A 121,896-nucleotide genomic window follows, 5' to 3' on the forward strand; every position below is an offset into this window, starting at 1 on the left:
TAGAGTACAGTGGTACACTCTTAACTCACTGCAACCTCAAACTACTGGGCACAAGTATTCCTCTCACCTCAGTTTCCTGAGTAGTTAGGACTATTCCTGGCTAATTTTTTTATTTTGTAGAAGGGGTCTTGCTATGTTGCCCAAGCCGGTCTCATACTCCTGGCCTCAAGTGATCCTCCTTCCTTGGCCTCTCAAAATTTTTGTTCTTTTTATATGTAACACTAACCATTTTATGTTCAACAGTCATTGGAAAAAATCAAAGATTCAACATCTGTAGGACAAATATTCTTTGAAAGCAGCAACATTGTCTAACAAATTTTACTTGATATTCAACTTAACTATGATATTCAGAACAAAAAGATTGGGGAAAATAAGAGAGGGAGGAAAGAAATGGAAAGAGAGAAGGAAAGAAAATGATTGGTGTATTTTCTGGAAGTAATGAAAGCCATCAATCTGAGTTTATCTAATACTTGATCTGAATGATAAAGGAAGACGGTACTGGTGATATCAGAAGGGAATTCCAGTTTATTTACATCTCACAAAACACATCAACAACCTATTCTAGAAGATGCGCTACCATACTTATGTCAAGATTTTTCCAATATGTGAATCATAAGATTCCTCCTTTTCTACTTGTAAAACCCATCCAAGTTCTTTGGAAATTTCTCTGATTACAGGAAACAGCAGATAGACTAATGAAATATCTGTAGTTATATAATGCCTACTAGTTAATTTTTAGAACCTCTTAGGTTGAGAATTTAAAGTCTATCATTCTTGTATCAACCCAAAAGGCAGCTCTTCCAGGCATTTGTTAGCTAGCCCCTCAGCACACTTTAGGGTAATTTTATGCATCCACTTGACTGGACCACAGGGTGGCCAGACATTTGGTCAAATATTATTCTGGGTGTGTCTGTGAGGGTGTTTCCAGATGAGATTAGCATTTGAATTGGTAGACCTAGCAAAGCAGTTTATCCTCCCTAATGTGAGTGGACCCCATCCAATCAACCAAAGACCTGAACAAAACAAAAAGGCTGAGTAAGAGAGGACTCCTCCTGCCTGACTATTTGAGTTGGAACCTGGGTCCTTTTCTCACATTCAGACTCAAACTAAAACATCAGGTCTTCTTGAGTTTCAAACCAGCTGGCTTTCAGACTGGAACTTACTCTGTCAGCTCTCCTGGTTCTCAGACCTTTGAACTTGCATTGAGACTATGCCATCAGCTCTCCCTGGTCTCCAGCTTGCCAAGTGCAGAGTTTGGGACCTCTGTAATCATGTAAGTCAATTTCTTGTAATAAATCTGTATATATAAATGTGTATATTTACATACACATTGTATGTTTACATGTATGTGACGCCTATGAATGGATGGCTTCTTTTGGACTCATTGTATGTAGCTCTAGCTCTGTCCTGGGGAGAGGAAATTTGTGGGAAAGACCTTTTCATTTCTCCAGCTACTTCATTTCTCTTAGGTAGACGGTCTTTGCTGCCCATAGACAGGATGGACTGGTTGCCCCTGCCCATCATTGTCAGAGGGGAACAGGAATACGCCATCCCCAGCTATCCCACCTCACGGCACCTGCTCTGAAGCAAATACATACAGGAATCCATGAAAGTTTAAGCAGTTTATGATTGAAGGGGTTTGAGTGCCTTCAGATTTAGGATGTGCTGGGACATGTGAACTAGTTTATATTTTTTTCATTTACATCATTTTGTCTTTATTTCTTGAAATGGAATACCCTGATTGTATTATATACAGAGAGTACTCATGTGCTCCCTGACCAGAGTTACTTTGCATTAGAGAACCTCACATCCAAATCACTTCTCCAGTTCTGAAAGGAAGAGGAAGATGGTACTGGTGACATCAGAAGGGAATTCTAGTTCATTTACATCTCACAAAACACACCAACAGCCTAATCTAGCAGATGAGCTACCATATTTACACTCAAGATTTTTCTAATATGTGAATTACAGGATTCCTTCTTTTCTGCTTGTTTTCCAATATAACTCTATAAAATATATTGTGTCAAGTGATAATCCCTGGCAGTAAATGACAGTGTATTTCTGCCAGTAGGGAACTAGCATGATTGTATTATATGAAACGGGAGATGTGATCCTTAATTACTCCATTTTTCTTTCACTTTATTTTATTTGGTGACATATTAATCTCTCCAGATCTGGTTTCTTGTGGAAGAAACTGAGATTCTGCACTAGCGTGATTTTTTTCCTCTGTATCTTTCTACCCTTATCTTTGTAAGAAGCAGTAATTCTCTACAAAAATTTGTTGCCCCACTATTAAATTTTAGAAACCAAGACCTACGATCTAATATGCATCACTTATTTTCAGGCTGCTTTATTCCTGGAGGCAAAAAAAAAAAAAAAAAAAAAAAAAATACCCTTGAGTGATTTTTTTTTTCTTAATTTAAAGGAAGGTGAAAATGTTTTTTTTTCTTTTTTAATTTAAAGGAAGGTGATTTATCTGAGAAAAATTGTCAACAAATAAATGATCACAGGCCATGTACAATGAAGTTGACTGAGAGTCAGAATATTGTAGTGTCCAAGTACACAGACTCTAAAAGGAGAAAACATAGTATTGAATTCTGGGTCTTAAACTGAATAAATGTGTGCCTTTGGGCATAGCATTTTACCCCTCTGATCCTGTTTCCTCATCTGTAAGAGGGGATAACAATGTCTAGCTCACAGATTTGTAAGGATCAAGTGGGATACGTTTTGCATGCACCTGGCACGTGGTATTCATTCATTCAATGTTACCTTTTATTATTTACCATTCCCCACACAAACTATTTTGAAAAGTAACCTTCAGATTCTTCCACCAAGCACATGAGGAAAATATAGAGGGGGGCTGATGAGAACTGGGCAGGATCCCAAGTTTTCTGCTAAGCAGTTTGGGGTTCAAGTCAGGGCTACCGTGTAAAAGGACAAAGGTGTGGGTTTTATGTTCTAAGGGATGGCTGTGGCCAGGGCTTGGAAATCAAGTGTCTCTGGTTTGAAATGCTAGCACCACAGCTTCCCAGCTGGGCGATTTTGAGCAAGTCATTTAATTCTCTGCAATCCCATTTATAAAATGGGAATAATAATGTCCCCCGTAAGGAGGTGGTGAAGAATGAAATGTGATATTATATATAAAGCATTTAGCATAGTACCTAACAATAACATGTCAACAAGGGATAGTAGTTATATTTAATATTGGGGAAGGGTTTATGTTTTCTTTGTTAGTGTTGATATTCTTTAGGCTGGTCCAACTTTTCATGGGGCAGGAGTGTTTTACAACTCAGTGTGCAATAAATTTCCAAGCTCCTCTCTAGACCTGTGGGATCTATAATCGCAGAAATCATTTCAGACCCCACCAGACAATAGTTTGGTTTATTGCCTTCCTCCTGGGTCTGGCTGGAGAAGCTCAGGACTGGGTCCTGGTGAGCTAACACGTAGAAGGAAGCCGCTGGGAGGTGCTGCAGGAGGCCATACTTCACAATATCTTTTCCGCATTCCACGTAACACGAGAAACATCAATCCACAGGTGAATCTTTAGTTAACGTATTAAACTACCTTAAAATAGGTAGTTGAGCAGATGATTATGTTTTACATGTTGTCATTTATTCTCATCAAAATGTTGAAGATTCATTTTGCATTGGTCATTGTACAGCTTCTGCAGAGACGATGCAAAGCTGTGAATTTGAATAGTTCTGTGATACTGCTGCATCTCTTTGGGCACAGTGGATTAGACGGCTGGACGCAAAAAGGGTTATTTACTAAGAGGAATTAGTGGTGTCTGTAATCATCATTATTGCAAACAATAGCTTTCTTAGCCTGGTCGAGGTGATTCTGTATGTGTAGTGATAGTATAAGAAAGTATGGCATTTACATGTTTAATTCAATCTAGTTTTCTCCAAATTATCTTCTTCATTTTTAATGTGTTCTTTTATCCAGAAATACTTCCTTGCATATGATTTTTTCTGCATAAGAAGATCATTTAGAAATGTCTAGTGGGATCCAGACATACTGTTCTCACTGATTTTCTGTTATGGAGAACTTACGGAGCTTCCTTTTAGATACTTGAAAACATTCTGTCCAGGTTTGAAAGAGGCAGGTGGACATGTAACTTCCCCTTACATTCATTCATACAAACTGATACGAGTGTTTTTTAAAGAAAATCCACAAAGGTTTCCCCTTTTCTACCCAAACATCTTTATCTCTAGGTTTCAAATTGGTTATTTTACATCTTCTTATTATTTATATCAATTAAAGTTTTGAATTAGAAAGAAGGGAGTTTGATTAAAATTAAATTACTTTACCAAAGCAGTAAATCAACTTGGGACTAAACTTTCTTAAATTGCATGTGTTCTTTCATTGTTCGCTCAGTCAGCAGGTTTTTAATTTATTTATTTTGAGATGGAGTCTGGTTCTGTTGGCCAGGCTGGATTACAGTGGTGTGATCTCAGCTCACTGCAACCTCCACCTTCCGGGTTCAAGTGATTTTTCTGTCTCAGACTCTTGAGTAGCTGGGATTACAGGTGTGTGCCACCATGCCTGGCTAATTTTTATATTTTTAGTAGAGGGGTTTTTCACCATGTTGGCCAGGCTGGCCTCAAACTGCTGACCTCAAGTGATCTTCCCACCCTGGCTTCCCAAAGTGCTGGCATTGCAGACGTGAGCCACTGCACTCTGCCAATTTTTTTGTTTTTCAGACAAGGTCTCACTCCGTTGCTTAGGCTGGAGTGCAGTGGCACAATCATAGCTCATTGCAGTCTCCTCCTCCTAGGCTCAAGTGATCCTCTCACTTCAGACCCCCACACAGTGGGGACTACAGGCGTGTGCCAAGCCTGGCTAATTTTTTTTTTTTTTTTTTTTTTAATAGAAACTGGGTCCTACTTTGTTGCACAAGCTGGTCTCAAACTCCTGGGCCCAGGCAATCCTCCTGCTTCACCTCCCAAAGTGTTGAGATGAGATTGCAGGCATGAGCCACTGTGACCAGTCTTGACTGAGCAATCTTTATTGAGCACTGACTGTTTTAAGACATTAGGTAAAAATACTGTGAGTGAAATGGAGATAGATTAGTAACCATCAGGGACTTCCCTCTGCAGCTCTGTAGTTTCATAGGGAAACAAGGTTTAGATGCAAATGCTTGTAACAACATTTACAGAGAAATCATGTGGACCAGAGGAAAGGAAGAGAGATAAAGTGTCAGCTGTTGGAACTTGGACAGGAAGGGGTTAGTCCTGGCTTGAGGGAGGATTTGTACCTGCCTTTGTGTATCCTTACCAGCATTTTCTGACTCTGAATTCATTCTTTCTTTCACTCTTTAATGATGCTCTTACCCTCTGGAATGGTTGCACTGAAAATCGTGGCCAGGCAGGTGCGGTGGCACTCCTGTAGTACCAGCTACTCCAAAGGCTGGGTGGGAGAATTGCTGGAGGCCAGGAGTTCAAGACAAGCCTGGCCAACACAGCAAGACCGTTGTCTCGACACCAAATAAAAAAATTAGCTGAGCATTGCAGCACATGCCTGCAGTCCCAGCTATTTGGGAGGCTGAGGCAGGAGGATCACCTAGGCCGAGGAGTTCAGGGCTGCAGTGAGCTATGATTGCTCCATTGCACTCCAGTCTGGGCAACAGAGCAAGGTCCTGTCTAACAAAAAAAAAAAAAAAAGGACATATTTCACCAGCTCTTGCAGGGCAAAACAGACATAGACTCTGGGATATACAATATTTACAAGAACCAAAATAATAATAATAATCCAAGTCCTGATTTTGGATTTAAAAGATTAAGTTCAACAAGAACTCCACGTTAATTTCGAAATAGCCCTCCTCAACATTAACATCTGTAGACGTTTGACCTAAGGTTTGAAACATTAGGGAATTGATTCTCTCTCTTTCTCTCTCTCCTTTTTTTTTTTACTTTCCGCTCTTTTTACCCAGGCTGGAGTGCAGTGGCACTATCTCGGCTCACTGCAACCTCCGCCTCCCGGGTTCAAGCAATTCTCCTGCCTCAGCCTCCCAAGTAGCTGGGACTACAGGCACAGACCACCACACCCAGCTAATTTTTGTATTTTTAGTACAGATGATGTTTCATTATGTTGGCCAGGCTGGTCTTGAACTTCTGACCTGAAGTGATCCACCCCCCTCAGCCTCCCAAAGTGCTGGAATTACAGGTGTGAGTCACTACACCCAGCTGATTCTCTTAACTGATAAAGGCCAAAAGGAGCAAGGACTGACACTACCAAGGCCTGACCGCCACAGAAGTGCTCCCACCACAGGGAAGCCCCAGGAGTAGCAGAGAAAAACTCAGGCTGAAATGTTTGCAAACAGATATCATCAAACACAGCGTTGGCATGAAGGAAACTCGGAGCACATTAGTCACTGCCTCGATGGAGGAGTGGGAAGACCAGCCTCGCCCTGCTGGTGAAGACCAAACTTTAAAATAACCCTGCTAAATTAGAAAAGTGGTCAGGATGCTTTTTAAAGTTTGCTGAAGATAAATGCAGGATAGGAGTCCCTCCAGGAGAGGGAAGTGAAGTATACAAATAGAAGATGAGATGTGACTGGCTACAGGGAAGGATGTCTAAAAGGAGCCAGCAGTGAAAATAGATAAGCTGGAGTCAGTCATAACAGCAGCTTTTTAAAGACTTCACAGTGCCAACATGCAAAACCAAGTCCCCAGAGGAACCATGAGATCACCCTCCCATTATACATGGTGCTAGTGACACTTGTCTGGGAGCACGGTGTCCATTCCTGAGTTCTAGAGTTAAGGAATGTGGAGAACTTGGAGACATCCTATCCCTAAAGTCAACCAGGATTAGGAAGTAGGACTCCTGCAAACAAGGAAGGGCTGAAGATTGTTCATCGTGAAGAGAAAGCCAAGAGGTGATTAAATTGGAATCTTTAATTGGCTAGATGGTGTGTGTGTGTAAACGTGTGTGTATGTGTATGTGTGTGTGTATATATATATATTTTTTAATTCAGCTATTTTTTTCACTAGGGTACAAACAATCTTTTTTTAGTTATAATATAAATATTTAGGGTTAGATGGTAAGAGAATTATCTAAAAATGGAGTTCAAACCCCAGTTTGAACAAACTCTTCTCTAAATTGAAAGCCATGTGCTTAGAAATCAGAAGCCTCCTTGGAGGGTTTGATCTTCTTGGTCTGATTTGGCTTAATATTGGTAGCGAAGAGTGCCTAACGGTTTCTTTTTCTTCACCCCATTATTATTTTTCAGGCATTTTCCTTTGTCTGGTCTACAGTTTATGATAGTGTCCTCCCTTATCTACAGTTTTACCTTTTGTGGTTTCAGTTACCTGAGGTCAACCACAGTCCAAAAATATTAAATGGAAAATTCCAGAAAAAAATAATGTGTAAGTTTTAAACTGGGCACCATTCTCAGAATGGTGATAAAACCTTGCATTGCCCTGCTCCAACCCACCTGGGACATGAATCATCCCTTTGTCCAGGAGATCCACACTGTGCACTGTGGTATGTCACATCATCACAAGAAGAAGGGCGAGCACAGAACAGTAAGCTATTTGGAGAGAGAGACCACATTCCTACAACTTTTACTGCGGTATATTGTTAGAATTGTTCTATCTTATTATGAGTTACTGTTGTTAATCTCTTACTGTGGCTAATTTATCAATTGAACTCTATCATAGGTATGTATGTATAGGAAAAAACATATCTGTAGGGTCCGGTACCATCCATGGTTTCAGGCATCCACTGGGGGACGTGGAACACATCTTATGCTGATAAGAGGGGACTACCATATTCTCCTGTCTGTGTTTGTAACAAGAATGCCGCACTTCTGGGCACCGAGTTGCCTCCCAGCCCTTTCCCCTCTGCCGTCACAGAAACCCTCCCACCACCTCTGCTCTTCCTGAGCTTCCTTCATGCATCTTGCATCAGCTGAAAGCCGCATCTTCCCAGAAGACACCGCTTCTGATTGCCCTAGAATGCCCTTCTCCCACGTGCACCCTAGTATGGAGGTGGACTGCCGTTCTCCTTGCTCTTTGTTCTGCTTATATCCACTACTATTGTTTCCTCTTGCAAAAATTCCTGCTTTTTTGGACTTCATGATTTTTCAGCTCTCCCACTCCTTCTTGTTAGTGTCTTCCAGCCAATTCCTGGTCACTCCCTTCCCACCATTTGTCAAAGTCTTAGCCTCTGGACTCCACGTCCCACCATCATGCCCAATAACTTCAACAAACGCATGGCACTCCACTGTACCAAATGGCCTCTGATTCCTCGAGTTCTCATCTGCAGTAGCTCTTCCACTCCACTCAAATCATCCACCGCAGTGCACACATATTGGGTCTGGCTGTCACTCCGCAGTACCCCACTTTCAGAGTCACTGAAACAAATGTCCTCCTCTGAGCACCACTGCTTCCCCTTGCCCTTGCTGGCTCAGCTCCTCCCACCCACTGAGGACATTCCATCAGGATTTCAGGCTGGCAGCTCCATCCTCAGTCTCTCAGTGCCTTGACCTTGTCCTGTCTGCACATCCCCCTCATCTGGCAGATGCCAAGGGTTCAGCAAGTTTATAGCCCTTTTGCCAATACTTTCTATTCCCTTGCCCTTCGAGCTTTTTTTGTTTGTTCGTTTCCCTCTGCTGGCAAACTCTCACCCCTAATGAACCCAAGTATTTGGATTCCAGCCCCCGGCAGCTGAATCCTTCTGAAGAAGGCACACAATGGAGCAGACTGGCTTTACTGTATAAAAATAAATCTCAGGGCCGGGTGTGGTGGCTCATGCCTATAATCCCAGCATTTTGAAAGGCTGAGGTGGGCGGATCACCTGAGGTCAGGAGTTCAAGACCAGCCTGGCCAACATGGTGAAACCCCGTCTCTACTAAAACTACAAAAATTAGCTGAGCGTGATGGCCCCATTTCCTTTGCACAAACCTGGCCATTAAATATCCATTATGTGATGCCAGAACTTTTTCTTGTAAAAACGCCTGTAATCCCAGCTACTCGGGAGGCTGAGGCAGGAGAATTGCTTGAACCCAGGAGGCAAAGGTTACAGTGAGCCCAGATTGCACTTCTGCCTGGCAAGAGAGTGAGACTCTGTTTCAAAAAATAATAAAAATAAAGAATCTCAGATGGACCCTCCAGCCTGGGCAACAGAGTGAGACTCTGTCTCAATAACAACAAAAAAAAAGAATCTCAAATGGACCCTCTTAAGATATATTTTGATTAACTCACTCTCCTGCTTTCCATCAAAACTCCTGCAAAGCTTTTCCCCTCCTTTGGTGACAGTTACTCTCATGCCACATGCACACACAAACATATGTGTCTGCCCCTTCTTCCGCATACTCAGCAGAATTTTTGCCTGCTACAACACGAGGAAAAGTGACACTGTAACAGGAGGACTCTGTGATTGCTCAGAGCACTCTCTTTCCCGGGCTTTGGCGGTGCAGGATTTTTTGTCTTGCTCTCACCTCTCTGGCTACACCATTTCCTTTGCACAAACCTGGCCGTTAAATAGCCACCATGTGATGCCAGAACTTTGCCTTCACTCTGTGTGTTTTCTTAGGCATTCTTTGCAATGACACATTTGCACAGATGACTCACAAACATGTATCTCTAGACCAGTCATTCCATCGGCGCCTCTGACCCATCTGTCCACCTGTCAACCTGTCATCTCCATGCAGACGTCACAAAGGCACAGCAAGGTTCCTAACTAAACTGTGCATCTTCCCACCTTCCAAGGCATGCTCTTCTTCTACTTATTTCAGCAAAAGACACTACTATCTTTCCTGTTCTCCAAGCCAGGTATCTAGAAATCATTCCTAACCTCCCTGTCTCCTTTACCCACATATTGATTCTAACACCTTGTCCTGCTCATTTTACCGCCTGAATACCTCTCAAATCCATCTCCACATGAACCCAGGCAACCATCACCCCCAGCCTATGTGATGTCAGTAGCTTCTTCCTGCAACTGCTTAGACTGCCACACTATTCATCCTGTAACTATTCTTTACCCTTCTCCTCCACTCAGAAGGCAAAGTGATCTTTTAGAAACATAATTCTGAGAATGCAGCTCTTCTGCTAAAACACTTCAACAGCTTCCATTGCTCTAAGAATAAAGAGAAAACTCTTTGTCCTGCTATTTCCTGGGACAGAAGCCCTCGGTGGCTGTTGAAGTCATGCTTCTTCACGCCACAGCACCTTTCTCGTGTTGTTCCCCCTATTTGGAATTGTCAGTTTTCTAGCAGAGACTTCTCTTGTGGTTCTACTTGTCAAACTGTCACCACACAATCAATGGGCTCACTGCCTGACGCACATAGAAGCCAATACGATGGCACCGGCTTTTGAGAAAAGAGAAGTTTGTAATTTAACTCGCAAAAAGACAAGAGGAAATCCTCAAATTTGTCTCCTGGAGCTGGGGCTGGGGCAGGGTTTAGAAGCATAGGGTAATGAGGTGTGATCTGATAGGATCTGGCAATGAGGTGATGCCAGGGGGCATGAGCTGATTGGATCCTACCATGAGGTGATGACAGCACTCAATCTGATTGGATCCTGGATCCTGCCATGCTGTGTCTGCTTCTTAATCGAGTCCCTGCTCCTCAGGCTGAGCATTTAGGTTCCTGTAGTTGCACACTTGGGCATGGTCAGGTTCTGCAAGATTCAACCTGGGGGCCCTTGGCAACAGAGAAACAACTCACAACTTTGTTAGGTAAAAGTTGAGCCAGATTGGTCTGGTGTGGTTAGAAAGTCCCCCTACTATAAAATACCCTTCAATATGGTTTCAGTTTGACAATTATCAGTATGATTATTTGATGAATGTCTGTCTCCCCTTGCTAAAGAATGCTGCTCTGTGAGCACAGGGACCCTGTAGGGCCTGATTCCGTGTTGTCTGCCTAGCACCTGACAGAGTGTCAAGCACAAGGCGGGCAATCATTAAACATTTATTAAAAGAACAAATGAATAAGCGATCAGTATTATGTCTTTGTGTATTTCTGTAGAAATATTGATTAATTTATTATCTAACCTATAACGTAATTCATAGGAGAGGACAGCATTCTTTAAAATCAACTCTTGGCCAGGTGCAGTGGCTCATGCCTTTAATCCCAGCACTTTGGAAGGTTGAGGTAGGTGTATCACCTGAGGTTAGGAGTTCGAGACCATCCTGGCCAACATGGTGAAACCCTATCTCTACTAAAAATTTAAAAATTAGCCAGGCATCACAGCGGGTGCCTGTAATCCCAGCTGTGCAGGAGGCTGAGGGAGAAGAATCTCTTGAACCCAGGAGATGGAGACTGCAGTGAGCTGAGATCACGCCAGTACACAGTCCAGCCTGGGTGATCAAGATTCCATCTCAAAAAATAAATAAATAAAATAAAGTATTTGCTGTATAAGTAGCAGATCATAAATTGTTTTTTACCCTACGTCTCCCTCTTAGATAACAAAATAGGCAAATATTCTTTTGGCAAAGCAGTTTTGTTGCAGAGTTCCCTAATATTATATAATATTATTCCACTTACTGCGGAATTTGAAATTAAGGAAATATTTGGGTTTTCAGTTTGGACCTTTTGATTTCTCTTCCTTTTTCTCACTCACTGATTTGCATTAAAACTTCTTCTTCTCTCTACTTACCAGACTCTGCTTCCTAACAGAGAACTTCCAGGGTGAAAAGGCTTGTGGTTGGAGCTCAGCCACGTTGGTGCCGGGCAGTTATAGTGGCTGCATTGTGCAGGGCGGCGCCTGTGACTGTCAGAGCCCGGCGGCCTCTGCTCCAGCTCCGGGACAGATTGTTCTCACTGCTGTTGCTCTGATTAGTTGTTTTTCTGATTCTAAACTTGGCTTTGCAGTCTCAGTTATTTCCTATTTAACCTCACATGCAACGTGACATCTGGCCATGCCTCCTGAGAAGGCTTCTCTGATTCTGCCAGTTGAAATATAACTTGGTTTGTGTATGTGGGCAAGACCCTCCTGAGTCTGTCCCATGGGAAGGGGAGTAGGTTCTTCTGGTGAAGGTGACCCGGACCCAGACCTGAGCATATTTGCAGAATGGTTGGATTGGTGTTAAGGTCCCCTGCCTCCCCATGCATTCCAGCTTATTCCTCCTCCTCCTACTCCCCACCCCAAGCCACTTCTCACTTGGGACCACTAACCCTGATGCAGCAGCTTCTTACCTCCTGGGGTTCTAGTCACTCCCCTCTCCTCTCTGTGCTGTCCCTCTCTGCCCAGCTGTGTACATTTCCTTCACACACTCTTCTTCCTCTGGCCGCTAAACACTAGTATCCCTCAAGCCGCCACCTTGACACCTTCTCTCTGCACTTTGCCCACCTTCCTTGGGAAGTCTTTACTCTGGAATAGGTAGCATCAACTCGAACGTTCATCCTGATTTTCAGATCCATATATTCAATGCCACTTGCAGAGTTTACCATTTACTACTGTTTCACTGGACAGTATAACACACATAAAAGTGTGTCAGGCAAAATAGGCTGATAGTCCCATAGGAAGCAGAGAGCCTTGCAGTGGCCTTCAATTCCCGTCACATAGGATCTGTTTGACTCCATTATCAAGCCCAGATGTGCTTTCCTTGCAGAGGGGACAGGTTGCAATAATTATCCTCCTGTGTGATAACATCTTTCTCAAGTGGCAAGTGACATTCTTGTCACACCACCAATATGGCCAGGATATGAGTATGCATGATGCATTCAACAGTATAGTCTCTCTTTTGAGATCTAGAAAGATACAGAACTCTTATAACTGTAGGAAAAAAATCTCTTTGATAATATTGTGGGAAATTGCTGTTGAAAACCCAATGGTGGAAATGTTCAGGCACTAGCATAAAAATACGTTTGATATCTAATGTTGTTTTTTGAATGTGCCCTTAAAATTGGGCACTATTTACAATTAAATGAATGGCTGCAATGTAACTCTTAATGATAAAATGTCTGTTTGCTTTACAAAAGAAACATGATCCCCGGAAGTCCTTGGTTTTGTACTTAATTTAATTAGTGAATTGAATACCTGTCCCTTCGATTGCTCATTTACACTCTTGTGGCTAGAGTGTAAAGAAAGTGGCTAGCTTGTCAGAAGGAAGTACTTTCAAATTGGCTAATTAATTGCATCCATCCCTATGTGATCCCATTCCCATGGAAATAGCAAAAGGGCATTCTAAGGACAAACAAAAAAATATCTGCATAGGCATCATACTTGTCATCAGCCCTAAAGTAATGTTATTTGTAGACATCTACTCAGTAAAAGAGCTGCTTGACTAATAGGGCAGATTAGCTTCAGGAAAAAAATGTATATATGAACATTGTGATTATGTCTTATCTAATTAAAGAAGGTATTGTATTAAAAACTAACTTTTAAATCATTCACAGATATGAACAGTGCTCACATGTAACAACTGGAAAAGAAAACAGGACCAAATTAAAGATAATGTCTCTACAAAATTACATCTATAACACACACACACACACACACGCGCGCTCACACACACACACACGTTTGTTTGGTTTTTTTTTTTTTTGAGATGGAGTCTTGCTCTGTCACCCAGGCTGGAGTGCAGTGGCATAATCTCGGCTCACTGCAACCTCTGCCTCCCGGGTTCAAGCGATTCTTTTGCCTCAGCCTCCCAAGCAGTTGGGATTCCAGGCTGTGCTACCATGCCCAGCTAATTTTTGTATTTTCAGTAGAGATGGGGTTTCACCATGTTGGCCAGGCTAGTCTCGAACTCCTGACTTCAGGTGATCTGCCTGCCTCAACCTCCCAAAGTGCTGGGATTACAGATGTGAACCACTGCACCTGGCAGGTTATTTATATATTTACCAGAAAAAAAAAATGGTGGGAGCCTCAGGGATTTAAATCTTTATAGGCTAAAAGTGAGGCAGGAGAATAAGATCTGGAGGCAGGAACATAAGGCCGATTCCTCTGACTTCCTAGGACTAAATCAAATGGAAAAACTTGAGCTATGACAGAAAATATCCTCTCCATTTACATAGGGCATATGCCAATTAACCAATGGAAACCTCTAGAGGATATTTAAACCCCAGAAAATTCTGTAATGGGGCTCTTGAGCCCCTGTGCTTGGGCCTACTCCCACCCCGTGGAACTTACTTTTGTTTTCAATAAATCTCTGTTTTCGTTGCTTCATTCTTTTCTTGCCTTGTTGGTGGGTTTTGTCTAATTCTTTGTTCAAGATGGCAAGAACCTTCAACCGGTAACAACAGTATTCAAAAAAGCCCAAATTGTGACCTAATGTATCATTCTACTGAATACAGGGCATCACCCCTTGCTTTGAACTGTCTCTAAAGTAGCCTGCAATGATAGATCCTGGACACAGCAAGTCATGCCAGTGTTCTAAAAACCTCAACATTGATACCACCATATTGCATGATTCAAGTCCACAACACCTCCAACCAAATTCCCTCCAATTCACAGTCAAGTCACTAAAACAACCACATTAAAAAAAAAGTCAAGTTACTCTGATAGGCATACTAACTTATGCGCTGTCCGAAACCCTGCTGGAGTCCCATTTCTGGGGAGGTGTGCTTTAGACTTCTCTAATAAAACGTTTTGTCAGTGGACGAGGCAGCTCACATCTGTAATTCCAGCACTCTGGGAGGCCAAGATGGGAGGATCACTTGAGTCCAGGAGTTCCAGACCAGCCTGGGCAACATAACAAGATTCCTGTTTCTACAAAAAAGTTTAAAGTATTAGCCAGGCATGGTGGTGCTTGCCTGTAGTCCCAGCTACTGGGATGCCTAGTTTGCATGTTCTTTGCACTCATTTTCTGAAAGTTCCTTGACCACTGAAAGCAGTTCATCATGCAACCCCCAAGTTTGCATGTTCTGAATAATACTTTTGACTCCATTTGGAGTCTTTCCTCTCCCCAGCACTCCTTAATTGAATGAATGACAGAATGGACATGACAATAGATTCAGAGATTTCTTAAAAAGGGGTTGTCATGCAAGAGGTAATGACAGGGTGCAGACCCTGGATTTCACCCGTGGTTTCTGGAGTCGATCTCATAGCTTCAGCCTCGTAACCTGGCATGATCTGTGCTGAGAATCATGCTGTGGCATATTTCCAGTACATCTCTAAGGATCAAGGTGCTTTCCAAGTTGATTGAAGGATTCAATCTAGTGAATGTGGTGGGTGGATGGATCAAAGTGAATGTGATTCTGGCTTCTTGCTTGTTGCTGCCATGTCCCTCACAGCTTGGAAGAACTGGAAATTAGTTTTTAATAAGGTAGAATTTGAAGTCACCTTCCTGTGAGACCAAAAGGGAAAAAATCTGTTTAAAATGCAACTTTTCACAAACAGATTTTTTTATTTTGAGACGGAGTCTCACTCAGTCAATTAGGCTGGAGTGCAGTGGCACAATCTCGGCTCACTGTAACCTCTGTCTCCCAGGTTCAAGCAATTCTCCTGCCTCAGCCTCCCAAGTAGCTGGGATTATAGGTGCACGCCATCACGCTGACTAATTTTTGTATATTTAGTAGAGACGGAGTTTCACCATGTTGGTCAGGCTGGTCTCGAACTCCTGACCTCGTGATCCACCCACTTCGGCCTCCCAAAGTGCTGGGATTACAGGCATGAGCCACTGTACCTGGCCCCAGATTTTTAAAATATGAGCTTTGCAGTATCAATGTGAGTTTGGGAGGGAATGGTGGCATATGGGCTAACAGCAAAGCAGGTGTGATTCTCCTCAGCTCTGAGGCTTTCATTCTTGTGTTTATTTATGTATGCGTGCATGCATTCATTCATTCATATCAAGATGGGGAGAATATTCATATTTAGTCTTTATGAGTTTAGACATAGATAAATCTGTATAGATGTTGGGACGGTTATAAAACGCAACATTAATGACAAAAATAATTCTTAAAGACAAGATAAATAATATTTCTACATGACCACATGGTGGTGTTCATTATGTCAGTCTAAAATGCCAGATTATATCCACCCAAACTGAGAAGAAAAGGAATAAAATCTTGTTAAGTTTTTCATCTGACCTAAAAGCAAGTCAATAATTCTTTACGTTAAAATATAACGTAATTATTGACTTTAAAAAGAGAGAAAAGAAGTCTGGGTATTTTTGACTCTACTTAACACTTCTACTTTAAGTGTTAGTGGAAGCGTAATAAGCTCAGATCCCCTCTTCAGAAGGAAGGCAGTTATTCCTCTAGCTGCTGGGAGTGTTGCCTGCCGAAGGCTCACAGCTGAGTACCTCCCCCGGAATTGCTTGCAATTGGAGAGCTTTCTTGCTCCTAAAACATTATTCCTCTCCAAGCACAGCTCACATCCATGCCTGGCCAATGCAGGAATAGAAATAATATATACCTAACTGCCCCTCAACCCCCTCCACCCCCACACCTCAGTTTGGAACATTCTAGAAGGGCCATCTCAATCTCAGAGTTCTATGTAAGTTTAGCTGAGGCAAATTCTCTCTCAGCTCAGTCCTACATCCCTCACCTCTTTATAAGTGCTGCTCCTTGAGTACACTTTCTTGCAAACTTCTGCGTGCTGATCTCTCGTTGTTTCTCGGGGATCCTGACCTATGACAATAAGTGACTTCCAAATCACTGGAGGGTATAAAAAGCAAAGTCAACATAGTGATTATAAGTAAAGTAAATAAATAGATAAATAAATAAACTTCTAAGAGCATGAAGAGTATTTTTAAGCTGAAAACATGGAACGAGATGACATGCATGTGTGTGTCAAATCTCCTCTATGAAAAGACAAAAGACACGCCAATGGATCAAAACAGCAAAATCCAACTTTGTGCTCTTTTGTCAGTGTTAAAGTGTTATTTCTTTCATAGATGTCAGCTGAGGTCATTTTGACCTTTTAAAATTAAAATAAATTGGCCCAAGCCTTTAGCTCTATGTCCTTAGGGAAGCACAGCGCCCTTCTCTGATATTTCTGCAAATTTCTGGGCACTTAACACTGCACTGTCACTTCTGCTCACCTCTAGACATTTGCTCTCGTGTAGGATTCCCGCATAACTCACACCCTTTCCTTGCTTCTCCCCCAAATCTCTCACACAAAGCAAAGGAGTGCAGCTCATTCTTTTGGTTGAGGTGGGAGAGATTGTTTTAAATCGAGAGGATACGAATACCTTTAAATTGGATTTGATCTTCATTTTCTGAAAGCTCCTCAAGTTTCCTGAACAAAGACAATTTCCTCTCTAAACAGAACTCTGAGAGCAGCCAATATAATATTTTTAATCCTGTTTTTATTAGAAAAAATCTGGAAGCTACTGAGAAGTCCAACTATAGGGGAAGAGTTACTTAAATGATGGTAGCTCCAGATGGTGGGAAACTCGAGACCCAATCTTAAATTTCATTCTCAAAGAATATTTAATGGCTTGGTAAAATGTTCTTGGTATTGAATTGACAATTTTAATAAAAGTAATTGTATAAATTTTGTAATCCAAAATATATATAATTTCATGTATATTCATATAAAAATTGAAAGGAAATGCACTAAATCATTAACTGTAGTTTCCAAATAGTATAGTTTCTAGATAGTGAGATAGTTTCTAGATAGTGAAAATAATTGTTAATTACCATTAATAATGGTAAATTATTTTTTATACTTTTCTGATTTTTTTTTTTTTTTCTGAGACAGAATCTCACTGTCACCGAGGCTGGAGTGCAGTAGCGCACGATCCGGGCTCACTGCAACCTCCACCTCCCATGTTCAAGCGATTCTCCTGCCTCAGCCTCCCAAGTAGCTGGGATTACAGGTGTGCACTACCACACCTGGCTAATAATTTTTTACTTAAAAAAAAAAAATACATACTTCTTTTGGAATCAGGACAAATAAACAATACTATTTTGAAATACTTACTGGAGATTTACTCTGGGGATTAGAAATAATCATTAGGGGAGAGGAAAAATGTAATCATTTACGTTATTCTGTCTTCAAACCCGCTCATTTTATGTCAAGATGTGAAATCGGGGCCTTCTGAAAAGGGTGGCAATATATTCTGTTGCTTCACTGAGTTTTTGTTGAAAGTGAGAAAAAGAGAGTAGAAAGTAATAAAAATTAGTTGATAGGTTCTGTGCTTGGAAATTCACAGGTGGCACAGACTTTGTATTAAGTATAATTACTTTGTATTTGTCACATAATTGTATAAAGTACAATTTTGTATTAAACGCAAAGAGTATTTCTATTATCACCTATGCAGTAGTCTAATTCACTTTTAAATAAATTCAGTATTTAACTTTAATATCATAAAGTAATGTGCCCTTTAAACTAAAAAATCACGAATTTTAAAAAATATTATGTGATATTTAAATTACAGAAAGAGGCATAATAACAGGGTTGCAGCATCTCCTCTATGAATTGGTCATTGCCGTAACTACACCACTGACAATTATCAGTGTAAGACCAGGGAAGTACAGTGCTCTCCCTCTACTGACAGGACTTCACCTCCACACCATACTCCACCATGAAAATTAGTTCCCTGTGACATAATCATGCAACTGTCCCAAGAACATGAAGGGTGCTAACTATGTCCAATGACAGAGGTACTGTTTTAGATTAAGAAGCCAGTGTTCACTAAGAAACCAAAGTGGATAATGAGTTTAAATCGCTATTATTGAGATGCCTTTAATAAAATCTGAAGAAAAGGAAAGAGGAAAATCATTTCTGCCAATAGGATTCAGATTCTCCTTTTATTCACTCAGCCAAATCTGTTAGAAAGGAGATTGTGCTGGGGGCGGCGGCTCACGCCTTTAATCCCAACACTTTGGGAGGCTGAGGTGGGTGGATCATGAGGTCAGGAGTTCGAGACCAGCCTGACCAGCATGGTGAAGCCCCATCTCTACTAAAAATACAAAAAATTAGCCAGGCATGGTGGCAGACACCTGTAATCCCAGCTACTCGGGAGGTTGAGTCAGGAGAATTGCTTGAACCTGAGAAGTGGAGGTTGCAGTGAGCCAAGATCATGCCATTGCACTCCAGCCTGGGTGACAAAGTGGGACTCTGTCTCAAAAAAAAAAAATAAAATAAAGATTCCTACAAGAGGATTTCTTGTTCTTGAATTTTCTTCATCTCAAACCAGCAGCACCCTCTTTGTCAAGCCAGAGCTTGATTGGTTGGATTTAAACGGGATTGCATTTCCTATCATGGGGTCCAGGGCTCTTTTGCTCAGAATCACCAAAGACCTTGTTAAAATGCAGATCCCAAGCCTTCCTCCAGAAATTCTGATTCAGCAGATCCAAAGTGGAGCCTGAGAATCCATTATTTTGCAAGTTTCCCAGTGATTCCTGTACACATGAAAGTCTGAGACCCACTGGACCCACAATGATAGTTTTAACAAACTCTTGGCAATGTTGAAAGATGAGAGCCTGGCAAGTTCCCAAGGCCCATGGCTCACTGGACCTACAGAAGGCTTTCAATCCCTATAACAAAATGTCTTGCCTTATGAACTACAGTCCTTAGGAAACTGGTAAAAAAGATGGAGATCTCAAGAAATAATCTAATCTCTCCCCTTCCAGCCAGCCTCAGTTGAAATTTAGTGCCATCACAGAGATGGTTTTTGTTTTATCAGTTCAGATTCACTAATAATGATGATGCTAAATAGTCTCAAAACACATAGTTTAATGCATATTTTGAAATATCATTTGAGTTGACTATGTACTTCAATATCAGAATTATTCATACTTAATACAGATAACATATTATGTGTGCATGTGTGTCTGGGTGCTTCAATCCCCATGCCAATAGTAAGCTGTAGACCACAGTTTTGTTTTGTTTTTTTTCTTTTTTATTATACTTTAAGTTCTGGGGTACATGTGCAGAACATGCAGGTTTGTTACATAGGTATACACGTGCCTTGGTGGTTTACTGCATCCATCACCCCATCATCTATATTAGGTATTTCTCCTAATGCTGTCCCTCCCCATCCTCCCTACCCCCTTCTATCCCTCCCCTAGCCCCCCACCCACTGACAGGCCCCAGCGTGTGATATTTCCCTCCCTGTGTCCATGTGTTCTCATCATTCAACACCCACTTATGAGTGAGAACATGCAGTGTTTGGTTTTCTGTTCTTTTGTCTGTTTGCTGAGAATGATGGTTTCCAGCTTCATTCATGTCCCTGTAAAGGACATGCACTCATTCTTTTTTATGGCTGCGTAGTATTCCATAGTGTATATGTGCCACATTTTCTTTATCCAGTCTATCATTGATGGGCATTTGGGTTGGTTCCAAGTCTTTGCTATTGTGAACAGTGCTGCAGTAAACATACATGTGCATGTGTCTTTATAATAGAATGATTTATAATCCTTTGGGTATATACCCAGTAGTGGGATTGCTGGGTCAAATGGAATTTCTATTTCTAGGTCCTTGAGGAATCGTCACACTGTCTTCCACAACGATTGAACTAATTTACACTCACACCAACAGTGTAAAAGCATTCCTATTTCTCCACATCCTCTCCAGCATCTGTTGTCTCCTGATTTTTTAATGATTGCCATTCTAACTGGCGTGAGATGGTATCTCAGTGTGGTTTTGATTTGCATTTCTCTAATGGCCAGTGATGATGAGCTTTCTTTCATATGTTTATTGGCCTCATTTATGTCTTCTTTTGAGAAGTGTCTGTTCATATCCTTCACCCACTTTTTGATGGGGTTGTTTTTCTCTTGTAAACTTGTTTAAGTTCTTTGTAAATTCTGGGTATTAGTCCTTTGCCAGATGGGTAGATTGCAAAAATTTTTTCCCATTCTGTTGGTTGCTGGTTCACTCCAATAATTGTTTCTTTGGCTGTGCAGAAGATCTTTAGTCTAATTAGATCCCATTTGTCTATTTTGGCTTTTGTTCAGTTTTAAAAATAACTTTTATTAGATGGGCATAGTGGCTCATGCCTATAATCCCAGCACTTTGGGATGCTGAGGTGGATGGATGGCTTGAGCCCCAGAGTTCGAGACCAGCCTGGGCAACATGGTGAAACCCTGGGCACCTATAGTCTCATCTACTTAGGAAAATCACCTTAGCCCGGAGAGGTCAAGGCTGCAGTGAGCCATGATTGTACCACGGCACTCCAGTCCGGGCGACAGAGTGAGACCCTGTGTCAAAAAAAACTTGTATTTTTGATGACTATAAATATAACACAGAGTTGTACAAGATTCAAACATTGTAGAAATACTTAAAGTAGAAGGTGAAAATCTATCATAACCCCTATTGCAAACAATCAATATATATACTAATGGATATACATGTGTGTATGTATCCAACAGTTTTCTACACATATGGAACATTTTTAACATACACGGAATATAAAATGCAGTGCTATTCCATTTAGCAACGCATGTTGGACTTGCTTCTAAGGTAATAGCTCCGTCATGATAATAGCTGCATAGTATTCTACTGAATGGCTATATGATCACATTAGGTTGTTCTATATTTCTGTTTATCATAAACAATGTGGCATTTCATTTATCATAAGCAATTCTTGCTCCTACTTAGCCTTGAAACTTTTACTCATTTTTCTCCTCCTCACGTTTCTTCCCTGACCCCCTAACTTAAGTTACTTCCCTGCTGTGTGATCTCATAGCACTTCATGCGAATCTTTCCACTGTAGCCGATCAACTCAGGTGATGTGCCCTCCTCGTCCTCCCAAAGTGCTGAGATCACAGGCATGAGCCACTGTGCCTGGCCAAGAAGTATTTTTCAATGGGTTAATAAATCACTCTGCCCATTTCAAAAGTGGCTTCTGTAGGATAAACTCCTACAGAAAACTTATTGGAAAGCCCAAACCAAAAGCAATACTGTTTTATTTTTAACAGATTTCAGTTCCTATGCATGAAAATATTATTCATTATAGAAAAGCTTCCCTTGACTTTTCTAGACAACGTGAGTCATAAATAAATAGTAGTGTATATTAATATAAGATTTAAAATTAGCATTTATACATCAAAGTTATATCCTAGAAATGTTGACTTATGGGGTACATAATCAAAGAGTGCTAGGATCACTGTACTAGAGGCAAAGGATCCTTGAGGAAGGGGAGACCAGGCCCTAGAAGCGGACATTCAGAGCCCTCCACTGTCTCACTCCCACTTTCTCTTCCAGCCTCTCTCTTGGTTTTCAGCCCCTGCCATCTATACTTCAGCTTTGTCACGTGTTCTTTTCTCCCCACCCACCTTTTCCTTTCCCCTCTACTCTACGTTTGTTCACAGACTGCTCTTCTCCCCAGTCTTACCTGTCCTCTAACTGCAGCATCAAATGTGATTTCCATCATAATGCACTCAGGATGGCCACAATAAAATGAATTATTTCCCTCATGCATTTGCCAAGCCCTTTCTTCCTTGTGCTGTTGTAGTACTTACTATTAAGAACTTGCATTTTACTTATTAGGCGGGCTCTCTCACTTAGATTATAAATTCTTTTAGAGTACATAGACATTGTGACTAATAGGCAATTATAGATTTAGATGATTGATAGATAAATAGAAACTCTTTATGAATGAACTATTTATCAAATAAATATTTACAGGGTATCCTCCCTATGTGAGGCACTGTCCCAGGCTCAGGGTATCACAGTCTTTAAAGAAACCTCTAAAGCAGAGGGAATTAAGGGGGCAATAAATGTCTAATGTCATAATTACATTAGCTATCCCAATAATTTAAAATTGGGTTTCTGACTGAATTTCTGTTTCATGACACTATCTGATACTCTCTTAATGAGTCTTTCAGTGTGTTCATTAATTGATAACAGTATCATCCCTATATTATATGTTCAGGCTTTAAGAAGTTTATTGACTTCTCAAAATTATATCTGCCAGTAAGAGTTACCACTTCCAAAGTGGTGGAAAGAAGTCTCTTTTTCGCCACTAAACTACCAGGCTTTACTCAGAGGTACAATTAAGTTCAAGATCAACACTATTCCTCATTCTTTGTTCTTTTTACAATATCAATACACAAACCCTCTACCACAGTGATAGAAGACTCTACCTTCACAAATAAATAAGAGCCAGATTTGACAAGCCTTGACTTCCTTCTTCACTACCAGTAACTGCCATTCTCACTGCTGGAGACATCATGAACTTTATCACCAATCTTGATCAGACAGGCCAAGCATGGTGGCTCACACCTGTAATCCCAGCACTTTGGGAGGCCAAGACCGGTGGATTGCTTAAAGCCAGGAGTTCAAGACCAGTCTGGCCAACATAACAAAACCCTATCTCTATTAAAATTACAAAAATTAGCCGAGTATTGTGGTGCGCTCCTGTAATTGGGAGGTGGAGACATGAGAATTGCTTGAACCCTGGAAGCAGAGGTTGCAGTGAGCTGAGATGGCACCACTGCACTCCAGCCTGGGTTGACAGAGTGAGAAATAATAATAAAAATAATACTAAACTCGATTAGAAATTTCACTTCTATAAAGTCCCTCCCGGTTGTGGTAAAGTTGTGAATTCAGAACAGAGTGGCATCAAAAAAATTTTGTACTTTCTTACAGCTGCTAGTTTCTATTTTTGAAATAGAAATGACAGCCTATTTCACCTAATAGGCTATTCGTGCTGATAAGTTAGATATATTTTATCTTTCTAGTACTATCCTATTCTCTCTAACTCTCTTATCTCGCTTCTTCTCACACAAACCAGAGGCAACAAACCAATTAACCCCATCTTTATACTGAGTACAGAGGGCAGGACTGTTTTGGTTAAATTTTTCCAAATCTTGAAGGTTTCTATATACCTAACTTCCCCCATACTCTCAATATTTATTCCTTCCCATTTAAGGGAAAAGTTTCACTTTCCCCTCTATTAGTCAGCTCCCCTCCTAGCCATTTTTTCCCCTAAAGTCACTTCCCTTGTTAATTCTTCAATAATCTGCTGTGTTTAAACTATTCGTAAATGCACACTTTTAAAATAGCATGCCATCACTACTCAAGTCATTAAAGAATTTTTAGATCAATAAAGATCTGTTTAGAACTGCTCCTGGATTTTAGATTTTCAAACAGAAATTTATCTTACTATCCTTCCCAAACAAAACAAAAACACAAACTTAGATTGTTTGTTTACTGTATTCTTGCCATCACATTAAATATTAAATATTAGATGTGACCCTAGTTTCCAAATAACCCTATAAGGAAACTATGCTCTTATGCGTTCATCTTTCATTCATTAATTCAATAAACATTGACATCAGCTCTGTATCAAGCACTGGGCTACACCATGGAGCTCCAGAGCACAGGGCTGGGAGTTCAACAGAGCTTCCTAACAGCTGCTACTCTCAGCAGAGCCTTATATCCCTAAGCTAGCTTTCTGCCTGACCAATCAAAAATCTGTTCTGTGTTTTTCTTTAGAAGATCACTGAAAATAATAAAAGGCATTAGGAAAGCCACTGGGTTTTTTTTTTTGTTGTTGCTGTTGTTTAAGACAGAGTCTCGCTTTGTTGCCTAGGCTGGAGTGCAGTAGCACGATCTCAGCTCACTGCAACCTCCACCTCCTGGGTTCAAGCAATTCTCCTACCTCATCTTTCCGAGTAGCTGGGATTACAGGCACATGCCACCATGCTCAGCTAATTTTTGTATTTTTAGTAGGATGGGGTTTCACCATGTTGACCAGGCTGGTCATGAACTCCTGACCTCAAGTGATCAACCCACCTCAGCCTCCCAAAGTGCTGGGATTACAGGAGTGAGCCCCTACCTCGGCCACCCAGCATTGTTACTCATATGTTTAATACGTAGCATTTATGTAGCCAATCTGTTAATTTCTTAACGTTTTTGTTTTTATAAGTTTACAGAGAGAAAATTCCCTGCCCAACCCCACAAAATCTTATCATCCAATATTTCTTACTTGAAATTATATTTCTTTATATCATGTGGATTTACAAAATTCATTTTTTGGCTCGTATTCAATTAGTAAGAGTGACTCTCTTTATGTCTTTATAAAATGGGAAAAGATGGCTAAACCAATAAAATTTCTGAGATGTGTAAAGTGGGGCGAGATGCCTGGAGAAGTTAATAACCATGTCAACAGAAAAGGATGTTTATAGCAAGAAAGAGAGGGATCTAGTACCGTACAGCTAGAGATAGAAGAACCCCTTAAATTCTTACAAATGATCCATGAACCCATTCAGAGAGTTGGGTGCTCTAGTTTGAGGCTTCTGTCAAGAGCAGTGACCCAGTAGTCTCAAGAAAAATAACTCCTAGGAGATATTGGCATGTACAGTCATTGAGAAAGAGAAATCTCATCGATCTGAGCCTAGGCAAGTAGCCATTGTGTAGAACACAACGATGGTGGCCAACTGTTTTATTCCTGTTCCTATGATAACACCTGACTGCCAGGTGAGAGGATGTGCGGCCATGATATTTGTGGTTAAATGATTACTGTACTCTCCCCAGTTACTGGGGGATTTACATTACAAGTCGGGGGAACTTCCTGACAGCAAACTAGTTGAACATTCAGGTGAAAGCTATGCCAGGTATATTTAGGAATTACCCTAAAATGACTGACTTTTCACCTGTATGCCCATTGTTTACATATGTTCCCATTGGAAAAACATTGTATTGTTATCAAATTATATTTGCTAAAGGAACAGCTGTCTATCCTTGCCAGACAATAAACCTGTGTCCCCCTTGATTTTCGGATCCCCAATACTTAGCAAAGTGCCTGGTCTGCATTGGTATTTAAATAAATGTTGATTAAATTACATTTTAAATATGGAATTATTTGGTAATTTCCATAACACTTTTCTATGATAGAGATAGAGAACCTGTGGTAAAGAAAGCTTTCATTTTCTGCTAAAGCTATGAAACATTAAGTTTCTGACTATGGAGAAAGATCAAACTTACATTAAGACATGCATCTGATTTTTATAGATAGGTATTTTGTTTTTCTTTTGGATTACATTGTGTAGTTAAGGATCATAAGGTGTTTTTAAAGATATAGAGGGTAAGATAAAATAATTGGTAACGCCAACCTGTTTGGACTGTGGAGAGAGTTTCCTCTTTAGAGCATTTTTTTTCTTTCGTTTTTAGAGCTGGGATCTTGCTTTGTTGCCCAGGTTGTTCTGGAAATCCTGGGCTTATGTGATCCTCCCACTTCAGCCTCCCAAAGTGCTGCCATTACAGGTGTAAGCCACTGTGCCTAGCCTAGATCATTTTCAATATGTGTTTGTAAAAATCTAAATATTTCTTACATATTAGAACACATTTTAATAACACAGTGGTTTTAGGCAAGCGATATGAGAAAATGAATCTTCGATGCTTTTTCAGAACCCTTCCAAGTGGTCTAATTTGGACTAATGCCCTATCCTGGTTCTGAATGAAGGTGCAGAAAGTTTTGACTCTGTGTCAAATGTATCAAATCCTCCATTTTATCTGTTATTCTAGACTTCAGAAACCATAATCTGCAGACTCCATTACTGCTAAGTTTTGATATTAAGAAACAGTAATATAAGCACACATGTATTATTTTTATCCCCAAATACGGTCCTACAGTGCTAACAGCCTGGTTTGCAGCAGATATCTGTTATTTTAATCTGCTCCTCTCATTCCTGCCCTTCACATCTGTGCCTTCTCTCTATTGGCCAAGAGCTAGGATTTGTTCATGATATAGCCTCCAGGCTCTCTTGTTTTGTGCCTCATAGGAAATTCATAAATTTCATTGAAAAGAAACCAGGTTTATATTGTAGTAAATCCCCCTTTATTAAATATGAAAGCTTAGAGAATTAATCTAACATGTGAGTGTGTTATCTTGTGCCCTAAATGCCAGAGAACGTTCTCAAGACTTTTCTTTTAATCACATGTGTTTGACAATGCATCCACCTTATTGCCTGGAAACTTGCATTTTGCGTCATGAGGACAATCAAAATACTATCCATTTTGTCCCTTTGTCTTTTGCTACAATAAAATCTTCCAGTAGAATGAAAAAAGTTAAAAAAACAAAAAAAGACAAAGTTAAAAAAAGCAATGCTCCTTCCAATATACCATTGAACCAGTCAAAGTTCAGGACAAATTTAGATAAAAATACAGATATGTTTATGGCACACACACAAACACTGGCTCAACTTCACTTAAAAACACCTTTCTTGGCCTTAACTATCTATTTTTGATGGATATAGATGATGATGTGGGGGGGGGGGGTAAAAAGTAAACAAAGTGTTAACCAGACGCCATCAGTTACAGTGTGCAGTAAGTTTTGCTCTTCCATGAAAAAAGTCAACAAAGCTTCTGTTTTCATACAGAACACTAAAACTAGTAGAACGTATTTATTATCTTTTTCAGCATGTCATTTTCCCAGAGACAGAGCACACAAAAATAAGGGCTCTTTCAGCCTCGACTATCACAATTCATCTGCGTCCTAAAAGCAAAGGCCCTTTTTGAAACAGTCATGACATTGTCCTTTCAGCAATAGCACACTATAATCCTTTTCCATTGTTTCTACAGGGGCAAGAGGATTTATCCAGTAGTAATAGCCACAGTCAAAGCAGGGAGCTCACCATGGTAAACACATCCTTTACATCCTGGAGAAATACAAAAATAGACCACATAAACACAGTGTGACAAATTATTACAGGCTATTTTGATCCTGCTTGAGATGAAGGTGACACTTTTTAGAAAATGAGAATCGAAGTAGACGCTTTCCCTCAAAAGCCTACAATCTACACTGCTAAAACATGTGTTTATTTAGTCTTGTTGTAAATTGTACATTTATAGTTTGTGTATCAAGACTTCCTGGAAGACCAAGATTCCTCAGTCCCTGAGGAGGCTAAGTGGACTGCTCTGAAACCCCTTTCCGCTTTCTAGCACTTCAAACACCGCTTTGCTTTGCATCCACTTCATCCTATCGTCTAGCCTATCATCAGGAGGATGGAAGTTGGATTTGACCTTTTTTTTCTCATTCAGTTACGCATTTGATTAAAATGCATGAACTGGGAAATGTTATGGGGAAAAAGAGATATTCTGGGAAGGGGGAACCAAACCTGGTGATACAGAATTCACATTTGTCCATCATCACAGCTACTGAATCAACCATATCTTACTTGGTTGACTGCCAAGAAATCACCTCTCCAGGCCAGGCACAGTAGCTCATGGCTATAATAATCCCAGCACTTAGGGAAGCCAAGGTGGGCAGATCGCTTGACATCAGGAGTTTGAGATCAGCCTGGCCAAAATGGTAAACCGAATACAAAAACAATTAGTCAAGCGTGGTAGCATTCGCCTGTAATCCCAACCACTCTGGAGGCTGAGGCAGGAAAATTGCTTGATCCCAGGAGGTGGGGGTTGCAGTGAGCCAGGATCGTGCCACTAGACTCCAGGCTGAGTGACAAAGGGAGACTTTGAAAAAAGAAAGAAAGAGAGAAAGAGGGAGGGAAGGAAGGAAGGAGAGAGAGAAAGAAAAGAAAGAAGGAAAGAAAGAGAGAGGAAAAAGAGGAAGGAAGGGAGGGAGGGAGGGAAGGGGGGAGAAGAGAGAAAAATCACCTCTTCAATCTTCATTAGGTCACAGAATCCATTGAATTCAATTGTTGAGATAATTCTCACTCTGTAGACCCAATAATAATCAGGCCTCAGTTTTCTATACCTATCTCTCAACAGAAAAATAATCCCAGGTTGAGTTTGGGCCCCTCATTCTTTTCCTGCTGGGTTCTAACCTATTGTTACACTTGCTCTGCTCCCATTCACCCAAATAACTTGATTGGCACCATATGACTCAGTGAAAAGGAACAGGGCAAAGTTATTCGCAAGTAATAATGATGTGGCAAAGACAGGGGTCAGTCACTGTGTTCCATTTTGCTTTGCTTTTTTTCTGGTTACTTTATTATTTTGTTCAGATTGTCAGAGTAATATAGGCTTCCTTTAGAAAATCCAAATTGTATGTATAATTATACAGAAAAAAAAAAACAACCAGCACCAACACCTGGAGACAAAACACCTGTTTTATGCAGTAGCGTGATTTGTCCTGGTTCAAGAGTTTACCAACAACGGCAATGGCCAGTAAATCTTCACAAAGCCGTGCTGTTATTTCTTTGCTTTCACGTTGACAGCCCTGGAATTTAGTAGGATTTATTACACTACACTGTAGCTGCCAATTTACTTGCAAATCATGCCTAGCCTGTAAGCTCCTTAAAGGAGTATCTGTCATACAGTATACAGTAGTTGCCCAATAAATATTTCCTGAATGGAACTAAACTAAATCAATCTAATCAGCCAGCAGTGGACTTCGAGCGCAACTGCAAGACCAAAATCAGAAGTTGATTTTTGTTTCACAGCAGTAACTGACAACAAGTCAAGGCTATCTGCTGAGGAGGACATTTTCCTTTCAAAGCGAAACATCTTAATTTAACAAGCTATCTATATCTGATGATTCTGACATTTTATAAAAGTCCAAATAGAGAAGAGGGGGAAAAAAAGCCACAGAATGATCCTCATTTAAGAATGTCTAATTAGGGGTTTCTTAGATATCTTATTTTCAAACTTTGCTCGTAACTCCAAAAATAAAAGTAAGAGAACAGCATGTTATATAAGCAAGTGTAATCCAGACCTGAAGGCAGAGGATGTGGGTTTAAAATTGCTTCTGCCATTTTCTACTCCTGATCTTATTCGAGTTACTAAATCATCAACAATTCAGAAACTGAGACAGCCAGGTGGGAGGGTTCCCTGGAGAAACTCCAACCAGCTTGCCCACGGAAAAGTCCTGCAACGTTTTTGGGGTGCAACGTGAGGGCTTGGGAGGCGGCGAGTGAAGTGGCACTCAGAACCTCTCACTGTTGCTTCTGTGCCTTTTCATCCTCGGACTTCTAAGGGTGGAGAGAAGAACCATGACCCCACCCCTGGTAGCTCCCTGGCCTGTTCAGGCCTTTTTGTGGCCTTTTCCTTACTTTTCCGGGCCAGCTTCCTCTGCTCCCTGCTTGGGCTGGGATGCATGGCCCAAGGGTCCCGCAGAGCCAGCTGGTGGGTTCCCAGCCCCTTGAGGCTGCCCCAGCCTTCCCTTCCCTAACCAAGGGGTTTAACTCTATCAGACAGTAATTAAGTTTAAACTTGTTTCCACATAAGAATAAGATGTTCTTCCCCAGGCAGTTTTAAACTGTCTGTTTCCTTTCTCTTTCTCTACCCCAACAGCAAGTTAACTCTTTTTTTTTTTTTTTGAGAAGGAGTCTCGCTCTGTCACCCACTGTCACTGCAACCTCTGCCTCCTGGGTTCAAGTGATTCTCCTTCCTCAGCCTCCAGAGTAGCTGGGATGACAGGCATCCGCCACTACACCCGGCTACTTTTTGTATTTTTACTACAGAGGGGGTTTCACCATGTTAGTTAGGCTGGTCTCGAACTCCTGACCTAAGGTGATCCACCTGCCTCAGCCTCCCAAAGTACTGGGATTACAGGCTTGAGCCACTGTGCCCGGCGCCGCAAGTTAACTTTTAAAAGTTTTTTTTCCTTTTAGAAGATGTTATACTAGGCTAGCCACTGTCCCCTGCCCCGCAACTATCACTGTATTTTCTGCAAAGTTTTGGTTGTGAAATCAAGCCTCCATCTTGTTTTCCATCCTGAGGGCATGGCTGGTTATAGCTTGGGAAGGCTTTGTTTAGCAATCCTGCCCAAGGGGATGCCCCTCTCAGATGTGATGTCTGTAAGTTTTCCTGGCCCTGTCTCTTACAGAGTTTTCTTCTGCCTGTCTGTGTTTGTACTGTGTGTGATGTCTATAAAAAGAGCTCTAATTAATTTGGCCTAAAGAAAGACAAGCTCTTGGATCTAATATTTTTTAAAGGGAAGATAAAAATCACTGATACCTTCCAGTTCATGTAGCTTTAGTCTTTAAGAAATATAGACATCCCTAAAGACTATTGGTAAAATGCAGGTGAGATGCAAGATTAGCTGAGCGTTTTAAGGTTACAAACTGCTTTTTGGATCTGAGAACTGTTTGACTTGCCGGCTGCACAATTGGTGAGGCTTGAGGACACATGGAACTAACCACAGCCTTAACTAAGGAGGCAAACCTTGGCTGCAGTTAGCACACAATTAAAGCAACTTACTAAATTTTACCTTAAAGTTAAAAATTGCTGGAGTGGCTGGGCATGGTGGCTCACGTCCATAATCCCAGCACTTTGGGAGGCTGAGGCAGGCAGATCATGAGGTCAGGAGATTGAGACCATCCTGGCTAACATGGTGAAACCCTGGCTCTATTAAAAATACAAAAAATTAGCTGGAGGTGGTGGTGGTCTCAGCTGCTGTAGAGGCTGAGGCAGGCGAATCGCTTGAACCCGGGAGGAGGAGGTTGCAGTGAGCCAAGGTCGTGCCACTCTACTCCATCTCAAGAAAAAAAAACAATTGCTAGGAGTTAATTGAAACAACTAGAAATAGATTTACATGCAAGTTGTGTAAGAACAGTGAAATGTGCTTTTTAACAAAAGGTTGTAAGTAGACGTGGACATGTAAACTTTTGCTTAGGGTTAAATGTTGTTTCGAGTTAAATTAGGAAGAAGCTGAAGGTTCAAAGAAGTGGTAGAAAAACTAAAAATTATCTTGCAGAAGAGGTTCTCTGTGAACATATTGACTACATTTTAAAAAGGGTATTATATGGTTTTTCTGTAAATTGAGCATTGAGATAAAAGTATAGCAAAGTCTTCCTCAGGTGCTAATCTGCTGTGGCAAAATTTGTAAACGGTTAGAAAAGGTGTTTGTTCCTTTAAAATTCCTGAGTCATTTTGGCAAAATAAATAACTTATGGTAATCTGGAATTCTGTTTCATAATATCAAGTGTTTTAAACCTCGAACATTTAACAGCCTTCCCAGAATCAAACTTCAGTTTCAAAATTGTCTTCCCTGCCACCTGGCTTTTCGAATACTTCAGAGGGCCCCTGAAGTGTCCAGAAAAGAGAGGTAAACAGGAATATTTGACACGTTTAGGTACATGGGATTGCCAGAATGATGCTCAACCTTCTTCAGGTTATATCCTGGTGAATAATGCCAATATATGTTGCAAAATTATATGGGATTTCTAAAATTCCAATGTCTGAGTGTATGCGATCAATTATAATTAAGGTTGTTAAGTTATTGTAAACCACAGAGATAACCAAACTTCTTTGTCATTTATGTTTCTAACTATAACTACCCTGGACATACTGGGTTTTTTTTTTTCTGTTAATATTTTGATTTTGGTGTACTTTCTTCTAACTTTTATTTTACACATAAATATACCTACATTCATACAACGATGCTCCTATTGTACATATTATTTTACTACCTTTTTAGAATTTAATGTGTCAAAAAGGATTGATCCAGGCTGTGTGTGGTGACTCACACCTGTAATTCCAGCACTTGGGGAGGCTGAGGCAGGAGGATTGCCTGAGCCCAGGAGTTCGAGACCACCCTGGACAATATAGGGAGATCTCATCTCTATTTCATTCAATAAAAATTTTAAAAACCCAAAAAACAGAATTGATCTGATCTGGCTCCTTTTGGGGAACATTTGATTCTGTGCTCCCCAGTCTGTTCTTTCAGGAACCAGTTTTGTTCAAATGGTACTTTAAATGGTCATAAGAGGAAGTAGATGCTAAGGTTGGGTCATAATAAGAATACTTGTCAGGATATGATAAGTATTTTGGTGGGAGGAGGGATTTGTTCCCTTGACATTACATTCTAGGTTCCTGGAGGGCAAGGATGAGTCTTTGGTACAATCACGGCACAGTATTGGACTTGACATGAAATAAACGCTCAGGCTTGTTGAACCACACTTTTCAGATGAATAATTCTTTCAGAGGAAGGCCAAATGCAGAAAATTTTTCTTGTTAGAAGCTAGAGAAACCTTCTGTATGTTTGGAAATTCCCGATCAAAGGCACCATTTTTCTACTTGCTAGTGTTTTCCTATGTGTGGTAATGTATAATTTTCTCTGGAGGCATGTATGGTGATTCAAGAGGCATGGATAAAATATGACAAATTAACAGAAATGTATTTATTTTAATTGGTATTAGTAAAAATAAAAATATAACTAACACATCAGAGTTGTGATCCCAAGGATATTACTGTATGGAAAAAGGCCATAGTGTTTTAATCCTTTTCAAGAGATGGTTTAAGCTGTAAGACTTTGACAGGTGCTCTCAAATATAGGCTTATGATTACTTTGGATATTGTGACATTGGAATACAGGAAAATGTACAGGATTCATGAAGAGCTGAAATGCTCACAACCATGAAGCAAAACAAGAGTTAACGAAATGGACTAAACTCCGGAAGCCAAAGCAGCCATTTCGACTTTTGCTTGGAATATTGCTAATTCATGTTCTGTCTTTCAGTCAAAGAAACTTATTTTGAACTATTTACGGCGTTTAATAATTGAGTAAGGTATATTCCTATGAATAAAATTTTAAGCATGTTTGTTTCTCTCTGCCTGGTTCCTCTAGAATTAGGAAAATATCTGTGAGTATTCTTATGGCAATATGGTCGTTTGCATCCATGCAGTAAGAATCCATTTTTCTTTTGCGACAGGACACAATTGGAGAAAGTAGTTATTTTACCAAGGCTTTGACTGGTAGGGTATGCTTCCCTTCAAGGAGTCAAGCAAGTCAAGCTCGACTTGCAGAGCCAGTAAAAGCCCCATGGGGACACTGGCCTCATACCCTTGTCTATGCAGTCCCTGTGCAGGATTTCTGACTTGTGGTCAGTAAATACTGTCACTTTCTAACAGGTCCAGGAGCTCCAGGTTTATCTTGGAACCTTAAGAGGAGAGAATCACCAAACTCACAGGTATTTGAGGATGCAACCACATGGCCAGGCTTGACTTTAAAAGGTCTTATCTGTGATTCCTTATGGAAAGCAGACACTTCCAAGAAAGCCAATCCAAAAAGCCTATGTAGAAATAGTTATTCTTGCTGCGCTTTATGCAAATAATCAGGCCAAGTATAAGACTAAGCTCTATTTTGCAAATCACTCAGTCCCGTCATAATTTTTTTTTTTAACAAAAATGAGGACTGGAGAGAGAGAAATTATGTTCTAAAACTTACCATACATTTGTCATTAAATCCTAAACTCATTAGTTGTTTTTAAGTTTTCACCTGAATTTCAGACTAACACTGCTTGCTCCTGTGAACCAACCAGTAATCCCTGGCTGCAGCTCAGAAAGAGCAAGAGGGATGGGTAATACAGAAACCTGGATCAATATTCTAGTTCGGAGCAATTATCCTGCAAATCCTGCCAGGTGATGGGATGAATAGGGTGCCCATCACCTGGAGGTTTCCTTTTTGGGAAGGTAAAACCAAGGGAACTAACAAAGCCAAGCATCATGATGCAAATCCTGGCAAGCATAACTATAGCTGCCAGTTATCACAAGACATCTTTTTCTCTCCCCTGTTGGAGGAGGACTCAGTTCCACAGCTTCCCCGTATCATTCGGCTTACAATAAGGAGTCCATGCAATACCCCCAAGGCACATTTTTGTCCTGGACTCAATTTCAAGCTTTATATCAAAGCCCTAGAAAGAAAACTGGATCTCAGGGATCCAGAGGCAGACGGCACCAGAGGCTAAAAGGCACAGCACAAGTGTGCATGGCTGATTCCTGCCAATTTAGCCAACCCCAAGCTTCCTGTTTCATGGATAAAGGCCGTGTTAGTATCCATGGCATAAATGGGGTCTAGGGAACTCCAAGGCTACTGGCAGTGAGTGGGATAAAGGCATAGCTGAGAATGGATAATTCCTGTTCTCTGGGACCCCCTGCTTCATGGGTGCAAGCCACTTTGCTACTCATTTGTGGAGCCTGCCAAGGTCGCCAGGACTTGGGACTGCAAGGACAAGAGATGAAAAGAAGATGATTTTCCCTCTCTCCCTTACTTACCCCGGGTATCTGCTAAGAAGAGAAGGGAATCAGGGATGTCCGCTCCCCTCTTTCTAGATTGGCAGTCATTCATCTGCAGTCTGTACCCCTTTTGAATGTATCCTGAACCCTTGGGACTTTCAAAAAGAAGCCTTCTTTTTCCTTTCTTCTCAGTTCTCTCTTCACTGATAGGTAATTGTGTCTCCGTACTATAGGACACTCCCCTCAGATGTGTCCTCCAAACTGAAAAGGTAATTTCCCAAACCTTAAACTGGTGGGCTTAGGACTGGGCTCAGGGGAAGGGAACCTAGAAGTCCGACATGCCGGCTAAAGGGTAAAGTCTTTTTTTACCAGTCAGGCGTTTGGCCTCCCTCTCCCTGTGCAAACCGGTAAAAGCTCTTTGAGCTGTCCTTACGCTCCCCTTGTTTTGTCGCAGGCTCCGTTTCAAGCTTTGGGTCAAAGCCCTAGAAAGAAAACTGGATCTGAGGAATCCAGAGGCAGACGGCAGCAGAGGTTAGAAGGCACAGCGCAGATAGATTTCATTTTGACACGTTTCCTAATAACCTGATTTGTCTGTTCTTGCCTTCAGACCATCAAACTCCAAATGGTCATGAAACCAGAGCCTTTGACAATTGCCCCTTCTGCCAGGAACCCTTAGATAGGCGTCTGAGGGAGCGCTGACTGCCATTTCGCCAAAACAGCGCCTCCTGTCAGCAGGAAGCAGTAAAGATCAGTCTTTGTTCTTAACTTTAACCTAACAGCAGTTAGTTGTAGTCTTTAGATGGGGGTGAGGGTGGGGTGGGGGGGGGGCGGGGGAAGGGAATGAGGGAGCCAGAAGGGAGGGGGTCCCTGGGGAAACTCCATCCAGCCTGCCCACTGAGGTGGAGCCTCAGCAAGTGGCAGGAAGTGCTCTAGCGGAGGGACTCTGGCCTTGTGAGAGTCCCTGTTTCCCCTTATTTTTCCCTTTTCACCCAATAAAACCCTGCTTTACTCACCCTTTAAACCATCTGCGAGCCTACGTTTTCATGGCTGTGTGATGGACAAAAAACCCCATCTTTAACTGAACCAAGGAGAAGTCCTGCAGTAAAATCATCCTTAGTTTCTTCATGGGTGAAAGGTGGTGATATCCACCTCGCTGAGTTGTTTTCAGGATGGAGGGAAATGACAGGCAAAGCACCTGGCCGAGCACATGAATGATCATTTGAATCTGCGGAATCGTGCTTTCTTACCTTGTTCTTATGTGGTGCTTTTCTTCCTGTGCTATTCTCAACATTGCATAAAGTAATTTTAGATATAATGACTAGTTTAGGTAATTAATATCCTCTTCATTTTATAGATGGAATAATATTCAGACTCAGTGATTAGGGTTGTGTCTGCTTGAGACAATTATGCCAGTCATGTGGTATAATTTGGTTCAAAACATTTTTTCTCTTTTCCTTTTAATATACCTTTGCAGGAATTTGCATAAGACAGTTGTCTTGTTACTCAAACAGCTGATTGAGTCACACATTCTTGCTGGAATGAATCAGTGAAGATACACTATTATTGTTCTGGGATCTAACACCTTGGTATAAAAGTTTTAAATGGAAGTGAGCAGTCACCCCTGGGGTAGTCTCCTGGCGGAAGGGCAACTGATTATCACCCAAGTGACACTAGTTCCAGTTTGTCCAGGACACAGCCCAAGTCGTACACTCGCATTCCTGTCACTCTCCAGGGTTGACTGGGCTCGGGGACTCACCCCAACCAAGTTCACAAAAGATGAAGTTAATAAACCAGCAGGCCAACTGGTTCATTTATCATGAATAACACTGTGTGTAGCTGAAGCAGACACCAGCATTCCCAGACCCCCCCCTACCCCGTATATGAACAATGTGGAAAACCAATTTGTAAGAAATCCAGTAAGCCTAGAATCAGAACAAGAGGTATGAGTTGTACAATTCGAATGTTCATGACACCGAGCTATTTGGGTTCTGTCCATTTCAATTTGTTCTTTTGTGGCCTTCTCATGTCCCAGGTAAAATGAAACCCTTTTAGGCATTGTTGTCGATAACAATCTGGCCTGGGTGTACCATGACTGAATGTTTCAGCCAAGATTTTAGTGCCTGGAGTGGTCAGACCAGTTAATCAGTTAATAATACCTCTCAGAAACATTCAGTTTGTTGGCCAGATTCCTTGAATTTAAGTTTTTTGTTTAATTAAAATAAGGGAGTTACTTGATCCAGATAACACAATCTGTTGCCATGGTCCTTAAGTAGAAACATTCTTAACTCACCTGGAGCCAGGTAGGGTGAGGTGCTGTGAACCCCCCACCTGGACTCACTTGCCCATACCTGTGGCCAAGGGCAGCACATGTTGAAAGCAGTGCAGTAGGTGGCGGTGGCACAGACGTGGCCTGAGGGGGAATCGTGAGCACTGTGAGCTGGAGGTCATCTGTCTCCATTGCTTGAGAAGGAAATGAAACCTTGCCAATTGTTCACTTAGTTCATTTTCATTTCCATCCTTCACTTGGTGTTTCTACCTTCTAACAAAATTGTCAGTGGGAGTACCTTAAAATGCCATTTAAAAATATGTAAATTCTCCTAGTTTTCCAAAGACTCCAAGTAAGCAGATTTTCAAGGGAAAGGTATGCAGATATAACTGATATGCTGCCCCCAAAGGATCCATGAATCCCAATTTAAAACAGATTGGAAATTGCAACATGAGCCAATACCATGATCAGTTTCTCATGGCAAGCTGGGTTACCTTTAAATCCCACTTTCGGGAGATCTAAACAAAAAATGGAGATGGTTCTGTTTGGTTTTCCACAAAGCTGAACACCAAAGTTGAATGTTAGTCTTCAAATAAAGGTTTATTCACTGGCTTCACACACTTCAAAGTATTTAATTCAATTATTCCAAAAGGCTACATATGAAATCTTATTGCAGAAATGGCGCCTAATCCATTAACAAGTAAAATATGAAATTCCTGTTGATATGAAATCACCAATCCCAATAAGCCAAAAGGACACATCTGTCTTCTCCAAGTGGAGAATGGTTTTGTCTTTTACTAGTTCCCTGCTATTTTTAGCTAAAGTTAATCACAGTGGAAAGAATCTGATGCATTAGCTCACACTAAATGTTATTAATGACTAAGACAGCTTAACCTGTTGACCCACCCAAAGGATTAGTATTTTAACTAGGGATGATGACTTAACGTAAAGGAATAAATCTCAGTAAGTTTCAGGCATCTGAGACACAATGAGAAGAGGAATCAGTCAGCTCACAGCACACGGGCGACATGGCCTAACAGGACAAAGTATAGACTGCAGTTTCACTCGGATCAGATTGGAGTCCCGTGCCTGGAGCCTTCTAGCTGTCTACTCCATTCAGATCCGAGCGAAGCCACAGCCTGTACTTTGTCCCATTGGGCTACAATAGGTTAAGTAAGTTATTGAAATGTGGTTAACAGTCGCACCTTATTTGTAAGACTGTTATGAAAAATCAATGAAATAATGTATAGAAAGTGCCCAGGACAGTGCCTGGCTTATAAAAAGACACCATGACAGGAAAGCCAGTACATGAATGGCTTATCCATCTATCGTAAAATCACAAAAAGCTGGTTCTACAAGAAACTTCCAAATTTCACATTCTCCTTACACTTAAGGAACATTTCACAAACTTTCTAAGTACACGAATCTAACAACCTTCCATTTATGGGAGAAGTGAACTGTTTTGGTTTCTTTTTAAAATTAAAACACTATGGTATTTTTATTTTATTTTTATAGAGGACTGTAAAAATTTATTTTATTTTTATGGACTCTCACCATGTTGCGCAGTCTGGTCTCGAACTCCTGGCCTCAAGGGATCTTTTCTCCTCAGCCTTCCAAAGTGTTGGGATTACAGGCATGAGCCGCTGCACCCGGCATAAACTGTTATTTAAAACTATTATAGGGCTAATTAACCCTATCTACCACCTTATGTATTTATAGAACTTAGATTCTGTTCATCTAAATATATGTAGAATGAGTTAGAACTATTTTACATTGAACTCTCAGACTTTCTTCCTCTTTGAAAAATACAATACTCGCTAATAGGAACTTGTTACTCAAAAGGTAGGTCATGGGGAATATAAAGAAGTAATGCTCTGGGTGCAGTGGCTCATGCCTGTAATCTCCGCACTTTGGGAGACCAAGGCAGGTGGATCACTTGAGGCCAGGAGTTCGAGATTAGCCTGGCCAACGTGGTGAAACTGTCTCTTCCTAAAAATACAAAAATTAGCCTGGCATGGTGGTAGGCTCATGTAATTCCAGCTGCTCGGGAGGCTGAGGCACAAGAATCACGTGAATCCAGGAGGTGGAGGTTGCAATGAGCCAAGATTGCACCACTGCACTCCAGCCTGGGCGACAGAGTGAGACTCTGTCAAAAAAGCAAAATGAAACAAAACAAAAAAAACTGATGAAATCGGAAAGGACATCAGGAAACATCTTTAAAGACAAGGTGAAAGGGAAGAAGGAAAACAATTATTTTTCTTTTTGTTAAAAATTATAAATAACTAGGCGTAGTTAAATTTATTTTTTGTTTAAGTGAGATTTGTATTGGCATTGCCCCGGGGCTGTATATAACAGAATACCTGCAGAAAAGCCAGCAGAAAGAGGAGAAACCATTACAGGTTAAAAGGTTTGAGGGGCAGGGGTGGGATCAAGCTGTGTTAGCTAGCCTTGAAAGAATTTGCAAATGGCTTTAAAGCTGTCTGAAGCCAGTGCTGGGACAGCCTCCATATAATTGCAGATGTGGAAGTATATATAGACTCTGCTTTTGTGATAAAAATCTGATAATCCAAGTTATCAGCCTATTATAATCAGGAAGAAGCTGCAAGGAATTTATGAAAAGGATATTCCATTTCACCAGGACATGTGACTGTGATCACCATCTGTTTAAACATCTTAACAGTTCGTGGCAAACAACTAAAACCACTTTTTCCCCCATACAAGCCTATCCAAGCACTTTCTGTGTGTCCAGATAGAATTTAAGCCTCCTTTTTCTAATGTTAGACAAAAATCTCATTCTAAACTGGAGGGAACTGGGGCTAACTATAGTGGAAAACAATAAAATTTCATCATTCAGCTAAAAAGTTTAATCAAGTGGTAACTTCTCTAAAGGTAGCAATGGTATCTGCTTGTCCTCAAACCTAATGAGATTTAACTCTGATGGGTACCGTGTGAAACTGACTATGATCGAACAATCATTAGAATTAACTGAAGCAAAGATCCTTCAAGCTATTCCTTGTTTTGATTTATTGAGTATAATAATATTAAGCATCTATAATATAAGCATCTATACTTATATTCTCTGTTGTATTTAAAAGAGTATCATCTCTGTTGTATTTAAAACAAAAGTTAATCTGTGGTCAAAGTGTATACTTTGAAATATTTATTCTGACCCTTAGCACTTTCCATCTCATGAACATCAAAGATTTTTTTATTTTAATCTACCATTTTAAAAACAAAATTGGGCAGGGCACAACGGCTCATTCCTGTAATCCCAGCACATTGTGAGATTTAGGTAGAAGGATCTTTTGAGCCCAGGAGGTTGAGGTTGCAATGAGTTATGATCGTGCCACTGCACTCCAGCCTGGGTGACAGAGCAATACCCTGTCTCTATAAAAAAGAAACAATCAAAACAAAATTGATGCTCTAAAGCTAAATTTATCAGACTAGCAGTAATTCTAGGTAGCCTCACCTTGTGTCATTGTTTGTATTCAGAGCTACATTGAACAAACAAGAAATTCCCGAAAGGATCCGCGGCAGCATATGTCCTTACCAAACACGTGATGAGGAAGGTCCACTGATCATTATGTGCTTGATACAGATAGTCTCTGTCTTCGAGAAGTTCCAAGTCAAGTGAGACAAGTGGACAGAAAGGTGTCACATCTATTATCAAATCTTTTGCAAGCAGCTCAGCTGTGCTGTGGATATCAAGTCCCCGGGCTGTACTGAGGCTTGGGCCAGAGTCAGACAGGAACTATGTCTCCCCAAGATCAGCACGTGGGGGCCTGGGAAGGGAAACTCAGGATGAAGAATTCTAGGTCAGCTGCTCCTCCTCAGTGGCCACTCCTCTGCCAGCAAGGACACTGAGATGACAGGTTGTCTTTTGAAGGATAGTGATGTTCCCCTGCACTGCCTCTACCTCTCTGCTTATGAAGTCACTACCCTGCCTTGAATATCTAACTTACAGTAGATTCTTAGGGAAGGGATTCGGCACCAGATGAGAGAGAAAGACAGTTGTAGACGGGTCTCAGGTCTCCAGAGTAGTTCCACATTTGAAGGTCTATTCATTGATTCAGTTATGGATGAGTTTGCTGAGATGCTAACAGCCAATTCCATATAATGTGGATTCTACAAGATATATTTGCCTGCCATCTCCCCACTTCCTTCAAAAATCAATGAGTTTATTTAAATACCTATTTCTATAAAGCATCATGGTTGACTTATTTCTTCAAATAGGAGAGATCCAAAGTAGGAGAAAGGACCATAAAATCTCCTCTTCCCAGTATATCACAAATAGAACCATGAAGGACATAGAACACAACTGAGAACCCAGAAGTAAGCAATGGTAAAGATGAACTCTGGAACCCTTTAACAAAGGAATGTTTAGGGTGCTTTAGAAGTAGAAGCTTATGAGAAAAAACAGAACTCAGGTATCAAAACAGAATACTCTGGGGTCATTTTTGTCATACAAAACTTGTACACACCTCCTTGGTTTCTGGGGACATCATTTTATTTCCGTATTTCACCTTACCTGATGTTTATAATGAGGACCCTAAGACACTGAGGAAAGGTTCAGTTGTCCCCATCTCTGCCCTCACGTGGCCTCCTCCTCTACGTCTCCGTGTCCCTGTACCCTCTCCTCTTCTTAAAAGGACACCTCTCATTGTCATCTCAGCCTAGTCCAGAATAATCGCATCTCAAGATACTCATCTTAATGACATCTTTGAAGACCTTTATTTCAAATAAGGACAGTTCTGAGGGTCTGGATGGACCTATGTTTTGGGGGCCACCATCCAACCCACTACGGCGGGAGATGCAGCAGCATGGGTCACAGTAGGGACAGGGCCTTCCAGGCCTGCTGGCTGCTGCGACCTTCTCATCTCAAGGCATGGCTGGGCCCCTACCCCGGCTCAGGACAGAGGCAGGGACCCCTTTTACAGTCAAGATATTTTCATTTTTAAAAATTTCTTGTTTTTATTTTATTTGATTTTTATAGCTGGATATATAATGGTAAGTTTGGACTATCTGGAAGGTTCCCCTAGAACACATTCTCTTACAGTACTAGATGAATAAATTATTAGTGTAACTTATGTAATGTAATCTAACGTAACATAAAATAGACAAGGAGACAAAGCTATGACGTATCTATTTTTTTCCTTCAATCAGATCTAAGACTAGCCCGCTTCAAAGTTTAAGGTTAGAAGAATTTTAATGTGTTTATAGAAGAAAAACCACTTTTTTTGGAGATAGAAATAAATGTTATTGTAGTCATTTATGCAGTGAAGTATATTTGTCACATTTTTAAAATCCTAGTAGCATTTTTTTCTTGGTAAATTTTAATAAGATATCTTAACATTTTTCCATATGTCTGATCTGCAAGGTGATTGCTTTTTTTTTTTAACTTCAGTTTAATTTCTTGGGAAATTTTAGAATTTTGGGTGGGAAAATGTCCCAAGATAATTTAACTCAGATGATGGAAAACTAAAATGATTGGCCCTTTTAAACAAGAGCACATATTTTGTTCTAAAAGAAATACTTAATAGGAAATGAATTCCCATAAGACCAAATGTTTTTACCTATAGCACTGGTACAAAAAATACATCATGGGATATAGACCTTTCTATAATAGAGCCTTCATCTGAAATGAGTTTTAGTTATTAGTCAGTTTCAAAGAGCATCATTTAACAGAGGTGTTTCCTTTCATTTGTTTCTTTGTGAAATCCCCATTTAATATTCTCTATTGCTTGAAATGTTTGGAGCTACAGGATACAACCCACAGTTGGCTATGTTTTTTCAGCCTGTTTGTCATGTACAAACTCAGGACTTAGGTTCTCTTCCTGTGTGAATCACAAGAAAGGCAAGAGTACAGCACTTTTTAATATATTTTGTTCACCGATAAAAGGAAGTCGTTCCCAAACTAGCCTCTCAAAGAATATTGACTTTTGTTCACAGAACTAAGATATCCTGCTCTTTAAAAATCATATAATGATGACTTTTTCACAACTCGAAGAGAAATTTAGGTTAATAACGGTGTTTTCTTTGTTGGTTTTTATATGGGTATTTTTTTTTCTTAAAACTTTGACTCTTGCTATAAATTGTACATAGGCCCTTTTGTCCACAATAGATCACTTTTTATTCAACACAAAAAGATGTATTTAGTTTCCACATGTTTACTAGATCAATATTTCATGGTATTCCATAAAGAGACTCATGACTTCTAGAAACTTAACCACATGAACTATTTTGAGAACCACTAATATAACTCTTTCATTAATTAACATCAAGGATTTCAGCCAGGCGTGTTGGTTCACACCTGTGATCCCAGCACTTTGGGAGGGTAAGGTGGAAGGATTGCTTGAGGCCAGGAGTTTGAGACCAGCCTAGGCAACATGGTAAGACCCTGTCTCTATGAAAAATAAAAAAAAAATTAGTCAGGCATGGTGGCTCACGCCTGTGGTCCCAGCTACTTGGGGGACTGAGGCTGGAGAATCGCTTGAGCCCAGGAGGTCAAGGCTGCAATGAGCTGTGTTCATGCCACTGCACTCCAGCCTGGGTGACAGTGAAACCCTGTCTCAGAAAAGAAAAAAAAAGCATTTTAATTGTGCTCTGATTTCTATTTATAATAATATAATATATGCATTAGAGAGCAAAGCACAAACTAATGTAGCACCTTGCTGTGAGTCTGCAGGTTTCGCCAGTCCACATCACTGTCCACCGATGCTTACGAACAAACACTTTTCTTTCTTATTTCTTACTACTGCCTGTGTAGTTTCTTTCTTATTAGTTAATGGATGCCTTTTATAATTTAGATTTTAATTGATCTTTTAGAAATGTCTTTCATTTCTCCCAGAGAAGGCCACATCTGGCCTTTTTGGTACTTATTTTGTCTCCTGGTTTCCTGAAATAATTCCCTAAATGGCTGGTTTTCCTTTCATCTGGGAAATGCTTTTCACTGTACAATAATAGTTCAGTGATTCTCAAACCTGGCTTCACATTAGAAATTACCTGGGGAGCTTTTAAAACGCCAGATTCCCATACAGAGCCCTTGGCCAATTACATTAGAATTTTGGTATGAGATCCAGAATTATTCTCTATTAAACCTCTTCAAGTGAGTCTGATGTAAAGCCAAGGTTATGAACTGCTGCCTTAGACAGAGTTATATTATAACTTGGCTTCTATGCAATACTCCATATTATAACTCGTCTTCTCCATATTATAACTTGGCTTCTATGTAATACTCAGAGATACCATGATTCAACAACCTGTTTTCCCACCATCCCTCTCACTCCATCTCCTGTTCCCTAAATATTTTTATACTGTCAACCCAAATAAAACAGAGCAGCTATTAAGGCAAAGTTAATTTGATTTCTTCCTGTTCATCCCCTACATTTTTCTTTTACTAATGGAGTTTCCAAGCTTAGAATAAAAGGCCAAAGAAGGTTTTTAGAAAATAGCGATGAATCCTCTCTACAATCTTATCTCATGACTTTTGTCATTATTTCCTAATGTTAGGTTTGCTTAGTGATCAAGGATGTTTCAAAAAGCCTTAGCAAACTTTATGAGCATTAATTGATACTGAGTAGTTGTAGTTCTTCATCTGACTTCATTTAATTTGAATCATAAGTTCTGTGTATTATCCAAAATGTAAATTAAACTCTTTTGTTGTCTATTTATTCAAGACAGGGAAGATCACAAAGTTCTCATGGGCAGGATTACCCCTTACTCATTTATGTATCTGCATCTCCAGTAGAGAACCCAACTTAAAGTCATGGCCCTCAAATGAATCTATTAGTTAAACATCAATGAACAGATGCACAAACGCTGGAATGCATGAAAGAAAGCTAAGTACTTATTGAAGTCAAATCACAGAGAAGTTCATTAATAAAGGCAGGTGGCATATACCTACTTTGTGTCCACAGTTATCAGGGGAGAGTCAAAACAAGTTCAAGGAAAAACAATCCAAAAATCCAGAAGGCAAATTAAAATAACAAAGTGTTGGGATCTAACAGACTCTTACTCTATATATTTCCTGGCAAAGCTAGAGCCAGCCCTTGGGGCCATCAGGTGTTACCTCTACAGGTTGAGCTGGAAGTGACACTCCGTGTGGCAGGAGAGTAGATTAGAAAATTCAACTGGATCACAATTGAACTGCATATGATTTATTAATTCGTTTAAAAAAGAATAGACTGCTGAAGTGGGAAGAATGCTTTTTCTGGTTTCAGGACACCTAGCCTTAGCTTTAGTACTGACTAGCCGTATGACCTTAACAGTGTCAATTAATCTATATGCATTCAGGAATAATATTATCTTTAAACTTCACAAAGATAATTATTGGAAGCCCAAGTTCTGTAATTTTTAGATCCAGAGATGGGATGGATATAGACTGAACTGTTTCTCCAAAATTTATAGGCTGAAAATCTAGCCCCCAATGTGACTGTATCTGGAGATGGGGCCTCTAGGAAGTAATTAAGTTTAAATAGGGTCATAGGGCTTGGGACTTTAATTCAATAGTACTATGGCATTTTAAGAAAAGGAGTCAATTTATACTATAGAATAGCCTATGGGATGAGCACCTGGAAATGAGTGTGCATTATAGGAACTAAAAATAAGGTATGATAAATAAAAAATATTTAAGATGAATCAATAGGTTTACTTTAGGACTGGTGCGCTCTGTGAAACAAGGGGGTGGAAAAGCAAAGATGATGTCAAGGTTTGGAGTGTGAGTGATCCTCACTGAGTTAGGAAGGAAACCAAGGAAAAACAGAAATCTCTCCATATTCCAAGACAGCATCTAAAAAATCATCTTGTTAGGATTATGATGGGAACTTAGGTTAACAAACTAACAGGATGGAAATGTCTGCTTATTGAAGTGATCAAACCTTACAAGAATGCATCAATTACTAAGGTAACTTTAAGCAGACATTTGATATCATTTATTTTCAGAAGCATGGGTCTACATTTATTCCATGAAATTACCTTCTAACTGAAAATACTCATTCCAAGCTTTCTGGTTTTATCAGAAAAAAAAATTCAGTAGCATGGTCACATGTGCAACATATCCTGAAGCTTTATATCCTTGAACTTAGAGGCCAGAACAAATCTTGGTGTAAGTGATCCAAATAAAACATAATCAGAAGGTTAAAGCATAGGAATGTGTTTCTGTATCAAATGCACTTTCTGAATAAATTCCATTTGTTTTAACTCTTTCAGATGAGAAAATTGATAGAAACATCAGTATTCTTCAGTGGCATAATCTAAAAGAAAATATCCTTTTTAAATGTGTCTTGCAATTATTTTTCCATTACATAGAGCAGCAGTCACAAGTATAGCAACTACTTCTATCACTCAGTAACTTTGACAAGCAGTACCAGCATTATCCAAATAAAAACAATTAATCTAAGTCATTAGATCAGAGTCCTGTATTCTCTTTTACCTGAGCCTTTATTCAGTGTGCTGATTCATTGTAATCTCTACCCGGTTAACATCTGCATTCTGCCCTGCTACTTAACGACTTGCTCTAATATCATTTCCCTTTTTTTCTGAAATTTTATTGCACTTGCTGTTTTCACACTTATTTAGACTTGTCATTTTCTATGCTTATTACTTGTTTTCTTTTCACTAGTGACTGTGGGAAAATCTTCCTACAGGATAGAGAAACAAACTAAGTGACATCTCCTCTAGGCTGTTCCAGATAGACCCAGAAGGTGGGACATTCTGCAGTTCAGCTGGCCATGGTAGATGCTCAAATACACACTATCTCTTCGGCAAGACAATCATGAAAAAAAAGACTGTGCTCTATGAAATAATGTCTGCGATACATAATAGGTGCATTTCATGTTCCTGGGTTAGAACAATATCTGGAAAAGCCAGGAATAAAGGAATTGAGGAGAAAGATGGTTAGAAAAATAATGGACAGGAAAAGTGGGAGATTGTTAACTTAAAAAGTAACTAACAGGCCAACACATGCAATCTGATCTCCTAGAAAAAGAGATTTGGAAGGATAAATGCTAAGAATGTAATAGTCACAATCAGTGGGTCATAGGTCTTTTTATTATCTTATTGCTGGTTTCTCTGCATTTTCTTACAAAGTACTCATACTCCTTCTATAATAATAAAAGGTTTTATAAGAATTTTTTTAATTTTTATTTTTTTAGAGACAAGGTCTCGCTATGTTGCCTAGGCTGGTCTCAAACTCCTGGGCTCAAGTGATCCTCTCTCCTTGGCCTCCCAAAGTGCTGGGATTACAGGCATGAGCCACTGCACCTGGCTAGAGGTTATTATTTTTAAGAGAGAGAAATCTCCCTGTATTCCCAGCTCTCCTATCCCTGGCCCATATCTGCTTACACTCCCATATTACATGTCAATTATACCAAAGAGCTCAGCCAGGGAGCTGGGAGAAATCCTAGGTATTTCACATTCCCTCACCCACCACAGATTTTACCACCTAAACATTTCTTCAATCCATTCATTTCTCTTCTCTCCTACCATTGATTTTGATCCAAGCTTATTACCTTTCACTGAGTGTGAAGAGTTTGTTTTCCAGCCAGTCTTCTTGCCTCTCGTCAGGTTCTCTTCTCCCCCAGAGTGAGCTAAAATGGCAACATCATCCTCTTGCTTAAAGTCCCTCAGCGGTTCCCCATAAGATGTGATCCATGCTCAGTATGGATGAGCTGGAGGTCTCTTCAGTACCCTGCCCATGGGGATCTCCTTCATCATCGCTGGCTCCACAATGTCCTAAGCGTTAGCGTTACTGAGCTCCACAGAGCTCCCAGCACACTTTCTGCCCTGCTCTTTTTCTCAAGTGTTTCCCTATGCATAGAAAACCCACCTCTCTCTCCTTTAAATGTCCTTCTCTACTATCCCTTACCTACAGATGGCAAATTCCTGTAATTCCTCAAGGATTATTTCTCCAGCAACCCTTCCCCGACAGGCCCTGGCAATCAGACTGAGTGTTCCTCTTGGTGTTTGAGGCACTGTGAAGACTCCAGCTCCTGCAGTTACCATTGGCCCCGTTGTATAAAGCTCTGGGCTTCACACACCTTTAATTAGGTGTATTATTAATCTTGTGGGCTGTGGGGATGTGGGGAGCGGGGTTAAGAAGGAGTGGGGGCGGGGGGGTTGGAAAGAACATGTGTCTGCAAGGCATTTAACGACAATACTGCTATGGTTTGGTTTGTCCCTACCAAAAGTCATGTTGCAATTTGATCCCCTGTGTGGCAATGTTGTGAGGTATTTGAGTCATGGGGATTGATGCCTCAACAATAGATCCATGTCCACCAATGCCCTCCTGCTGGGGTGAGTTCTCACAGGAGTGGATTGGTTCCCACTGAGAGCAGATTGTTAATGAGTCTGGCTTTCTGGGTTTCACTCTCTTGCTCACTCTCTTGCCATGGGATCTCTTTGCTCACTCCAGTTCCCTTCTTACTGGCCACTATGACTGGAAGCAGCCAGAGGTCTTCACCAGACACAGATGCCCAGTCTTGAACTTTCCAGCCACCAGAATCACGATCTAAAAAGCCTTTTATTCTTTATAAATTATCCAATGTCCTGTATTGTTATAGCAACACAAAATGCACTAAGACAAATACTTTGTTTTTCATTCATTGTAACACATGTGGTATATTTTCTCTTTTTCTATTCCTGATCGCTGTCCTGCTTATGATTACCCATCTCAAGTCTTTGTTCTTGGATTTTAAATTTAAATTTTAAATGTTTTTAGATTTATAAAATATTTGTTTCTCTGCTCATTTTCATTTATCATTTCTGATTATTTGGTCTATTTACGTTTTTAATAACAGTAGTTTACAGATTAGCAGCTCTCCATAATTTATTTTTTATATCTACCTCTTTATTAAAAATATTTGCTTCAGAATACAACAAAAACAAAAATAAATAGATGGGACCTAATTAAACTAAAAATCTTGTGCACAGCAAAAGAAATAATCAGCAGAGTAAACAGACAACTCACAGAGTAGGAGAAAATATTTGCAAACTATGCATCTGACAAAGGGCTAATATCAAAAATCTACAAGGAACTCAAACAAATCAACAAGAAAAAAACCAGTAATCCCATCAAAAAGGTGGCTAAGGACATGAATAGACAATTCTCAAAAGAAAAATTATGGCCAAGAAACACATGAAAAAATGCTCAACATAACTTTTTTGTCAGGGAAATCAAAATCAAAATCACAATAAGATACCACCTGACTCCTGCAAGAATGGCCATAATTAAAAAAATCAAAAAATAACAGATGTTGGCATGGATATGGTGAAAAGAGAACACTTTTACACTGCTGGTAGGAATGTAAACTAGTACAACCACTGTGGAAAACAGTGTAGAGATTCATTAAAGAACTAAAAGTAAAATTACTATTTGATCTAACAATTCCACTACTGGCTATCTATCCAGAGGAAAATAAGTCATTATATGAAAAAGAAATTTGCCAAGTGTGGTGGCTCATGTCTGTAATCCCAGCACTTTGGGAGGCTGAGGTGGGCAGATCACTTGAGTTCAGGAGTTCAAGACCAGCCTGGCCAACATGGTGAAACCCCGTCTCTACTAAAAATACAAAAAGTTAGCCAGGTGTAGTGGCACATGCCTGTAATCCCAGCTACTTGGGAGACTGAGGCAAAAGAATGGCTTGAATCTGGGAGGTAGAGGTTGCAGTGAGCCGAGATTGCACCATTGCACTCCTGCCTGGGTGACAGAGCAAGACTTCATCTCAAAAAGAAAAAAGAAAAAAAAAAAAGAAAATTGCACACTCATGCTTATAGCAGCACAATTCACAGTTGCAAAAATATGGAACCAGACTCAATGCCCATCAATCAACAAGTGAACAAAGAAAATGTGTTACATATGATACCATGGAATACTACTCGGCCATGAAAAGGAACAATATAACAGCATTCACAGCAACCTGGATGGAGTTGAAGACCATTATTCTAAGTAAAGTAACTCAGGAATGAAAAACCAAACATTATATGTTCTTGCTTACAAGCGGGAGCTAAGCAATGAAGAGGCAAAGGCATAAGAATGATATTATGGACTCAGGGACTGGGGTGGGATGGGAAGGATGGGAGTGGGGTGAGGGATAAAAGACTGCACATTAGGTACAGTGTACACTGCTTGGGTGATGGATGCACCTAAACCTCAGAAATCACCACTAAAGAACATTTCCATGCAGCCAGACACCACCTGTTCTCACCAAACTATTGAAATTTTAAAAGAGAACAGTAGAGCAGGTAATTACATAAAAAAATATATAAAACAAGCAAAACACCAAAACAGCCTACCTCCTAGGATTGTTATGAAGATTTATTAAAATATACGAAGTGCTCCAAGCCTCACATATAGTAAGTACTCAATAAATACTGTTTTTAATGTAAATAAACAAAAATATTTACTTCAGAAGAAAACACAGGAAAATATTCTTGTGGCTTTGAATTAGGGCAAAGATTTTTTAGATGGGGGATAAAAAGCACAAACTATAAAGGAAAAAATACTGTTAGATTGAACACTATCAAAATTAATAATGTTTGCTTCTTGAAAAATGCCATTAAAAAATGAAAAGACATCACTTTGGGAGGCCAAAGTGGGTGGATCAGTTGAGGCCAGGAGTTTGAGACCAGCCTGGTTAAGATGGTGAAACCCTGTCTCTACTAAAACTACAAAAATAGCTGGGTGTGGTAACACATGCCTGTAATCCCAGCTACTTGGGAGGCTGAGGCAGGAGAATTGCTTGAACACAGGAGGCAGAGGTTGCAGTGAGCTGAGATGGTGCCACAGTGAGCTGAGGGTGCAGTCCAGCCTAGGTGACGAGTGAGACACTGTCTCAAAAAGACAAAAAGAAAAGACGGGCCATAGATTGAAAATATGTATTTATATATGTATATAAAATAAGCATAAATATGACCAAAGGTCTGTACCCAGAATGTAAAAAGAACTCTTATAACTCAATAAGAAGGATACAAATAATCCAATTGGAAAATATGGACAAAAAAGTTTCAACTACACATTTACAAAATAAGAATAAATGAATGGTCAAGAAGCACACAGAAAGATGTTTATTTAATATCATCAGTAGAGAAATACAGGTAAAATCTAAAATTAGAAACCATAACACAGCCATTAAAATGGCTAAAATTAAAATAATACCAAGTGTACATGAGGATGTGGTGTGACTGGAACCCTCATCTATTGCTGGTAAGAATGTAAATGTTACAAACCTTTGGAAAATAGTTTGACAGTTTCTTTAAAGGTTAAATATGCATTTAACATATGTATGTACCAACATACCAATGTACCAACATTTTCATCCCTGGATACCTACCCAAAAGAAATAGAAACATATGTTCACAAAGACTTTCATGTGAATGCTCACAGTAGCATTATTCATAATAACCTCCAAAATGGAAACAACCCAAATGCTTACCTACAAATAAACAAAGTGTGGTGTATTCATACAAGGGACTGCGCAATAAAAAGTACTACTAAAATGAACAACATAAATAAATCGCAAAAACACTTCTGCTAAGTGAAAGAAGCCAGACACGAAGGAGTATATACTGTATGATCTCATTGATAAACACTTCTATAAAAGCAAAACTGCAGTGACAGAAAACAGGTTAGTAGTTTCCTAGGGCTAAGGACTGAAGTGGGGGTAGAGACTTACTACAGAGGGGCTCAAGGGAAGGTCTGGGAGTGATGAAAGTGCTGGAAACCCTCTTGTAATTGTGGCTGCACAACAGTGTGCATTGACTAAAACTCATCCAACTGTGTGCCTAAAATGGACAATTGTAAATGAGTTACTTAGACCTCATTGAAGTAAAAAAAAAAAAAAATCCTTCATACTCTGAATCATTTTCTTAAGCTAGTTATGTACAAGGATAGAGTTTTCTACAGTGCTAAGTCTGCTTTTTGTTGCTTTTGATTAAAGTTTTATTTCTCTGTGTGTGTGTGTGTGTGTGTGTGTGTGTGTGTGTATTCCAGATATCTTCTTTCATTGAGAACTAAGAATGTATTAACTACATTATTCTTCTGTTTCATGAGCAACTCTATGTCATGGGAGGAAAGATTTTTTTCTAAGCATTCATAAATTTACTGGTGAATTTTTCCAGAGTTCCCTTTGTTTTCTCTTTCCTCAGTGTAGAGCTTGATGTGTTGCTCTTTGATAACTATGTTGAGAGGGCCGGGTACGGTGGCCCACGCCTGTAATCCCAGCACTTTGGGAGGCCGAGGCGGGTGGATCACGAGGTCAAGAGATCAAGACCATCCTGGTCAACATGGTGAAACCCCGTCTCTACTAAAAATACAAAAAATTAGCTGGGCACGGTGGCAGGTGCCTGTAATCCCAGCTACTCAGGAGGCTGAGGCAGGAGAATTGCCTGAACCCAGGAGGCGGAGGTTGCGGTGAGCCGAGATCGCGCCATTGCACTCCAGCCTGGGTAACGAGCGAAACTCCGTCTCAAAAAAAAAAAAAAAAAAAAAAAAACTATGTTGAGAGGTTCTCTCCAAAGCCTGCAAGTTTGGGAGGAAAGACTGAGGGCACATGGAGGAGCACGTCTATGGAGCTTGGGACCAAAGAATACCAAGCAGAAAGCAGGCCCAGGCTGAAGGTTGGGACACCACTTCCCTGCACGTGGCCAGCAGGACTCCTCCAAGTGTGGCTGAAGAACAACCAAGCAGGGCAGTGCTTTTCAAACCCTGTCACCAGGCTCAGGGAACAAAGATTGGAGCTGGCTCCGGTGAGCTTGGGCCAGAGGGAGGAGAGGGAAGGTAGAGGCAAGGGAGGGTGCCAAGGTGGCAGGAGCTGTCTCTAATTTGCCGGGAGAGCAGAGAATTGGAGGCATGCCTATAGAATCCGGAACAGTTTCAGTTCTTCTGCTTCTCACAGTGGCTGCTGGCCATTCTCTCCTTTCCAGATGGACACATCGAAGGCTGGGAGAGGGGGCTTCTTCTCTCCCCATGCCTCAGCCCCTCCTCTAAGTACTCCAAGCACTCTCTGTTGGAGCTCCTGAAATCCCTAAGCAGGATGAGCTCCTTGAGATCCCAAGCTGCACATGTACTTAAGGAGATAGGTTTTTTTCAAAGAAAATAACAACAATGTGAACAGTGTCTTTACGTCTGTTAAAAAAAAATTCCTTTGGTTCTCGTCATGTGGGCAATATATCCCTTGCAAAGAGATAATGAAATAACTAGTTTTCTGAGTTGTATCTTAGGAGCATCTGCTGTTAGAACTGGCCTGCTAAAATCTAATTCTTCCCCTTTAAATTCTATCTTCATCTCCTTTCCTGCCTTCTTTCCCATTTTTCACGCCAAGTCATTGTACCAGGATGCACCCCAGTACAGGTGCATCCATTGCAATGTTTTGCTCTGGAGGACGGAAACCATGTTAAAGAGCATCTTCGTGTTTTCAACGCACCTTGTCCCTCTAGTGACCATTCTTGAGCTATTGCTAAGTTTCATTTAACTGAGCTGGAGTCATCATTTGAGAAAGGCAGTGAGGACAACAAGAATATGAAAGCCTCTCAATAAATCTTCAGATGTAGGTGGGAAGGGAGAAATAGGAATGCACTAGAGGATAATTTCAGAAAGTAGGTGGGAACAAATGACTTGCAGAACAAACAGGCTCAGAGAGCGTCTTCTGAACGAAGCAGCACCTGCCGATGACTGCAGAAAGGAAGAGACGGTTATTATCTGAAGACTCCAATAGACTGGCATATTGTTCTGGCCCAGTGCCAGGCGCACGTGATGATCTGGCTGAGATTATCAGAGCTCTTCTGTTAAAGCACAGATCACATGTGTGCTGAGAATGTGTTCTTTCTCTGGGTTTGAGGTGACAGACAGCCATATCACATGCCATCCCTTTTTCCATCCTGATTCCAGCCAGGCAGTAAACCAAATCCTCACCCAGTCTGTCTCCACCATGTGGTTTCCCTAGCCAGCTGAACAAAATATTTTCAGAATGTGGAATGTAAACAAAGTTCCTACTGTTAGCAATTCTGTGACATTTACTTGTGGTTTATTTTATTTTACTTTAAGTCACATTTAAATTCAAAAGATTGCCAGCCTGCATGATGCATGTAAACAAATCAGAAATATAGATTAGAATTGCAACTGATTAGTTAGCTGTGAACGTATCTGTTCAAATGGAAGCAGGGAGAGGAAAATCTATTATGCTCCTGGGATATTGCTTCTCCACAGGAAATTCAATTGTGAGAAGGGCTTTAAAAGCAATGACTTCCCTCATTTGTGTTTTCTACACACTGGTTACTGTAAATGCTAATAGAACACCTAGGTGGAACCTTTGGTTGGGCTCACGTGACACAGCTTTACAAGGAAAACCAGGGAGCAGTTCCTAGAGGGAACAGGAAGACCTGCAAATACACCTTAGCAGCTGGTGATCACAAAATGTGTGTCCCTCGCACTATTGGAGATGTTTTTCCAGAAAATTCAATTTTCCACGTTTATTATTTTCCATTGTTTAGAAGCGTATGTCTATGATGCATGATGCTGAATGACAAAGGTTGTATGAACCTTCTGATATTATTAAGAATCTGAACCAAGGCCAGGCATGGTGGCTCAATACCTGTAGTCTCAGCACTTCACGAGGCCAAGGCAGGCAGGTTGCTTGAGCCCATTAGTTAGAGACCAGCCTGGACAACATAATAAGACCCTGTCTCTACAAAAAATAAGAAAAAAAATTAGCCAGGAGTGGTGGCATGCACCGGTAGTACCAGCTACTTAGGAGGCTGAGGTAGGAGGATCATTTGAGCCCAAGAAGTCAAGGCTGCAGTGAACTATGATCGTGCCAATGCACTCTAGCCTGGATGACAAAGTGAGACCCTGCCTCAAAAAAGAAAGAAAAAGGAATTCAAATCAAGATTTGCCTTTGTTTATTCATTTCCTCTAAAATATCCATTGTCTTCCAAATCAATAGGGAGCGAAAGTGGGCATAACAACTTTCCTATTAGGTAAATATTAGTTAAGTATCTACCCACAGGCCTACATGAGTAATGTTTTCCTATCACAATGCCATGAACTATACATTTTCTAAAATCTTGTTGACAATTTAATTACACCACCCATCTTGTTTATATTATTTAGAAGGTGGTAAGAGAATGTAAAAATTTACTGAATGATCCATTTCTTTGAGTTCTTCTTGGTATCTTCTGAATCATGGTCAAGTCGCAGTCTTAGGGTGCCGGATGAGCCGGGCAGCAGCAGATGCAGACGCCTGTGTGCTCACTGCATCTCCAGTCCTACCTTCTTCACTCCAAAGTAATGGTTCCCAGCTCACCCAGGGGTCTTATTATACTTTCTCAAGTGATACCCACTGTATCTTGATTCACAAAAGAATCTTCCTCAGAATAAAGCCCCGTGGAAAAAGATTACGTGCCCTGTAAGATCAGTCACCTGGAGGACCGGAAGAACGATTACCTTGAACCATACATTATTTGGATCATTTGATGAAAGCAGAAGCAACTTCCTCTAACAGGCAAGATGTGAAAACTTTTCATCCCAGAAGGAGAAACAGATAGCTCAAGAATGGGGACTTGAGTCACGCGGGAGATAAGAGAGAGGATAATCTGTGTTTTGCGATCAGTGGCTCTGTGGCTAGATTTTGGCTCCAAGCCTGAGCATTCTGACAAAGAAAGAGTGAAACTTCATTCTTAAAGCCCCGGAACCAAATAGAACACTCCTACAGGGTGACAAACAAGTTTAATCTGCCGATATATTTCTGGTTTCTTTTATAAACGTAAATTTCAACTCAATCTTTCATTCATTTGTTCTGAAAACAAATCGTTTATGATCAATCATGGAATATTTCTTGTCAATCTTGTTGAGTTACTGTGCTACATTCGTCTGTGTTTTCTGTATCCAGAATCTTCTATTTTTAGCTGTATGCCCCCCTTTTTATTTCTTATAGTACATGCATAAACAATATGGAAGTTTGACTTTAATTAGAAATTCACTTGTAATTCACATCTTCAGCATTTCAATGAGAACTGTTTTCATTGTGAATAATTCTTACTGAAAGAAGAATCTTGCTTAGATCTAACTTGAATCTCCTTGATCTAAAATTAAAACCATGCTTGTCTATTTTATTATGAGGAGAAACATTTATGCTTTCTACTTACAATTTCAACTTGGCTCATAGAAGAAATGGCACCTACCTACGCCCCATCAGAGAGTTTTGGGGAGGGATATGGAAAAGCATGATACCCATTCAACTGCCTTTCACACATGATGAAGTGTCTCTACAATCGGTTTTGTCCTAATCCTTCATTCCCTGATAGACTAGAAGAAACCATGTTCTTGGTTGCTTCCTGTCCCCTGAGTGTGACAATGTACAGTAAAACCTACTTGGTACTCCTCCCCCAAGGGTAGTCTAGGGACTGGAAATCTTTAAAAAACAATTGGAGGGCCAGGAGCCCTACCGTGGCCCCCAGTTGGAATTACATTCTCAAACATTTTTCCTGCACTGAAGATTTTTAAAAGCGAGACAGAAGACTCGTTGGTCTGGCCGTTTTACGAAATGTTCCTGTTAGTCCCCATAAGATAGGCCTGCATCGAGTCCATCTATCAGAGGTTGAAGAGGGCAGATGTCTCAGGCTCCAGCATCTAACATCTACATATTCCTAGAGAGGTTATTGTTCTTAAAATTGTTCTACCTGCAAAGTAAGGCTCTCTGTAGTAGTTAGCCCTCAACAAAATCTTGACTGTACAGCCATGGTGTTAGTCACTCTGTGAGATCCTAAAGAGAACAAGCCCGGCAGGGGTTGGTGGCTTATGCCTGTAATCCTAGCACTTTGGGAGGCCGAGGCATATGGATCACCTGAAATCAAGAGTTCGAGACCAGCTGGGCCAACATGGCGAAACCCTGTCTCTACTAAAAACACAAAAAATTAGCTGGGAGTGGTGGCAGGCACCTGTAATACTAGCTACTCAGGATGCTGAGGCAGGAGAATCACTTGAACCTGGGAGGTGAAGGTTGCAGAGAGTCAAAATTGTGCCATGGTACTCCAGCCTGGGCAACAAGGCAAAAAGAGCAAAACTCCATCTCAAAAAAAAAAAAAAAAGCCCTTGTCTCTAGCCCCAGTATTTATCTCTGTTGATTCAAGCAACTTTACTCTTTTCCTTAGGTGTTAGTTTATAAGATATTAATAATTTGATAGCTTCCCTTGTGGATATTTCTAGTTTCTAAAACGTGATTCTGAGCATGCACAGAGAACTCTGCTAGGGTCTCATCAAAATGAAATACGACTTCCTGATCTTGCAGAGTCAAAACTTTCCAGTTGTGTTAAACTTTAAAAATAGCTTCTTTCTCTAAACAACAGGCCCCTCTTTGGCTGTTAGTATAGCATCTGTGAGTAGATCATGCTTTCTGCCATTCTCACACTTCTAGAGCCATCCAGCTGGGAACAGCTCTCCCTGACAAACACAGATGGGTAGTGCGTCTTACCGCTTGAGCTATCTATTTTGCTATTTAGTTAAAGAACAGCACACAGGTCCAGGGCAGAGCTACTGAAGAATTTAGATTAAGTGTTACCAGCTGGTTCACATCGTGGTGCTCTATAGAATTTTGGGTATTACAATCTCTCCAGGGTTTTTTTATTTTTCAATCTTTGGTAAAATGGCTTGAAGTTACATTGCCAGCACATCATCATACTACTCTGTCCCAGCTCCCTAAAACGTTTTTCTGTTAATTTGGTTTTCTGTTTCTTCTATTAGTTTATCGGTGAGTAGTATTCTCTCAGGCTGAATAATAAAGTGTTCAGGGTGAATTTAGAAAAATTATTTTTCTGTCTCAAAAGCAATTGATAACCTCTCAAAAATCTATCAAGGAACTCATAAATAAAATTCATGTTTTAAAATGTGAAACAACATATGTGATTCACATAGCATTTAAATTAGTAAAAGAGAATATGGGCTGGGCATGTGGCTCTGGGATTAGGGTGGCCTGTAATCCCAGCACTTTGGGAGGCCGAGGTGGGCAGACTGCTTGACCCCAGGAGTTAAGACCAGCCTGAGCAACATGGCAAGATCCCATCTCTACAAAAAATACAAAAATTAACCAGGCTTGGTGGCACATGTCTGTAGTTCCAGCTACTCAGGAGGCTGAGATGGGAGGATGACCTGAACATGGGGAGGTTGAGGCTGTAGTAAACTCTGATCACACCACTGCACTCCAGCCTGGGTGACAGAGCGAGATCCTATCTAAAAAAGAAAAAAAAACAGAGGGATAATATGATATTTGATTTCATAAAAACAACCAATAATATGGGTGTGGCAGCTCATGCCTATAATCCCAGCGTTTTGGGAAGTCGAGTCAGGAGGTTCACTTGAGGCCAAGAGTTCAAGGTTACAGGAAGCTGGGATCTTGCCACTGCATGCAAGCCTGAGTGACAGAGAGAGACCTTATCTCTAAATTAAAAAAAAAAAATCAAAATGTTTGCATTTATTCCGTATTACAGACTATTTAAAAGACCCAGAGAGAGAGGAAGATAGAGAAGGACAAATTACGGGGAAGACCCAATGGTGAAGAGATACAGAGAAAGCCACAGAGAGAAGAGGAAGAGCAGCTCAGGTAAGTGAAGAATGTAAAGCATAACAGCCCTGAACTATGGGGTTTTAATTTGTTGCTACTAAACAATGAAACATTTGCACAACTAGAGTATAAATGCAGAAATTACCCTTGAGGACTTCACTCCAAAAATAGATAGTCGAGATAGAACCTGAGGGCCAGTTGTTCTCCCACTCCTGATTTAAAGAAAGAAATATTAGAAAAGAGAACAACTGAGTGTGCAGTATGTGGGGATGAGAATCTTTTTAGAGAGGAGTACCAAATAGGAGTTTGAAAGGGAAAAGATTTAAGTCACTAGAACAAGGGTGTTGCTTTCAGCTGGTTTCTATACACCCTATAATCAGCCTTTCCTATGAGTCTGAAGATACACAATCTAAATGTGGCAGAAAACCCTTCAGTGAAAAACACCACAGTGATTCTGGCTGAGCCAGAGTCCTCCCAGACACCACCAGTGATGGGGTCATCCTGGTTCCCTGATAGAGTGACTCCTGGAGACCTAGGCTCCCCTTTTTGGAGACATCAGTGTGGCTATGGTAAGATGAGATACAGAAGATGCTGGAGCCGATTCACACTGACTTGTGAGAACCATGGGTTTGTCTGTTTTCACGCTGCCAATAAAGACATACCTAAGACTGGTCAATTTACAAAAGAAAGAGGTTAAATTGGACTTACAGTTCCACATGGCAGGGGAGGCCTCACAATCATGGCAGAAGGCAAGAGGGAGCAAGTCCCATATTACATGGATGGCAGCAAGCAAAGACAGAATGAGGAAGACACAAAAGCAGGAACTCCGGATAAAACCATGAGATCTCATGAGACTTATCCACTACCATGAGAACAGCATGGGAGAAACAACCCCTATGATTCAATTATCTCCCACCAGGTCCCTCCCACACCATATAGGATTCATGGGAGTACAATTCAAGATGAGATTTGGGTAGAAACACAGCCAAACCATATCAAACCAATTATTACATTTACAGGAATTTGGAGAACTAGCTGTTAAACCATCATTATTAAAAATTAAATTGGGCCAGGCACAGTGGCTCATGCCTGTAATCTCAGCACTTTGAGGCCAAGATGAGTGGATCGCTTTAAGCTCAGTAGTTCAAGACCAGCCTGGCCAACATGGCCAAACACAGTCTCTACATAAATACAAATTAGCGGGGCATGGTGGCACACACCTGTGGTCCCAGCTACTCGGGAGGCTGAGGCTAGAAAATTGCTTGAACCCAAGAGATGGAGGTTGCATTGAGCCGAGATCGCGTCATTGCACTCCATCCTGGGCAACAGAGGGAGACTCTGTCTAAAAAAAAAAAAGCCTAACTTACATAAATGTACAATTAAATAAATCATGTTAATATCAAAGGTAATAAATATTTAAAACGTATCATTTCCTAATTATTTTCCTACCTTTGTCTGCTACCTGTCCTCTCATGGTTATTTACATTTATTCTGTTTGTTCAGTGGAAATACTATACAATGATGACTTCCCATCTCCATATGAAGTGACATGATGTCAGTAGCTTGAAATTAACCACAGTGGGAGCATTTATACCACAGAAATCAGCAAATGCTACACATCTGGGGGGTTTTCTCTTTTTTTTTTTTTTTTAATTTTTAGACTCTGGGTCTCACTCTGTCCCCCAGGCTAGAATGCAGTGGTGCAATCATGGTTCACTGCAGCCTCAAACTTTTGGGTTCAAGCCATCCTCCTGCCTCAGCCTCCCAAGCAGCTGAGACCACAGGTGCTCGCCACCATGCCCAGCTAATTTTTTGTAGAGATGAGGTCTCACTATCTAGGGCTTTTACATTTCTCAAAGAACTAGTGGTTGAACATTTACCAACACGCCACCAAATGAAGGGCAGAGGCACCTGCCATTCTCAGATTTCCCAGGGAAACTTAAAGTTCTGTAATTACAGGAAATGTCATAAAATGGTCAAAAGTCTATTACAACAATGACTAAATTAGAAGCACAAGTCAGTTTTATTTGTTCTGTTGCAAATATAAAAGTTGCTGTTTTGTCTAAAGATAGAAAATAAAGAACCTGCCAGGTGCGGCAGCTTATGCCTGTAATCCCAGCATTTCGGGAGGCCGAGACTGGCAGATCTCGAGGTCAAGGGATTGAGATCATCCTGGTCAACATGGTGAAACCTCATCTCTACTAAAAATACAAAAATTAGCTGGTCGTGGTGGTGCATGCCTGTAGTCCCAGTTACTCAGGAGGCTGAGGCAGGAGAATCACTTGAACCCAGGAGAAGAGGTTGCAGTGAGCCAAGATTGCATCACTGCATTCCAGCCTGGTGACAGAATGAGACTCTGTCTCCAAAAATCAAATAAATAAATAAGAAAGAAAGAAAAGAAAGAACCAAGAGGGAAAAATGGGAGTTACCAGTGTCCCAGGTGTGCATTAATTATTTTTCCACTGTCCATTGCATCATGTTTGCCACGATCCCTATTGGCCAAAACAAGTCACATGGCCAGCCCAGAGCAAACACAGGCAGTCATGAACACCTTGGGACCATTCTTGAAATCAACATATTGCCCAAAACACAGAAGTACTAACATCTTGATGTTTCTTCTATAGCATTTCTCAATATCCTCCCATCCGTGGACTCGAACAGCTGTAGACTTTGAAAAGGATGTGGTGTGCATCTTAAAAACTGCAGACCCAGTAAGTCATTAAAAATCAATGTGGTGTGCATATGTGCATGCATGCTCACACGTGTGTGTGTGTGTGTCAGGAAGAGATGATTTCTAAATAAGGAAACTACACAGAATGCTAATTAAAAGTGGGCACAACAGAATAGGCACATCTTGCCAGCTGTGTATATCGTACATTCCTTCCGGGCACATACTATCTTATCCTTCCATTTTTCTCCTTTCTTAATTACTCTGTACTTAATTATGTCTCTGTAAATTTACAGGTGACCAATAGATAGTTAGGTAGATTAGATAGATAGATAGATGATGGATGGATAGGTAGGTAGGTAGATAGATAGGTAGGTAGATAGATATATAGATAGATAGATAGATAGATAGATAGATAGATAGATAGATATCCTGGCAGATAAAATAGTCCCACTCCATTTCTCCAGATATAGTCTAAGATCTCAGGAAATATTTGCAGCTTATTTTTTTAAATTTCTTGAGACAGAGTTTCACTTTGTTACCCAGGCCGGAGTGCAGGGTGCAATCATTGCTTACTGGAGCCTTGAACTCCTGAGCTCAAGCCATCCTCCCACATCACCCTCCAAAGTAGGTAGGACCACAGGTGTGCACCACCATGCCCAGCAAAGTTTTGTATTTTTTATAGAGATGGGGTTTCACCATGTTGCCTAGGCTGGCCTAGAATTCCTGGGTTCAAGAGATCCACCTGCATCAGCCTCTCAAAGTGCTGGGATTACAGAAATGAGCCACCACTCCCAGACCCTCTTTTTTAAAGACTAAAAACTTGAAAACTGTAGACCCAGTAAGTCATGTATATATGTACCTCATGAGGGTTGGACCCAAGAGAAAGTAACTACCTGCCTACCTGCCCATGTGATGTATTTTGAAGGATATTAGGAAAACACCCTTACTGCCCAAATACTCATTTATTTCCCTGAAGCACAAGATGTATGCTTAAGAAAAGTTTAAGTGAAACTTTTATCAAAGAGTTTTACAGCTATATATACATATATAGCTATATATATATGTATGTGTATATATACACACACACACACACATATATCTTGGCTGAATTCAGACCCAATAAAATGATGCATGAACTATGTACTTGGGATGGGGCAAAAAAGGGTGAGTATCAGAAGCACAGAGGAAACAGACATTGAAAAGGGATGTAAAAACATTATTTTATTATAACCTTTTTTTATTGTAAAGTTTAGCTGAAGTTAGTTTACAAGTTAACTGACAGTCTGTTAACTGATAGTGATTTTCCTGGGGTGCATATTGATGCCTGCGATATCCCCCATGTACCATGTGGGTGACGTCGTTCAACATGGCCACGAAAAAGCAGACTTTGGTTCTCAAGAGGCTGTAACTTTGTACAGTTGTGTTTTAGGGCATTGCAGGAAGATCTGGCGTTCATTCCACTGTGGGTGAAAGTGCTGAATTAGCAGCTACTAATTCAGGATTATTCTTTATTTCTAGGATTATCTTTTTGCCACCATTACAATGACCCTTTCAAAATAAAAATAACAACTTGGGAACTTTATTAAGCTTTCTCCTCTTTAAAATCTTTACTTTGGGAGGCCGAGGCAAGAGGTTTGCTGGAGATCAGCAGTTTCAGATCAGCCTGGGCAAAATAGTGAGACCCATCTCTACAAAATAAAAATCATCTATGCGTGGTAACAGGCGCCTATGGTCGCAGCTACTTGAGGTACTGAAATGGGAGGATCGCCTGTGCCCAGGAGTTTGAAGCTGCAGTGAGGCATGTTCATATCACTGCACTCCACACTGGGTGACATAGAAAAACTCTGTCTCAAAAAATAAGTAAAATGAGGTCTTTAGATCTCAGATTATCTTCTGATTTCTCAAAAGGTGAAGTTAATGACCTATCCTAACTTTAGTTCATTTCTCAGGTTTAAAGAAGTATCTCTTTCCATAAACTAATATCAATTTTTGCCTTACCATAGTAGAGAGTGTAAATTCAGGTTTCTAGTGCAAAAGACCTTTATTTTTGAAGACTGAAGCTAGAAAGTCCTTCCTTTAATAATGTCATCTGTGTCTTTCCATTTTCTAATGAGAGAGAGAAAACAATTTTCTGGGTCTTTTTTTCTTAGATTTGTTCTGAGTTAAAACTTATTTTCTCTTTGAACTACTCGTGAAGAAAAAGGCTGCTTCAGTCAAAAATGAACAGAAGTCCAAGGACAGTGATCTGGCAGTATCTAAGATAAGAATTTTCAGCAAGTTTATGAAAATTCCCTTGCTTACAATTAATGTAAAAATATAAATACATAGTTGATGGGAATGCAAAATGATACAGCGTCTTTGGAAAACAATTTGGCAGTTTCTTAAAAAGCTAAACAGACACGATATGACCCAGCAGTTGCACTCATAGGTACCAGTCCAACGGGAATGTAAACACATCTGTCCAAAGACTTGCACACATAGCAGCGTTACCATAATAACCATAAATTAGAACCAGTCCAAAAGCCCATCAGCTGGTAACTAACCCGTTCTTGCATTACTATAAAGAAATACTTGAGGCTGGGTAATTTATAAAGAAAAGAGGTTTAATTGGCTCATGGTTCTGCAGGCTGTACAAGCGTGGCACCAACATCGCTTAGCTTCTGGGGAGGCCTCAGGGAGCTTTTATTCATGGGTGAAGGTGAAGCGGGAGTAGGCACTTCACTTGGTGAAAGCAAAAGCAAGAGAAAGTGAGGGGGGAGGCGTCACACACTTTTAAAGGACCAGATCTCACAAGAACTCACTGCGATGAGAACAGAACCAAGGGGATGATGCTGAACCATTCATGAGTGATTGACTCCCACAGTCCGGTCACCTCCCACCAGGCCCCACCTCCAACGCTGGGGATTACATTTCAGTCTGAGATTTGGGCAGGGTCAAATATCCATACCATATCAGCTGGACCCTAATGTAAACCGTGGACTTTAGGTAGCAGTGATGTGTGCATATAGGTTCATCAATTGTGACAGGTGTACCACTCTGCTGGGAGCTTTTGATAACGGGGGAGGCTGTGCACGTGTGGAGTAGGGGGCAAAGCTCTACGTTCTGCTCAGTTTTGCTGTGAACTTGGAACTGATGTAAAAAACGAAACTATATTTTAAATGGCCCTGCATATGTTGAGATGTCAGCTGTCAGCCATCTTTCTCATTATCTTCGGGTTTCAGACTATGATGTAGCTCAATATTATTTCCTGTGTACTTATTTTCCTCCTCAGACATCCAACTTTTTGAAACTGTGGCTTTATATCTTTTATCTATGAAGAACATGTTTGTGCATTTCCTTTTCTATCTTAATTATTTCCGAAGTTCTAGCTTGCTTCCTTTTTTATTAATTAATAACTTTTATTTTTAGTTTTGGGGTCACAGTAAAATTTGAGCAGGGAGTACAGAGAGTTCCCGTATCCGCCACACTAATTGTGTCCCAAGTGTCATTTAAACTCTGTTTAAGTTTCCTCCCGTTCATCTGTTGCTTTTATTGAGACATTTTCTTTTGGCCTCTCTTCTATGTCACTAATCACATTTTCCCGGGCTCCTCTTGTTAATTTCTTATATTCTTCATGTCATTTCTAACTATAAAAGAAGAGTGGCTTTTATAAGGAAAAGATAGAAGAGTGGTTTTACAACAGCTGAGTAGGAAAACTATTGTTTTAATGCAATAAAATTCCAAATACAAAGGAAAAAGATAAATTTGATTATAATAAAGAATGTGAAAGCTACTGCTCATCAAAATACATAATTAAAGAATAAGGGATTGATAACCCCACAAACTAAGAACTGTTTGCATTATATACATCCCATAAAGCACAGAAATCCAGAATACAAAACAAATTCCTACCACTTAAAAAGAAAAGTCCTGAAAACCCATTAGAAAAATGGGTGAAAAACTTGAATGACACTACACAAAAAAAGAGTATCCAAATGGTCAATAGAAATATAAAAAGACGTTTAACTTCTTCATCTTCAGGAAAACGTGAATTTAAATCATGATGAGATACAATTCTACACACACCAGTTCAGCTGAAATGAAAAAGAGAGCAATTTCAAGTCCTGGCAAGTCCATGGGACAATCACACCATTCATGTGTGCGTGGTGGAGTTTAAATTAAACCACATTGGGAAACTGTTTTGCAGCATTACTAAAGCTGTGTGTGTAGCTACCCTGTTCCCCTCCACACAAACATCTACACCAGGTAGGTTCTCAAAATGTTCTTAGTCCCAGGAGTCATAGGAGCTCTGTGCAGGAAACTGCCCAAATGTCCATCGACAAGAAAAATGGATAAACACCGTGGCATCTGCACCCAGTGGAACACTGGATAGCAATAGAAATACACAAACCACAATCCACACAACAGTGAGGAAACTCACAGGCCTTATGCCAAGCTATGCCCAAGGGAGTCCATATTCATGGTTCCATTTACATAAAATATAAAAAGAATTTTATAATTCATTTTATAAAATTATCAAAATGAATGAATCTGTGGTGCTATTAAACAGTGGGTGCTCTTTTGAGAACTGGATGGCGTCAAAAAGTACTTCTGAGATGTGGCTGATATTCTGTGTGTTGATTCAGTGCTAGGCACGTGGGTGTGTTCAGTTTGTGAAAGTTCTTGGAGATGAGCATGTATCATTTTTTGCATTTTCTGTATGTATGTGTTACTTTAGTAACAACTTGGGGAAAAAGAATGAAGTAGGAATATACAATCTGACAGTCAAAATTCAGCCAAAAATATCAGTAAGCATAGAAGATGATACGAAAAATATGCTGTGACATTTTTGTTAAAAATCCATATTTCATTAGCCAGGTGTCATGGTGGGCCCCTGTAATTCCAGCTACTCAGGAGGCTGAGGCAGGAGAATCACTTGAACCTGGGAGGCAGAGGCTGCAGTGAGCCAGGATCACACCACTGCACTCCAGCCTGGGCAACAGAGCAAATCTCCATTAAAAAAAATAATAATCCATATTTCAGTTTGTATTGTGTATGTGTACAGAAAACCCTAAATGGCTGCATACAAAAAATAATTTAAAATTGGAAAGAAATAATGAAGAGGTAAAAAAAACAAGTTAAAAATATGATTTTTGCATTTTATTTTGTTTACTTGTAAGTATTTTATAGGCTGTATATTCATATACATGAAAATGAGTGAACAAAATTTGGCAAAAAAAAACTATGCACTGTACTAACAAAAGCATATCTCGAGTGAGTAAAACCAGATGCCTCATGAGATTGTTAAGCTGATTTCCAAAATCGTCACTCCTCGGGTTGCTGTTACATATTCTGAATGATATTTAAATATAGTGTTAAGTTACATATATATTTAAATGTAACTTAAGTGATATTTTAAAAATAAAACATGAAGATTTATTTTATTTGAAATAACAAATTAACATCACCAAAGAGGAACAAGTGAGTATCATGTGCCTGCAATTGTGAAAGACAGAAACTCACGTATGTAGTATTCTGGCTGAGAAAGCATAACCTAAATGAAACCATGCAGAAACTTCAGACAAGCACAAAATGAGGGGTGTTTTAGTTAAAAGGTGTTGGAGGGGCAGACTGCATTTTTCAAACATGTTGATGTCATTTTGAAAAGAAAAAGAAAATGTTTCAGATTAAAGGAGGCTAAGGAGACTTGCTATTTAGTGTTCCACTGGGTGCAGATGCCATGGTGTTTATTCATTTAAATTCAATCCCTCACCAGCGGCTAGATCCTATACATGAGAGAAGAAAATGCCGAAGCATATCATCACATCAGTCAGTAAAATTGAAATACAAATGGCAGATTAGATAAAAGTATTGTGTCAGTGTTAAGTGAACTAATCCAATAACTTAGAAAAAATGAATAAATTAATAGACATATACAACTATAAGACTAAATTATGAAGAAATTAAAGTGTTAGCAGACCAATAACAAGTAAGGGAATTGAATCAGTAGTTAAGTTTCTCATCAAAGAAAAGCCTGGGACCTAATGACTTCACTGCTGAATTCTACCAAACATTTAAAGAACTCATAGCAATCCTTAAGCTTTTCCAAAAAACGAAAGAGGAGGGAAATACTGATGAAAGAAAGTAAAGACACAAGTAAATGGAAAGATGTCTTACATTCCTGGATTGGAAGAATTGAAATTCTTAAGACGCCCATATCCAAAGAGATCTACAGATTCCATGTAATCAGTATCAAAATTTCAATAATATTTTTCACAAAAATAGCAGAAAATTTTAAAATGTTATGTATCACAAAAATATAATTAGCCCAAGGATTTTTGAGCAAAAAGAACAAAGCAGGAGGCATCACAGTAACTGATTTAAAAATATACTACAAAGCTATAGTAATAAAAACAGCATGGCAGTGGTATAAAAACAGACATATAAACTAATGAGACAGAATAAAAAAATCCCAGAAATAAATCCATGCATTTATAGTCTATGTACTTTAAATAAAAATACCAAGGACTTACAATGGGGAAAAGATAGTCTCTTTAATAAACAATGCTGGGAAAACTGGATATCCATATGCAGAAGATTGAAATTAGACCCTCATCTCACACCATATACAAAATCAATTCAAAATGGATTAAAGACTTAAATAGAAAACCTACGATTGTAAAACTAGAAGAACACATAGGGGAATAGCTCCATGACATCAGTTTAGGCAATAATTTTTTTATATGACCACAAACACATAGGCAACAAAAGTAAAAATAGACAAATGGAACTGCATTAAACTAAAAACCTCTGCATAGCAAAGAAAACAACTAACAGAGTGAAGAGAAACCTACAGAATGGGAAAATATATTTGCAAACCATAATCAGCCTGCAAAATATGTGAGAAACTCAAATAACTCAAAGGTAAAAAGACAAATAACCTGATTTTAAAAATTAGCAAATGACCTGAATAGACATTTCTCAAGAGAAGACATACAGATAACTACTAGGTATATGGAAAAAAAAAAAGGCTCAGCCAGGGCACAGTGGTTCATGCCTGTAATCCCAGCACTCTGGGAGGCCGAGGCGGGTGAATCGCCTGAGATCAGGAATTCAAGACCAGTATGGTCAACATGGTGAAACCCTGTCTCTACTAAAAATACAAAAATTAGCCAGAGGTGGTGGTGGGTGCCTGTGATCCTAGCTACTTGGGAGGCTGAGGCAAGGGAATCACTTGAACCTGGGAGGTGGAGGTTGCAGTGAGCCAAGATTGCACCACTGCACTCCAGCCTGAGTGACAGAGTGAGACTCCATCACAAAAAACAAAAAGGAAAGAAAAAAACGCTCTCACCATCTGTAATCATCAGGGAAATGCAAATTGAAACCTCAATGAGATATTACCTTACACCTGTTAGGATGGCTGTTACCTGAAAGATAGAAGATAACAAGAATTGGCAAGGATGTAGAGAGGAGAATCCCTTTTTAGGCAATATGCTGAGTATTTTGCCCTCAAATACTTCATTAATATATATACACATATATATAGTTTATACTCAAATACATATGCAGATATAGATGACATTTTTTAATGTATGTATAAAAAGAGACTGAAAATGGTGAAGCAAATGGGGTAAAATGTCAACAGTATGTGAATCGGAGTAAACCATTGCAAATTTTTTATGTTTGAAATAATTTCCAAATAAAAGTTTAAAAACTGGAATTTAAAAGTCCTGAAAGTCGTCTTTTAGCTTCACCTCCTCTTCCAAGGAGTAAGCCAATATTAACAGTTTTGTACATGTACTTCTTGATCCATTTCTATGTTTTTCGTTGTGGTAAAATATATATAACATAAAATCTGTTTTTAAGTGCACAGTTTATTGCATTAAATACAAAAATGTAGAACTCTTCTTGAATTTGCATGCATCGTTGTGCAGGGGCCAAGCCAATTTTGGCTGTATTACTCCAATTTTAGTATATGTGCTGCTGAAGCAAGTATTCTATGCATTTTTAAACATACATGTTCCAATATTATAAATGTAATCATATTGTACCAAAAAAGAAAACGAAAAAGCAAGATGTTCCTAGTAAAATGAGAACAAAAATCTCATCACCAGCAGAACTGCAGAAATGTTTAAGGAATCTCTTTGGGCAGAAAGAAAATAACTGATAAACATTTTAACTCACACAATGTAATAAAGAACTCTGGAAATGACAAACATAAAAACATTTTTTCCTACTTAATCTCTTTAAGAAATATTTGACTATTTAAAGTAAATATAACAAAGTCTGTGGGGTTCATTGCCTACACAAAAGTAAGATATATTACAACAGTGACACAGAGGACAGGAGTAGCAGAATGAAAGTCTGCTTTGTAAGGTTCTTACATGTCATGTGAAATGATATAATGATATCTGAAAGTAGACTGTGATTAGTTAAATATTGTAAACCCTAGAGCAGCCACTAAGAAAAACATACAAAAGAGGTATTGCTAGTAAGCCAATAGTGGAGAAAAAAGAATCTAAAAAATATTTGATTAGTACAAATGAATAAAGGAAGAAAGGAAAAGAAAATATAAAATAGATGGGACGACGGGAAAACAAATACAATATGGTCGATTGAAACCCAACTATGTCAATATTTCTGTTGAATGTAAATGGTCTAAACACTCCATTAAATGACAGATTGTCAGACTGGATAAAAAAGCAAGACCTAACTATATGTATGTTGTCTATTAGAAACTGACTTTAAATATAAAGACATGGACAGGTTAAAAAAGGAAGAAGAACAAAGCATTTCCCAAAATGCTACAAAAAATTACATAATGTCATGCGAGCATTAAGCAAAAGTAAGATAATTGGCTATATTATACAAAGTAGATTCCATAGCAGGGGATTGTAATGGGAAAGAAAGCAGAAAACAATGCTCACAGGGCTTCAAAATACATGAAGCAAAAACTAATAGAAGTAGAAGAAGAAATAGACACAATTACAGTTATAAATTTCAATGCTCCTCCCTAAAAAGTGTTAAAATATGTGGGAAGAAAACCAATAAGGATGCACGAAACTTGAACAACACTATTAACTACTTAATTGACATTTAAAAAACAGTCCCCCAACAACTGCAGAATAGACGTTCTTTTCAAGTGTACGTGGAGAATTTACCAAGGTAGATCATATTGGGTCCAAAAAACAAGTTTCAATAACATTTAAAGGATTAATTTCCAAAGTATATTCTCTGACAACAATTTCACAACTAGGCATGGTGGCTCACACCTGTAATCCCAGCACTTTGGGAGGCCGAGGTGGGTGGAGCACCTGAGGTCAGGAGTTTGAGACCAGCCTGACTAACATGGTGAAACTATGTGTCTACTGAAAATAAAAAAAATTAGCTGGGCCTGGTGGCAGGTGCCTGTAATCCCAGCTATTCAGGAGGCTGAGGTAGGAGAATCGCTTGAACCCAGGAGGTGGAGGTTGCAGTGAGCCAAGATCGCGCCATTGCACTCCAGCCTGGGCAATAAGAGCAAAACTCCATCTGATTTTTTTAAAAAAAATCACATGTTAAATAAGAAAATATTTTGAATGGCATGAAAATGAAAGCAGCACATACAAAAAGTGTGGGAATCATTTAAAGCAGTGCTAAAAAGGAAATGTGTAACTTTTTTGTTTGTTTGAGATGAAGTCTTGCTCTGTCCCCCAGGCTGGAGTGCAGTGACACAGTCTCCACTTACTGCAACCTCCACCTCCCAGGTTCAAGCGATTCTTCTGCCTCAGCCTCTGGAGTAGCTGGGACTACAGCCACCGCGCCCAGCTTATTTTTGTATTTTCAGTAGAGACAGAGTTTCACCACTTGGCCAGTCTGGTCTCAAATTCCTGACCTCAGGTAATCCACCCGCCTTGGTGCCCCAAAGTGCTGGGACTACAGACACGAGCCACTGCACTTGGCCAGAAATTTGTAACTTTAAATACTTATGTTGTAAAGTAGAAAACTTTATAACTAAATATCTAAGTTTCCACCTTAAGAAACTAGAAAAAATGAGCGATTTAACTCAAAGTAAGCGGAAGGGAAGAAATAACCAGAAATCAATAGAATAATAAATGAACAAACAGTAGAGAAAATCAATGAAACCAAAAGTCAGTCTTTGAAAATACGGCTGGTAAATCTTTAGCCAAGTTAAACAAGAAAAATAGATAAAGAACACACAATTACAAGTACCCAGAATGAACAATTTCAATACACTACTAAAAGGATAATAAAAAAAAGTTATGAATAAATTTGAAACAATGAATTTATCAAATTAGATAAAAATACATTCCTTGAAAGATTAGAACAACTAAAGCTCACTCAAAAAGAAATAATTTAACTATCCCTATTTCTATTAAAGAAAGTGAAGATGTAGTCCTAAACCTTTCTACAAAGAACACCCGTAGATCCGGAGGCTTGACTGATGAATTCTACCAAATGTTTAAGGAAGGAATAAAACCAGTCCTACACAAAACTACAGAAAGAAGACTTTCCAGTTCATTTTATGCAGCTAGTTTTACCCTGATAACACTAGAAACAGAAATTTAAACGTTAGAAAACTACAGACCAATATTTCTTATGAACACAGACACAAAAATCCTTAACAAAATTTCAGTAAATCAAATCCAGCTACATGTAATAAAAGAATACATCATGAACGAGGCGGGTTTATCCCAGAAATGTAATATTGAGTCAATATACAAAAATCAATAAACATAATTTATAATACTAGCAGACTAAAAAGGAGAAACTACATGACTCATATAGTTTCATCTTAAAAGGTTCACAGAAACATTTGACAAATTTAAATACTCATTCATGATTTTTAAAAATAGTAATAATAATCCTTAGCAAACTAGAAATAGGAGAAAACTTCCTTAATGTGATAGAGGAAATCCACCAAAAACCTACAGCTAATACCATAATTTAAAACTGAATTATTTTCTCCTAAGATTGAGAAGAAGGCAAGATGTTCCCTCTTGTTACTTCTATTGAATGCAAGTTTCCAGTTAATGTTCTAAGGCAAGAAACCAAAATAAAAATCCTGTCTTTAGAAATGTGTATGTAAAACTGTCATTACGCACTGGCAATGTGGCTGCTGATACAGAACATCCTAAGGACTCTACCAAAAAGTAACCACAGCTAACTAAGAAGCAAATTTAAACAAGGTCACAAGATACAAGGTCAACATACACAAATCAATTATATTTCTATATGGTAGCAACAAAGAATTGGAAATTGACATCTTATATTGTAAACTAAAAGCTCCCCTGGGCTCCTGCTTCCTCCTCCTCTCCTCTTGATCCACAAGAGGTTTGAGCCAAGGTTCTCCCCACTCTCCTGTTTAGGCTCAGGCACTGTGCCAGCCCCAGCCTAGCCCCAGGACTCAGATGATTTTCTCCTTTGCCCAAGCTTTAGGAACCAACTTGCAATTTGCTTTTTGCAACATGTTCTGACTCTTTGGAGTATGGTTTGAACTCATCGATATTCATGAGCTTGCAAACAGGAGGTTCTATTCCCTGGGGAGGCTGGGTGGTGGTGAAATGACCCATCCCTTAGTCTCACTATGGCACTGGCCAGGCTACCATCTGCACAGAGAAGAGCTGTGCAGATGCTTCTTGAAGAAATCCTTAGGCTTCTTCCAGATGGGATAGACCTTTCATCCTTCAGCTAGGGTATTTTGGCCTCCAGAGATGAGTACTCAGAAGCCCATATCACCGTAGAAGACACGAAGTTATAATTTCTTGGGGACTCTGATATGTTTTTCATTCAGTTTTTAAAAAATGTGTTCCCAGGTCTCCCATCTCACAGCAGCTAAGAAGCGATGCCAGGGCAAAGAGCAGTGTCCTCAGTCACAGAGGTTGCTGCAGTTCAGTGGGCCGGCAGCCAAGGAGTTGCCTTTTTTTTTTTTTTTTTTTTTTGGCAGGGGCGAGGCGGGGCGGGGCGGCAGTGGGGAATAAATTATTTACTATTTCTGCTTGTGTGGGGTTTTATTTCTGGTTAGGTCATGAACTCCTGATGCACACATATCTTTGCTTTTCTTAATTCAACTAATTCATTTTCCAATAAAAGTATGCTAACTCCTTGTTTGACTATATTAACATGTACGTGTGTGTGAGTGTGTGCATGTGCATGCGTGTGTGTGTGTGTATGTGTGTGTGTGTGTGTGTGTAAAATCTCCGGAAGTGAGCCCTTTTTGTGGCACATTTCAGGGACTTCCAGCATATGAGGGCCTCCTTCTAGCTACAGTAAGATTATGATGCTAGAATGATACTTCACATTTTAGTACACACTGTGCTAGACACTGCGTCAGATATTTTGCAAGGTTTATCTGCTGTAATCCTTACAACACCCATGTGCGGTAGACTGGTACAGCCCCACTTCACAGACGAAGTAACTGAGATTTATCAAGACAAATTAATTTGCCCAAAGTCACCTCCAGGAATGATGGAGCTGGCTTTCGACCTCAGCAGTCTGATGCCGGAATCATTTCTTTTAGTTCCGTATTTTGAGACTGATGGTTCAGTTCTTGGAATAAGACTATCCAACAGAGAGGAAGGACAGCAGCCACCTCCAATTCCATGTTATCGGCTGCAGATGAGCCACACGCTGCTCTAAGGTAAGGGTCAAAGTGTCTGGACTCTGACTTAGGGCATTGATTAATTTTTTGCAGAAGTGACTGTTCTGCCCTTCTCAAATGTCATCCAACCTAGACCCACGGGAACTTGACAAAAGTTCCCATGGCATGAAGGGCCCATGTGGTTTTCTAGGAGCCTGTGACAAACCGCAGCTCTGGTGGGAGGACAGCCCTCTGCCCTTCTGAAAAAGCACTGGCAAGAGCGATTCCTTCATTGGTTCATCAAATATGGTTAAGCAGCTGGTGCCTCACACTTGTAATCCCAGCTGCTTGGGAGGCTGAAATGGGAGGATCACATAAGGCCAGGAGTTTGAGACCAGCCTGGGCAACATGGCAAAGAAAAAATATGGTGAAGTATCTCTTTCTGTTTCTGGGTGTGAGAAAGACAGCAACAGATTGTGCTTTCATAGAGCTTACAGTCTGGAAGAGAAGACAGAAAATTAAATGAATACTAGAAGGGACCATAAGAGTAATCCCAGAGGAAGTGCTGGGTACAAAAGGAGTGTAGCAGCCTAGGCAGATGCTTCTGCTAAAAAGAAGTAACAGACATCAGGGTAGGGACTTTGGAGAGCCACCTCCAGCACGCAGAGGCAAACCCTAGCGTCTGCCCCAGCCATGAAAAGAAGCAGAGTAAGACTACGTGGGGCTGAGGAGGGCGTTATCTGTAGGTGTCTCCAGACATTTTAAATCACCATCAAAGACATTGTGTGAGCTCTCTGGGACACTGCAAGAGAAAAGACATCTGGGAGTTGCAGGATTCTGGTATTGCTGCTTGTAGGCACAGAGAACCCAACGTTTTACATTCTCATCGTGCTTGTCAACCACACTGATAACTGGCTTTGATCTATAGAAGCTTGATTACATCTAGCCATTGCTAAGTCTCTTTTTCTAAATATATTTTTTTTTCATATATGGGAACTGCTATCCTCCTAGGGAGAGTAATTCCTTTTCCAAGATTGATTTTTCTTTTCTTTCTTTCTTTTTTTTTTTGACAGAGTCTCACTTTGTTGCCCAGGCTGACAGAGTTGACTTTAGGAAAGCATTCATTGTTTTAGAAAAGCATACATTCTGTAGTTTTTCTGTCCAGTAGCTAGAACAATAATCCTGACTTGTATGCAAATAACAATAAAAATAACAGAAAAGTTAGAATAATTTTTAACTTTTATTCTAATTTTTGAAATTGTTTTTATAAGTGCATCTGAGAAGTTTGATGAGCACCTGATAGGGCTTTGCTCTGTGTCCCTACCCAAATATCTCATGTCGAATTATAAATCCAGTGTTGGAGGAGGGGTCTGGAGGGAGGTGATGGAGTAATGTGTGTAGACTTTGCCCTTGCTGTTCTAGTGATAGATTCTCATGAGATATGTTCCATTGAAAGTGTGTGGCGCCTCTCCTTTCTCTCTCTCTCTCTTTCTCTCTCTCTCTCTCTCTCTCTGTCTCCTGCTGGCCATGTAAAGATGTGCCTGCTTCCCCTCTGCCTTCTGCCATGATTGTAAGTTTCCTGAGGCCTCCCCAGTCATGCCTCCTGTACAGCCTGCAGAACTGTGAGTCAACCTTTATATATATATATATATAAATTAGAAAGCTTTTCTTTTTATAAAGTACTCAGTCTCAGGTAGTTCTTTATAGCAGTGTGAGAATGGACTAATATAGCACCATTCTGATAGGGTGGGAATTCCTATTCTCTTGGGAACAGATGAGAAATGTAAGGGAAAGGGGAGGAGCAGTCCTTCCCAAGGTGACTTGGTAACCACTCAATTGGCCGACATATGACTCTTAATGTCTCTGATGTCCGCTCACGGCAGACAGCAGCACATCCAAAAAGTTATCGAGCTAATCCAATGTTCGGCTAATAATTTGAAACATATGATCAAAGATGCCCTGAATTTCGTCCTTTTAATTATTGCTCAAGAAGACTAATAAAATAAAAGGAAGGCTTGGCATAATGGCTCACACTTGTAGTCCCAGCACTTTGGGAGGCCAAGGCGGGTAGATCAATTGAGCCCAGGAGTTTAAGACCAGCCTGGCCATGGAGAAAACCTGTCTCTACTAAAAATACAAAAATGTTCTGGGCGTGGTGGTGCACACCTGTAATCTTAGCTAACTGGGGGGGGCTGAGGCACAAGGATCACTTGAACCCCAGAAGCAGAGGTTGCAGTGAGCTGAGATTGTGCCACTGCACTCCTCAAATCTATAATGTAGTTTTCTTAAACCACAAAGCAGAATTTGGTATCAACAAATGAACTTTAAGTAGAGAATATTTGGTCATGTGCTATTAAAATAGAGAAATATTCCATTTTTAAAACAGCACAAGAGCTAAAATAAGCTGTGTAATGTAAATAAATGAATTCATTAGGAATATTAATAAATTCAGCCTTCAAATCAAATTGTTTGTGTAGTAAATTGTCATTTGTTATTTTTTTATACACAACAAAATAACTTTTAAATATTTAGCTATAGGTTACTAAGAATTGTTTTTATATCCATATTCCTTTAAGTAAATTTGATAACTTTAACTGTTTAAAATTAAGGAGTCCTTCAAAAGATTTTTTGGACAGTACTGAAGAAAATAAAATCCTATTATTCATGTGAAAAGTGTTTCCTCTTGCCTCGATAAAAAGATCAAAATATTACATTAAATTACTATAGTACCCTGAAAGGTTATTATATTTCTTTGATAAATATGATGGTACAGGAAACAAGCTAGATATACAAACTGACATTTTATTATGCACATAAGATTTTCATTAGTTATGTGTTAGATGTGTTTATATCACACAACATATCTGTTGGCATTTTCCTTAATGTCATTTGTTTATTTATTGCCTTCATAATAACCCTGGGTGCTCTGAAAGTAGAGTATCACAAATTTAATCTTTTACTATTGGGATTGCATTTTCATATTTACTAGGCTATTTAGTAAAAAGAGCAGGGGAAATCTTTGATGCCAGATTGTCACATGAAATTAAATCTATGTCCTTAAAAACGAAATGGAGCACTCAGCACATGGCTGTGCTCATACAGAATTAGATCTAGCATTGTTTCTGGTTTTTCATGTTGCTAAGAACTATTTCTTGCTGTCTGGAAAATTCCTGTCTGAAATTATCTATGCAATATTTCATTTAAATTGCAAGATAGAATAATCTTTTACATTTAGCTTCTAGAACTTCTATGTAAACAGGCCCATCAGCCTAAAGATAGAACACTAACTTATATATGTAGTAAGACAGACACAAATCGAAAAAGTACTATATTTCTGTTTAGCTATCTATTGCTGATCTAATTGTCAAGTTTAATCTTTTGCCTGATTTAAGTTGTTAACACTTGAAAATCTACTTCCTGAAATTGGCTCCCTGTCATGAATATCAAGGCATGTGAATTTCAAATAAACCTGAAGGAAGCAGGATCATTTTAATTTCCCAGCAGCTATAACAGGATTTTTTTCATATATGTGTATTTTTATATCATGATTATATAATGTTAGTAACAATGAGGACATGAATTTGTGAGTGCTTCTATGTGCCTGGTATTGTGCTCAGTGATTTACATGACTTATCTCCTTTAATCCTCACAAAACTCTCTGAAGTAAAAACTGCTATCCCCTTTTTGCAGATAAGGAAACTGAGGTTTCATGACATTAAGTAACTTGCCCAGTGTTGTACCGCCAGCAAGTGGTGAAACATGAATTTGGAGGGAGACATTTTGACTTCAGATGTCATGCTTTTAAACTAGTGTTCTACCTCAAAAAAGAATTTAAGGTAGCGTTAAAAGATACCTACAGTATATCAAAAGAACATTAATTAGGAGCACATGTGAAAAAACATAGAGAACAGGAATATAAATGGCACCAGAATTAGTCCAGTACATGAAATTTACAGTACTTAAATTAGGGTGAACTACAAATGTACTCTAAGCTTTCTAACAGTCTTCACAAAGACCAAACGGAATATGGTGCCTATATTGTAAAATCAAACCATTTGGTCAACTGAAGCACATCTATTGTTTATATTAAGACTGGGAAGACAGTCTCCTAAGCATCCTCATAAACCGAATACTATGCAAGGTAATGAAGCCCATTTTCAACAATATCCTTACAGTAAACTATGATGATGAATTTCACTGGGCTATTTCTTACTGATCTACTGATACAAACAAATAGCTTGATTCAGTTAAGTCACATCAAAGCACAATTCAGTTAAAGCAACTTTTCAAGAGGCCACTATGACATATCCAGATATATACAAGGGCTGTAAGCAAGAATGAAGGCATTAATGAAGCCAGGCAAATTGCTCTGAAAATAGAAAGCTAACCCCCCAAAAAATAATAAATTTACTACATAGTTTTCCCTCACTAAAGATATTAATTAATTTTAGTCTTTATCTCTTAGTAATAGATCTTTCCAAATTCCTGGTGTGGTTGTAGACCAAATTTACCCTGTGATTTCACATTTACTTGTTTTGTTTATATAATTTGTGCTCATTTCTCAAACATGCTTTTTCATTTTTTTTCTCCACCTTAAAAAAAAACTTTCCTTTTATGATCAGCATCCATGATGCCTCTATAAATTTTTCTCCGATTCTGCTCACCTAACAGAATCAATCAAGTCGTATGCTGTATTTCCATAGCACTTTGGAGAGAATAATAAAAGAATGTATTGAGCATGTACTATGTACCAGGAACTTCCCTTTCATGTTTACAACTCAATGAAGAAGATACCAGTACTATTCCCATTTTACGGTTGAAGGAGTTGACGTATTGAAGGTGAAATAACGGCCAAAGTCACACAGAAAGTAAACGGTAGATTCAGCTTTCAAAGCCAAGGCAGTCTGGCTCCAGAACCCCCGCAGGTAGCTGGTGCACCATTCTGCCTATAATATACACCACCAGCTGTCACTTGGCACGTGGCACTTAGTGTTTCTATTTTTATCTCTCTTCCGTCTTCTCGTCGCCCATTCTACCTTTCTCCATTTCTTCATATCCTATGCACTCCTTGTCCAATTCGGATCTGGCTTCTGATTCCCCCATTCCATCGAAACTATGTCCAGAAAATATTTGCAAACTATGCATCCAACAAATGTCTGATATCCAGAAGCTATAAGGTACTTAATAGGAAAAAAAAACCCTAACACCGCATTAAAAAGTGGGAAAAGGACATGAGCAATTACTTCTCAAAAAAAGACATGTAAGTGGCCACCAAACATATGAAAAATGCTAATTATCACTAATCTTCAAAGAAATGCAAATCAAAACCACAATGAAATACCATCTCACACCAGTCAGAATGGCTGTTATTAAAAAGTCAAAAAGTAACATGTTGGTAGGGCTGTGAAGAAAAGGGAACGCTCATACACTGCTGGTGGGATTGCAAGTTAGTTCAACCACTCTGGAAAGAAGTTTGGAGATTTCTCAAAGATCTGAAAACAGAATCCCATTACTGGGTATATATCTTCAACCCCGCAATCCCATTACTGGGTATATATCTAAAAGAAAATAAATCATTCTACCAAAAAGATACATGCACTCGTATGTTTATTGCATCACTAGTCACAATAGCGAAGACATGGAATCGACCTGGGTGCCCACTAAGGGTGGAATGGATTTTTTTAAATGTGCATATACAACATGGAATACTACACAGTCATAAAAAGAATGGAATCATGTCCTTTGCAGCAACATGGATGGAGCTGGAGGCCATTATCATAAGTGAATTAAGGTGGAAACAGAAAACCAAATACCATGTGTTCTTACTTATAAGTGGGAGCTGGCTGGGTAAGGTGGCTTACACTGTAATCTCAGCACCTTGGGAGGCCGAGGTGACAGAATTGTTTGAGGCTAGGAGTTTGAGACTAGCCTGAGCAACATAGCAAGACAAAAAAAGCCCCCAAAAAACAAAAAAAAATTATCAAGGCATGGTAGTGCACGCCTGTCATCCCAGCTACTTGGCAGGCTAAGGCAGGAGGATCGCTCGGGCTCAGGAGGTTGCGGTGAGCTATGATGGCACCACTTCACTCTAATCTGGGTGGCCCAGTAAGATCCCTTCTCTAAAAAATAAGTAAGTGGGAGCTAAACATTGGATACAAATGAAAACAAAGATGGGAATGATAGACATTGGAGACTCCAAAAGCATGGTGGAAGGGATGAGGACACGGGCTGAAAAGCTACCTATTGGGTACTGTGTTCACTATGTGGATGACAGGTTCATTGGAAGCCCAAACTTTGTTATTACACGATATGTCCACGTAACAGATCTGCGCGTGTACCCCCTGAATCTGAATTTTTTTAAAATTTTTAGTTCTGGGGTACATACAGGGGATGTACAGGTTTGTTACAAAGACAGGAGTGTGCCCCAGTGGTTTGCTGCACCTATCAACCCATCGACTAGGTATTAAACCCAGCATAAATTACCTATTTTTCCTACTACTCTCCCTCCCCCCACCCCATCCCCCGACTGGCCCCACTGTGTGTTGTTCCCCTCCCTGTAACCATGTGATCTCATTGTTCAGCTCCCACTTATAAGTAAGAACAAGCAGTGTTTGGTTTTCTGTTCTTGTGTAAGTTTGCTGAGGATAATGGCTTTCAGCTTCATCCATGTCCCTGCAAAGAACATGATCTCATTCCTTTTTATGGCTGCATAGTATTCCATGGTGTATATGTACCACATTTTCTTTATCTAGTCTATCATTGATGGGCATTTGGGTTGATTCCATTTCCTTGTTATTGTGAACAGTACTGCCATGAACATATGCATGCACGTATCTTTATAATAGAATGATTTATATTTGTTTGGGTATATACCTAGTAATGGGATTGCTGGGTCAAATGGTATTTCTGGTTCCAGGTCTTTGAAGAATCGCCACACTGTCTTCCACAATGGTTGAATTAATTTGCATTCCCACCAACAGTGTAAAAACACTCCTGTTTCTCCGCATCCTTGCCAGCATCTGTTGTTTGTTTACATTTTAATAATGGCCATTCTGACTGGCTTGAGATGGTATCTCATAGCGGTTTCCGTTTGCATTTCTCTTATGATCAGTGTTGTTGAGGTTTTTTTTCATATGCTGATTGACTGCATGAATGTCTTCTTTTGAGAAGTATCTGTTCATGTCCTTTGCCCACTTTTTAATGGAGTTGTTTGTTTTTTTCTTGTAAATTTGTTTGAGTTCCTTGTAGTGATCTAAATATTTAAAAGAAATTTTTTAATTACTTCCCACTACACCTCCTCCAAGAAAAAGAACCTATGTCTATATGGTCACCAAGGACGTCAAGGTTCTCAATCAAATACTTCAGTATCTTCATCTAATTTCTCAGTTGTGATAGAAATTTCTGACCCCTCTCTCCCTCTGAAAGTAATTCTTTGCCTTGGCTTTCTGACCTCCCTGTTTTCTGTGTCTCTTTCTATATTGCAGGTTGTTTCTTCTCAGTCTCCGTGATTCTTCTTTTTCTGCCTAACCTTACATTTTCCTTCTACCCCACGCTCAGACTCCCAGTCCAATTCTTAGCATTCTTTTCTTTTCTCTTTCCACAGTTTTCCTAGAGAGATTCATTCACCCACAATTATTTTTTTCCAGCACAGATCTTTCTACTGAGTTCAACATTCATATAGTCATGTTCCCTCACAGTCCCAGGTTTTATATGTAGACCTGTATCGTAGCACTTCTCTTTCATCTTTCTATTCTTAGCACTTGGCACAGAGTAAGTGCTCAATAAATATTTTTATAAGGGAATCTAGGTAAACCAGACTGGAGGATGTTTTGGCAAGTCAGGCCAAACAGAGGATGCTATAAACTATAAAACCTTCTACGGAAGAACCGGACTCAAAAACACAGAATAGATTAGACTTGGAGACTGATAAGATACGGTTCTAGGGGCAAGACTCAAGTATAACTCTTACGCATCTGTCACAGGCCACTGGGTATAATGTGTGCAAAGAGAGAAGGCTGGCCTTTTCCTTTGGTTAATTTACCAGGTAATTGCCAATATGTTCTTTTCTCTTGTTTTGTGCTGCATGGAAACATTCTTCCGTGCAAAATAGAACCAAGGGAGGAGGATGTTCTCCGTATGCCGTTAGTTAACTCTGCCATTTCACCAGTCTATAAGCTCCATGGGAACAGAAGCCCTGTTTGTTCTGTCCTAGTGCCTATCCTATATTTTTGGCACATGACAAACAAGGATTGTCTTTAACTGAATACCTTCTATGCACCAAGTACTGTACCATATGCTTTGCCTATATTTTCTCCTTTAATGCTCACCAAAAAAGAGGGTCATTTTAGGGCTGAGGATGCCAATGCTTAGAAAGGCTAAGTGGCTTGCTCAGGATTAGGGTGCTAAGTCAGTTGTTAAACCTAGATTGCTCTGATCCAAAGGCTTCCCTTTATTAAAATACAATATGACCTTCCTATGTATGGTTAAAATTTCCAGGAAAGTTGGCTGCTGTAGCCCATGCCTATAGTCCCAGCTACTCAGGAGGCTGACCTAAAGGATTGCTTGGCTCAGGATTTATAGGCTAGACTGGGTAACATAGAAAGATCCTATCTCTATAAGAAATAAATAAATTGCATATTTAAAAATTATGATGATAGAATGAAAGAACACAAGAATATTCACATTTGGGGATATTTTGATGTATTTCATTAGAAGTTTTTTCTTCTTCATGAACTGTTATATGTATAAATATGACCATTTACAATGAAATGTTTTTATGTCCAAGGTCTTTCAGCACCTACTTAAATTATTGAAATGTTATTTGACATTTTAAAAATACAGAGATGGAGTAGATTCTTTATAATTTTGTGTGTGTTACTATTTCCTATGGTTTGAATATGTTCCCCAAATTTCATGTGCTGGAAACTTAGTCCTCAAATTCCTATGTTGGTGGTATTTGGAGCTGGGGCTTTTGGGAGGTAATTAGGATTAAAAAAGGTCACCATGAGTCCCTCATGATGGGATTGATATCTTTATAAGGAAAGGAAGAGAGACCTGAGCTAACATGCTTGCTCTGTCTCACCATGTGATACCCTCTGCCACATTATGATACAGCAGGAAGGCTCTCACCAGATGCAGCTGCCTGATTTGGGACTTCCCAGCCTCCAGAACTGTAAGAAATACATTTCTTTTTAAAAAATAAATTACAGTCTGTGGTATTCTGTTATAGCAATGCCAAATGGACTAAGACACTATTATTGTTATTGTTACTATTGCTTTTTAGGGAAAAGAGATTGTTAGTTATGAACAAAACTGCTAACTCCTTTCTTGGTGAGACTCTAGAAGTGAAAGTACTTTCTATATGTGTCCTATATCAGGAAGCCTCAGAGTGGAGAAAATTTGGAAGGGCTTCCTACAGCTGAAGAAGAAAGAGAAATGAAGATAGGCATCCTGGTAGAAAATTTTAGAATTCTCAAAACACAAGAGGAGAAAGTTGAGGATACGGAAGAAGAAGTGAGTCTGAGAGATGCCATACAGGCAGAAGTGTAGCTAGCTCCGACTGAGAGGGCAGTGAGAAGGAACTACTCATTCTCCATTTGTCAGAAGCAGTGCTGCCTTCTCGGCAAACCTTAAGTTAATGAATTGGCTTTACAGTTAAGAATATGATGAGAAGGTGTTAAAGGCAGAGATGAAACAGCAAGCCTGGCCATGAAAAGAGGATCCAAAAGTCCAAACTCTTTGCATGCTTTTTCCTCTGTCAACTTATGGCCCAGATTCCACTCCCAGTCCAAGCTGGACCAGCCCAGATTTGATTTCATCTTACACACACACACACACACACACACACACACACACACACACACAGCCCTGAGGCATTGCAGAGTGAAACCCCAGCCACAACAGCCACATCAATCCCCCAGACAATGGTCAAAAAGCCAATGGAAAAATTCAGTGCCCTCCTATTGGCTCTTTATGTTTCTTATATATTCTGGGAGACAAACTAGAAAAATAAGAAGAATCATGTCTAAGAATGAGGACATGAGAGAAAAACATTACATCCTAATAGAGTGAAATTGGACAGCCTTCTAGGCTGTTTCCTTTTTAAACAATCTCCTCTTCTTAAAAAAAAAAAAGTTGTTTAATGTCCCAGAAAGTTTCTGAAAAAAGCAGTTTGTCCCTTTTTTCTAAGCCAAAGGCCAAAAATAGGAACTGTTTGGCGATCTCTTCTGAGGCAGATCTGTGTATGCCTAGCCTGAGAAATCCTCCTTGACCATTAACTCAGGAGCTGTCATGAAGAAATTCTGGGAATCACGATATGCATTTATACACAGGATGTCTAAAGGGGAAACAAAGCTTGACCTGGTTTTCTCAGAGCCAGGCGACTCTTCTTCTTTTCTCTTTTCCCTTAAGAGATGAGAGGGAGAAAACAGCTTCAAACCACCGCTACCTTCCACAATTCCCCATCAACTTGGGTCACCAAAAGGAAGATGTCCAGGTACCTGTTATAATCTGATTTTACAGTATTTTGCCTCTTGATAGAGTAGAAATGCCTTTCTTATCCAAAGGACGCATTAGTTGATAATAGATAACATTTACTGTCTGCTTCCAATGTGCCTGGCACATCTGCTAAACACTTTGGGTACTATCTTCTTTATCTTCACAGTAGCCCTACAAGGAAGTACTATGATGATTCTCAGTTTACGAATGGCTAAGTTGAGGCTTGGAAAAGTTGGATAATGTGGTTACAGTTAGTGAAAGAAAAAGCTCAGTATTAAACCCAGGCAGTGGGGCTGGAGCCAACACTCTTGACCACCTGGCTCTAAAATTATACCTCAGTTATGGAGACAGAACAGGAGCCCAGAAATATTTAACAACACTTCAACTTTTCTACCCTCTGTATGCAAATAAAAATAATATTTAATGATACAATTAATATATCCTTTAGGCTGAATAAATTGAATGAACCATTACTTCTATGGCACACAGGAAAAGGATGCTTTCAGCACAGCATAGCCTTGGATGCAGAACCCAGGGAGGACTGGCTCTTCGAACAGCAGGTTTTATTGGTATTTCCACCATTGGCCCCCACTGAGGAACCATGTTAAAAACATCTTTGGAAGACAAAAAAGGAGGTAATTTTTCACAAACACTTTAAGTTGTAATCTACTTGTAAAGCCAGCTATATGAACAAATGATTGATCCTGGGAAATACATGCAAACGAGCCCCTTTGTCTCTGACCCCCTTCCTTCCTACTCCCTACAAGGACAGGTTCTTCGATTTTAAGGCAACTTCCAGTGAGGCCAGGAGTTAGTTGCCTGGGCTGTCAGTTTCTAGCAAAGGACAACCCAGAGTAAATTTGACTCTTTATGTATCCTAATCTGGAACAGAAAGAGGCAAAGGCCTCCCCGTCTCCTCCCAACTTCACACACACTTCAAATTGGCATGCCCCCTCTGCAGTTTTGGCAGACCTTTCGGGAAATATTAAGTTAGGCTGAAAATTCAGAGGTCCTCATGACTGTCTGGGCTACTTTAAAATCCGGCATATTATGAGTGCAACCTAAAAGTCGTCAAACATTGATTCTATTTATTTTAGCAAGATAGTGGCTGCCTAGAATCAGAACTGAGAACAGTAGTAAGTTTTTTTAAATGGTAAATTTTTTCAGGAGCTAAAATGTCTTATTTGATAGATATATTTAATAGCTACAAAGCACCTCACCCTGCACTCATATTGACTTCAAAGAAGAGTCAAAATATTAAAATACGTTACTACCTCTTTCTTGGCCTACCACACAGAATGTAGGACTTAACTCCAGCACTGTTGGCCAAGACAGAAGACTTCTGTTCCACCTAACGTGCAAGTGCAATGTCCTAGGCTGCAAGTATGTTCTTCCTCTTTGGGTACACATGTAGCCTGTCTTCAGAGGTCAGATTTGGAACAAAAGAAAAGGAAGTGAGAGAATAATTTCGTCTTCAGATGTGGTAAACAGTGTGTAACCAAAATGGGAATTTGAAAGGAGGCCTCCTGTTTGACACAATATATTGCCTTTTCCTTTTTCGGCCCTCAGTTACCTTCATGCAAATGTACTAAGACGTCAGAATTGCAGATATTTTACATGTTAGGAGACTTCTCTCGTACCTAACTTCCCATGCAAATTGTACGCTTCTCCTTAGTCTCATCATTGGTGGTTCTTTTTGCAAACCACTGAAATGTGACAAAATGCGTACCTTACCGAAATCACGTGTAAACATCTCATAGATGAGTCCCAAATGTTCGTCAGCTGTTTTTAGACGTGGTATTTATGAAACTACCAAAAACTCATTAGTCTTGTCATTTCTTTTATAAGTTGAAAAGTAAGCACATGTTATTTATATCATTGCTCTAGAGACACTAGTAATTTTGGTCTGGAAGACATTTGCATTTAAGATACATCATGCAACTGTCATCAGTTTATTTTTTAACATTATGTTTATACACTAATCTATTACTAGCAACAGAAATATGGAAATACATCTGTTTTGTTTTGTTTTGTTTTGTTTTGTTTTTTGAGCAAGAGTCTTGCTCTGTTGCCCAGGCTGGAGTGCAGTGGCTCTATCTCTGTTCACTACAACCTCCACCTCCTAGGCTCAAGCGATTCTTCTGCCTCAGCCTCCAAAGTAGCTGGGATTACAGGCACACACTATCACACCTGGCTAATTTTTGTATTTTCAGTAGAGAAGGGATTTCAACACATTGGCCAGGCTGGTCTCGAACACCTGACCTCACATGATCTGCCCACCTTGGCCTCCCAAAGAGCTGGAATTAGACGTGAGCCACTGCGCCCAGCCATGTCTTCATTAGAAAAATACATCTGGAGAATCTTACACATTGAAGTGAGAGCAGCACAGTCTCTGGAGAAGTCTCAGTGGACATTTATAATACTTTAGCCTCTCCACTAGATGAGACCAGAAGGAAAACAGGATCTTAGAACAAAAATTATCCTGAGTTCTTTCTCTTCTGTAAAAAGTCTTACACTTCCTCTTCCATGTGGAATAGATAGAGAACTTAGAGCTGTCATATACTGTACGTGCCAAAGAGAATAAAAGATCCCTGTGCACCAAAGACCCCTGGATGTGAGAACATCAATGCCTAGTACAAAGTGATGGACACATTTTGTTTCCTAGCAGTTAACTTCGAATGAACTCACCCTCTCATTATGTGTGTGCGTGTGTTACACGTGCATAGATTGTCATTTAGGGGGACTGGATAATGCGATCTTCCTTATCCATAGCACTACCACTAATTTCATGTTATATTTTGGACGCTCTTGCCTGAGATGAGGTTTTGGAAGCACTCTGAAGACCTGCAGGTCTTAACCACTGATGAGTGTGTAATCATCTCCAACAGTCCTGGGGGAATTAGATAGTGCCTGGCAGAACTGTCAGAGTCCTCCTGTCTTGGAAGCCTGAGTTTCTGTTCCTGGCACCCTAGTTGTTTTGCTCGATTCTTGATCCTCAAATCGGGCTTCTCCCTCCTGAATCATTGACAGAACTCTTTTTCAGGCTTATTTGTCTGTGTTATTATTTTGATTTTCTACATAGGTCATAACTGGGAACAACAGAGCAAGTCATAAATGCCAAAATTTAATTAAACAAGTGACCCTAGATCCTTTCCTTTCCCTGCCTACACATCCAATTTATTACCATGTCCTCTCAATTCTACCTCCAAGTTCATGTGGAATCCGCCCTCTGGGCTCCATCCACACCATCTCCTCACCTTAGGACCTAATGGCCTCTTAACGTGAATAGCTGCAACCAGGTCCTCTCTGGTCTTCTCCAAGTTTGCTTCCAAAACAGGAAGGCCTCTCCTTAAATCAAGGGGATCACAGTAAAACAAAACTGTGATCACAGCTATCACGCTGCACACAGTATGAACCCTTCCTTGGTTCCCTATGGCACTCAGAATGAAGTGAAGGCAGCTTGCTGTGCACAAGAGGCCTTTCCCCAGTCAGCCCCTTCCCAGTGTCCCAGCACCACCTCAACCTACCCCACTGCACAGCTGTGTACCCCCCACCCCCAGTGCCATCCCACAAGAACCCTTCACCACCCAGCCACCCTGCCCACTCATCTCTGGACTCGCCGTTCTCCTTCAACACTCTTTCTTTTTTTTTTTTTTGAAACAAACTCTCTATTGCCCAAGCTAGAGTGCAGCAGGGTGTTCTCGGCTCACTGCAACCTCTGTCTCCCAGGTTCAAGCAGCTCTCCTGCCTCAGCCTCCCGAGTAGCTGGGATTACAGGCACATGCCACCTCACTCTGCTAATTTTTGTATTTTTAGTAGAGATGGGGTTTCACTGTGTTGGCCAGGCTGGTCTTGAACTCCTGACCTCAAATGATCCACTGCCTCAGCCTCCCAAAGTGCTGGGATTACAGGTGTGAGCCACTGTGCCTGGCCAACACTCATGCTTTTTCTAAAACATATTTTTATTGAGACATAACAGTATGTATTTCTTCCTGGGAGATGTGATATTTTGATGCAAGCATACAGTGTATCATCATCAGATCAGGGTTAGTCACCACCTCACACTGATCACTGCATCTTTTCAATTCTACTTCCTAAGTGCATGTGCCATCTGCCCTCCGGGCTCCATCCCCATTATCTTCTTCCTTGTGATGCCATGGGAAGCCAAATCACCTCAAAAATTTACTATTTCCTTGTGTTTGGGAACATTTCCAGTCTCTTCTAGCTACTTTGAAATACACAGTAAATTCTTGTTAACTAAAGTCACCCTATTGTGTTACAGAACACAGGAACTTACTCCTTCTATCTAACTGGATTTTTGTATCCATTAACCTCCCTGTGCCTTGGGATACTCCTCTCCTTCAACCAGTCATACTTCATCAGGGGAGCCCACAAGGCCTGCCCAGTGATCCAACCCTCACAGCATGGACCACATTGTGGAAGATTTGAAAACTGGTCAAACTTGGGGTATGTGCATAGCTGATAAAACCACTGGAAATTCTGAGGAAAACAAAGATATCACCAACAAAATCTAATCTGAAAGAGATGATATCATTTAAATCCTGTAAAAGAATCAAGTAAGGTTTTTAAAGAACAGGAACTTTTTTTTTTTTAACTTTTCTTTTTTTTTTTTAAACACAGGGTCTTGCTCTGGAGTTCAGTGGTGTGCTCATGGCTCGCTGCAGCCTCCATATCCTGGGTTCAAGCAATCCTCCCACCTCAGCCTCCCGAGTAGCTGAGACTATAGGCACTCACTATCCCTGTTTAATTTTTTTAATTTTTTGTAGAAATAGGGTCCTGCTTTGTTGCCCAGGCTGTTCTCAAACTCCTGAACTCAAGCAATCCTCCCACCTTGGCCTCCCAAAGCACTGGAATTACAAGCACGAGCCACTGCACTCAGCCAAACTTTTGAGTGGAATTCTAGTCTCAAAAATACTTTTTTGCTCACATGGATGGCCCCTATAATATCCTTCCAGCTACTTCTTTTTCCCAAAAGCATCTCTCTAATCTCCTAATGACCACAAGATATTTTTGTGTAAGATTTTTTTTTTTTTTTTACATCTTGTCCTCAATTAAAATCTGGGTTTTATGTGCAGGGTTAGGCCACAATCACAGCTCTATGTGGCCAAAATGAATTCCAAATGGAAAGTCCTTCTCCCTCAGATGCCCACACAATCGATCAGATTAAAGGGCACAAGAAGAGAAAAAGGGTGAATTTCAGTTAGGAGGCATTTTGAGGAAATGTGCATTTGACAAGCATGGGATGGCATTTTGGTCTCTCCCCCTCTGAAGGGTGTGATTGCAATTCCTCCTCTGCCCTCATCTCTGTCTCTCTATTTAGACAGAAACAATGAGGAGATGGAAAGATGGAACAAACAGATCTTTGTAAAACAACGAAGAGGAAACAAAGAGGTACAGTGGGGTCCTGGGGCCAGTGGAGGGGTGGAGACTGCCTCTGGTTTGCATTCCTGGCCCAGGGGGCGAAAGAGAGAGGAGACCAGATGTGGCAGCTCACAGGAGTTGGAGGGGGAGCCACCCACCTCCCCCTCTCCGTCCCCTGACTCCAGCTGTGGTGATGCGCTGTCCTTTGAACACAAGAGGGTTCCACTTAATGTATCTTCTGCTGATGATGCAGTTGGTGGTGCTGACATGAAGAAGGAGGGAATGATAAGGAGATGAGTCACACAAAGATCTTGTCCTTTAGTTTTATTTTACAAATTTGGCGTGAGGTCAGGTTTGGTGGCTCGCATCTGTAATACCAGGACTTTGGGAGGCTGAGGCAAGCAGATTGCTTGAGCCCAAAAGTTTGTGACCAGCCTGGGCAACATGGTGAAACCCTATCTCTACAAAAAAATACAAAAATTAGCCAGGCATAGTGGTGCACACCTGTAGCCCCAGCTATTTGGGAGGCTGAAATGGGAGGATGTATTGAGTGCAGGAAGTCGAGGCCGCATTGAGTCGTGTTTGCATCACTGTACTCCAGCCTAGCCAATAGAGACCCTGTCTCAAAAATAAAAAATGAGGGTGAGAGGGAGCTACCAATGAAGAAATACTACCACAAACAAGGAAAAGATACCTCCATAAATGACAGACTAGAGCCCAGCCTTATCTGAGTCATCCACGCTAAAAATCCCATGATAAGTCACATTTAGAGGGATTAAGAACACACCCTCTGAAGCCAGAGAGCCCAGCATGGATCCTGACAATCTCACCTACCAGTTTTATGATCCCGGGCAAGTTTCTTAACCTCCCTGTGCCTCAGTTTCCTTGTCATCAAAATGAGGGTGAAATCAAACCAACCTCCCAGTGTCGCTTTGAAGATCATATGAGAGAAGATTAACATAAAGCAGTCAGAAGGTTAAGTCTCAATACACGTTAGCTATCCTTATGGTTAAGCAAGTTATAGAATTATTTTATGTCTTGGTTTTTCAATCTATAACGTTGAATTTGTTTTTTTATCAATCAACTCCACAGTCCTTAGAAAAATTACGAGGAAATTATGGAAAAGCTTAGAAAATATGACTAGCATGTTAACTTGGAAGACAGAAAGGCTTTGCTACTTCGTCACCAAAGTATGTTAACACACAAGAAAGAAAGAGCCCTGTCAACACTTACACATTCTTCTTTTCGAACACACCCCCCTAGAGCTATCATTCATCCTAACTACTCTACACATCAGCAGGCTGATAGAAAACAATTACCTGACTTGGGAAGATAAAAATGGAGCTTCCCCAGCAACCTTCCAAGTTCCTGTGAAAACCAAGTCCAGAGGAGAGGCTGAGTTTGTTTATGTTCCTTTGGGCCTGCTGCCTGAATATCCAGAAGTTAATAATTAGCTGGAATTTGTTAAGTATATACTATGTGCCAAATAATGGTAGATGTTTTACGTTTCTATTGATAAGAATCTTAGGAGTAAGAACTATTATTATCCCATTTGACAGATGAGAACACTAAGGTGTTAAAAGGTTAAGTAAGTGGTCAGGTCTGTCTGACTCCAGACCCTGTTAGCTCATTACGCTACATTTGAAATTACAGTACATGAAATTCTTCATAGAAAGATATATATGATCATATGTAATTATTCAAATCTTGTCATCAAAATTGTTTTCCATTATTAACTACGTGGCCTTGAGCAGTTTTCTCTTCTGTAAAGTGGGGTGAGAATATCTAATTTGCACATTGTTGGGGGAATCATATGAGATGCCTGCCCCAAAAGGTGTTCAATTAGTGTTCGTGCCCTTCTCCCCAACTTACCTCACATGTTCTAGACAAATTCAGAATTACAGAATGATACCTAGGCAGTAGCTGCTCACATTGTACCAAGTGAGTTACCATAGACTCTTTAAAAGAACAGATTTCTCTAGTGCATCTATGTGATTCAATTTATAACAGTAAAACAGAAAGGGAACTTTTCAGATACGTAATTTGTGTGAAGTGAGATGTAGTGGGAAGAGGAAATGACACTCATTAGAGACAGTGGTTATACAAGTGTTGCACAGCAATTACATTTTTAGAAAATGCTGCATCTTTTCAATGTTCTATTTTATTAAGTTTTTGATAAGTAGATTTCACTAATTAACATATTTATGCAACTAGAATACAGCTTACACAGTACTAGCAAAATCCTTTGATCTACATCACAATTCACTTGCTTACATTTCTTAACTTCGTACAATTTTATGAAAATTTTTGAGATTTTGATGCTGAAAATGTAGCGGCTCATTGGTAGCCAACAAAAAAATTAGGTTTCTCTATTAGTATAAATAATTATGTAATAATTTTCATGGGCATATTCACTCTTTATTGGTACAGTGTGGTACAGTTCTTAATGAAATAAGAAAGAATTATGTCTAAATTACAGAAAGAATCTTTGAAGACTTTGATGACTCACAGGTGCAAAGAGCACTTTTACAAAAATACTGGTCCAGAAGACACATTCTTCTAGATCATTCCTCAGATCCCCCTAATATTGCCTGCTATCACTGTGGTGCTGCTACGCAGGCGCTCATTTTTGAAACTTTTACAGAAGAGCAAATGCATTCACTATGATTTGCCACGTGGTTATTTCAAAATTTCAATTAAGAACAAACATTCATCATTTTCCCTAGGAAGGTCCTATGCCCAGACCATTTAAAAGGGCAGGAGAACAATTTAATAAATTAAATCCTGTCAAAAATAACCTATCAAGCGGATGACAGAAGGAATCCTTTCTTTGAAGCTTGAAAAAAGATTGCATTTCACTATGAAAAATCGCCTGTCTTTAGGATCTGTTTCATGTTTCTTCAAACGATTCATGTCGACCTTTCCCCAGAGCAAGATTTGAGATGAAGTTATGTAATTTATTGTCATGCTTTAAACATATTATATTTATTCGTCCCTTTAATAGCTTTTTTTCTCCTAGGTCCTTGGAAGCAGTGAGCTCAGCATGAATTGACTGTTCCTGTAGTTAATGGAAAAGTGGGCAGGACTTGCTGAAAGTGAGGAAGGTGACGAGTACAAGAGAGGAGATGGAATGAAGAAAGAAAAGTTAATACTGCAGGATGAAAGTTTTGTTCGTGTAAGAGTTGAAATCTAAAGGATTTTCATTCTGGACCTAAAAATAGAAGATTAGCCTATAGGTAAATATCAAAAATACCAATGGGGTGGAGTCTTTGCATCCAGTATAGCTTCACCACCAAGTCCAACAGTCTGTATTGTGCAAGAGAAGGGAGGAGACCAGGTGCAGTGGCTCACACCTGTAATCCCAGCCCTTTGGGAGGCTGAGGCAGGCAGATCACCTGAAGTCAGGAGTTCAAGACCAGCCTGGCCAACATGGCAAAACCCCGTCTCTACTATAAATACAAAAATTAGCTGGGCATGGTGATGCACACCTGTAATCCTGGCTAGTCAGGAGACTGAAGCAGGAGAATCAGTTGAATCCAGGAGGCGGAGGTTTCAGTGAGCCAAGATGCCACTGCACTCCAGGCTGGACAACAGCAAGACTCTGTCAAAAAAAGAAAAAAAAAGAGAGAAGAGAGAAGGGAGGAGAAGTTCTTGGGTGTCCCTGAGGTGCCGTGAGCTGCAGTGGGCAGGCCCTTTACAAGTTTGTCTTATGTCATCCTCATGACAACTCCATGAAGTAGATGCCCTTTCCCAATATACAGATCAGGAGACTGAGATTCAATGAGATTACACGGTAGATTGCAAGTAGCCTTTGCCACAGAGCTGAACTCCAGTCTGTTAATTCTAAAGTTCACAATTTTACAATAGAAGTCATCTTGTGTTAACATGAAAATCCTGTTCTGTCCGTGGCCTGCCTTTTACTCAATTATGGTCCCAGATCCATCAACAGCATATAATGGAATGTGATGTGAGAAGATCCTGTCAACTGAAGTCTTTTAAGCTATAAATAAAAGAAAAGCAATGAGGAAATACATCCAAAATAGGGCACAGACAAAAATCAGCAACTTCGGTGAGGTAGTTTAAATGACACAGTGATCATCTGAATTCATGGTTCTTTACCATTGTTGGAATTATGGGACCCTTTGAGATTCTGAGACAGCTACGAAACTAGACATTTATACAGCCCTTCAGAAGGCTGAAGGACCACCACTTCAGTTTATTTAAAAATTATATAAATATTGTTTAAACTCAATATTATTCAAAGTGTAAAGTGTATTTAAATATGAAAATGTTTAGATAGGTGGGCACTTGTAATCCCAGCACTTTGGGAGACCATGGTGGGAAGATCACTTGAGGCCAGGAGTTTGAGACCAGCTTGGGTAACATAGTGAGATCCCATCTTTACAAAAATTACTGAAATTAGCCAGGTGTGGTGGCATATGCCTGGAGTTCCAACTACTCAGGAGGCTGAGGCAGAAGGATTTCTTGAGGCTGGGAATTCAAGGTTATAGTGAGCCATGATTGCACCACTGCACTTCAGCCTGGGTGACAGAGCAAGACCCTGATTCTTTATTTTAAAAAAAAAAAAAAGTTAATGCATATAAATGACAGATTTTTTAGATACCTTTATATACGCTGCAAACATAAATTGTCCAAAGCTTGACCACTGTGATGATAGAAATTTTTAAATTTTTTTTTAAGTCTTAATGGTTTTAGAGATGAGGTCTTTCTATGTTCCCCAGGCTGGCCTCAAACTCCCGGGATCAAGCCATCCTCCAGCTCAGCCTCCCAAGAACCTGGGTCTACAGGTGCGCAGCACCACGCCTGGCTTGTGATGATGTAACTTTTGAATGAACTGATCAATGTCAAGGGTTACTACTAGGGGACTTGGATCAGAAATCCTTCCCTCTTCAAGAAACAACATTAGAAGGGAATCATTTAAGGAAGATGTTGCTGGCGTGTAAAACCAATAACGGTATCCTACCCCTCACAGTTCTAGAGGAATAGAACCTAGTGTGAATGCTAATTGAGTCGCTAATTTCACTTTTGCCCATTATATGAAGTTATATCCTATTACTTCACTGAAATTGGTGTATGATGGAGCGGGCTAGGCCCAAGGGCCTGGATGCCCTAGCCAGCCTCCTCCTAAAGGGGAAGGAAGTTGGAAGAGGAATAGGATGGTCTCTCACCACCACTTCTCTTTCCCAAAAAAGTGAGAAGCATGGAGAAAGGCACAGGAGAAAAGTGAGGCGGCAGAGGAGACAGCAAGACAGCCCACTCGAGAATGAAGGATGAAGGTGGCAGTGAAGCAGATGAACTTTTTAACCAGCTTCCCAAGTGTGGCGCACTCTTAGGTTAGAAACGCTCTGCAAGACTTGGCATGAAAACACAGCACTTTGGGAAAATGAAACTGGTAAGTTACATTCCTTTACTTTCCTTCCTCGTTACTACTTAGTGTTCCACATTTTTATACAAAGTGTTTTAGTTAACGTTACAGACCCAGCAAGGGGCTTTCTATGGTTGGCTCTGCTACCAATTTGCTCTGAAGACTCAGGAACTTCCTTCTGGTGTGGTTGAGTCCAGAAGAGTGGACTAATGGGACTCTTCCAGTTTTCCTAATGTTCTAAGGGTCTGCGATGCACTGCAAATACACGTGGAAAATTGTCTGTTGGTACAACACAGGAAATAGGAAACTTCTGCACCCAGTTAAGAGGAGGGGTATTCCCCATCCCTCCCTGCCTGAAGTAAAGAGATAAATACAAGTTTGCCTTCCTGTTTGAATGGATCCTTTTCCCCCTTCTGAACTAGAAATTAAAACCTTGAGAATGATGAAATACAGACAAGTTATCAAAGCCAGCGGTTTATTTCTTGCCCCTCTGTGCCAGCCTGGGAGCCTCACGTGTTGTATTCTTTTCTCCAGTTCTCTCTGCCCTCCACAAAAGCATGGCTACTACTTGGCAGGCTCAGCATTCCTTGGCTTTTGAATTGCTTCACATCTCAAAATTCTTCCATAATCCAAGCAAACTTGGCAGCTGTCATTTCTTTTAGGTGCTTTAAGAAAAGCAACTTTACTGAGCCTTACGCTAAGATATAAATGAGTAATAATCCTTGAACATCCCAAAAATATTCGCATTTTTAATAACATCTACAGAGAGAGAGAGAGAGAGAGAGAGAGACTTTTAATTGGTAGGAAGTTGAGGAAAGTAAAATGAAATTTCAAAAGAAAAAAAAATTCCTTTAGTTTGAGAGAGGTCTGAACGCATGGACAGACCAGATCTCCTGAAGTCAGATTCTTACACTGTTTTTGCACTTCTTTCCTTCCTCCTGTTCTGAATCCAGGGAAACTCTAAATGTTCCTTCCTGACCCCTTCCCGCTGGCATGACAGCTTTTATGGGAATGGCTGAGGCTCCAGCAGTTGAGATAAGGGATAAACATTTGTAATTTTATCTGTTATTTATAAGTCTGTTATTTTTAAGTCAGGAAACGTTTATGTTGATAAAATTTCTAAAGTCCCACAACTAAAATGGTGACAAACTGTTTTCTCAAATATCAAGTGAATGTTTAAAAATCAAATAAAGAAATGGAAAACGTCCTTCTTTGAACCATTTTGCTCTTACGTTATTTCTGCTCTTCTGAAAAGGAAAAAGAGGGAGAAGAGAAAATACAAAAAGTAAAAGAGATTCTTAATATCCGCTTACTTAAGAACTGACAAGCACGTGATTTGCGAGATGGCCCAAACTGCAATGTTTCCATGTTCCTTTGAGCTTTTTAAAATGTGATTTTGAAGAAATTAAAACAAGAACTGCAATTTTCCAAAAATTGCTCAATATTTGAGACGTGTATAGATGCACACACATATACACATGCACATACATACACACATAAATATGGAAATTACTTATGTGTATGTGAATTTATGTATATATATGTGTGTGTATGCATGTATACATACATATGTCTATGTGTGTACATAGGCACACATGCACACATAATTAGATTTTTTCCTAAATCCGTATACTTTATCATAACTTACTCATGATGATTGAGATCATTTTGTAATTCTTTGCATTAGAATATTAGCATTTTTATAATACTGGTCACAGAAGATCAAAAACAGCAAATATGGTTAACACTGGGCTGAAACTGAAAGTTACAGCTTTCATCCTGTACCATGCAGTTCTATTAACACCAAAACTTTTAAACTATTATATAAATAACTGCCAAAAGACATAAAATATGCAATTACTCTCTCTCATTGCTGAATTTGAGATCTGGGTTAACAAAGGTTATTTGTATCATGTGCCATGGCAACAATAACCAAAATACCAAACACATGTTCTTCCAGATATCTAGAATCATCCTAATCTAAACTATTAAAGGGTCTTCCTTTACTGGCTCAGCAAAATGTCGCCTAGGCAGGAAACAGTTTAGGTGGTAGAGACCCCATCAAAGACTTGAAAGAAGACTACATAGTCGTTCCCTAATAGTCTATTTTTTTTTTTTTTTTTTTTTTTGCAGGGCCTCCTATCACTGTTGGAAGCTACTACCTTAAGGAGATTCAGAACGTTATTAATAGTAGCCAAAAATCAACAAAAGGGGAAAGGGAAGTATAAACATCCCAGTGCTACCCTGTGCCTCGGAAAAGCCGTACTTCTCCAGTGATATGACCTTCCTGCTGGCATTGGGCCAGATCACCATTTAGTGAATATGCAGTCTTCTCTCCAACAGAGTCACATGCTCTGAAACTGTCAGTACCAGGAAGATGTATGTTTCCTCTGTACAATTCAACCACAGGTTGAATCAAGGGAAGAAGGATTGGGTAGTTGAAAGAGTCTGGAGTCAGATATCGCTGAAGTCCAATCCTACTTTTGCCGCTCATTAGGTGTGTGGCCAAGGGCACATTTCTGAGCCTCAGTTTTCTCATGCGTGTAATGGGAATAATAGAGCCTGTCTCACAGGTTGTTGGTGTGTTGTTTTTGTGATGTACCCAGCATACAGCAGTGAGGGTGGCTGTGGACCTTATTAGAGTGGCCATAATATAATGACCCAAGAGCTCCAATCTACCCTAGTAGATCTTTTTATAATCTGGGAGGATGTTACGGTTCTCGTGCATTAAGACTGTTCTTCTGGGTCAAGTGTCATATGACAGAATAACTGAGATGACTTTTATAGGCTCTTCAGACAAGTAGGATTCTAGAATGGAGATGGGACAATGTAACAATTCAGTTTGAACTTGTACCTACTAAGTTAACGTTTTTAAACATTAGCGGAGCGATCTGGGGAAGAGTATGGAATTTGTTTCCTCTTCGTTGCTACCCGTTGGAAGCCCCCAGATTAAGCCCGGTTCCTCCGCTCGTTAACTAGGTGGCCTAAACACGTTCATTGACATCTTGAAACTTCAGTTTCCTCATATGTAAAAATACCTTGCTTGTCTCTCAGGGCTGTTGTGGGCATTAAAATTAAGATAATGCATATAAAAGAGCTGTGTAAACGCCACAGTTCTCGACAAATATGATTGTATTTGTTACGAAGGTTAAAGTCATTCAGCAACAATATTCAAACCTTGTTATAGAGTTACTCCTTAATCACAGTATTTAACATAAGGCAGATCTTTCTCAGAACTCAAATATAATTTACATAATAAAATCTCTCATTGGCTTCATTTTAAGGGGACATGGATATGGATAAAGACTAAAGAACTGTTCTGTTCTGTTCTGTTCTGTTCTGTTCTGTTCTGTTCTGTTCTGTTCTGTTCTGTTCTATTCTAAGGGTCCAAGTTTTCATGTTTTCCATGCCATGGGACAGAAGACTTTTTCATATTTGTACTTTTAAGATAATTAATACAAGCCCAGTAATGAACACACTGAATATGATTGTTAGTTAAAATGATTGCCTTTTAAAAAATGCTTTCTTTCTTATTTCAGAAAACCCATATTTATGTTATGTGTGTGACTCTCACTACCAAGAAGTAACCAGTACTAGTATTTTAGGTTACAACTTTTCTTAATATGCTGTGTATCAATATATAGAGAAAAACATAGATATCAGCTATAGAGTTTATAAAAGTGTATCTAAACTTCGTTTCATGTGTCTTTTTCCTTCAATAATATGCCACAAATATTTCCATGTCTTCACGATGACATTTTAAGAGCTTTCTAATATTCTGTTGAGGACACGTCCTGTTATTTATTCAACCCAGCTTTTATGTGAGATGTTTTCTTTGTCTCCTTTTGTTTCTGTTTTGAACAGAAATGTCAAGACCATTTTTGCAGCTATATCTTTCTACATATTCCTGATTATTTCCTTGAATAAACTGCTAAAAAGGGAATTACTCATTCAAGTGGTATGTGAAATAATAAGAATTCTGGTAAGTGTTGCTAAATTTCCCTTCATATGATACGCCAACTGATGCTCACACCAGTATTTTATTAATGCCTATTTCTTCCTATTGTCATCTTTTAAATATTTATTGAAGAATGCTTTAGAAACATAAACAACAAAATTAAAGCCTCCATAATCTCACTCTATCAACCATTGTTAGCATTTGTTATCTATTTTACAGTATTTATAAATATTTATTTTATAATGTGTATTTTTAAAAATTCTTTGGTGAATTATCTTTCTTATTCATTTGGAAAAGCTTGTATATGTTGCATTTTTTTTCCTTTTTTTATCCTTTAAATTTTGTTCCTGGGATATTTTGGTGTGCGTTATGTTTTTATTTTCATTGCTCAAATTTATCCTTTTAAGACTTTTGAAGGGAGGGATAAGAGAGATTTGTTAATGGATACAAAATTGCAGCTAGATAGGAGGAATCAGTTATACTCTTCTGTAGCACCTTAGGATTACTCTAGTTAACAATAACATATTGCAGTTTCAAATAGCTAGAAGAACATTGATTAGTCCCAATGTAAAGAAATGATAAATGTCTGAGATGATGGGTATGCTAATTACCCTGATGTGATCACTATACATTACATGTAGTGAAGTTTCACTATGTATTCCATAAATATGTACCATTATTATTTGTCAATTATTTTAAAAAGACCTTTACCTGTTGTGTCATGCATGAAAAGGCCTTTCACATTTGATAAAATTTTCATTTTTGCTAATCTCTTTTTACATTTAGCTCCTTAATCTACTTGAATCAATTTGGCATCTAGTGTGAGGCTGAGAATCCTTTTGTTTCTTAAAGAGCTAATCAATATCCATTTTTTAAAATTTTTCTTTTAAGCTCAATGGGAAGTTCATATTCCTTGGACTTTTACGCAGTCTTACTCTGTTTAGTTTAACTCTCTTAGTAAAGGACCAATACCACACTGGTTAAATTATTTTAGCTTCATCATCAAATCGAAGATAGAAACACAGCAAATTCTGCCTTGTTATTTCTCCACAAGAATTTTTTAGGTTTTGCCAAAATGCTTATATTACCAAAACAACAATTGCCTTTAAAAATATTTTGATAGGGTGTTTAGACTTTATTGGTGCATGCTAAGAGAAGGTTTTTTTGTTTTGAAGACAGAGTCTCACTCTGTCACCCAGGCTGGAGTGCAGTGGCGTGATCTTGGCTCACTGTAACCTCTGCCTCCCAGATTCAAGTGATTCTCCTACCTCAGCATCCCAAGTAGCTGGGATTACAGGCGTGCCCCACCACACCTGGCTAATTTTTGTATTTTTAGTAGAGATGGGGTTTCACCATGTTGGCCCGGCTGTGGACCACCTAATTCTTTGTTTACAGCAAAGAGTGTAGCTGGAATTACAGGCGTGCCCCACCACACCTGGCTAATTTTTGTATTTTTAGTAGAGATGGGGTTTCACCATGTTGGCCAGGCTGTGGACCACCTAATTCTTTGTTTGCAGCAAAGAGTTGTTGATGCCTATATCTCTACTCAACTGACCCTCTTAGGGGCAGAGATTTTGTTTTGTTTCTTACCATGATTTCCCCACTACCTGGCCTTTCTCACATTTTACTCACTCAAAAGATATTTTAAAGCACATTGAATAAATAATTTCATGTCTCCTTAAAAATACATGTAAGAGACATTAACTCATGACTTCCTAAGAGATCTAACCTTTTACTGTATAAATAACTACAAATAAATATCTCATGACTCTCTAAGAGATCCAGCTTTTTACTGTAGATCCTGCTTCCTTTTCCTTCCTTTTAAAGAACAGATGTAAATGCACACACACGCACACACACCACAACACACAAATGCAGGATTATAAATAAACAGAATTGGGAGCTTCAGTGAGCTAAGCATAATCCACTCCAACTTTCCAAATGGAGAAAATAGGGGTGGTGGGGTGTCAGAAACAGAAAGACCTTCCAAAATTACATGGGAAATCAACCATGTGTGAAAAATGAAGCCATTTTCTATATTTTCTGTAAAAATTTACATCACTTGTTTTCATCAATATAGAAAACAAAAGCAAGGGCAAGTCCTGGTGCCACTGTCATATCCAGGCCACTGACGACATTTCAGTTGCGTCAGCTCCATCCTGTGGGTGCTTTGCCAACCCAAAGACACACACTTGTTGATTCATGTTGGCACACTCAGGGCTTGGTGCTATTTGGCTCACAGCTTTCTCACTCTTCTGTGGTTCTTATAATTTCTGGTAACTCTGATTTTTGAAAATTATCTTTAAACAAATCATTCAAACCATCCTAACCAAAAACATTCTAAACATTTTTTCTCTGCACCTACTGCTCGTCAAGTGGAGTCTCAAATAGCAGCAGCATAGAATAATCCAGAACTTTGTTTCCCTCAACAATTAATCATTGTACATCTACAATCTACATATTTGAGAATTATGTAATTTAAATTATAAAATTTCTGCATGGATCTGGTTCATACTTTGAAAGTCATTAGAATAAGTGAGGAATAAATCATATAAAAATTCTCTTCAAAATACAATAGGGTTTCAGCAACTCAAAAAGTTTTAGAAAGCTTTGGTAGATTTTTATGTTTGAAATATAATATCAAAAATAAGCTGGGCACAATGGCTCACGTCTGTAATCTCAGTACTTTGGGAGGCTGAGCAGGTGGATCACAAGGTCAGGAGTTCAAGACCAGCCTGGCCAAGATGGTGAAACCCCATCTCTACTAAAAATACAAAAATTAGCTGGGTGTGGTGGTAGGCACCTGTAATTGCTACTCAGGAGGCTGAGGCAGAGAATCGCTTGAACCCATGAGGCAGAGGTTGCAGTGAGCCGAGATGGCGCCTCTGCACTGCAGCCTGGGTGACAGAGCAAGACTGCATCTCAATAAATAAATAAAGCCAACCTTTACATAGTGATTACTATGTGACAAAAACTGTTACAAGTGTTTTTCTCATTTGATCCTCAAGACGAGTGCTGAAAATGAATCCTAAGATTCATGTAGTATTATTGTCCCCCATTTTGCAAATGAGGAAATTGAGACACAGAGAGGTTAAATGACCTTCCCAAAAGCACACAGCCAGTAAGCACAGAGCTGAAGTGCAAACCTAGGCAGACTCAGTCCAGCATCCATGAACTCAACCATTATGCTGTTTATTGACTGTAGCCTTAAAACATAGAAACGTTCAAAGCCCACAAAAGCAATGAATTTTATTTGAAATTACTGCCATGTTGGCCTGAATATCTCTTGGTATTGAAACATGACTATGCATTTGGAAATTAGAGTATCTGAAGCTCCGAGCTGAAAATATTTCATATTTGCTATGTGTCTTTGTCTGTTTTGTGCTTCTGTAACAAACTATCTGAGACTGGGTAATTTATGAAGAACAGAAATTTGTATTCTTACAGTTCTGGAGGCTGAGACGTCTAAGGTCACGGTTCAGTTGTGCAGTGAGAGCTGCTCTCTGCTTCCAAGATGGCACCTTGTGGCTGCACCCTCTGGAGGGAAGGAAGGCTGCGTCCTCACAGGGCAGAAAGCAGGGCAAGGGAACCAAATGCTGTGTGAAGCCTCCTTGATAAGGGCTTTAATATCATTCCGGACGAGAGGAGCCCTCATCACCTAATCACTTCTTAAAGGCTTCACCTTTTACTACCAATGCATTGGCCATTAAGTCTCCTGGATTTTGCAGGATTCAATCTGTAGCACTGTGAATAAAAGTAGTAGGTTGGAGTTATGAAAATAACCAAAAAAGTTATTTAAAGAAAAATACACATGCTGAAATGCATACATTTTTGAAGTAAAATATTCTGAATAATAAAGACAGAAATGTTGCAGGGCATTGTTAATGAACTCAAGCCTATTCAGAGAATCGTGATGAGACCGTGGTGGAGGAATGGAAGAACAGGTGGTGATCTGTGTAATACACACCCAGAAAACATTCCAAGCCACGTTCGATAAAGTGCCGCCATTAGGTACATCATAATGTGATTGACTTATAGGGCTTTACCTCTTCTACGGCAAATGAAACTTGATTTGACTTCATTCTAATTACAAAAGATTGGCAGCCTAATGAGGACCAGCAGAGGGGAACATTTTAAGAGTTACATGTGAGAAAGAAGAGCCAAAAATTGTCCATGAACATTGTCAAGCTCATACCTTAACAGTGGTGACAAGGACTTATGAAAATATTTTAAAACTTAAAGACACTTTCAATATTACTAATTCTATGTACAACAAACATTCACCTATCTGCAAAAAAAAGTTACCAGGTTTTTCAGTGAAATCATATTGGACACTATGTCATCATTGTTTATTAGCTGTGATTGGGAAGTTTCTTGAGCCTAGTAAAACACTGGGAATTGCATCAAGCAGTTTTACACAGGTGGTTTATTAATTACCTTCCAGGTTTAGATTTCTTCTTTCTTTCCAAATGTTTATTATGTGTTAAATGTCATAGGAAGTCTTTCTAAAGACCTTCAAAGTGAAATGAAGGACATTTTTCTTTGTCTTCTAAACCTCCAGCAGCAGTTTTTTGTTTACCTTCTAAGAGAAATGATGAATATTTTTAAACCACTGGCAACAGACCAGTGAATAATGCCAAAATAGTCTTGAGAAATTTCAAAGAAAAAAATGCTTCCTTTCAAAGGAGAAGAAAAATTTCAATAAAATAGATAATGGCTATTTGTGTAAAATATTTTTCCTAATTTATAAGAAAAATAAAACTAAGAGTCATAACTAAGAACTGAGTGTCATAGTATGAAACTTAACTATTTCTAGAGGCAACAATGGCAACAGGAAATAGATTCTAGATTCATTATTTAAATGGAACGAGCTATTACATACAGCAATAACCAACATGTATAACAATTTTATTAGCATGAGGTAAACATGATCCTAGAACTTCCATTTGAATGTAGCTACCAAAAGCTCCATTTTATGCTATCAATCTAGGTGACCCTGGCTCTTTTTTAACATAATCTTTCTAGTTATATTTTTGTGCTTACCCGGAGCTATTACTTACTGCTTTGGTTTGACTGATTCCCTAAAGCAGGTACAGGCTGTTTTGTTTGCTTTCCTCCCTAAAAACCTACTTGAAAGCGTCATGGTACAGTCAAGGAATTGAAAGCAGTCCTGTGATGCTAGAAGTAGAGGTGGAGAGCTTTGAGTAAGTCAGTGGTAAGGCAACAGAATGAAGAGGTCCATGGCTCCACAGCTGTAGGGCAGAAAGGTTTTGACAGCCATCTCCAGGACTTTGTACTTTATCTTGAGACTACTTTTGGTAGTGTTATGATCAGATTGGCATTTTAGAATAAGCACTCTGGCAGCTGTCTAAAGAATATATTGTGGCTTGGTGTGGTAGCTATGCCTATAATTCCAATACTTTGAGGGGTTGAGGCAGCAGGATCACTTCAGGTCAGGAGTTTGAGACCAGCATGGGCAATATAGCAAACTTCCATCTGTACAAAAATTAAAGATTAGCCAGATGTGATGGTGCACATCTGTACTCCCAGCTACTCTGGAGGCTGAGATGGGAAGATTGCTTGAGCCCAAGAGTTCTAGGCTACAGTGAGCTGCGATTGCACCACTGTACTCCAGCCTGGATGACAGAGCAAGATCCTGTATCAAATGAAAAAATGTATTTGGACAAAATAAAACTAGAAGCAAAACAAATAGGCAAATGAGGAGACTTTAGAAATAAAATAAGAAAGCTGTGATGAGGGAATGGGATATATCCAATGAGGTGCAATTGTTAAGATTTATTGCCACTGGATTGGAGATATAAACTGAAGAAGAGGTGATTCCTGAGTTTTGATGTGTGTCATTGTAAGGGAAAGCACAAAAAAGAGTGTTTTGATGTATGCCAGAATTCCACTTGAATGACATTCGATCAGGGGATTACAAAGACCAGCACCCATTTTTATTGTTTCTTTAGGATTAAACAACATGCAAAGGAAGGAGGGATCCGCCATTTTTATTTTTATTTTTTGAAACAGGGTCTTACTCTGTTGCCTAGGAGCTCAGTGGTACAATCATGGCTCACTGCAACTTGGATCGTCTGGGCTTAAGTGATCCTTCTGCCTCAACCTCCCAAGTAGTCGGAACTACAGGTGTGCACCACCATGCTTGGCTAACTTTCTTTCTTTTTTTTCTCCATAGAGACAGGGTCTCCCTATGTTTTCCAGGCTGGTCTCAAACTCCTGGGCTCAAAGAATCCTCCTGCCTCAGCCTCCCAAAGTGCTGGGATTACAGGCATGAACCACCATGCCCAGCCCAGCCCAGCCCAGCCCAGCCCACCATTTGTCAGAAAGAAGCAATGATGTGTGTGCCTCATTCTTGGAAATAATTGCTAGAAACGAAAGGACCAAAATCTCAGTAACCATCTCTGAAGGCATCAGGGACTTGGAACCAATAACCTAAACCCTGGTGAGAGTCTCTCTTGAAGATATTGTTTCTGAACCTCCACATACACAGATGATGCAAAAATGTATGTTTCCAATCAGACCTCTCCTCTAAGCTCCAGCCCCATCTAACCAACTGCTCACGTGGATATCTCAAATGTATCTCAATGTCAACACCTCTAAATCTAAACTTCTGATTACTCTCCCCAAACTTGATCTTCTTTCATTGTTCTCTAGTTCAGTGATTAGTATCATGCACAAAGAAAGAAACCCAGCAGTGACCCTTAACATTTCCCTTGAAACCTGTTGTTCCCAATATCCCATCAATCATGAAAAACTACAATCTTACTTCCTATCTCTTGAATCTGTCCAATTCTCTCCACTCCCAGCACCCAAAGGATGCACTATCCCACTCCCAGGATCACTATTCTTATATGCGATCACAGAGTGACCCTTATGGAGTTGGGCAAGGTTGTGGTCCTGTCACCATCCCCATCCTAGATACACAATCATTGTTTCTTGTCTGGCTACTGCAAGGAACTCTCAACACTCGCCCTGTTTCTCTTCTGGCCCCTTTGAATCTGTGCTTCCTACTTCAGATGACTTTGTAAACCCAAATGTACCTGTGCATGCTTCCTGACTGAGACCCTTGTGAGATATCCCATTGCCCTTAGAATAAAGACTCAAGTCTTTAACATGTTACATCAGGCTCTGCAATGTCCTGTTCCAACCTACCCAGACCCAGCTCACATCATTTCCTCAAGATGTTTATGATTCATCCACAGGCATCTTCTATCAGTCCCAGAAACCTGCCATGCTCCCTGTTAACACAAAGACTCACACATGCAGACTCTGTCCATAAAGCTTTTGTCTGGTTAACACCTACTGATTTGTATCAGTTACCTGTTGCTGCTAATAAACACTTCAAAACTCAGTCTCTTCAAATAACAGACACTGATGGTAGCTCACAGATCTGTGGGTCAGCTGGATGGGTCAATGGCTCTGGGCCAGGCTTGGCTGATAGCTGGGCTTGATCATGGGACTGTGCTCACTTAGCAGGTCAGCTACAGCCTGGCTTTTCCTGGATAGCCTCACTCACATGTCTGGCAGTTAGGTAGCTGTTAGTTAAGATGTCAGGGGCAACTGGACCAATCATGTGTTTCTTTTTATCCCTCAGCCTAGACCAGTTTATTCCCATGGATGGCAGCGTTGGGGTTTTTAAGGAGTGAATGGCCATACACAAAGCCTCTTAGGGTCTACATTCAGAACCGACAGACTGAACATCATTTCTCCTGCATTCTATTGGCTAAAGTAAGTAACGAAGTCAATCCAAATGTAAAAGGTCATGAAATAGATTCTCCTGATGGGAAGGGTTGCAGAGTCACCTTATAAAGGGACAGAAAGAGTTGGGACAAGGTTTGCAATCAATCTGCCACATTATTTTTCAGATACAGGCTCAAGATGAGATTCTTGAGGGAGGCCTCTCACAAACTACCTGCTTAGACTGCATTGCCCCACCATGGATTCACTCTATGAACCACTTCTTCATGGCACTCGGCACAGTTGAAATGTCACATGTATTTGTGTGATTATTTGCTTAAGATTATTTTCAAATCCTCCCTTCCATGCACCTCTTCCCCCAAGACTTAGAGGTCAATAAAAAGCCAATGGCCCCTTTCCCAGCACCTGGCACAGAGTAGGTAGTACTCCATGAATATTTGTTAAAGAATGATTTCACTTCCCATTGTGTTATTTTGAGACTATATTTTCTGTTCCCTGACACATGCTTTAATTTAGGGGGGAAAAAAAAAGGACCTTTTGCTTTTTGGGAGGAGGCAGTCAGAGGATATTGAGTCCTGTGCGCAGCAGAACCCCCAAGGGATAAAGTGATGATCATTGCCTCTTTGGTACCTGTGGCAAAGAAAGAACTGCATGGATTGGCCACTGGGGGCTGCAAAGTAGCTTTAGAACTTAAACTACAGAGACTCTTGTGAATTGAGACCCATGAAAGCAAATATATATATATATATGAAGCAACAGTTTATTGGGAAAAGATAATGGGTTTTTCATTGTAGATTTGTTCAGTTTGAGGAACATTCCTGAATCTAATACTTGAAAAAGAGCTGCAGATTGGACAGGGTGTTAGTCTGTTCTCACATTGCTATAAAGAAATATCTCAGACAGAATAATTTACAAAGAATAGAGACTTCATTGGCTCACAGTTCTGCTGGCTGTGTAGGAAGCATGGTGGCATCTGCTTGGTTTCTGGGGAGGCTTCAGGAAACTTACAATCATGGCAAAAGGCAAAGGGGTAGCTAGCACGTCTCGTGGCCAGAGCAAGAGAAAGGGGGGCAGTGGGAGAAGCTACACACTACACAAGATGTCATGAGAACTCACTCACTATACAATACCAAGGGTGATAATGCCAAACCATCCATGAGAACTCTGACCCCGTGATCCAGTCACCTCCCACCAGGTCCTGCCTCCAACATTAGGGATCACGATTCGACATGAGATTTGGGTAGGGCCACAGATCCAAACCCTGTGAGGCATCTAGAGTTGGGAGTTCACAGTGTATACGCTTAAGAGCAATCTCAACCGTAGACGTAGCTGAGGGCGGGCAGAGTAAGAAGAGAAGGCTAAAGATGGAAGCTGAAGGAGACTCACAGTTACGAGGCAAGAGGAATAAGTAGTGAGGGGCAGTGTGGAACACTCAGAGAAGTGAAAGCAGAAGTAAGCAAGAGCCAGTCTCAGAAGTTAGAGGAGGGAAGAGTTTCAAGGAGGAAGTGACCTCCACCACCAAACGCAGCTAAGAGGTCAAAGGATAAGACACAAGAAATAGTCGCTTCAAAATGACATATGCTGTGAGTGTTATGAATTATTTTTTCTCAAAGGATTATTTGTAATGATGTGTATATTCTAAAGTTCTTAAATTTAACATGGTATAAGTTGCAACAAGGCAATTTATAAGGCTAAAAATCCAGACACAGTGTCCACTTTGTATTTGAACTTCTACTTTGAATGATTTTTAAGCCCCATCCAGATTCCTGTCCTCTTCCCACAATGCTATTTGGCCTCTCATCTCTATGCATGTGTGGAATTAGTTATTTTGGTAATTTTTACTGCCACTTATATCAGTAAAAACATCAGTACAGGTTAAGTCTAATTTATTTTTATATGCTACTTCAATGAAATGTTAACCCCAATTTTTGTAAAGGCTAGAATAGCCAATTAAGCAAATAGGACATGTTAGATCCCTATTACCAAGTAAAAATGTTGCTGCCATACCTGGAACAAATTCATTTATTTGCTAAATAAATATTGACTATTGAGCTGATCAACTAAAACATGTTTTGAATTACCTCTGGCTTCTGTCTTTCAGAGAATTACACATAAAAACAATCAAAAGGGAGGAAAGATTCAGCTAGAAATACCAAATGTTACAGATGCCTCTCTCTTCCTTTGTAGTTTCCTTTTTTTTTTTGAGATGGAGTCTTGCTCTGTTGCCCAGGCTGGAGTGCAGTGGCATGATGTCAACTCACTATAACCTCCTCCTCTTGGGCTCAAGACATTGTCCAGCCTCAACCTCCCAAGTAGCTGATTACAGGCATGTGCCACCATGCCCAGCTAATTTTTTTGTATTCTTAGTAGAGACAGGGTTTCACCATGTTGGTCAGGCTGGTCTCGGACTCCTGACCTCAAATGACCCATCCACATCGGCCTCCCAAAGTGCTGGAATTACAGGCATCATGAGCCACTGCACCCGGCCCCTTAGTAGTTTTCTAATGTTTAGCTAATCATGAGCACAATTGTTTGCCAGTTTCTGTCTTCTTTGTCTTTTAAACAACTATTTTATTGAAAGGATTTCAGATTCATTATTTCATGGAGTGCAGTGGCATGATCTCGGCTCAAGAATAGCTGGAGCCTCCCAGGTACAAGCCATTCTCCTGCCTCAGCCTCCTGAGTAGCTGGGATTACAGGCGCCTACCACCGTGCCCAGCTAATTTTTGTACTTGTAGGAGAAACGGGGTTTTGCCATGTTGGCCAAGCTGGTTTCGAACTCCTGGACTCAGATGATCTGCCCAACTGGGCCTCCCAAAGTGTTGGGATTACAGGCGTGAGCTACCACGCCTGGCCCTTTCTGCAATATTTCTAAAATTCAAAATAAAATAGCCATGCAGTACCGACTTGAAAGCATACGATGAAGTTCATTCATTTTTGCTGCTGTGAAGTACTTAATTCAGGGGTCCAGTCTTCTACTACTGACTGCTCAGGTTGCGTCTCATTTTTTGCTGTTTCAGTAAGTCTGCCGTGTGCACCTTTTATACACTTTTGTGGATGTATGTAAAAGCATTCCCAGCAAAGTGGAATTGCTAGGTCATAGGTAATACACACCTTGAGCTTTGCCAGATATTGCCAAACTGTGCTGAGAAGTTGCACCAGTGTCACCACCTTACAATGTTATCACCACTGTATACTCCGACAGTGGCTGAGAGTTCTGATTTCCCTATATAACGACCACCACTTTGTATTGTTAAACTTTTAAAATCTGTGTCAATTTCCTGAACGTGATATGGTATGGCTTAGTTTAGAACTAGGCAGGTGGGTGGCTCATGCCTGTAATCCCAGCGCTTCCAGAAGCCAAGGCAGAAAGATGGCTTGAGGCCACGAGTTCGGGACCAGCCTGGGTAGCAGTGAGACTCTGTCTGTACAAAAATAGTTTTTAAAATGAGCCAGGTGTGGTGGCATGCACCTGTACTCCCAGTTACTTAAGAGGCTGAGGCAGGAGGATTACTTGAGCCCAGGAGTCTAAGACTCCAGAGAGCCATGACTACGCCACTGCATTCCAGCCTGGGTGACAGAGTGAGATTCTGACTCAAAAATATACATAAATACAAGAATAGAATCCTAAGTTGATAACGGGGTTCCCATTGTCATCTGGTATCTAATGTTGCAAATGATAAACACACTATCAGTTTACCTGTGATTCTTTTTTGGCACCTTATTTCTCTGCTTTAATTTTTTTTTGAGATGGAGTCTTGCTCTGTCACCAGGCTGGAACACAATCTTGACTCACTGCAACCTCCGACTTCCTGGTTCAAGCGATTCTCCTGCCTCAGCCTCCCAAGTAGCTAGGATTACAGGCACGTGCCACCATGCCCAGCTAATTTTTATATTTTTAGTAGAGACAGGGTTTTACCATGTTGGCCAGGATGGTCTCAATCTCTTGACCTCGTGATCCGCCCGCCTCAGTCTCCCAAAGTGCTGGGATTACAGGCGTGAGCCACTGCGTCTGGCCTGTTTTAATGTTTTATCTTTGTTTTTGTCACTATGCAGTTTACAGTAACATAATTTTGTATTTTTTGTTGTTGTTGTTTTTGAGACAGGGTCTCCATTGGTCGCCCAGTCTGGATTGTAGAAGTGTGATCATAGCTCACTATAGTCTTCAACTCCTGGTCTCAAGTGGTCCTCCTGCTTCAGCCTCCTGTGTAGCTGGGACTATAGTCATGCGACACCACACCCAGCTAACTGTTTTAAAAATTATTTTTGTAGAGACAGGGTTTTGTTACTGTCCAGGCTAGTCTTGCACTCCTGGCTTCAAGCAGTCCTCCTATGTCAGCCTCCCAAAGTATCGACTTTTAAATTAATTCTGTTGAAGACTAAGTATCCTTCCTAGACTATATCCTTTATAATTTTCTGAAAAATTCTAATCATTATCTTTTTAAATGCTGTCTCTTGACTTCTGTTTCAAGCAATTTGGTAAACTTGGTGTGCCCATTCAAATATAGAACCATTTTTAAATTGCAGATAAAAACAGAAAAAAAATATACTTCAGCTTTGCACAGTGGCAGTATTGTAGCCAATCAGGTTTATCCGAGGCGCGATTATTGCTAATTGAAAACTTTTCCCAAAAAATATACTTCAAAAAATGTTTTGCAGCTTTCTGGAAAGCAAAGGAAAACAACTAGAGGCTGTAAAGCACTAGAAGTCATGATTTCATAAGCACTCGAGCCAGCATTTAACCTGAGGGCATCTGCAGATCCCTGATGGCCCAGGATGAGAGTCAAGTAAAAGGTCAGAAGGAGGCTGCCCACAAAAGCCAGGATCTTCCACTGACAATGAAATCAGAAGTGGGTGAACAGAAAAGATACCCACTGAAAAAGACTCTGCCTGTTTTGACCTTGGCTCTGGGTAAACAGAGAGGGGCAAAAAGTCTGTTAATCATTTGTAGCCACAAGTACGCACTCACCCAGCTTGGGAGGCAAATCCTTGATATTTGTGGGACACAAAAAGGCCCAAGCTGAAAATCCTCCCTAGAGGAGCACTTTAATCATAGGCCTCAAACAACTCCAACATATAAAGTTCCAAGGAACATATTCTCACAATCAAAAATACCTACATGCATGAGGAAACAAGCCACAATGAATGAGAGTTATAAAGAAAGATAAAATGCAAATTCAGACACACAAACAGTAGAGAAATTAAATATAGTGCAGAGGAGAATCCTCAAGAGAAGATAATATTTGGACAAAGGCATGAAGAAGGTAAGAATGAGCGATGCAAGTATCTCAGGAGAGGTGACCTTAGCAGAGAAATCAGAGTTCAAAGGGGCTGAGGCAGGAGCATGACTGAATGTTCCAGAAACAGCATGCAATTTACCTACATTTCTAAAGATATCTTTCTGGACTCTGTTGAGAACATAGAGGTGAAGGACAAGAGTAAAAGCAGGTAAGAGAGATAGATTATTGCAATGAATTCAGGTGAGATTTGGTGGGTGAATCAGAGCAAGGATGTAAGGGATAAAACTGAGACGTAGACACATTCTTGAAGGTAGAGTAGACAGGATCTGGTGATGGATTGAATGTGGCTGAGAAAGAGAGAGAGGAATCAAAATCACTTCTCACCTGCGATAAGAAAGAAGAAAGATGAAGCATAATTTGGGAGAAGGGCAGGAGTTTTTTTCTGAACAGGTTGTGCTCTGACCACCAAATTGGGAAGTTAAGTAGGATATATGAATATGGACTTCAGGAGAGAGGACTTAACTGGAACTTTCATTTGGGTGCTGCTAATGAAAAAAAATTCCCACATTCAAAAAGACCAATGCATCTCTGGAAAAATTAAAATAGAATCTAGGACATCAGGTTTCAGCTCCAGTATGTAAATGGATTGGAACTCATCACTCCCATATACACAAGATAAAAAGCTGAAGAAATGGAAAATCGATGACTTTTTTTTTTGACTCCAGAGAATTGATGTTGCAGAGCAAATGGGCACCCTAAAATCCGGAGAAAAAGTCAAATACAAAGAATCACAGCCAAGATCAGCTTGCTGGGTTTTTGAAAAGGTAAATAAAATAGACAGATCTTTAGCTAGACTGAAAAAGAAAAAAGAGAAGACTCAAATAAAAAAAATTATAAATGAAAGAGGAGACATTCCAACTAATATCACAAAAATACAAAGTATCATAAAAAAAGAACTATAAACAGTTATGGAGCAATAAATTGAATCACCTATTTAAAAAATGGATAAATTCCTAGACATATACAACTTACCAATCATGAAGAAGTAGAAAATCTGAAGAGACCAGTAATGAGTAAGGAGATTGAATCAGTGATTAAAAACTTTCCAACAAGTAAAAGCCCAGGACCCATTGGCTTCACTGATGAATTCTACCAAGCATTACAGGATTAATGCCAATCCTTCTCAAACTCTTCCAAAAAATTCAATCCAAACACATTCCATGAAAGCAGTATTACCCTGATATCAAAGCCGAAAAATATTTGACAAAAAAAACCCAGAAGAACAATATTCCTAAATGAACACAGATGCAAAAATCTTCAACAAAATACCAGCAAACCAAATTCAACAGCATATTAAAAAGAACACACACCATGATCAAGTGGGATTTATCCCTGAGATGAAAGGATAGTTCAAAATATATGAATCAATAAATGTGATATACCATATTAATAGAATGAAGGATAAAAATCATATTGTCATCTCAATAGATGCAGAAAAAGCATTTGACAAAATTCAACGTCATTTCATGATTTAAAAAACTTTCAACAAATTAGGTATAGGAGGAAGGAACCTCAACACCATGCAGGCAATATATGTCAAGATTATAGCTAACACCATACTCAGTGATGAAAAGTTGAAAGCTTTTTTCCTAGGATCAGGAACAAGACATGGGTACTTCTATTCAACATAGTATTGGAAATCCTAGTCAGAGCAATTAGACAAGAAAAAGATGTAAAAAGCATCCCTATTGGAAAGGAAGAAGTATAATTATCTCTGGTTGCAGATGACATGATCTTATATATAGAAACAGCTAAAGAGTCCACCAAAAAGTTGTTAGAATAAGCAAATTCAGCAAAGTTGCAGGATTGAAAAATCAGCATACAAAAGCCAATTGTGTCTGTACACTAACAACTATCTGAAAAAAGAAATTAAGAAAATCTCCTTTATAATACTGTCAAAAAGAATAAAATAGTTGACAAGAAATTTAAGAAGAAAATACCTGCACATTGAAAGCTATGAAATGTAGATGAAAGAAATGGAAGAAGCTACAGATAAGTAAATATCTCATGTTTATGAATTGGAAGAATTAATATTAAAATATCCATACACTCAAAAAGAATCTAGTGATTCAATTAAATCTCAATCCAAATTCTGATGGTGTTTTTCATAGAAATAGAAAAATAATTATCCTGAAACTTATAGACTCTCAAAAGACTCAAAACCACCAAAACAATCTTCAGCAAGAAGAACAAAGCTGGAGGCATTGCACTGTCTTATGTTAAAATATGCTACAAAGCTACAGTAATAAAAACTATATGGTACTGGCATAAAGACAGACGAATAGGTGAATGAACAGCATAGAGAGCTTAGAAATAAATGCACACTTTAATGGCCGATTGACCTTCAACAAAGGTGCTAAAAATGCACAATGGAGAAAGGACAATCTCTTCAGTAAATGCTGTTGAGAACGCTAGATATCCACATGTGAATATCTCATACCACACACAAATATCAGCTTAATTGAATTAAAGACTTAAATGTAAAACCTGAAACTGTAAAATGACTATAAGAAAACGTAGGGGAAATACTTCTTGACATTAGTCTGGGCAATGGTTTTTGAATAGGACCCCAAACCCGCAAGTAACAAAAGCAAAAACAAATGAGACTGCACAATCAACAGAGTGTAGAGACAACCTACAAAACAGGAGAAGATATTTACAAACCAAAATACGTAAGTAACTCAAACAACTCTATAGTAAGAAAGCAAATAACCTGGTTAACAAATGGGCAAAAGACCTGAATAGACATTTCTCAAAAGAAGGCACACAAGTGGTCAACAGGCATAGAAAAAGATGCTCAATATCCCTCATCATCAGGGAAATGCCAATTAAAACCACAATGAGATGTTACTTCACACCTTTCAGAATGGCTATTACCAAAAAGACAGAGGATAGCAAGTGTTGATGAGGACGTGGAAAAAGAGAACCCTTGTACACTATTGGTGGGACTGTAAATTGGTTCAGCTATTATAGTATGGAATAGTATGGAAATTCCTCAAAAACTTAAAAATAGGACTACCATATGTAATTGATCCAGCAATTGCACATGGTAGTAATTGGACTACCATATGTAATTGATCCAGCAATTACAGTTCTGGGTATATATCCAACGGAAATGAAATCAGTGTTTGGGAGAGATGTCTGTACTCCCATGATTACTTTAGCAAAACAATATCCAGGAAGATATGAAATCAACCTAAGTGTCCATCGATGAATGGATGGATAAAGAAAATATGGTATATATATAATGGACAGTTATTCAGCCATGAAAAAGAAGGAAATTGTGTCATTAGCAGCAACATGGATGAACCTGGAGAGTTATGCTAAATGAAAAAAACCAGGCACAGAAACAAGTACTGCATGATCTCACTTACATTTGAAGCTAAAAAAACAAGTCAAACTCATAGAGGCAGTAAGTAGAATGGTTGTTGCAAGGAGCTTGAGAGTGCTGGGGGAAATGGGGTAATGTTGGTCAAAGGGTACAAAGATTCAGTTATGCAGGATAGGCTAGTTCTGAAGATCTAATGTACAGCCTGGTGACCACAGCTAATAATACTGTATTGTATTTTTAAAATTTGCTAAAAGAGTAAATCTTAAATGTTTTTGCCACACACATAAAAATATTAATATATGAGCTTATGGATATGTTAATTAGATTGATTGTGGTAATCATTTTGCAGTGTTAATATATAGTAAAACATCACATACACCTTAAATACATGTAATTTTTATTTGTCAATTACACTCAATAAAGCTGGGAAAAAATAAATAATAAAAATAAAAAATGAGATTTGCAGAGTAAATTAAAAAAAAAAAAAACCTAACTATATGCTGCCTCAAGAAACACAGTTAAGATAGAAAGACATGCATAGGTTAAAAGTAAAGCAGGCTGGGCGCGGTGGCTCACGTCTATAATCCCAGCACTTCGGGAGGCTGAGATGGGCAGATCATGAGGTCAAGAGATTGAGACCATCCTGGCCAACATGGTAAAACCCTAATCACTAAAATACAAAAAATTAGCTAGGAGTGGTGGCATATGCCTGTAGTCCCAGCTACTCGGGAGGCTGAGGCAGGTGAATTGCTTGAACTGAGAAGGAGAGGTCACAGTGAGCCAGGATCATGCCACAGCACTCCAGCCTGGGTGACAGAGCAAGACTCTGACTAAAAAAAAAAAAAAAAGATAAAGCAAAGGAGAAGGATATTCCGTGATAACATTAAGCAAAGAAATGTTTGAGCAGCTATATAATTTTAGACAAAACAGATTTCAGAACAAGGAAAATTATTAGATAAATAGATTTACATTATCTGAATAGGCCTGTATCTATTAAAGAAATTAACAACGTGGCTTAAAAAAAAAAAGGCAACAGACTCAGATGGTTTCACTGGTGAGTTCTACCCAGCGTTTAAGGAAGAAATGATACAAATTCTCTACAAATTTTTCCAGATGATAGAAGCAGAGAGAATACTTCTTAACTCATTCTATGGACAAGCTCTGTCCTAATATCAACATCACATAGACACCACAGGAAAGAAAATTAATAGACTAATATCTCTCATTAACATAGCTGCAAAATTATCAAAAAATATATTAGAAAATTGAATCCAACAAAGCATATAAACAATCATACGGCATGACTGAGTTATTTCAGATATGTGAGGAAGGTTCAGCATCAGAAAATCAGTTAAGCTAATCCACCGCATCAACAGGCTAAAGTAGATAAATCACGCAATGTATCAACTGATACAGCAAAAGCATTTGATAAAGTCCAACATCCCTTCATGTCAAGAACTCTCAGCAAACTACGAATAGAGGACAACTTCCTCAATCCCATAGAGAGCATTTACCAAAAAACCTACAGCTAACATCACACTTATCACAAGATTTTGCCTCTTATTACTCCCATTCAACATCATACTGGAAGTTGTGACTGGTGCAATTAAAATAAGAATAATAAAAGGAAGTAAAAGGTATATGATTCAGAAGGAAGGAACACAACAGTCTTTGTTCACAGCTGGCATCTATTTTAAGGTAGAAAATCCCAAATACAGGCCAGGCATGGTGGTTCATGCCTGTAATCCCAGCACTTTGGGAGGCTGAGGTGGGTGGATTATGAGATCAGGAGTTCAAGACCAGACTGGTCAAGATGGAGAAACCCCATTTCTACTAAAAATTTTTTTTTTAATTAAAAAATTAGCTAGGTGCGGTGGCAGGTACCTGTAATCCCAGCTACTCAGGAGGCTTAGGCAGGAGAATCGCGTGAACAGGGGTGGAGGGGGTGGGGGAGCGGGTGGAGGTTGCAGTAAGCCGAGATCGTGCCACTGTACTCCAGCCTGGGAGACAAGAGTAAGACTCCATCTCAAAAAAAGAAAGAAAAGAAAAAATCCCAAATACAGAACACTATTAACAAGTATAAACTATATTAGCCAGGCACAGTGGCTCACGCCTGTAATCCTAGCACTTTGGGAGGCTGAGGCAGGTGGATCACGAGGTCAGGGGTTCGAGACCAACCTGACCAACATGGTGAAACCCCATCTCTATTTAAAAATACAAAAATTAGCCAGGCATGGTGGCATGCACCTGTAATCCCAGCTACTTGGGAGCTCAGGCAGGAGAATTGCTTGAACCTGGGAGGCGGAGGTTGCAGTGAACCAAGAGCGTGCCATTGCACTCCAGTCTGGGTGACAGAGTGAGACTCTGTATCAAAAAGAAAAACAAAACGAAAAACAACAACAAAAATACTAATTTATAGGAGAATACAATGTAGAAATTTATACCAACAAAATATGAAGTTTAAGTGGTCACTTTTTTAGAAAACTATCAAAATTGACTCAAGAAGATGGAAAACTGAACCAATAAATAACAATCCCAAATGCGTCCATCAAATGTCCATCCTGAGATAGACTCTATACCTTTAATGAACAGATGACTTATGTTTTATTTAAATAATTCCACAAAGAGAAAAAACATGTAATGTTTTCCAACTTATCTGTTATAGAAACTATGTAAGAGTTATTGATAAGAATATCACTATAAACCAGTCTCACTGGTAAACATAGAATGCTGGCAGTGAAACCCAGCAGATTCGTAATACATCCTGTCATTGGAAGAAAAACTATATTCTGTTGACAAACATGGGAGGGAGAAGCAAAATACTTGAAACTTAACAAGAAATGTGTATTACCTATATAAAGAGAACTATAAAACTTTACTGAAGGTCATAAAAGAAAACTAAAAAACAATAGACAATTGTATTATGTTCACAGATAAGAAGTTTTAGTGCAGTAATATCTCAATTTAGTCTGTAAATCTAATGCAATCCCAATAAGACAAGTTCATTCTTATGTTCATAAGGACAGGAAAATGCTTAAGTATAATTTAAAAAATTTGAAAATAAAGTGTGATACAACTTTGATACAGCAGAGAGCAAATTATAAAAACACAGTGATTTTTATATGAGATATTAAAAAAGAATAGGCCAGGCATGGTGGCTCAGGCCTGTAATCTCAGCACTCTGGGAGACTGAGGCAGGCAGATCATCTGAGGTCAGGAGTTTGAGACCAGCGTGGCCAACATGGTGAAACCCTGTCTCTACTAAAAATACAAAGAAAAAAAAAGAAAATTAGCTGAGTGTGGTGGCACATGCCTGTGATCCCAGCTACTCTGGAGGCTGAGTCAGGAGAATCACTTGAACCTGGGAGGCAGAGGTTGTGGTGAGCAGAGATCACCACTGCACTCCAGCCTGAGTGACAGAGCAAGACTTCATCTCAAAAATAGATCACTGGAATTAGAGAGTCAAGAAATATTTCATCTAAATTAAAATTGAAATTATGTTAAGTGTGATCTTTTACATCAGTCTATAGAGAATTGTCTATTAAATATATGGTGCTATGATACTACTTCATACCAGGAACAAAAATTAACTCCAGAGCAATTAAAGAGCTACACATAAAAAAATAAAAGCATAGAAATAGTCAAAGAAAAATATTCAAAAAATATTTTTATAATCTTGGAAAAGGGAGATGGACAATTTTGACCATATTTTAACAGATCCTTTTTTTTTTGAGACGGAGTCTCAGATCTTTAAAATAAATAACCCCTTAACAAAAAAAGGCCAACAGTAGACTGAGATACAACACAATGTATTTTGCAACATATGTAACATACAAAGGATTAATATCCAGAATAAAGCCCCGCTACATATCAATAAGGAAACAGAAAGACTACAAACAGGCAATTCACAAATTAATAAATATGGTCAGTGTAACACATGGTGTGCTGTGCTCCAGTACTGAAGGATTTATTCCCCCAGCTGCTGAGAGTGTCCATCCTCTCTGGGAATTGCTCTCAGTGGAAGGGACTCACCTTGCCCAAGGGCATGCCTCCTAGGGCTGCCCTCATTCAGTGACTGGGAACTCAAGGCTACACTAGCCTCACCACCATGCTCTAAGTTGGACAACTGGAAAGCACTCTTCTAGCTTCAAAGATCACAACTTTGGGAACCAAACAACTTCTTCTGCCCAGTCTTGCTTCCTTCTCTCCCAACTTGGATGTTAATCAAGAGAGCACTTCCTCAGAACTTCCTGTACCCTAATTTCCATCTCTCCGCCTGCTTTCCAGGACCTGATCCACAACAGTCAGTGGACATAAAAAGATACCTTGCCAGCTGGGTGTGGTGGCTCACACTTGTAATTCCAGCATTTTGAGAGGCCGAGGTGAGTGGATCACAAGGTCAGGAGTTTGAGACCAGTCTGGCCAACATAGTGAAACCCTGCCTCTACTAAAAATACAAAAATTAGCCAGACATGGTGGTGCACACCTGTAGTCTCACATACTCGGGAGGCTGAGGCAGGAGAATCACTTGAACCCTGAGGTTATGGTGAGCTGAGATTGTGCCACTGCACTCCAGCCTGGGCAACAGAGAAAGACTCTGTTTCAAAAAAAAAAAAAAAATCTATATATACACATACACCTTGCCTCAGTCCTAATGAAATCAAAGCCCTGGCCAATCACAGAATCTCATTTCCCTGGACACAGTGATAGGGCCATGGGTGGGCACCTGATCCCAACAGGGCCAGTCTCAGACCTGCTGTAGAACTGACAGATGGATACTGGTGCAGAGAAACTTTCTTTGCAAAGTTGGGAAGCCAGGAACTCTCAGTGACCGTCTTCTCTGGCATGTGAAGAAAGCTTGTGTGTGACATGAAAGCAACACACACACCGAGGCTGATCAAGAGCTGGGAACACTGATTTTTAAAGCAATTGTTCAGTCTCTAGATCCGGCTATGTCTGACTCTTCCACTTCAGTAAGCCAGCAATATCCTCAATTTTATGAAAAGGTTTAAAACAAATTTCTAAACCTTGCAACCAAAAGAATGTGAATGTGATTTGTTAAACATTAGGAGATTAGTCAAATAACTAATATTACCTGTATACTAGAAGCTGGCAAATTTTACTTCAAGAAAGAGCCAGAGTAGTTATTTTCGGCTTTGCAGGTCATGTGGTCTATCTCAGCTACTCCTCTGCTGCTGAGGTGTGAAAGCAGCTATGGACAATACGTAAATGAATGAACGTGGCTGTGTTTCTGTAAAACTTTATTTACAAAAGCAGACAGGATTTGGCCCTCAGAAAATAGTTTGCTGACATGTCCTAGACAATGAAATCATGAAGAAGCTTAAAAGCGATGTTCTTTACAGATAAAAATGTAGTGAAATAATGTTTTGCAACATGAACCCATGGTTTTTGTTTTGTTTTGTTTGTGATAGGGTCTTGCTCTGTCACCCAGGCTGGAGTGCAGTGGTGCCATCACGGCTCACTGCACGGCGTCATCACAGTTCACTGCAGCCTTAACTTCCTGGGCTCAAGTGATCCTTTTGAGTAGCTGGGACTACAGGTATGTGCCACCATACATGGCTAATTATTTTACTTTTTCTAGAGACAAGGTCTTGGTATGTTGCTCAGGCTGGTCTTGAACTCCTGGACTCAAGCAGTCTTCCCACCTCACCCACCCAAAATGTTAGGATGACAGGTACTAGCCACCAATCCCAGTCAACCCATGGTTTTTCATTCTTAGTGACTCCTTTTAAGCTTTCTGCATCAGAGCCTCTGCACTGGCAGGTACTTTGCCTGGACTATTCTTCCCACGGGTATCTGCATGGCCTGCTCCCTTCCAACTTCAGGCCATTACCCAAATGTCTTCTCCTCGGGGCTTTAGCTGGTGATGCTAGCTAAACACCTTCCTTATTTATGTTTCTCCTTACTTTCCCCATGAAACATACTACATATTTTTTTACTTTGAAAGCTCCATGAGGACAGGTATTTTAATCTGTTTTATTCACTATCCCATTCCTTAAAACAGGGCATGGCACATAGCAGATGCTCAATAAACATTTGCCAAATTAATGAGTAAAAAGGGTAACATTTATTGAGCACCTGCTATGTGCCAGGTACCATTGAAAGTGCTTAGTATTAATCATAATCCTCGCAACACTATTTATAGCAGGTGCCACTATTATTTCTATTATTTGATATGTCCCTAGGTAGTGACAATTCTGAAGCCTAATACCACACAGAAAGGCCAAAGAGCAGAAAATATAAAGCCAGAATCCATGGCTTTTCCATCCAAAATGGGTTCTTGAAACTCACAGTGAAGGTGATAGTCTTGGAAAACAAAGCTTTTCCTTGCAAGATCTGACCTTTTAAAAATAAAAATGAAAGAAAGGTTTCTGTATGGCCAAAAGCCAAGTAGCCAAAGGATTTTTGAACATAAAGCTTATTCTTTTTTTTTTTTTTTTTTTTGAGACAGAGTCTCACTCTGTCACCCAGTCTGGAGTGCAGTGGTGTGATCTCAGCTCACTGCAACCTCTGCCTCCTGGGTTCAAGTGATTCTCCTGCCTCAGCCTTCCTAGT

General features: G+C 39.7%; 2 long non-coding RNA genes, 1 other non-coding gene and 1 pseudogene across 6 annotated transcripts; 3 read left to right on the forward strand and 1 right to left on the reverse strand.

Moving 5' to 3' along the window:
• Positions 1-61,139: 61,139 nt before the first annotated feature.
• Positions 61,140-99,234, forward strand: LOC105715718 (uncharacterized). 2 transcript variants are annotated; one of them, XR_001107110.2, is made up of 9 exons: positions 61,140-61,228; positions 82,862-82,919; positions 84,158-84,242; positions 84,734-84,879; positions 89,586-89,656; positions 92,646-92,862; positions 94,840-95,039; positions 97,146-97,509; positions 98,877-99,234. It is a non-coding gene; the product is annotated as an uncharacterized LOC105715718 (long non-coding RNA). The 2 variants fall into 2 exon arrangements; XR_010339477.1 differs by lacking the exons at positions 61,140-61,228; positions 98,877-99,234 and adding an exon at positions 74,099-74,174 and having other exon boundaries at positions 97,146-98,707.
• LOC135271425 (U6 spliceosomal RNA) lies at positions 69,058-69,159 on the reverse strand. Its single transcript, XR_010339568.1, has one exon. It is a non-coding gene; the product is annotated as a U6 spliceosomal RNA (small nuclear RNA).
• Positions 99,235-101,530: 2,296 nt separating the features above from the next.
• LOC105715717 (uncharacterized) lies at positions 101,531-121,572 on the forward strand. Of its 3 annotated transcripts, none has more exons than XR_001107107.3 (3): positions 101,531-105,433; positions 106,586-106,719; positions 119,608-121,572. It is a non-coding gene; the product is annotated as an uncharacterized LOC105715717 (long non-coding RNA). The 3 variants fall into 3 exon arrangements; XR_001107106.2 differs by lacking the exon at positions 119,608-121,572 and adding an exon at positions 106,857-108,745; XR_010339478.1 differs by lacking the exon at positions 119,608-121,572 and having other exon boundaries at positions 106,586-108,745.
• On the forward strand, positions 111,243-111,360 carry LOC135271406 (U4 spliceosomal RNA; annotated as a pseudogene).
• Positions 121,573-121,896: the final 324 nt, after the last annotated feature.

Source organism: Aotus nancymaae, unplaced genomic scaffold, assembly GCF_030222135.1.
Source record: "Aotus nancymaae isolate 86718 unplaced genomic scaffold, 86718_ANA_hifiasm-v0.15.2.pri h1tg000077l, whole genome shotgun sequence".
In the NCBI taxonomy this organism is placed as follows: domain Eukaryota; kingdom Metazoa; phylum Chordata; class Mammalia; order Primates; family Aotidae; genus Aotus; species Aotus nancymaae.